This window comes from Hemitrygon akajei, chromosome 1, assembly GCF_048418815.1.
Source record: "Hemitrygon akajei chromosome 1, sHemAka1.3, whole genome shotgun sequence".
Classification (NCBI taxonomy): domain Eukaryota; kingdom Metazoa; phylum Chordata; class Chondrichthyes; order Myliobatiformes; family Dasyatidae; genus Hemitrygon; species Hemitrygon akajei.
In genome coordinates, this window is record NC_133124.1 from 188714586 (window position 1) to 188848653 (window position 134068).

The window sequence follows — 134068 nt, forward strand, 5'->3', positions numbered from 1 at the left end:
TCTCCTTTCTGTCCATCTACACTAATCCCATTTCCCACAGTAGGACTATATCCTTCTATTCTTTGTCTGTTTATGTCTGTCTGTATCTTGTATCTGATTCCCTCTGGCAGCATGTTGCAGATATCACACATCCTCTTTAGAAATAAATATCCCTCAGATCACTTTCAAAAACCCTTCTTCATACCTAAACCTTCTTGTTTTTATACACCTGCATGGGCAAAAGATTCCAATAATCAAAATTAACGCATAGGATTTCTATTGCATTCCCTGCTATCAGAGTAGAAAATGTCTTGCAAATAATTTGTGCAAATGCCAGTACAAATCATCTGGGGATAATCAGGTATTTTAAAAATAGGTAAAGATAGCTACTTCATTTAGCTACATATTCTTGCAAAGATTACTGTACCCAGGACTGAACGGATTAACATGTAGTATGAGGAGTATTTAATGGTTCTAGGCCTGTACTCGCTGGAGTTTAGAAGAATAGTGGGAGGGCCTCATTGAAACTGATCGAATATTGAAGGGTCTAGATAAAGTAAATGTGGAAAGGATGCTTCCTATAGTGGGGGAGCCTAGGACCAGATCACAGCTTTAGAAACAGAAGGATGTCCCGTTGGAACAGAGATGAGGAGGCCAAGTCATTGGGTATATTTAACGTGGAGGTTGATGAGTTGTTGATTACTAAGGGTGTCAAAGGTTATGGGGAGAACACAGGAGAGTGGAGTTGAAAGGGATAATAAATTGAAAGGGGATGGCAGAGCACTCGATGGGCCAAATGGCCTAATTCTGCTCACATGTCTTATGGTACCTGCAACGTTAAATCAAACTTTCTCTATCAATCTGGAAAATACCTGAACAGAACAGCAGGACCAAAACTGTATCGAATTCAGTATCTCCCCTTGTTGTGGAACTCTCCCGAACAACATTACTCAAAAGACATCAACTGGCTTTATACAGAGAGCCACATGTGGACGGTTGACCATTTTATCCAAGCAGGGTACTGGGTTCTTAATTATCCTTTCCAGAAGAGAATTCTGTGGTAATTATTTCCCTAATGCAGCTTATTCAGAAATTTCATGGATCCAGCAATTCACACGAGCTGATTCTGAGACATGCTGATTTTGGACCTTTGGTTATCCCAGCCATAACTAAATTCATATAAAGAAGTCCATCTGTTAATGTGTGAGACGACAATATCAGGAATTTTCTGCCATTTTATGTGGTTGAATTGCATTTGTGTTCACCCCATATCACATAAATAGGTTTCTTAGGGGTGCTAAGAAGGAAGATATATTCTCTAAATGCCTATCACAATTGCCCAAGGAGGTTGTGGAACAGTTATCAGCCATAAACTACTTGAATGATGGAAATGGAAGTTAAAAGGCTAAATGTTCTCCACTTTTGTTATTAGCTCAGTCTGCAAAATAGCATGAAATTAACATCTGCCTGCTTTAGCATTGATTTTAATGACCTTGAATGAAGAGAATAAAATAACTCAAAATAATTCAAATGTGAGATTTTTAAAAATATTTTTAATTGAAAAATGATCTTATAATTATATTGAGCACAATTAAATATCAACAGTTCTAGTAACATACAAACAATCAGAAGCACATCAGTCTTCAATAAAATGGAAAATGGTTGAATTTGTTTGCTACCAAGCATCCTAATCATTGCCTTATATCTCTTAAACAGAAACCAGGGAAAATAGTACTTGCTGCATGAACACACTATGACATCATTATTCAACCCACCCTGCTTCTGCCAGGAAAAAGTTTCCTTCAAATTTGTTTCCTCGACAAATGCCACATGTAATGTAGATGTTACTGGTTTGGTGATTGTGTATTGCGTTCTAGAGTTCAGTGGAATTACAACTATAACAGCTTGCACTTAAAAGTGGTAAAACGCCCCAAAGTCTTTCACATTGAACAAATCTGACACCATGTCGTGTGAGGAGATACCAGAGCAGGTGATCGAAAGCTCTGTTGAAGAAGTAGGTTTTCAAGAGCTTCATAGTAGAAAGAGAAGTGGAGTGGAAAGATATTTAAGGGAGAATTGGCTAAGATGGGAGCTGACTGCAGAGCCAAAATCATCATCTTGGTGGGCTGTAGAACTGAGGGAGCGTGCAGGATAGAGAGAAGGTGAGACCATGAAAGGATTTGAAGATAAGTTGAGAATTGTAAAGCTGGGGTAACTCAATGTGGGGGAGTAAATATGGGAATAAATGGGTTACACAGGCAGCAAGGGTTGACCTCAGAGAAATGTGCCTTTTTCGATTTACTGTTTTGAAGGCAGGTGTTGAGTGTTTAAAGAGACTGCTTTACAGGCTCCAAAATTAATCCTTGGTGGGATTTCTGAAAGGGAATCAGTTCTTGGAGCCCCCACTGCACGGTGTCACCGAGTATTTTTCTGACATTACAAGCTGAATCCATGTCGAGCTACCAAAAATCAAACGACTATTTAATGATCCGAAACATCATTAAATAGTGGAAATACTCAGCAGGTCAGGAGAGTGAAACAGAAAATTCAACATTAACTCTGTTTCTCGCTCCACAGACACTGCATAAGCTGACTGTTCCCAATGTTCTCTGATTTAATTACATTTGTGTTCAACTATATCAGATAATCATTATGTTGGAAACATAAGGACAGAACAGTGGCACAGCTAAGTAAGGCCACTGGCTCACAGTACCAGCACCCCAGGCTCAATCCTCACCTCCGGTGCTGTCTATGTGGAGTTTGCACGTTCTCTCTGTGACAGGGTTTCCACTGATTGTTCCAGCCTCCCCCAACCCCCACATCTCCAATATGTGCAGGTTAATAAGTTAATCGGTAACAGTAAATTGTCCCTAGTGTGTAGTGAGTGATCGAACCTAGCGGGAGTTAATGAGGTATGAACAGGTTGAACAGGTCTCCATACTCCACTTCTTTGTAATATTTCTTCCTAAACCCACATTTGCCCAACCCTAACTCCCTAAGGCATTCCTTCCTTCAAAAAGGTGCAAGACGATGCAATATTCACTTTGGAAGCAAGAGTATGCCCAGAAAATTCCTTCACAACAATCTTGTGGAAGATTGTGAATACAGACCAAGTTGCTTAATAATTATCAGCCTACCCTGGTTATAATTTTACAGTAAACATTTTTCGTACAATGCTGATGGCCAACGTGCCAGCTTCTGGAACAGCACTTTGGTCAACTTGAGTCACTGGTTGAAATGTGAAAACTTTCAGGATAAAAAAAGATCACTGATTCACAGAGTTTACAGCCGTAAAATGAATGTAGAGGATCAGTGTTCCCGTTGGATCATGGACATCATCCAAGCTCACTGCAGATTTGTTACTTTTGGAGTCACCTCTGAAAATCGGGGAATGTTTCTCAAAACCAATGGACCAATTAATTAACAGCATCAGGAACCTGATAGTTTTTACTTCTCTTCCTCCTCTATGCTCACATCAAATCCGTAACTGTTACAAGAACCCTAAATATTGGGCAAAGAGAAATTTAGTCTTAACAGCATGCAATGTAATCTTAAAGAAACAGTGAAAAAGAGCACATTATCTAACAGGAGTATGTAATTCTGCAAGGATCTCACTGAGTGGAAAGTGAAGGTGGGACTGACCTCCCCAGTTGTGGGAAAGGAACAAAGCAAGAAGTGACACAGCCTCTCTTCCCTGGATGAGATCCAAGGACCTCCATGGAAAATGGTGAGAGAGACAGGAATCAATTGTGGAGGATAAGCTACAAAGCCACCTCTCTTGAGGAGGAAATACCAACACTCACCTTCTCTTTAAGAGGGAATCGACTGACCTGGTGGTTCTCACTAGCTGTCTGGAAGTGGTTCTTATGCTTCTCTAAGAAACCATCCATATCACTGATATCCAGAGGGATTTGCTCAACTGTTGATTCATGGGGCATCTGCAGAAAGGAAACAACCTCTCAGTAATCAACAATCTGCACAGGCGTTCTCTGAACTGGGCAGCCGACGCCAAGCCTCAGGTTCGAGAGCAAATAAACAAATTCTGGAGCAACTCATTGGGTCAATGGTGGGGTGGGGGAAGAAGGAATCGTTGAGGTTTGAGGTTGAGAATCTGCAGTAGCATTGAGGGCTGAGAGGGAAGAGGAAGAAGGGAGAGGTGAAACAAGGACCAAGGGGTGACCGAGAAGTAGATGGACCAAGGAGGGGCGAAAGGTGATAGTAGGTGAGAGAGGGGAGGGTGAGGGTGAACACAGAGGATGGTAGGTGATAAGCAGAGTCACAAAGTCTATAGTAGACAGAGCACAGGTGCTCTCCCAATGGTCACCTAGTCTCTACCTGGTTTCCCAATGTGGAGAATGCAACACTGGCAGCAGTGAATTCAGTAGATGAGGTTGGATGATGTGCAAATTAATCTATCCCTCACCTAGAGGGGCTGTTTAGGTACCTTGATAATGATGTCAGAGCAGGTGTTGCAACTCCTGTGGTTGCAGGGTACCAAGAGGCAGGAAGGGTAATCGGAGCAGGAAGATACAGAAGGAGCAGTCTCTGCGGAAGATGGAAAGGGGAAGGGGAGGGGAAGGTGTGAATGGTGGTAGAATCTTGTTGCAGCAGGCAGAAACATGCTGGGTGTGGAGGCCCATGGAGTGAAAGATGAGGATTAGGGGAGCTCTCTTTCTGGGGAATAGGGGAGGGGCGCATCGAGATAAGTGCAGAAGTGCAGGAAATGCGAGAGGGGAATCCATCAATCACAGCAGGAAAGCCACAAAAAAGGAAGATACTTCAGATGTCTTAGAATGGATGGCCTTCAACCTGACAACAGATGCAGTGGAGACAGATAAACAGGGAGAAAGGAATTCTTTCAACCTCTATCTACCCAGGCAGAATATGAGGTGTTGTACTGCATACTTACTGCAGCCAGTACTCTGTGGCCCTTTCTACAATGTTAAGACTAAGCACCAATTAAGTGATAGGTTTACAGAGCACCCATGGTCTGTAGGCATTGGCCTTTCTGAGCTCCCGGCTGCATACCATTTCAATCACGCACAGCCATGTCTTTCTTTGGCCTCCTCCACTGTCAGGGTGAGGTCCAATGCAAACAAGAGTTATAACATCTCGTGGTCTACAACTCTATGGTATGAATATTGAATTTTCTAATTTCAGCTCACCCCAGTGCTCCCCCCCATCCATCTCCAGTTTCCGATTTTTGTTCTTTAACCCATATCACTCCCCTACACCAATTTTGTTCCCCCCCATTGACCCATCTACCAACTACCCACTACATTCCATCTGTGTATCTCCTCCCCGACTAGATCCATTTGCCCTTCACCTCTCCCCAATGGTTCGCATCATCACTTTTCTTACTTATCAGATTCCAGCACTTTGTGTTTCTGTTTATCAACCTCCGACCTTTGTCTTCACCTTTGCCCTCTGTTCTCCTCACCTGGCTCCATCTACTCTTTTCCTTTCTGTCTTCTTTGACTGATCACTCACTTGCCTCTGTCTCTCAACTCCACTGCTCTCCTTCCCCCGTCCTGTTCCATTTTCCCATCATTCCTCAGTTACCTATCACTCTCTGGTCTCTGTCTTATTCCCCCTCTCTCCTTCTCGTACTGCGATCTCAGTCCGTCAAGGGCATCTCCAATAAGCGATGCCTCAAGAAGGTGATGTCCATAATTAAGGACCCTCATTTCCAAGAAAGCCCTCTTCTCATTGCTACCGTCAGGGAGGAGATAGATACACATGCTCAATGTTTTAGGGACAGCCTCTTCCCCTCCAACATCACATTTCTGAATGGACCATGAACCTATGAGTAGTACCTCACTTTTTGCTCTCTTTTTTTACACAATTTATTTATATTTTTAATATTTCTTATTGCAACCTCTAGTAACTTTTTATATATTGCACTGTCCCGATAAAACGTGCCATAAAATGTGTTTCACAACAGACCTGTACATTATTATTAACAAATAATAAAGTGCATTTGCCACTCCTCCAAGGCCAACTGGCTTCCTGTTGTACAATTCCAAGAAACCCCTCACATCCAATAGTCAGTCTGTCTCTCTTTAAAACACCCGGGAGCATGCTCAGTTGGGTGCTGAGGGACTGTGCAGCCTAGGTAACAGAGATTCTAACAGACAGCTTCAACAAGTCACTGGAGCAGTCCGCGGTCACCGTAGGCTTCAAGGCAGCCGCCATCATCCTGGTGCCCAGGAAGATGACAGTAACCTGCCTTAATGACTACTGTCCAACCGCAATGACCTCAACGACAATGAAGTGCTTCGAGCAGCTGGTGCGGATCACATTAAATCCCAAATGGGAGTGCACATAACAGATAATCTCACCTGGTCCTTCAATGCTACCTCTTTAGTCAAGAACGCACAGCAGCATCTCCACTTTCTGAGGAGAATGAGGCTAGCGAAGCTCCCCCCCACCACCCATTGTAACTAACTTTTACAGGAGCACCACTGAGAGTGTCCTGACCAGCTGCATCACCGTCTGGGACAAGAATTGCAAGGCATCTGATTGCAAGACCGTACAAAGGATTGCAAGGACTGCTGAGAGGATCATTGGAGTCTCTCTTCCATCTATCGGAGATATTTATCAGGAGGACTGCATGTGCAAGGCCCTTAGTGTTGTTAACAATCCCCCTCTATCCATCCAGCAATATCACTCACAAACTACCATCTGGCAGAAGGTACCATAGCATCGGGACAAGGAATGTTAGGGTGAGAAGCAGCTTCTTCCTCCTGGCTGTGAGACTACTGAACTCCCTGCCACAAACCAGGTCTCATCATGTATGAAGCTCCAGGAGTGTTAAACTGTTTAACTTGTGTTGTAAATGCACCTTATTATTTGCTCATTTATTTCTGGTAATATTACTTTATGTGTTGTGTGTGAGCTACAGTACGTGCACTGGGTTGTGCACCTTGGTCCGGAGGAATGCTGTTTTGTTCGTCAGTATATATGTACATGGTTGAATGATGATAAACTTGAACTTGAAATAGGTTAGAAGATTTATGCACAAAGAGGAATTGTAGTGTAATGGTTACTTTACTGGAATGGAAGGTGGATTCTGGACAACTAATCCAAAAGGCAAAGTACAAATTCCACAACAGCTGAAGAATTACATGATATAAATAAAAATCTGGAATTTAAATATTATTTCAGACTTGAACTATTTCAAGTTCAAGTTTAATCAATGAATCAATCAGACTGTCATAAAATAGTATTGGTATGTCAAGAACACCCATCTCGGACACTGCTATATTTCAGGGAACATCTACTGTCTTCCCATCAGACCTGGATGTGATTCCAAAATCAGCAAAGTAGTTAACTCTCCACCATCCCTTCAGTGCAGGTGGAGACAGGGATAGACATTAATGCTGGCGTGGTTAGCAACACCTACATTCTCTGCATTAACTCTCCACCATCCCTTCAGTGCAGGTGGAGACAGGGAGAGATATTAATGCTGGCGTGGTTAGCAACACCTACATTCTCTGCATTAACTCTCCACCATCCCTCAGTGCAGGAGGAGACAGGGAGAGATATTAATGCTGGCGTGGTTAGCAACACCTACATTCTCTGCATTAACTCTCCACCATCCCTCAGTGCAGGAGGAGACAGGGAGAGATATTAATGCTGGCGTGGTTAGCAACACCTACATTCTCTGCATTAACTCTCCACCATCCCTTCAGTGCAGGAGGAGACAGGGTAGACATTAATGCTGGCGTGGTTAGCAACACCTACATTCTCTGCATTAACTCTCCACCATCCCTCAGTGCAGGAGGAGACAGGGTAGACATTAATGCTGACGTGGTTAGTATAAATAATCATTACTTGGGAACTTGAGGCTGAAAGGACAACCCACATTCTCTGCATTAATAAAATCATCCACAGTGCAGACCTTCCCTTCCACTATGTGTTCTACCCCTACTCCCATCCCAAGACCCCAAGTCATAGTCACTGTAGCTCCCAAAGCCCACTTGGGTCTATACAACATTTCATACAGAGAATCAATCCATCTGCAGCAGATTCCAGTTAAGAGTTATGAATGTTTGTGATCCTGTAGGGCACTGGACCAATGAATTGTCCTTTTAACCTCAAGTTCCCAGGTAATGATTATTTAATAGAGACTGTGAGAGAATGCTTGACGTACCAGTACAGGAGGTGCTCGGAACAGGTAACTGAAAGGGTAATATAAGAGATTTATACACGAGGCAGCATACAGGTCAGCATAGCGCAACAACTGACTGGCAAAAAGGGTCTGCCTGGAACCACATCGCAACAAGCTTCCCATCTTTCCGTAGCACATGTCCATCTCATGGGTCACCACCTGGAAGTATGTGGAAAAGTAGATCAGATTACTGGTAAAGAAAGAAGAATGCACTTCCCTCCAGCACGACACCGCCAACTTCTCACACCCTCACTCAACAGCTGTGTTGATGAGAAACCTTTTCACCTTGTTCTCTCAGAAGGCAGGTGTACTATTATTATATGCAGTTTTTCCTAAAAACAACCCATTTACCTTTCCTTACCCTTCATTCTACCAGCTGACCCACCCCCTAATTTAGTCATTTGATATCTGATTTACGCTTCTCCAGTATCATCATTTCCATTGTTCTGCTGTGTTGGAAAGTCTTGCTCTGGCCTTACTTTCCTTATTCCTTTCACTACTGTATGTGCCTACATAGGGTGTACTCACAAATAATCTCCCTTTAATCATAAAGAAAGTAGACTCCATGGTATCAATCATCCTAGTTACCCTCCTCCATGCCACAACACTTTGCCTAGATCTGTACAAACTGCTCCATTTATGACCTGACCACAATGCTGAATGAATTTTGCAAATGGAGCATCTACACAACGTCGCCCCCCCCCCCCCGCAACTGGGAGTGGTGGGAGTCTCTAAGGGATCAACAAAGATAAAGGGGGCAGTGGGGGTGGGAACTCAATAGCAGGGGAGGCAGCTGAGGGATTACAGGCTTAATTTAAGAAATAAATTACTTATTACAAGCATTTGATCCTTAATTGATTACAATGATCATGTAATCACCTTATTGCTTGCAAATCCCCATTCTCTCAGACTTTGCTTAAAGTGCTTTACAGTTGTTCAAGAGCAAAGTGCAACGTGGCACTTCTGTATCTGGCATATCATGAGAAATCTGGGCTGCAGAAGTGTTATTTCTGGGCCTGGCCCGTGGCATTATTGCCGTTCACTATCGTAGTGCAATGTTAGCTAGTGTGATTCCCATACTCTAATCGTGCTCCAGTGACGCAATTCCTGTGAATCAGGTTACGGCATTCAATGGGGTAAAATTCATAATCTGCCCTTTCAAATGGTCTTGACCACTCTTCTCTAGCCTGCAGCCCAACCGAGATGTCGCTGCCCCACTTCAGGCAGAGAATCAGATTTTGCCTGAGCTATGATGATGTCATAACTTTCCCCTTTATTGATCACAGAGCTTGAGGTTGGACTTAAACAATTAATCCATATTGACAATAGCAGAAGCAGACCAAATGAAAACGAAGTGTAGACAGTAGAGTGTGGAGTATCTGAGATATGGATTTATACCAGCACCAAGCAACCAACAGCACCCAACGTGTCAGTTGTGTGAAAGAAGCTTTGTCAAATGAGGTAATGAAACCGTCCCGGCTCCTCGAACATGTGAAGAAAATACTCTCTAATAAAGCAAACTATTTTCAGTCACTTTGTGAAAACTTTCAGAAACAGAAAACACTTCAAAAGATGTTTGCCAGCATTTCACAACAAAACAGTGATGGTTTACGTGCTTCATACAACATTTCATTGCTAATAGCTAAATCTAGAAGATCCAGACAATTGGAGGAGAACTCAGTCTGCCATCAGTAAGGGAGGTTCTGAGTACAGTTTTGCACAAGTCGCCTGACCAAATAATTGAAGCAATTCCACTCAGCAACAATGCTGTTCAAAGATGAATAGATGAAACATCTGAGGATGTGGAGGACAGATTGTACAATATACTTAGGCCAACAGATTTTGCTCTGCAGTTGGATGAGTCAACTTTGCCAGGCAACAGACCTTGGTTTCTTGGTTGTGTTTGCTTATAAAAGGTGAAAGCATTGTTCAAACAGATACAAAGGGAGAGTCAATATTTAGGGTTGTTAAGCAAATTTTCGAAGAGAAGGACATATAGCTCACTAACATTTTTGCATATGCAACAGATGGGGCACCACCAATGACAGGACACTAATGTGGGGTTATTACTTCCTTTAAAATAGCCGTACCTAACATATTTACCATTCACTGTGGAATTTACAGACAATATCTTTTCACAAAAAACTAAATGATCAGTTGAACAAATCACTAATTACTGTTATCATAGCAGCAAATAAAGTAAAATCAAGTCCCATGCTCTCCTCAATTCTCGACTATTTCAACAGCTTTCTGTTGAGAAGGATGAATGGTTTGAATGTTTGCTGTTGCACCCAGAAGTCAGATGGTTTCATAAGAAAACTGGATGAGATGCTTTTATGTGCTTTATGAAACTGTGATAAATGTCTTTGAAGGCTCAAGTGCTTCATTCAGTAATCAACCAGGAATATTTGGCATGATATTGCTTATTTGTCAGAATTATTCATTAAGTTTAATGAAATCTATCTTCATTTGCAAGAAAATTATATGATTCCTATCAAATTCAAATCAGTTGACTCCACGTTTCTGTCCAAGTTAACCCTATTTAAATACAACATCGGTCATCGTGACCTTTTGCAATTTGCAAGCCTCTCTGAGTTGGAAGAGAAAGAAGGAATACCAGATGATGATCTTCAAGTACACTGTGACCACCTGGGAGAACTGCATAAAGACATGTCAGAGAGGTTTCAAGATCTTCTCTTGTTCCAAATTCTAGATTCGGTGATTCCTGAACACTGACGAATAAGTATGTAGGAGGGGGATTGAAAATCTGTCCAAGTGGTGCCACAGCAACAACCTCTTACTCAATGTCAGTAAGACCAAGAAGCTAATTATTGACTTCAGGAGGAGCAAAAGAGGTGGAGAGAGGCAGCAATTTAAATTCCTTGGTGTTATCATTTCAGAGGATCTGTCCTGGGCCCAGCATGTTAAGACAAACAGACAGACATACTTTATTGATCCCGAGGGAAATTGGGTTTCATTACAGTCACACCAACCAAGAACAGTGTAGAAATATAGCAATATAAAACCATAAATAATTAAATAATAATAAGTAAATTGTGCCAAGTAAAACAAGTCCAGGACCAGCCTATTGGCTCGGGGTGTCTGACACTCCGAGGGAGGAGTTGTAAAGTTTGATGGCAATTGCGAAGAAAGCATGGCAGCACCTCCACTTCCTTTAAGTAGTTTGTGAAGATTTGGCATGACAACTAAAACTTTGACGAACTTCTATAGGTGTGTGGTGGAGAGTATACTGACTGGCTGCCCGGTATACAAAAAGTAGTGGATACAGCCCAGTCCATCACAGGTAGAGCCCTCCCCACCACTGATCACATCTACCCGAAGCATTGATGCTGGAAAGCAGCATCCACCACCAGGGACCCCCACCACCCAGGACATGCTCTTTTCTCGCTGTTGCCATCAGGAAGAAGGTACAGGAGCTTCACAACCCACACCACCAGGTTCAAGAACCGTTATTACCTCTCAACCATCAGGCTCTTGAACCAAAGGGGATAACTTCACTTGACATTGAAATGTTCCCACTACCCATGGACTCACTTTCAAGGACTCTATACATCTCAAGTTTCTCTCTCTCTCTCTCTCTCTCTCTCTCTCTCTCTCTCTCTCTCTCTCTCTCTCCCTCTCTCTCTCTCTCTCTCTCTCTCTCTCTCTCTCTCTCTCTCTCTCTCTCTCTCTCTCTCTCTCTCTCTCTCTCTCTCTCTCTCTCTCTCTCTCTCTCTCTCTCTCTCTCTCCTCTCTCTCTCTCTCTCTCTTTCTTTCTTTCTTTCTTCTTCTTGTATTTGCACAGTTTGTTTGTTGTCTTTTGTGCACTGGTTGAAAGCCCAAGTTGAAAAAAGTCAAAAAGTCAAGAGTAAGATTTATTATCAGAGAACATACACGTCTCCACATACAGCCCTAAGATTCTTTTTTTTTCCTGTGGGTAGACTCAGCAAATCTACAGAATAGGAACTGTAAAGATCAATGAAAGAACAAGAGAACAGAAGACAACAAACAGTGCAAATGCAAATATAAATAAATAGCAATAAATAATTAGAGCATGAAATAACAAGATAAAGGGTCCTTAAAGTGAGATAATCTCAATAGATGAGTTTAGTTATCCTCTTTGTTCAACAGTGTTTTCAAGTAGATGGTTGAGAGGGCTTTACCCATGATGTACTGGGCCAAATCCACTAGGATTTTCTGTTCAAAAGCATTGGTGTTCCCATACCAGGCTGTAATGCAGCCGAGTCAGCACACTTTCCACCACACATCTATAGAGTTTGTCAGGTTTTTCAATGGCAATGCCAAACCTTCGCAGACTTCAAAGGAAGTAGAGGCGCTGTCATGCTTTCTTAGCAATTGTACTCATATGCTGGGTCCAGGACAGGTCTTCTGAAATAGTGACACCCAGGAGTTTAAAGTTAATGACCCTCTCTGCCTCTGATCCTCCAATGAATACTGTCTCATGGATCTCTGGTTTCCCTCGCTTGAAATCTACAATCAGTTCCTTGGTCTTGCTGACATTGAGTGAGAGGTTATTGTTACGACACCACTCAGACAGATTTTCAATCTCCCTCCTATATATGCTGATTCATCACCACCTTTGATATGGCCCACAACAGTGGCATTATCAGTGAACTTGAATATGGTATTGGAGCTTAGCCACACAGTCATCAATCCTGTGGTGCGAGAACAGCCCTGTGGTGCACCCTAGCTGATGGAGATTGTGGAGGAGATGTTTTTGCCAATCCGAATCGATGGGGGGTCTGCAAATGAGGAAACTCAGGATCCAAGTGCACCAGAGGGTACTGAGGTCCAGGTCTTGGAGTTTACTGATTAGTTTTAAGGTGATGATGGTATTAAATGCCGAGCGGGTAATCAGCAAAAGAGCATCCTGATGTATGTGTTTGCTGTCCAGATGTTCCAGGGCTGTGAGATGGCATCTGCTGTGAACTTGTTGCTCTGGTAGCCAAACTGGTGCAGATCCAAGTCGCTACTGTTACGCCTGTGCTCAACTCTGAGGGGTCGAAGGGGTCCCAAAAGCAGCCCCCTCCTTTTTGAGAATCGCAAGATCGCTATTAATTCAGGTCAGGAGACCCAGGAAATGAGAGAGAGACGTTTTGAATGTCTTGGCCCCTCGGTGATACAAAGCTACGGGAAACGGCCATTGTCTCTTAGAGACGGAATTGTGTATTGAGTACTGTGCTTCGTGGAAGCCCTCAGGCAACGTGGGCTGGTTGGGGGATGCATCATTCCACCCTGATTGACATCTGAGACCCCGGTGAGTGGGGATAAAAGAGGGTCTGTGGGAACAGCCCCTCAGACGCACCAGAAGAAACGCTAGAAATCCTGTAACAGCGTAATAGCGAAAGCCGGTGGAAAGCCACGTGCGTCCTTTTCCATTTGCCTCGGAATTGGTGGGGCCTTGCCACGGAAGAACGGCTTTAGCTAACAACAAAGGAGAAATCAGCCCCAACGACTCTCGAAGGATTGACATCATAAAAGGAATGGGCAAGTTTTTAATCCGTCTCTCTCTCCAACCAAAAACTGCAGCTTGAATGAACTTGAGTGACCTTTATATTTCCATCGGACAATACATTATCCCCTAGACAATGATAGAGCTATTTCTTATTGATTATTATCATACCCGCGCTTTTAGATTTAGTATTGACGACGTATATTATCTGTATATTTGCATCGATGTTATTTTTGTGTATTTTTATCAATAAATACTGTTAGAAATAGTACCATCAGACTTCAACGGACCTCTCCATCTTTGCTGGTAAGTGACCCAGTTACGGGGTACGTAACACTACTCAGACAGGAGCTGATATGTTTCAACACTTCTCCTCACTGTGGATGTAAGTGCCACTGAGCGACAGTCATTGAGGCAGGTTACCACGATCTTCTCGGATACCGGTATGAATGAAGCCTGCTTGCGGCAGTGGGTACCACACACTGGTGAAGCGAGAGGCTGAAGACATCCGTGAACGCAGCTAGTTGGTCAGCACAGATCTTCACTACTCAGCCAGGTACTCTGCTGAGTCCAGAAGCTTCTCTTGGATTCACTCTCTCGAAGTCTGCCCAGACATCATTTTTCAGATATAGAGACCAAAGTGTCATCCGGAGACGTCGGTTTTGCATGATGGTTCTTCCCTGTTCTGGTGGTCAGAGCGGGCATAGAGGTGTTGAACTGATCTGGAGGCAAGATGTTGCTAGATTTGACTCTAGAAGAGGTTGTTGCATTCAAATCCTGCCATAACTGTTGGGCGTCCCTAGTTGATTCCAGTCGAATCCGGAACCTCCACTTTGCCTGTGAGATGGCGCACCTCTTGTCGCATTTCTGATCTCCAGACCTGAATGCCTCTGATTTTGGCCCTCAGCAAATTTCAAATTTCAAGGTTCATCCAGGGTAGACTCTGAACGATTTTGCGGGGGACACACTCATCTACAGCTGTTTTAATAAAGTCTATAACAACCCTGGTGTAGTCATTCAGATCCTCAGATGAGTGCTTGAACACGGCCCAGTCCACTGACTCCAGGCAATCCTATAACTGTCCCTCTGCCTCCTGCAACCACCTCTTAGTTACCTTAATCTCTGGAGCCTTGCTCTTTAGGCTCTGTCTGTATGCAGGTAGTAGGAGTACAGCCAAATGCTCCAACTTGCCAAAATGCAGTTTAGGAAAGGACAATAAGCATCCCTTATCATGGCGCAGCAACGTTTAGTGTGTTGGGAACTCATTGATTCTATTATGATTATTATTCTATTATGGATTTACTGAGAGGTCCACAAGAAAATGAATCTCAGGGTTGTGTATGGTGCCGAGGTTCAAAAATAACATATTAAGGCTTTTGGTTGCAGAACAAAAATTCTGAACGCTCTCCTGCACTCTGGAGAAAAGGTCTAGACATTCTTTGTTGCCTTTCCAAAATAAGTTTCAGTATAGTATCCAACATCTTTCAACAGACTGCAAATGACAGAAGATGGGGATCTGAGGCTCCTTCTGAGTGACGTTCAGCCTGATGTTGAGAAGTTGATATCACTGCACCAAGTCCACTGAGAGGTGAAAAAGCAATGAAGTAGCAAAGAGTTGGACTACTAATGTACGCTCTAAAATTGTTGATGAAAATTGTTTTTACTGTAAGTAAATAAAAAATAATTTTATTTGTAGTAATTATTTTAAGTAATTTGAATAATTTTTGCTATCATTTGTCACTGCTTTGAATTTGCAGTTCCTTTTATCCCCACTGTGCATTGTAAATCCAAATTCTTCATAGTTTTCATGTGATGGCCAGAAAGGGAGAGGGGGATCGCTGGGGATGTGGTCTGAGATTTACTGGATTCAATGTAGCAATACGCTAAGTCCCCTTCAACAACACTTTCCAAATCAGCCATCTCTACCACCGAGAAAAAATGGACAGCAGTCTCATAGACATTCCTAATATCTAGGTCCAGAATCTTAGCTCAGAAACATATTACAATTTCTTCACTATTACAGGGCCAAACACTTGGACCATAAGACCATCAGATATAGCAGCAGAATTAGGACATTTGGCCTATCAAGTTGGCTCTGTCAGTTCATCATGGCTGATCCATTTTCCCTCTCAGCCCCAATCTCCTGCTTTCTCCCCATATCCCTTCATGCCCTGACTAATCAGGATACTATCAACCTCTGCCTTAAATATACCCAATGACTTGGCCTCCACAGCCACCTGTGGCAAGGAATTCCACAGATTCACCTCTCTCTGGCAAAAGAAATTCTTCCTCATCTCCATTTTAAAAGGACTTAGTCTCTGGTCTTAGACTCTCACATCGTAGTAAACATCCACTACACATCCACTCTATCAAAGCCTTTCAATATTCAATAAGTTTCAATTATGTTACCCCTCATTCTTCTAAGTTTCAATGAGTACAGGCCCAGAGCCATCAAACACTCGTCATTTGACAAGCCTTTCATAGAAACATAGAAAACCTATAGCACAATACAGGCCCTTCAGCCCACAAAGCTGTGCCAAACGTTGTCCTTACCTTAGAAATTACCTAGGGTTACCCATAGCCCTCTATTCTTCTGAGCTCCATATACCTGTCCAAGAGCCACTTAAAAGACCCTATCTTATCTGCCTCCACCACTATCACTGGCAGCCCATTCCATGCACTTACCACTCTCTGTATAAAAAACTTACTCCTGATATCTCCTCTGTACCTACTTCCAAGCACCTTAAAAATGTGCCCTCTCGTGCTAGCCATTTCAGCCCTGGGAAAAAGCCTCTGACTATCCACACAACCAATGCCTCACATCATCTTATACACCTCTATCAGGTCACCTCTCATCCTCCGTCGCTCCAAGGAGAATAGGCCGAGTTCACTCAACCTATTCTCATAAGGCATGATCCCCAATCCAGGCACCATCCTTGTAAATCTTCTCTGCACCCTTTCTATGGTTTCCATATCCTTCCTACAGTGAGGCGACCAGAACTGAGCACACTACTCCAAGTGGGGTCTGACCAGGGTCCTATATAGCTGCAACATTACCTCTCGGCTCCTAAACACAAACCCACGATTGATGAAGGCTAATGCACCGTATGCCTTCTTAACCACAGAGTCAACCTGTGCAGCAGCCTTGAGTGTCCTATGAACTTGGACCCCAAGATCCCTCTGATCCTCCACACTGCTAAGAGTCTTGCCATTAATACTATACTCTGTCATCATATTTGACCTACCAAAATGAACCACCTCACACTTATCTGGCTTGAACTCCATCTGCCACTTCTCAGCCCAGTTTTGCATCCTATCAATGTCCCACTGTAACCTCAGACAGCCTTCCACATTATCCACAACACCTCCAACCTTTGTGTCATCAGCAAATTTACTAACCCATTCATGAACATCCTTTGAACCCTCCTCCAATGTCAATGCATCTTTTCTTAGATAAGGGACCCAAAAATGCTCACAAGTGAGGCCTCACCAGTGCTTTATAAAGCCTCAGCATTACATCCTTGCCTTTATATTTTAGTTTTCTCAAAATGAACGCTAACATCGCATTTGCCTTCCTCACCACCGGTTCAATCTACAAATTAATCTTTAGGGATTCCTGCACGAGGACTCCCAAGTCCTTTTGCACTCAAATTTTTGAATTTTCTCCCCATTTAGGAAACAGTCTATGCTTTTAACTTTTCTACCAAAGTGCATGACCATACACTTCCCGACACTGTATTCCATCTGCCACTACTTTGTCATTCACCTGATTTGTGTAAGTCCTTCTGTAGCGTCTCTACTTCCTCAGCACTTCCTGCCCCTCTACCCATCTTTGTATCATCCACAAACCTGGCTATAAAGCCAGCTATTTATTATAAATTATTATAAATTACTATGATTGCATATTTAGATGGAGATGTAACGTGAAGATTTTTACTCCTGATGTATGTGAAGGATGTAAGAAATAAAGTAAATTCAATTTAATTCCATCATCTAAATCATTGATATATAATGTAAAAAGAAGTGGTCCCAACTCAGACCCCTGTGGAACACCACTAGTCACTGGCAGCCAGTCAGAAAAGGCTCCCTTTATTCCCACTCTGCCTCCTGTCAATCAGCCAATGTTTTATCCATGGTAGTATCTTTCCTGAATACCATGGGCTCTTATCTTGTTAAGCAGCCTTGTGTGTGGCACCTTGTCAAAGGCCTTCGGAAAATCTGAATGCACAACATCCACCAATTCTCCTTTATCTATGCTGCTTGTTATTTCTTCAAAGAATTCTAACAGATTTGTCAGGCATGGTTTTCCCTTAAGGAAACCATGCTAACTGTGACCTCTTTTATCATGTGCCTCCAAGTACTCTGAAACCACATCCTTAACAATCGACTCCAACATCTTCCCAACCACTGAGGTCAGTCTAACTTTCCTTTCTTCTGCCTCTCTCCCTTCTTGAAGAGTGGAGTGGTATTTGCAATTTTCCATTCCTCCAGAACCATGCCTGAAACATTTGATTCTTGAAAGATCATTACTAATTCCTTCACAATCTCTACAGCCACCTCCCTCAGAACCCTGAAGTGTAGATCATCTGGTCCAGTTGACTTATCTACCTTCAAACCTTTCAGTTTCCCAAGAACCTTCTCCCTAATAAAGGCAACTTCACACACTTTTGCCCCCTGACACTCTGTCTCTTTTACACTTTATGCACCTGAAGAATCTTCTGGTACCTACTTTAATATTATTGGCTAGCTTACCTTTGTATTCCATCTTTTCCTTCCTTATGACTTTTTCAATTGCCTTCTGTTGATTTTTAAAAGCTTCCCAATCCTCTTAACTTCTCACTATTTTTTTGCTCTATTATATGCCCTCTCTTTGGTTTTGACATCTCTTGTCAGTCACAGTTGTGTCATTCTGCCTTTAGAATACTTCTTCCTCTTTGGGATGTATCTATCCTGCACCTTCTGAATTACTCCTAGAAATTCCACCCATTGTTGCTCTGCCCTCATCCCTGCCAGTGTTCTTTTCCAATCAATTCTGGCCAGCTCCTCTCTCATGCCTCTGTAATTCCCTTCACTCCACTGTAATACTGACATATCTGACTTTAGCTTCTCCTTCTCAAATTGCAGGGTGAATTATATCATATTATGATCACTTGCGCATAAGAGTTTCTTTACCTTAAGCTCGCTAATCAATTCCAGTTCATTGCACAATACCTAATCCAGAATACTGTAGCTGATCCCCCTAGTGGGCTCAACCACAAGCTGCTCTTAAAAAGCCATCTCGTAGGCACTCTAGAAATTCCCCCACTTGGGATCCATCACCAACCTGATTTTCCCAATCTACCTGCATGTTGAAATCCCCCATGTAACATTGTAACATTGCCCTTTTGTCATGCATTTTCTATCTCCTGTTGTAATTTGTAGACCACATCTTTAATCCTATTTGGGGACTGCATATAACTCCAATCAAGGTCTTCTTACTCCTGCAGATCCTTAGCTCACCAGAAACAATTCAACACCTTCCGACCCAATGTTACTTCTTTCTAATGATTTGATTTAATTTTTTACTAACAGAACCATGCCACCCCCTCTACCTACCTGCCTCTCCTTTCAATACAGTGTGTATCCTTGGACTTCAGCCTCCCAGTTATAACCTTCTTTCCGCCATGACTCAGTGATGCCTACATAGTCATACTTGCCAATCTGTAACTGTGCTACAAGTTCATCTATCTTTTCTGCATACCGCGTGCACTCAAATATACCATCTTCAGTACTGTATCCATCCTTTCCAATTTTGTCCACCTTTTACATTGCAGCTCATTCTGTTGACTGCAATTTTGCCCTGTTATCAGCCTCTCCTTGCTCACAGACTCACTACACATTGCCTCTGTTTGTAAACCAACTACTTCATACTCAACACTATCACTCCAGTTTCCAACCCCTTGCCAGATTAGTTTAAACCCTCCTGTACAGCTCTAGGAACACTGCCTGCAAGAATATTGGTCCCCCTCAATTTCAGGTGTGACCTGTCCCTTTTGTGCAGGTTGTACTTTCCCCAGAAGAGATCCCAATGGTCCATAAATCTGAACTCCTGCCGCCGCAACAGTTCCTCAGCCATGCATTCATCTGCCAAATCATCCTATTCTTACCCTCACTGGAGCATGGCATGGACATCAATCCAGAGGGTACTATCCTGGAGGTCTTGTTTCTCAACTTTCCACCTAACCCCCCATATTCTCTCTTCAGGACCTCCTCCCATTTCCTACCTTTGTCATTGGTGTCAATATGTACCAAGGCTTCTGGCTGCTCAACCTTCCCCTTGAGAATGCCATAGATCTGATCCTGACCCTGGCAACACAATATCCAGGTATCTCTATCGCACCCACGGAATCTCATCTCTGTTCCTCTGACCACGGAATCTCTTATCGCCAATGCAATCCTCTTCACCTCTCTTCTCTTCTGAGCCACAGCACCAGATCTGGTCACTGTGGTTTCCCCCAGTAGGTCGTACCCCTCAACAGTATCCAAAATGGTAGACTTATTATTGAGAGGAACGGCCACAGAGGTACTCTACACTAGCTGCCTATTTCCCTTTCTTCTCCTGTCAGTCATCCGTAGCTGCCTCCTGCAACCTAGGGGTGATGACCTCCCGGTTGCTCCTGTCTATCACCTCCTCATTCCCTCGTATGAGCTGAAGGTCATCCAGCTGCGGCCATTTCCTTAAAGCATTCTCAGAGGAGCCGAAGGTCAGAGCATCTGGTGCAGATGTGTTTCTCCCAGAGGCTGGAGGTCTCTCAGAATTCCTGTATCTCACGCAAAGAACAGGACACTGTCCCTGGAGCCATTCTCACTGCACTAACTGTGCCCTAATTAAGGAAAAAAAAGAAGAAAAACCTACCAGACGCTTACCTCACCCAAGCCTGATGAGCCAAAGCCACTGCAAGCACGTCCACCCCCAATAATGGCCACTCTGCTTGTACCTGCCTTATTTCTATTTGCCCTTTCTAATGAATCCTTCTCAGTGATTGGTCGCAGTCCATCTCTGAAAAACTGTGGCGCAGTTCCGCCTTTTTCATCCGGAGAGTGAACTAAATGAAAAGGTCGCCCTCTTCTCGTGCTCCTGCTCGGTGACTGGTCGTGGTCCAGCTCCGAGAAAACTGCCACGAAGTTCTGCCTTTTTACACGAGTGCGAACTTGTGTGTCTACCATCACAAGGCTTCAAGGGAGCAGTTCTACCTGATGTTCTCTGGGGAGATTCGCTGGCCTTATACAAGATGGGGAAAAGGACATGGTAGCTGTGGCTCCATTTCCCTGGTGAGCAGTGAGTCAGTTTACTGTGCTAGTTCCATTCCAAATTTTTATGGTTACAAGAGAATAGTGAAAAACCTGGGTGGAACATTAAACCTCAAGAACAAGCTAAGAGGTGAGTAGGTGTCACTAGTAATTGACTCTTTAAGTTTCAATAGCAAACTGACTCCAGAACAGTCCCCTGCTTTAACCATGTGACTGCCTGTGAGTAGCCTATTCAGTATAGTTGGATTCTCAGTTAATGCAGGCAGATAAATATTATCCTCAACACATCAACAACCTAAGGGGTTTCGATATAGTCTTTCACTGATTATTAAGTATAATGCTTTCGGTAATATTGTATATAGGAAAATCATACCCACTACACTACCTGTGGTTTGCAGACTTGAACTGTTAAATCCACTACCAAATTCTTTCATTTCATAGTTAATTGGAGCTGCCCCCTAACCTTAATCCGCTTCTGAACTGAGGTGATATTGGGCCGTTCACTGCTGCTGCTGTCGAGATGCCTAGAAAGGAGACAAATGAAAGTTAGGTTCTTCCAGCAACTAATTTCTGAAAGGCAGATGCTTAGCAAGTCAGGAAAAAATATTCTTTCAACTATTGGCAAAGACATAGTTCACATCTGACATAATCTTTAAACCTTTACTGCTGAGTTTTCTAACAGCCTAACAGCACTACATGGGATTCATGTAGAATTAGTATAAGTGGGTGGTCAGTGGTTGAAAGGCCTGTCCTGTATCTGTTACACACAATATAACTGTGGTGAACTAGATATACCTGTCTGACTGCTCCTGTGGCTCCTCCCACAGACCCTGCTGACTGCTCCTGTGGCTCCTCCCACAGACCCCCTGCTGACTGCTCCTGTGGCTCCTCCCACAGACCCCCCGCTGACTGCTCCTGTGACTCCTCCCACAGACCCCCTGCTGACTGCTCCTGTGGCTCCTCCCACAGACCCCCCGCTGACTGCTCCTGTGGCTCCTCCCACAGACCCCCCGCTGACTGCTCCTGTGACTCCTCCCACAGACCCCCGCTGACTGCTCCTGTGGCTCCTCCCACAGACCCCCCGCTGACTGCTCCTGTGGCTCCTCCCACAGACCCCCTGCTGACTGCTCCTGTGGCTCCTCCCACAGACCCCTGCTGACTGCTCCTGTGGCTCCTCCCACAGACCCTGCTGACTGCTCCTGTGGCTCCTCCCACAGACCCCTGCTGACTGCTCCTGTGGCTCCTCCCACAGACCCCGCTGACTGCTCCTGTGGCTCCTCCCACAGACCCCTGCTGACAGCTCCTGTGGCTCCTCCCACAGACCCCCTGCTGACTGCTCCTGTGGCTCCTCCCACAGACCCCTGCTGACTGCTCCTGTGGCTCCTCCCACTGACCCCCTGCTGACTGCTCCTGTGGCTCCTCCCACAGACCCCCTGCTGACTGCTCCTGTGGCTCCTCCCACAGACCCCCTGCTGACTGCTCCTGTGGCTCCTCCCACAGACCCCTGCTGACAGCTCCTGTGACTCCTCCCACAGACCCCTGCTGACTGCTCCTGTGGCTCCTCCCACAGACCCACAGCTCCTGTGGCTCCTCCCACAGACCCCTGTATAAAGGCGACTGTGGGCTGCTGCTCTCCCTCATTTTCCCCAGGATGTAGTGTTGTTTATTCTTCCAGTCAATAAAAGCCGATATCTCGCTTCCTAAGTCTCAGCGTGAGTTATTGATGGTGCATCAATAACATTCCCGGAGAACCTTCAACACAAGCATTGCAGCCTTTTCCCTGCCACATTCTCCAGGGTGTTAAATTGTAAGCTTGGAACAAAGCCCTCATTTTAAGTATGAATACGAACGTGGCAGTTGACCACGTTCAGATATCAGACCTCGCACTCAAGCCTAGAATGATAAGGACTAGTTCACTTCTATTTCCATTCGCTCTCTTTAGTGCAAACTCCCAGCCAGCATCAGTAGGGGTGATCGGCCACAGCCTTCTCCCCAAGATAGGAGAGTGCAAGGCTTGAGGGCCTAGGTTTAAGGCGAGAGGGGAAAGATTTAAAGGGAACTTGAGGGAACGCTGTTTCACAGAGGGTGGTGACTGTGTGGAAGTAGAGACAGGTACAAATATGACATTTAAGGTATTTGGACAGGTACATAGCTAGGAAAGGCTACAGGGATCTGGGCCAAATCCAGGGAGATGGGACTAGCCCAGATGGACATCTTGGTCAGCATATACAATATCGGCTGAAAAGCCTGTTTTCAGCGCTGTATAAACTTTATGTTTCTAATTCATTTCCAATGGTCAACTCACTTGTAAAATTCAGCCAAAATTATATCAAGGTTACGAAGTTCTTCAAAAAGAGCTGCAAAAAAGCAGAGGAGACGGTAAGATATTGCTTACTATTATACCCAGGTAAATAGCTGAAAATCAGGGCTACGTATACTGTACGTGTATAAATCATCACAAGATATGCACAAAAACTTAATTACACAAGTGGACATCAAGCTAAAGACGTTAGCACTTATAACAGATCACAAATGTTAAATAAGTCATGACATTGGACGCTGGATGCTGAATCAACAGCAAGGTCACGATAAAGCTGCAGGAAATATCTGGAAGTCACATGCAACCAGCAATATTAGACAAGAGTGGTGATGAGGCTTCTGGAGAACACTCAAGCAAAAGGACTGAACGTGACAGATACGGATATGTGGAGAGAGGAAGATGGACAAAGTGAAGAGTACTAATGTCAGAGGAGAGGGGAAGGTAATGGATACAGCTGACTATATGCCAAAGGGAAGACTGGTGCAAGAAAATGAAAATCGAAGAAAACAGTAAATCTGAAATAAAAGCAGAAAATGCTAGGAAAGACTCAGAACAGGCAGCATCTGTTGAAGGGCCATCAGAGCTGGTGGTGTTTGGGCTTATTCAAAGCAAGCCATTATTATACACAAAAATGATCAGAATCAATTCCAATCTAATCTGTGAGGCAAGATCTCCCCTGTACAAAACTAACCTGTCCACATAAAAACCCTGCCTTTCCAAGTGAACATAAATCCTGTCCTTTACGGGGTGGGGGGTGGGGGGGGGATTGATATGTTTGTGGCCTAAGGTAGAAGGAGATGAGTTATGCACGTGCACGTGCAGTTCAACTCTTTGAGTGATTATGCAGAAAGTTTGAAGTTAATAACTTATCAGTTAATAACGCATCAGGGTGATTGATACGTTCGTGGCCTTATGTAGAAGGAGATGAGTTATAACATCTGTATAACTCATCTCCTTCTACCTTAGGCCATGAACTTATCAATCACCCATTGTAAAATCTCTAGCAACTCCTCTAACACTGATGTATGGCTTTTTTGGGCTGTAGGATTATCCCTCCTGCCCTTTTCAAACAAAGGGACAACATCAGCTATCCTCCAGTCTTCTGGTGTCTCACCCATGGTTAACAAAGGTGCAAGCATTTCGGTCAGAGCCCCAGCAATCTCCTCCCTTGTTCCCCCTAGCACCCTGGGGTAGATCCCACCAGGCCCAGAGGATCTATCCAACCTAATGTGCTGCAATATTTCCCAAATATCAGTGTATCCCACCAACCTCTGGTAATACCAACAAGAAGTATAAATTTAAAATCTCACTCATATCCATGGTTCCATACATAGGTTGAGTGAACTTGGCCTTTTCTCCTAGGAGTGACGGAGGGTGAGAGGTGACCTGATAGAGGTGTATAAGATGATGAGAGGCATTGATCGTGTGGAAAGTCAGAGGCTTTTTCCCAGGGCTGAAATGGCTAACATGAGAGGGCACAGGTTTAAGGTACTTGGCAGCAGGTACAGAGGAGATGTCAGGGGTAAATTTTTTACGCAGAGTGGTGAGTGCGTGGAATGGGCTGCCAGTGACGGTGGTGGAGGTGGAAAGGATAGGGTCTTTTAAGAGATTCCTGGATGGCTACATGGAGCTTAGAAAAACAGAGGGCTATGGGTAAACTTAGGTAATTTTAAGGTAAGGACATGTTCGGCACAGCTTTGTGGGCTGAAGGGCCTGTATTGTGCCGTAGGTTTTCTATGTTTCTATGAATTCATTAGTATAAGATGAGATCTGGCAAAGGTAGCTTGGGAGCAGCTGCTGGAGGAGAAAATTTGGATCATTGGAATCCCATCTGGGGCAGGGGTGACCAATACAGAGGGAATGGATGCATCATGACTGGAGGAGAACCAATATCCTGGCAGGGTGGGTCACCGGTGCTACTAAGGAGGGTTTAAACAAGTTAGGCAAATGATGGAAACCAGAGCACCAGGTCAGAAAGTGGAGGATGGAGAAGAAGGTAGATGGGATGTCCAGGAGCAAGGTAGTACACAAGATGGGGATAGATGGGTTTAAGTGTGTTTATTTTAATCCTATGAGTATTAAGGGTAACGGTGATGAGTGTAGAGCAAGGATCAGTACATGGAACTATGATGTTGTGGCTACTACTGAGACTTGGTTGAAAGGGGCAGGAATGGATACTTAACGTTCTGGGGTTTCAATGATTTAGAAATGATAGAGAGAGGGGTAAAATGGGGGTATGGGGTGACGAGTTGCACTATTGATCAAGGACAATATCACAGCTGAACTCAGCGGGGATGTAATGAAGGATTCATCCATTGTTTATATGAGATAAAACTCAAAAATAAGAAAGATGCAATTGCTCTGATTGGATTATACTGCAAACTCCCACCCCCAATAGCCACTGGGATATTGTAAGATATGGTAAGGGAACCTTGAATGTTGAGCGTGGTAGTGAACTTAGTCAAGAAGAAAGAGGAAGCATCAGGATTATTTAGGAAGCTATGTTGTGGTTCCAGTATTATGAAACTGTGGTTAGGACACATCTGGAGTACTGCATTAAGTTCTGGTCACCCCCATTACAGTAAGGATGTGAAAGCTTACTGTAATGCTGCCTGATTAGAGGCCATGTGCTTTAAGGAGAGTTGGGCAAATTTGGTTTGTTTTCTCTGGAGCAGAGACAAGACATGATAGAAGTTTATAAGATTATGAAAGGTGTAAATAGATAGCCAACATCTTTCTCCCAGGATCTAGATATTTATTACTAGATGGCATACCTTTAAAGTGAGAGGGGCAGATTCAAAGGAGATGTGAGGGAAATCTTCCTTTTTCCACAGAGCATTGGTGCCTGGTTCATAATGGAAGCCAATGTCATAAAGGTGTCAGGTAGGCATGTGAATGCACGGAGTCATAGAGAATGGACATTTTGTAGGCAGAAGGGATTAGTTCAGTGAGGCATTTAATTACTAGTTTAATTAGTCTGGTACAAAAACGTGGACTGAAGGGCCTGTTCTTGTGGTGTCCTGTTCTATGTTCTAAAACATCATCTGATAATAAGGAGGTATTTGAAGATGAGATGGTCAGTACGAGCTTGTAAACAGAAAAATCAAAGCTGGTATGAACAGAGAAATTTGATTGACAAAGGCAAATGAGGGATTGATTGAGGGGGAAAAGAAGTAAAACTCTTTAAGTTTTAAGCAGTTGATATCAAATGAATCCTTTTAAGTCTACAGGGGATATAGAAGAGAACCTTAAGTTAGGAGGGCAAAATGGGTCATGAAATGGTCTTGACAAGCAAGATTAAGGAGAATGTCAAAACTTCTTATGTATATTAGAAGAGGGAAGGTAGGAAAAGAGTAGATTCCTGAGGGCAAAATTTAAACATGGATTTGCACAGAAGCTATTTGCAAATTAGGAGGTAAAAACGTGCAGTAAACACGGTGTTTGAGATAGTGGAAGACTGTGGAAAGAGTGGTTGGTTGGGTTTGCAGAATGGTGAGCAGGGAGGTGGGCGGAGAGTTATCAAGGAAGTGAGGTACCCAGTGGGAAGTACTATTTCCAATGTACTATTCTCAGCCAGCATGGGATTAGAAGAGCCATCAGCTGCCAATGGCTTAGTGGAACTAGGGTCAAAGAGAGGAAAGTGAATACTTAAGCAGATTCATATTTGCAGAAGGTTTTCAAAGGCTTAAGGGTTCATTTTATTGTCAAAGTATGCATGTACAATACAACCTTGATATTTGTCTTCTCCAGATAGCCATTAAATACAGAAAAACCATGGGGGTTGTTGAAAGAAAAGCCGTCACTCCCCTACTGACACGAAAAAGATAAAGAAACAAAACCTGCAAACCCCAAAACCCCACCCCCTCCCATGCATAAAAACTAACAGATCGCCGACACTCCCAAAAACCCCAAAGCCCCAGACCCCTCCCTTGCTAAAAAAAAGCAACGATAACGTCAAAACTTCCCAATCCCCTCTCTCACACATAAAAACCAATAGATTTACTAATACAGGAAAACACCAATAACAGATCCCAAATTCCCAACTTCTCCCTCGCCTAAAAACACATAATCTACCCACCAATCGGCAACAAGAAAGAAAAGACTGAAAACTGAAGGGGACCAATAGAAAGTATAGTCCAATAATCACACAAAACTCAGAGTATCGAAAACATCCTTCCGTCGGCTTTTAAGAGAGTGGCCACACGAACTCAGTCCTTCCATGAAGAGCGACCGCCACACTGGGTCCAAACATGACTGTCGCTGAGGCAGCTACTGACCCTGTGGCCTCTGTTGAGAATGGTCACTGACCTCCTCCGTATTCACCTCAATACTTCAATCTTCCTCACCGCTTCGAGACCGAGTCATTCATGACTCCACACCCGGTTTCTGAGCTTTTCACGAGGCAGCTCATGTTCTTAGTCCTTTTTGGGTTCCCGTCTCTAGTCTTCTATATGAGGCACCTCCCCGCACACAGCAGAACGTTAGGTCATTCAATCAAATTCCAAACTGCCTGTCACAGTCTCCAACAGTTTCCATAACACAATCAAGACAAAAAGAACAGGCAGAAGATGTAGAGAAAGTGAAATCATCATTGAAGAGACTGGCTATCTGAGAGATGTCACCTGAGGAATCGTTGTTTGCTGGCTCCATCTTGACCGGGTTTTATGCAATTACAAATAAAACCGCAGAATTAAAGGCAATGGACTGTTATAGAGGTATGGTCACTCCAAACAGGAAATGCTGCAGCCAGTTTTGCATGTTAAGACTGGACTAACTGCAATGTCATATAGACTGATTAATCCTTTCTGTAACATTGGCTGATTGATAAGTGCAGCAAGGACACTGGAGATAACTCATCCGCTCTTCTGTAAATGATGACTTTGGATCTTTTATACATTTACAGGACAAATGGGACCTTGGTTGACCATTTATGGAAAATGAGCATCTCAGCCTTGTCTTAATATTGTCTGCAGGATTCCTTGAACTCACAGCCTTTTAATTCAGATGCTAGCGGGTTACCGACTGAACCAGAGTTGACATGCTAGGGCAATGCAGCTGGGTAAGGAGATGGGAAAGACTCACAGCATTTTGAGAGGCAGATACTGATGGGCAGAACAGAGAATATGTTGGGGGTCATGATTTATCTTGGTAAACAAGGGCAAAGCTACACAGTCCAGACACTGAAATAACCATACCCAAGCTTCCTGAAATAGAGAGGAGGATGAGTACAAATTGATTTAAGGCGATGAACATCAATTTCTTGAACTTACGGTAATTGCTGCCCCCCCCTCAACATTCCCCATTCCCATTTCCCTCTCTCAGCCCCCTGGTGCTCCTCCCCCTTTCCTTTCTTCCATGGCCTTCTGTCCTCTCCGATCAGATTCCCTCTTCTCCAGCCCTGTATCTCTTTCTCCAATTGACTTCCCAGCTCTTTATATCACCCCTCCTTCTCTCCTGGTTTCACCTATCACCTACCACCTTGTATTTCTTCCTCCTCTCCCCCCATCTTCTTAATTTGACCTCATCTTTTTTCTCCAGACCTTATGAATGGTCTTGGCCCGAAACATCAACTGTTTACTCTTTTCCATAGATTTTGCCTGGCCTGGTGAGTTCCTCCAGCATTTTGTTGGTTGAATTGATTTAAGGAGTTGGTTTGTGAGGGAACAAATCCAATTAACTTCATTCCTGACTGACTGCTTTTAGCATGTGATGACTCAGTCAATCAGTTAATAAAATAGTTAACAAATTACCTCCTTTCAGCTCTCCCCATCATCTCTCCCAGACCTGATGAAGTGAAGATGAGGACCAATGATTTATGCTCAAGGGAAACAGACAACCAAATTCCCTCAAGGAATAGAGCTACAAGACTGCAGATGCAAGAATCTGGAAATACAGACAATCTGCTGGAGGAACTCAGTATGCCAGGCAGCATCCATGGAGGGAAAGGAAAACTGATAATGCAGGGCTTTGACCCAAAACATCAACATTCTGTTTTCCCAGACAGATGCTGCTCAACCTTCTGAGTTCCTCCAGCAGTCTGTGTCTTCCCTTTCGTAACCAGATCTGGGTGAATTCAAATGCGAAGGTGGAGGTTTGTTCTTGTTTAACAAGATGAGATAGTAAAGGACAACATAGGATGCAGTTTTAGTCCCGTTTCGAATGAACTCACCACTCTTCTCAGTCCAGACCTGCAGTTCACGTGCCAGTTCAGGCACAACCAGGAAGGTCCTCCAGCCCTGTCGCTTCTTGGATTTGAGGATGTCTCCAAAGATGTGATCTCCAATGTACAGAATTTCTTTACCCTTCACCCCCAGCAAGTCACAGATCATGTCTGAAGACCCTAGGGCAGCAAGAGCAGGAAAATCTTTCATCAATTCACCACCTTTAATTCTCAGGAGGGATGTCCACATTTAAAACCTGTCCATCAATCACTGCAATGCAGAAACAGGTTATGTGACCCAACCCAACCATTTTCATATTCCACAGCCTCATCCTTCTGTTTATCCTCAGGTTCCTTTACTTCCCTTTCCTTCAACGTCTATCCCATTCTCAAACAGCGACATGACCGCAGCTTCAATCATCAATACCAATTCCATAGCATTCTCTCAGTACCACACCAGAGCCCATCTTAGATTTTTGTATCCTGTTCTGCAGGGTGAGCAAAAGAAAATTGAGGAGATCCACAAAAGTCCTTGTCAACTCTCTTCCCTGAACTAATGAACTTTCCAGTTAAAGATCTCACCATCTGTTTATAGGATCTGACTGAAAAAAATTGATTTCACTTCTCAATCAATTTATCAATTCGATTAAGCTCTGAATTGTCTTGGTGACACAAAAAGCAGTACTATATGGAAAATATTTCTGTTCTGCAATGTGCACAGTGCTATTCCTAAAACAATTTATAGTGAGATGTGATTCTTGAAAGGACCAGAGTCCACACATCGGCGTAGGAAATGCAAGTTTTAAAACGGATTAAAACCAACCGTTTAGAATGGGTTCAGATCATGCGTTCTGCAGTCGAGCAGTTGCCAGTAACCTTGAGGCATCCTGAACGTAGCAGTCCCACAAACAGAATGAGTGGCAGGTGCTCACCAGGCTCCACCCTAGCACTGTCACGTTGCCAAAGGCCTGACTCACTGATTTTAAATCTCTTGGATAATCAGAGACATTTCACGATGTATAAATTGGTGATATTCTGGATATTAAATTTAAATATGCCAATTGCTAAACTTTCTCTGAAGGTTGGAGACTCCACTGAAGTAAAGGGAACCAGGCCTGATGCATGAAGGGCCACAAATGATATTTGTCTTGACCACTCGGCTCATTACACCTCTGAGCTCAAAGGTATAACGCTGTTTGATTTTCATTTTGATAATGTTTGTTTAAAAAATTCAGGCAGAGTCTCCAGTGCCCTTATTTGGGTGGCATTTATTGTTCTTCTGAAAGAACGTGTGCTACTGTGTAAATGTCGTACAGGCAGCACAGCTGACTCACCTCCAGAGTAAACCACGCCCTGTTGCAAGGGGCCTGTGTAGGTGCCAATCCGAAGCTTTCCCGATTCCTAGTTTGAATGGGACAAGATCATTAATAAATAACGTGCACTGTGTTGGCTAAAAGCTCAAGGAAAGAATATCATTGTGAAAACAGGAGGCAGAGCTTAAGAGGACGATGGTGCCTAACGGCGACTCCTTTGCTTGCATCTTCCTAAACAGCTCTAATTCTATCTTTGATATCTCTTTTTTCCCCCTTTCCAAGGTTCTTTTGAAGACCCTGACCTGGAGTTAAACGCTGACTTCGGTTCTTTGTGGAAATGGGACCCGCTCTTGGGGGCTCACGACCGGCCGCTTTCCGATATGCCGAGGATGCGGCCTGGAAGACTAGCACGCCTTCAGGGTGCCGGATTTTCGTGGCTCCAGAGGCGGGCGGGCGGATTCGAGGCCGGTGCCGCCGCCTGATGTGTCGTGGGAGTATAAGCAGTGAGCTGGCCGCCGCCTGATGTGTCGTGGGAGTATAAGCAGTGAGCTGGCTGCCGGCTGATGTGTCGTGGGAGTATAAGCAGTGAGCTGGCTGCCGCCTGATGTGTCGTGGGAGTATAAGCAGTGAGCTGGCTGCCGGCTGCATGGCCAGAGACCCGAGTTGTTGGGCACAGAGCTTGGAAAAAGCAACGCAACAGACAACACCATAAATCAGCGAGTTGTTTTTGTTACGTCTCCCCTCTCGTTGGGAAATGGAGACACCTCTTTTTCCCTTATTAGGGAGAGAGAGAGAGAGCCTGTGGTATGTCGAATTACCGGGCGAACGAGTAGTCTTTGGGGAACTGCAAGTATGTGTCTTTATTGATGCTTTGCTGCACGCTCGAGTGCCCGGTGGTGGGTGCCGATGCTTTTTTGCTGGTGGGGGAGGGAGGGGTCGTCGCTTTGCTGCTGCTTTTACGTGGGAGGGGGAAGCTGGGGGGGGGCTTTGGGGTTCTAACATTTAACTGCCATTCATTCTTTGGGGCACCCCTCTGTTTTCATGGATGGTTGCGAAGAATAAAACATTTCAGGATGCATATTGTATACATTACTCTGACATTAAATGTACCTTTGAAACCTATTGAAAATGTAGTTCTGTTGCCATATTTGTAGCCACGAGATTTGCTCTATGCTCAGGAGACAAGTGCTGAACAGACTTCACAGCTCAAAGCGAGCGCAGGGAGCAAAATGAAATGTTGATGCTTAACGACAAAGTACTGTGGGAATTGGTAATCCAAAGAAAATCTCTGACAAACGGTGAGAAACCAATCCCTGTCGCAGCAGGAAGGAAGGTGGAATTTCACACCTAGCTCCTTATCAGCACAGAAACAGATCCTGTTACTCACATTGTCAACTTGCCTGATGACAGTCCCTTCTCCAAAGAAGAGCGGCTTCCGTGTGTCCACCACAATCAAGTCAAAGTAGGTATGCCAGCTGTGGTGTGAGGTGCCTGGCTGGAAAGGGAAAACAGACACGTCATGCCTCTGAGTGCTCTGCCATCTTAAACTGTCTCCCATCCCTGCACGCTCTTGTCCCCAACCTATCTCTTTGAGTCCTACAAGTCTCTGAGATCTCCTGATGCATCATTAGCAATCAACCTTTCAAATCTATGGAGCCTCTTTGCCAGGCCTGAGTAGCCACACCTCTCCCTTTACCTCTTTGACCAAGTTATATACCAACCTGGTAACCTTTGCTTGGCTTCATATTAAACCTAGTTTAGTTGTGTTTCTATGAAGCACTTCTGGACTTTAAAGGCACGTAACTCAAGGCATAAGATGTCTTACAATCCCAATAGGACATGGTAGGTTTGATCTACTGTGGAAATGGTACGAGAACAAGCTGACCACATTTCTGTCCACCTTCATTGAAGGAAAGAGGTGCTCAATTCACTAAAGGAAATATCACACACAGTACTTGTTACATGTACTTGTTTACTAATAAGGCATACTAATAGTCCTTATTGAATCTAATGGCATAGGTAATTCCTGACAGTGAAAAAGGAAGTGTGTGTGTGTGTGTGTGTGTGTGTGTGTGTGTGTGTGTGTGTGTGTGTGTGTGTGTGTGTGTGTGTGTGTGTGTGTGTGTGAGAGTGTGTGTGTGTGTGTGTGTGTGTGTGTGTGTGTGTGTGTGTGAGTGTGTGTGTGTATGTGTGTGTGTGTGTGGAGGGAATGAGAGAGGAAGGCAGAGCAGGACAGGCAAAGAGAAAGGGGGAGAGTAATGGAGTTTTAAAAAATAAATTCAAAGAATTGTACAACATAGAAACAGGACATTTGGCCCAACTTATCCGTGATGAGGAAGTGGAGCCAGCCCCATTTGCCCGTGTTTGTGAGGGGGAGGGAATTAAGAAAGGGAGGGGAAAGAAAGAAAATACAAGAGTGAAAGACCATGTGTAGATACTTCATGGTCAAGCAGGGCACTGAAGATAGTGAGGATGAGATTTCATCACTGCTGTTCATGCAGATTAAAAACATAAACAAAACACTTGATACTGAGGCACTTAAACAAAACAGTAATCAGCCAGTGTGTAGGTGCATGAGAAAGTAAAGGTGCTCAGACTAGGTTCTGGTACTGATCCATTGGTGAATCATTGCTTATATTGGTGCTGGATTACGTGTTTTTTCAGGTTTTGGCACACAAATTCCTCTTGGTTCGAGGAGACTGAGTGTGACTAAACCTCTGAACTGAATGTACAGCTGCTTTTCTTGAAGACTAGCCAGAGGTGATGGATAATGCTACTCACCATTTCTACCTCTGTTACTTGTAACACAATGTTCTCGTCTGGATGAAAAGGACTTTTCTTTCATACCCAGAAGACCAAGGAAATCATTGTGGACTTCAGGCATGCTAGGAGCCACACTCACGTCCCCATCTATATCAACGGAGCTGTAGTGGAGCGTGTATAAAGCTTCAAATTCCTTTGGTGTCCACATTTCCGAGGATCTCACCTGGTCCCTGAACTCCTCCATCCTGATCAAAAAGGCGCAACAACGCCTTTATTTCCTGCGGAGCATCAAGAAGCTCACCTCTGTCCCAGGATACTGACGGACTTTTACCGTGTGCCATTGAGAGTATACTCACCAACTGCATCTCAGTGTGGTATGGCAATTGTCCTGTATCGGACCGCAAAGCAATCCGGCGTGTGGTGAAAACTGCCCAGCAGATTATCGGCACCCAATTGCCCACCGTTGAGAACATCTACCATAAATGCTGCCTGGGCAGGGCGAAAAGCATTATCAAGGATGCATCTCACCCTAACCATGGACTTTTTACTCTCCTTACTAAATAAAGCATTTGGCTTTGTATCTGTACTCGGCACAATGACAATAAAGTTGAATCTAATCTAATCTAATCTAATACCCCATTGTAGGAGATATCAAGCATCTGTTTCTAATTCCCCTTTTTACCTATTACTATTTATAATGCCTGGACAACCTATGTAGTCTTTGTGGCTTGAACTGTATTGGTTTGGATCCTTACCTTTGGTCCAGATGGGAAGTCAAACAAGAAGTTCATTATTGCCTGTAAAAGAAATAAGTTTGAATATGAGCATATCACAGATCAGGGTGCTGTGGACTGGAGAGGTCTCCACCTTTGCCTCATCACAAAACTCTCTCCAATAAAAGTCTTTCACTTTCCCATATCAGGGCTCCAGAGCTGAAAACCAACAGCTACAGACACCAGATGCCAGAGATAAAGACAGGAAAGAAACTGTGTGGTAACACATCCACTGAGAAATTTGCACTTGTTGGCTGATTTTTCATTCACTCATTTTCCACAGTCTGAGTGTAGGAGGCAAGGCCAGTTTTTGTTTGTCATCCACACTTGTCTTGACAACACAGCAGTGAGCTGCTCTCTGTGAACCTCAGCTGCAGGGGAGTGAGTTCCAGGATTTAGGACCCAGTGAAGATGAAGGACTGGTGATAGCCTTCCAAATCAGGATAATGTGTGACTTGGAGGGGAAGATGTAAACGCTGGTGTTCTCATGCACCTGGAGCCCATTTCCTTGACTCTAGAGTAGCTGTCAATGCAGAAGGACATTTTACAGACAGTCCTGTGCATGACCTCACATTCGTAGGGGGATCTTCTTCAGTGAACCTCAGCAGCAGATGCTGAGAAGCTGTGCAACAGTGGTCCCTGTCATAGTCTTTGCCTCTTATGATTCATAACTTCAATCTAGTTGTGTCATAAGTGGAAATGAAAAATATGAACTCAAATGTAAAGGGAAAGTACATGGTTAATGGTAGGAGCTTTGACTTTGTATACAAAGAATACACAATGCCTACTTTCAATGAAATGGAAATTTGTAAGCATACAGTTTGATTAAAAACCAAATTATGAGCTTAGCCCTCACCCCAAAACAGTAGTACAGATCAGGCGCTGAATGGAAAGTAGTGCAAGGGCTGATTGATCTGCTCCTGCTCCTGATGTACCCAGATTCAATGTTGAGTTCTGTGCTAAGTGTGCTGACTCAGTCAGGGTCTGCTGGGTGATAATAGTAGATATTTTCCCCAGATTTAGAAGGGCAAAATCACCTAGAGTTTCTGTTCTCAATTCCTCTCCAGGGATTTCAGCTCTTAGGAGAAATTAAAATAATACACCACGGATAAGTGGTGTGAAGTAGTAGTCTGAATTGGCATCAGACAAGTTAAGGACTGGCCCAAATTTATGAATTAGCTCTTTACATCGATACAAATTCCAAACAACAGCCCTATGAATGGGTCAAGCATGTCATGCAATCTCGGGACATTGGAAACCATTTCATAGGCAATGAAAGTTTTGAAGTTTGCAGAGGGATTTGGACCAGTTGGAGGAATGGGCTGAAAATGGCAGATGGAGTTTAATGTGGACAAGTGTGAGGTATTGCACTTCGGAAGGTCAAACCAAGGTAGAACATACAAGGTAAATGGTAGGACACTGAGGAGTGCAGTAGAACAGAGGGATCTGGGAATACAGATACATAATTCCCTAAAGGTGGCGTCACAGGTGGATAGGGTCGTAAAGAGAGCTTTTGGTACATTGGCCTTTATAAATCAAAGTATTGAGTATAAGAGCTGAAATGTAATGGTGAAGTTGTATAAGACATTGGTGAAACCGAATTTGGAGTATTGTGTGCAGTTTTGGTCACCTAATTACAGGAAGGATATTAATAAGGTTGAAAGAGTGCAGAGAAGGTTTACAAGGATGTTACCGGGACTTGAGAAACTGAGTTACAGAGAAAGATTGAATAGGTTAGGACTTTATTCCCTGGAGCGTAGGAGAATGAGGGGTGATTTGATAGAGGGATATAAAATTATGATGGGTATAGATAGAGTGAATGCAAGCAGGCTTTTTCCACTGAGGCTAGGGGAGAAAAAAAACAGAGGACATGGGTTAAGGGTGAATGGGGAAAAGTTTAAAGGGAACATTAGGGGGGGCTTCTTCACGCAGAGAGTGGTGGGAGTGTGGAATGAGTGTGGAATGCGGGCTCACTTTTGACATTTAAGAAAAACTTGGACAGGTATATGGATGAGAGGGATTTGGAGGGATATGGCCCAGGTGCAGGTCAGTGGAAATAGGCAGAAAAATGGTTTGGCACAGCCAAGAAGGGCCAAAAGGCCTGTTTCTGTGCTGTAATGTTCTATGGTTCCATGGTTCTAAGTATAGACATTGTCATAATCAAGGTGCACAGCCTTACCAGGAACAATGAACTGAGTAACTAGATAGGCTGTTTTAGTGATGTTGCTGAAGCAATAAGTGTTCAGAGAAAACCAGGAGAATTGCCCAGATTCATGGCATCTTCCACCCTACCATGAGTGATAAAGTTTTAGAAAGAAACTAATGGGATTAAAAGCAGACATGTCACCAGGCCTTGATGGCTTACACACAAAGGCTCTAAAGAAAAGGCTGCAGAGACAATGAGGCCATTGGTCGAAGTTGAGGGGATAGGTTTAAGGTGAAAGGAGAAAGGATTAAAGGGGACCTGAGAGGCACATAGGGTGGTGGGTCTATGGAACGAGCTGCCAGTATAAGTGGTGGAGTGGGATACAATTACAATGTTTAAAAGCTTTTTAGTTGGATACATGGACAGGAAAGGTTTAGAGGGGCCTGTAACAAACACAAGGAAATGGGCCTAGCTCAGGAAGACACCTTGGCCAGCATGGATGATTTGACCCAGAGGGCCTACTTCCATGTTGCACAACTCAATGTCCCTATGATTGTGATCTAGTAGGATACTATGAAATGGAAAGACAGAAATGTAGCATCCTTGTTCAAGAAGAAAGGAAAACAAAAAGTAGGTAAGTGTGAGTTAACAGCATCTGTTGTTGGCAAAGGTTCCTAAGGTTGTCATAGCCAGCGGGGAGGTAGTGGGGATAAGCTCCCACTACCTATAAGTACTCCAAATGGCGTGTGTCTCTAACAGTCTCTGACAACAAAGTCCAACTCCAGGCCTTCACGTGTGGCTTAGCTACTAAGCCTGGCGGAACTGTTTCTACTGACAAGAGAAGGGGCAAAGGCGGACCACTGGTGCCTCAAAACCAGTTGCTTCGGGTAGTGGGCTCGTCAGCCTTGGACGGCAGCCCACCTAGGAGAAGGAAAGCTCTGATTTTAAACCTCCACTGCCTTGTGGCCGTACCCACCCATGGGAAAGGCTTCGGGAGTAAACCCCGAGGAAGAAATCCGGAGCCGGGGTCCCCAAGGCAGTTTGATGTTGTTTACAACTTCACTCTGGCAACCTCTGCGATGACACTGCTGCCAAGCTGTATCGGCGCTTGCCCTTCCCTCGGACTCCATCAGTGACGTGGAGAGGGGGAGCCCGCTGCATGGGCAACAGCCGGTTCTTCAAATCTTCCTGCCCAAGCTTCCTACTTTGGATAGGACACAGTCCACCAGAGGAGCAAGCCTATGATCCCCTGGGATCAACAGCGGCCTACTACTACTGTTGGCAAAATGGAGTCTATAGTCAAGGACGAAATTACTAGTCATTTAGAGAAATTTAAAGCGATCAAATCCTATCAGAATGATGTTATGATCGGTAAATCCCTTTTGACAAATTTTCTATAGAATGTATGTAGCTGAGTTGATACAGGGAACCTGTACATGTACTAGGACTTCAAGAAGGCTTTTGATGAGGTGCCACTGAGTGAAGACTGGTTATTGCACAGAGATGAGAAAAATAAAGCTTCTGGCAAGAAGCATGTAACTAGTGGCGTGGCCTGACAGTCCATTCTTGGCACTCCATTAGTGACTATTTACACTAATGACCTGGAAGAAAGAGAGCGTAAGGTGTCTTACTTTGCCAGCGATTTGAAGCTACGTGGGAGGGCATGAAGCATTGAGGATATTTAGGATTATAGTGTGTGAGTTTAAACTTTGCAAGTGCTGTTTGATATGAGGAAGTGGGAGGTTATGCACTTCTGTAAGAGAGATCAAAAAGCAGCTGACAATCCAGTTGGGAAAGATTGCAATTGAGTGATATACAGGAAATCTGAGATGTTCTTGCGCACAATTCACAGAAATGCTGGGGCTGGCAAGTACTGCAGGTTAGGAAGGCAAATGGCATAATTGGCCTTTATTGCAAGGTGACTGGAATTTAGAAACAGGGTGGTATCGTTGCTAAAGTACTGGTACTGCTGCGGTTACACCTAGATTACTCTGCACAGTATTGGTCCCTTACTTACAAAGGATATATTAGCACTGGAGACCGAGCAAAGATTCGTTAGGCTAATTCCAGAGACAAAATCATTCTCCTATCATGAGCAGCTAAAGGATTGGAATTTGCTGAAGTTGGGAAGAATGAGCAATGATTTTAGTTAAACATAGAATACCCCCAGAGAAAGGTGACAGGGGACACTAGTGGAAGAATCTCACACACGGAAACATAAGTATGGAAGCCCAATCATTTAACACATTGTTTACACTGCTTATATTTACATTTACATCATTTATCATTATATTGTAATTTGCCCTTTACTGTGCCTATTGTCTTGTTTAGTAATTATTGCACTGTATTGCACTGTTTTGTAGTCCCGTGTAGGTCTGAAGTCTAGTGTAGTTTTGTGTTGTTTCAGGTAGTCTAGTGTAGATTTGTGTTGTTTCATGTAGCACCATGGTCCTGGAGGAACGTTGTCTCGTGTTTACTGTGTATTGTACCAGCAGTTACGGTTGAAATGACAATAAAAGTGACTTGACTTGACTTGACTGAGGTATGCATTACAGAGAGTGGTGAATCTCCGGAATTCTCTACTTCAAAGGGTTGCGGGGGCTGGATCGTGTGGGGTGCTTACATGTCTTTGAGAGATCAGAAATTGAGGGTTTTGGGGAATCAACAAAGAAAAGGAAATAAGGCCTGGGGCAGAACCACAACAATCAGTACAGGTTTAAGGAGCCGATTGATCTACTTCAGCTCCTGAGTTCTCTTATTTAAAGAGATTTGGAACTATAGGTAATGTTTCACTAAAGCTTGTTTGTTAGCCATCTGTTTTATGTATTTAGGTACTTGCACTTGCAGTTGGAGTAGCTGGAACAGTAATTAAGGTGGTGCACGCTGCAGGTGCAGTGTGATAACACTGAAGGATAAAAGAGAGAAACTGTGGGCATTCTGGCTTTCCACAAATAGCCAGAGAAGAGTGTTGTATGCTTCTGTCATTGAAACTACAACCCTTGAACCTGGACAGAAGTTAAGGCAAATTTTCCAGATTAATGGCAAATTATCATCAGCTACATGCCTGGGGCTGTTTTCACACTCCAAACTCATTGATGGAGCCGTCTCTACACTGATTGATCGAGGAGATTCACTACATTCCAGTTACCCCTGAGCATTATATGATTTTGTCCCATTCAACATGATCCACTTAACCCCTTCAGCACTCCTAAAAAAAACAAGCCAATTTGAGCTGGGTGGCATACTGTTACGAATATGAAGTTTCTCCCTCAACAGCAATGTCAGGTTTTATTGGAGGACCGGGCCATCCACCGCTGTTCTGAAAGTTGTTGAATATTACAAAGCTTCAGATCTAATCCCAGTGGATAAGGTTTTCATCAAATCCACCAGATCTAGTCGAGTTGCCCTTACTGCCACGACCTCCACCCCTCCCCACCAAACCTTGACCCCCTCCCCATGAGACAGCCAGCCTCTAATTGGTCTTTTCATTCCCTGCTCTAAGGGTTCCACTTCTCAGTTTCTCAACCACAGATCATTTCCAACATTCACCACTGCTTGCCCGTTAATATTGACTCTAATTACGCCACGGTAAATAACTCCGCCACGGGTGGTCCCAAGCCCGGCTGCGAAAGGAGGGTTGGGTATGGGGCTAGCAACCCCATCCCATAAAAACCCAGAGCTACAGAAACCGAAGACCCCACTCCAGCAGGGTTTAAAAAGAAGATATCGGAAAATGGATTGCCGTGGTTGAGTACGGGGAGGCCTCGTTTGATTCCTAGCTGGCGGTGTTCATTGGGCAGACAAGAGAATTTAGTTTTATTCACTACCTAACAAGAACAGTCCTGTAGCTCATTCCCAACGGCACCCCCCCCCCCCCCATGTGTGGTGATCCACACTGCTGAGTGGGGAGGCCCAGGATTCCAACCCAGCAACAATGAAGGAACAGTAATATATTTCCAAATCTTTGTGGTGTGCAACCCAGAGGGAATCTGTGGGTGGTGGTGTTCCCCTGCGACTAATGCCTTAGTCATTTTTGGCGATGGATTGGGAGGTGCCACCAGATGAGCCTGGTGTGCAAATGCAGTGCATTTTCTAGGTAGTACATAGTACAGCCACCGTGTGGCACTGCTGATGGGTGAAAGAAAGAAAGTGTGTTTTCCCCGACGTTTCGTAACTGTGGGGAAAGCTAAAGGACTCTATTGCAGAAATGAGCAGCAGGACCAACTCAAATCCACAAAGCTTTCACATGACAGATCAGCAATATTAGTTTCTTTCAGTTATTTTAAACAGGTATTAAAAAAGGGGGTAAATAATTTAATTGCAATGTTTTTTTTAGAATAAAAACTTTTTATGCAGCTAATCATAAACACTAGAAAGTCTGCAGATGCTGGAAATCCAAAGCCACACACACAAAATGCTGGAGGAACTCAGTGAGTCTGTTGAAATAAATAAACAGTCGGCATTTGTGGCTGAGACCCTTCTTCAGGACTGAAAAGGAAGGGGAAGACAGCAGAATAAACAGGTGGGAGGAGGGCAAGAAGGATAGCTGTGAGGTGACAGGTGAAACCAGGCGGGTGGGAAAGATAAGGGGCTGGAGAGGAAGGAATCTGATAGGAGAGGGGAGTGGACCATAGGAGAAAGGGAAGGAGGAGGGGCACCCAGGAGAGGGTAAGAAGAGGAAAGAGGCCAGAGTGGGGAATAGAGAAAGAGGGGAGGAGAAGAGAAAATGTTATTTTACCAGAAGGAGAAATCGATATACATGCCATCAGGTTGGGAGCTACTCAGAAAGGATATAAGGTGTTGCTCCTTCATCCTAGCCTCATCTTGGCACAAGAAGAGGCTAAGGACTGACATGTTGAAATGGAAATGGGGATGGGAATTAAAATGTTTGGCCGCCTGGAAGTTCCACTTTTGGCAGATGGAGTGAAGATGCTCAACGAAGCGGTCCCCCAATTTATGACGGGTTAGATTAGTGGGGCAGGGAAGAATGGACAAGGGAATCCCTGCAGAAAGTGGAAGGGGAGGGAGGTAAAGATATGTTTGGTGGTAGGGTTACTTTGGACATGGATGAGGAAGGTCTTAGCCTGGAGGCTTGTGGTTAAATCTGGTGGGGCCAGGATTCACTGAGCCCTTTAAGGATGAATTGGATACATATGATGAATAATAATTTACAAGGCCACAGCGAAGGGGTTGTGTCATGGAATGAGTGTATTGTTCTGGTAGGGAACCAGCATGGACACGATGGGCTGAATGGCTCGCTCTGTGCTGTAATCATGCTGTTTCTACTCTATGTCTTCCCACGTCAAATGGAGAGGGTGAGGCTCTGTCATATGATTATAAAGAAGTCACCACGTGTCTATTAGACACATAACAAAGCAACAACAGACAGATATCCCTGAACTTCAAATTCAATCAAAACTCAAACTATTGGAAAGACAAATAGAATGGTATAGCATGAAGGGAGGTTATGCAGGCCAATGTTAACAGAGTGTTCCAATAAATCCAATGCCAAACAGGTTGTACATTTTCCCCTCTCTAATTCTCTTTTGAAAGCTATTACTGAATGTACTCCCACTATTTCTCAGGCAGCACAATTGCAATTAGAAAAGTTTGCTGTGTGCCTGAAATAATAATAAAAAAATACTCAGCTGATGGAATATTGACTACAATATATAAGAATATTCAAGAAATAGCTTGAAATTAGACCATAAAACATAAGAGATAGAAGCAGACACGAGGAAATCTGCAGATGCTGGAAATTCAAGCAACGAAGGGTCTCGGCCTGAAACGTCGACAATGCTTCTCTCTGTAGATGCTGCCTGGCCTGCCGCGTTCCACCAGCATTTTGTGTGAGATAGGAGCAGAATTAGGCCATTCAGCCCATCGAGTCTGCTCAGCCATTCATTATGTCTGATTTAATATCTCTCTCAACCCCATTCTCATGCCTTCTCCTTGTAACCTTTGCCATCCTGACCAATCAAGAACCTATCAACCTTCACTTCAAATATACCCAATGACCTGTTCTCCCACGGCCATCTGTGGCAATGAATTCCACAGATTCACTACTCTCTGACTGAAGAAATTCTTCCTCAGCTCTGTTCCAAATGGATGCCCCTCTATTCTGAGGCTGTATCCTGATCTCCCCCACTATAGGAAATACTCTCTCCACATCCACCCTGTCCAGGCAGTTCAATATTCAATAGGTTTCAATGAGATTCCCCCCCCCCATTGATTTGAGTTCATGATTCCTGTTATTTAAAAATAAAATCTGTTTTATGTGTTTTGTAACGTAATTACTTTTGATTTCTAGTGGAAGCTCATAGTTAGAGTGACCACTTCCAGTGGTGACAAACTTTTTACAATTTTCCCAATATCGTTCAAGCATGCAATGACATCGTCAAAGCATACGACCAAAATTTATGCTGTTTTGGCAGAAATTGGATCTAAAAATCCTGACCTGTTGGTTTAACTTAGCAAGTTGGCATACATGTACAGATTAAAATGTTTCAATAGACAATAGACAATAGGTGCAGGAGTAGGCCATTTGGCCCTTCTAGCCAGCACCACCATTCACTGTGATCATGGCTGATCATACACAATCAGTACCCCGTTCCTGCCCTCTCCCCATATCCCTTGACCCCGCTATCTATAAGAGCTCTATCTAACTCTCTCTTGAATGCATCCAGAGACTTGGCCTCCACTGCCTTCTGGGGCAGAGCATTCCACATATCCACCACTCTCTGGGTGAAAAAGTTTTTCCGCATCTCAGTTCTAAATGGCCTACCCCTTATTCTTAAACTGTGGCCTCTAGTTCTGGACTCACCCATCAGCGGGAACATGCTTCCTGCCTCCAGCATGTCCAATCCCTTAATAATCTTATTTGTTTATTCATGTCTGCGTTTCCACACAGACATGAATGCTTTGGCCACAGATCCTGTCACAATGACTTCATTCTTCCTCACAGGCTTTGCCAAAACCGATTGTTACAATCCGGGTTCATGGATCACAGTGTCCTGCACTGGGTTTGGACTACCGGTGGGAAGGGATCCTGCAATCCCATCGGAGGCTACTGCTTTCCCTTTTCCTTCCACCCCTCCGACCGTGCTGCTTTTTGTCACTTCCCCAGCTGCACAGAGACAGCACTTCAACTCTCTGACCCATTTCCGAGCAGGCGGTGCAGTGTCAGTGAGCTCTGTCAGAAACAGGCACAGCGCATCTCAATGCAGCTATAAAGCAGGCAAGACCGTGACGATACTTCATTGGGAGTTTGCGGAGATTTGGCATAAAAACACTCAAAAACTTCTATATATGTACCGTGGAGAGCATTCTGACAGGCTGCATCTCTGTCTGGTATGGAGGGGCTACTGCACAGGGCTGAAAGAAGCTGCAGAGGGTCGTAAATCTAGTCAGCTCCATCTTGGTTACTAGTCTACAAAGCACTCAGAGCATCTTCAAGGAGCGGTGTTTCAGAAAGGCAGCGTCCATTATTAAGGACCTCCAGCACCCAGGGCATGTCCTTTTCTCTCACTGTTACCATACAGTAGCCTGAAGGCACACTCTCAGCAAATCTGGAACAGCTTCTTCCCCTCTGCCATCCAATTCCTAAATGGACATTGAACCCATGAACACTATATAAAATATTGTTCCATGAACAATGAACAAAATATTAAAAATATTTTAAATATTTTGCACAATTTTTAATCTATTCAATATACATATACTGTATTTGTTTTATTATTTTCTTCTATATTATGTATTGCACTGAACTGCTGCTAAGTTAACAAATTTCACGACACATGCCGGTGATAATAAGCCTGATTCTGATTCTGAAAGATAAAGGTTATTTTTTTTAGAAGGGTAACTTTCATAACTTGAGCTCTTTTCCATGTGGGTCCCCAAATAATTGCTGGGACAATGTACAGAACATCAGTAATGGGAGAAACCTCATTTCTGGGAGGTGTGCTGCATTTTTACTCTTGTTATTGTTGTTGAGTTTCCCAGATCAGCCTCTACCACCACCAGAGGAGCCAGCAATAGAAAACCCTTTGGAGAACATCCTACTCCACTCGAGAGATTGCATAGCTACTGCTGTTGCTGATTACCCAGTGGCGCGTCTCTGCGATTTACTCAAGCATCCTCAGAAGCCCCGGACAAAATAGAACTTACGTTTGTGTAGGGGTAATCACTGTTAGTGGCAAGGAAAATCTTCCCCACTTCTTTCATTCGACCCAGGAGCAGTGGCAGGCGAGGCTGTGGAGAAACAAAAGTTCCATTCCAGCTGTTCAGCGGTTGCTTTTCTAGGGTGCAGGAGATTATCGGATTACAGGAGTTGTGGGGGGATGAGGGAGGGGTTGAAATCACTATTGGATGGGTCAGGACGGTGCTTGGTGTGGGAGTGGGGGCCTCGCACAAAAGGAAGCAGCTCTTGGTTAAACATAGGGCATTTAGGATGGGAAAGTATGTATTCTTATTTCAATACATAGGGTTGCATGATTCCCTAGATGACTGAAGCAAAAATTGTCACGAGTTATGATCAAGAAGAGGGAATTTGATAGGCAAATGAGGTTAGGACTGCCTGTGGAGGAACATGGGTGGACTGCCTAGTTCTGTGATAAAATTTCTATGCTTCTTAGGGGGATAAATGCAGCTGCCACCTAAGATCACAGCATGATGATCGAGAAATAAATGTTCCTTCATTACTCTGCATATTAAAACCTGAAGCACCCTCCCTGACAGCACTGTGGGAGTACACCATTACTTGGACTCCAATGAGGCAGCAGAAGGTCAACAAACAATGGGCACTAAATACTAGTCTTGCCAGCGGTGCTCACGATGAGCTAAACAGAACAAAGCAGCTCTGCATTTTGGCCCAGAGAGGCAGGCTCGGAATGTCGTTGAGACCTGCAGATGCTTGCTTTGTGGTTGCAGTCTTGCAGTTTGTCACAGATACCAACATCAGCAACAGAGCCTGTGAATTACAATCTGTGGAGCAATTTCTGATGGGTTGATTTACAGATACTGGAAATCCGAAGCAACACAAACAAAATGCTGAGGAACTCAGCAGGTCAGGCAGCATCCACGGAAATGAACAGCTGATGTTTCGGGCCAAGACCCTTCATCAGGACTGAAAAGGGGTAAGCTGCCAGAATAAAAAGGTGGGGGGGGGGGGTGAAGGAGGATAGCTAGAAGGGGATAGGTGAAGGTAGGAGCATTGAAATGGTAAAAGGCTGGAGAAGAGAGAGGACCATAGGAGAAGGAGGAGGGGTCCAGGGGGAGGTAATAGGCAGGTGAGAAAAGGTTAGGGGCCAGAGTGGGGAATAGATGAAGAGGGGAGGGGGCAAGGAAACATATTTTACCGAAAAGAGACATCAATATTCAAACCATTAGACTGAAGGCTACCCAGACAGAATATAAGGTATTGTTCCTCCATCCTGAGGGTGGCTTCATCATGGCACAGGTGGAGAGTAGACCATAAGAGAAAGGGAAGGAGGAGGGACATGTTGGAACTGAAATGGGAGTTAAAATGTTTGGCCACCGAGGAGTTCTGCTTTTGACGGATGGAGCAGAGGTGCCTTGACGAAGTGGTCCCCCAATTTATGTCGGATCTCACCGATGTCGAGGAGACCACATTGGGAGCAGCAGACTCAATAGACAATCCCAGCAGATTTGCAGGTGAAGTGTTGTCTCACCTGGAAGGACTGTTTGAGGCCCTGACTGGAAGTGAGGGAGGAGATGAAGGGGCAAGTGTAGCACTTTGGCCGTTTGCCAGGATAAGTGCCGGGAGGGAGAACAGCCAGAAGGGACAAATGGACAAGTGAATCACAGAGGGAGCAATCTCTGCAGAAAGCAGAGAGAGGAGGTGAGGTAAAGATGTCTTTGGTGGTGGGACCCCTTTGGAGATGGCAGAGGTTGAGGGGAATGATGTGTTGGATGCAGAGGGTGATGGGGTGCTAGATGGGACCCACGCAAGTGCCCATGGTTATGACAGTAGTGAAAACTGAGAGGAAACTACTGACATGATGAAGGAAACCCTGAACACTGTCAGAGATGGAGCGCCTTCATTGCTGCCCTAATTGCCAGTGGACAATTTGTGACGTATCGTGTGCTTCTTGGAGTGCAACGTCAAGTACACGTTAAGCAAATACACGCACAGGCATCTTTGCTCTGTGGAAACGGAACGAAGACCATCATCCTCAACCTCGGGGGGATAGCCACGACGGCCAGTGGACAGTAAGTAAATAGGTAAGTTACTGAGCGTTGCAATTCGTCGGGCAGGAAGGGTCTGTTCCGCGCTGTAAGTCCAAACAAAGTAAAAACAGACCTGTGTCATCACTCATTGAAGGGAGTACGTAAGCAGCTGGAATCAAAGAAATCTACAGAATAAATTTGCCCTATCATGTTCTTGTCAGCCAAGAGAAAATTATTCAGAGAATTTCCATTTCCCAGCACTTGGTCCTCAGCTCTAAGGTTTCAGGAGGTTCATCTAGGTTTGATTATGGTTTCACATTTTTCATTGTTTCTTCATGTTTTTGGAACCTGGGCATTGCTGGCATGACCAGTGTTTATGGCCACTTGAGAAGGTTATGGGGAGCCATGTTCTTGATTTGCCTCTGCTCTCCCTGTGAAGCTGCTTCCATTAAGCTGTTGGGGAGTGAGTTCCAGGATCTAGGCACAGCAATAAAAGACAGGCAGTGTACTTTCAGGTCACGGTATTACAGAGCTTGGAGTGGAACATGTAGGTGATGGTGTTCCCTTGCACCAAATGTTGCTGTCCTTCTTGGTGGTAAAGATGTTGGGTTTGGGAGGTGATGTTAGAATAGCCTAGCTGAGTAACTCCTGTATATTTTGTAGACAGGACACACTGTAAATATCATGCGTGGGTGGAATGAATGGTGGATGAGATGCCTTCCATGGTGTCAAGCTTCTTGAAAGTTGTGTGAGCTGCACTCATCCAGGCAACTGTATGATCACACTCCTGTATTGCATTGTAAACTTACGCCTTCAATCAAAGTCAGATTTATTAGTACCTATATGACATGGGCCGACTGATGGCTCCAGAGCGAAGGTTCCTGAGTTCAAATCCAGTTCCTGGATATGTTTTCCATTCGTGCCGGGTTGAGTGTCGAGCTCACCACTTGGCCTCGTAAAAAAAACCCCACTGCGCTATGAGAAGGACGTTGGGGACCACTCACAGAATCTTTCTCCAAGACAACCACTTGAAAAAAAAAGTGGTCACCGAGGCTCTGGCAGAGTATGGCACACACACAAAAAAAGACATGGTTGAATGGCTTTGGAGTATTCTGCACCCCACAGCCTTTGTACCTCTCCTTGCGGCCACAATACCTATGTGGCTGAGCCAAGGATCAATGGAGACCCAAGGATGTTGGTGGTGAGAGACCTGGCATCGATAATGCCAATGAGTGTTCCAAATCTCCAGCAGTCTGAGGGAAAATTTTTCATGTTTTCGTTCTATGCTCCATTACCACATCCACTGCAGGAGATTGGTCCATTCCTGTAGCCAAGTGGGAAAGCTGAGACTTTACCAAGTCTTATTATAACTGTACTAAGCCATCGACACAGTCTGCATTGGCAGTGGGGATAAAGTGTTAAGCATACAGCAAAGAATGTGTCAAATATAACACAGGCTGAGTCACAGGGGCAGGGGTGGATGTCACTCACACGCAAACAGAATCAACAGAATCACTTCCACTGGAAAATGTCACACGCTGATGCCGGGACAGAAGAGGCAAAGGAGCAGAAACAAGATCTTTTATCCTTTGCATATTTATGCTTATTCAGACATTCATCTACAGTCAAAAATTGTTTTTCTTTGACGAGGTAGAGCATCAAGATTCAGCAGTGATAACTGCTGCTCCTGAGTGTAAGGAAGAGGGGATATGACAGTCATCTGTTTAAAAGGAAAAGGTAAATTCCTTCCTCGTCAATAAGAGTATCTCACGGTCACTTCCCATAGGTACTGGCAGCCTAGTAACAGCTTAGGTAAACAGAAGCAGGAGTAGGCCACTTGACTCCTCGAGCTTGCCTCATCAAACAGCTGCCAAGCTGCCCCAGGTCTCACTTCCACTTCTGTGCCAGCTCCCATTAGCTGTCAATTACCTACTCTTTCAAAAATGTAGCTACCTCCTCTGTAAATGCGCCAGTAATCTGGCCTCCACAACTCTCTGGGGTAGTAAGTTCTAGAGATTCACCGCCCTCTTTGTGCGAAGTAAACCGTATGCAGCTCACTTTAAAGGACCACTCCATAAGCTTGTAACAATGCCCCCTCACTGGAAATCTCCCATTAGTGGGAACAATTCATCAGCTTCCCTGTCATTCCCCCAAGGATCTTATTTTTCAATGAAATCATCCTTGATTCTTCAGAATTCCAAAGAATACAGATAAAGACAAGAATTTATTAAACAAATGCAGGATAGCTTCTGGTTACCAGCTCTGATTAGGTACGTTTCTGGGTTTATTCCTGCTTCTAATCAAAAGACCCAGTCAAACGTTGGTTTCTTGGCACTCCTCGTTATGGTTATACAGAACAAAATCACTTATCAAAACATAGAACAGATTTAAAAGTCCTCATCAACACACACTAAACGTCGGGGCTCAGAGGGCGGGCTGCATCTCTGGAAGTGAATGAACAGTCGACGTTTCCAGCTGAGACCCTTCTTCAGTGCTCAAAAGGGAAGGGGGAAGACACCAGAATAAAAAGGTGGGAGGAGGTGAAGGAGGACTAGCTAGAAAGTGATGGGTGAAGCCAGGTGGATGGGAAGGGTAAAGAGCCAGAGAAAAATCCTCTTTTTGTCTCTTTCTGGAGAGTAATCTGTAGTTACTGAAGACTCCGGAGCAGCCTCACCAGGCTAGCAGCCCTAGAGCCACTAAACACCAGGAGACGAAGAGGCACCCAGCAGTGAGATAGTATAGTTTATTGGGTAGTGCCACAGCAACAGCCATGCACTCAACATCAGCAAACCCAAATAATTGAGTTTGGACCAGGAAGGGAAAAGCAGAGGAACACACATCAGTATCATTGAGTAGGTCAGCAGAGGAAAAGTTCCTGGATGTCAACATCTCAGAAGATCTCTCCTGGACCCAACACATTGACGCAATCATGAAGAAGGCACAGCAGCAGCTCTACTTCGAGGCAAGATTGAGGAGATCCGGTATGTCACCAAACACTCTTGCAAATTTCTATAGATATACAGTGAAGAGCATTCTGACCAGTTGCACCACAGCCTGGTACGGAGGCTTCAATGTACAGGATCGCGAGAGGATGCAGAGGCTTGAAGACTTGACCAGTTCCATCACTGGCACAATCCTCTCCATAATTCAGAACATCTTCAAGAGGAGGTGATTCAAGTAGGCAGCACCCGTCACTGAGAACACTGACTAAGGATCTGGGGCATGCTCTTTTCACTACTAGCATCAGGGAGGAATTACAGGTGCCTAAGGGCCTACATTCAACAATTCAGTACCAGCTTCTTCCCCCTTGGTCATCAGATTTCTTTTGTACTATTTACTTATTTTTGTAATTTTTAGTAATTTTATGTCTTTGTCCTGTACTTCTTGCCATTTAAGTCAATGATAATAAATCTGATTCTGATTCTGGGAGTTGCAATCTGAACACATGTGAAAAGCAGGAAGTATCTACTCACATCCTTCAGCACGTATTTTTCCAGGTTTCCCAACGTTTCCTTCTTTAAAATACCCTGAAAGAAAAAAAAAAGAAAGTTCAAATGAATTTCAGCAGGTTTATTTTAGCAGGGGCAACATGCATGACCTTCACTTGGTTATAAAGTTCACCACGTCAGAATGGGGCGATATTACAGACTGCCAACAGTCCGCGTGATTTAGAGGCACATATTTGTAGAGTGATAACAGACCATTGCAAGAAACATAAGGTTGTTATAAGAGGTGATTTAAACTTTCCATGTATTGACTGGGACTCACACACTGTAAAAGGACTAGATGGATAGAGTTTGTGAAACGCACTCAGAAAAGCTTCCTTAATTGGTATGTGGACGTGCCATCAAGAGAGTGGTCCATGGATTGAAATTCTAAGTTGGAGAAAGGTTGATTTTGATGGAGTCAGAAAGGATCTGGTAAGTGTGGATTGGGACAAGCTGTATTCTGGCAAAAGTGTACTTGGTAAGTGGGCAGCCTTCAAAAGTGAAATTTTGAGAGTACCAAGCTTGTATGCGCCTGTCAGAATAAAAGGTAAAGATAACAGGTGTAGGGAACCTTTGTTTTCAAGAGATATTGAGGCCTTGGTTAAGAAAAAAGGGAAGTGCATAGCAAGTATAGGCAGAATCAAATGAGGTACTTATGAAGTATAAGAAATACAAGAGAACACTTAAGAGAGAAATCAGGAAGGCTAAAAGAAGGCATGAGGTTTCTCAAATAGACAAAGTGAGGGAAATCCTAAGGGATTCTACAGATATGTTAAGAGCAAAGGACAAGATTGCTCCTCTGGAAGATCAGAGTGGTAATACATGGATGGAGCCAACATAGGTGGGTGCGATCTTAACTTACTTTTTTTGCATCTATACTCAGGAGATAGACAAATCTGCTTTTTTCATGGAAGTTCTGTGGGACTACAACTAGAGGTCATGAGTTAAGGGTGAAAGGTGAAAAGTTTAAGGGGAACATGAGGGGAAACTTCTTCACTCAGAGGGTCATGAGAGTGTAGGTAGGTACGTGGTTGAAGGCAATGGTCTTGCTGCAGGTTGATCAGAGTAGGCAATTTAAATGGTTTGGCATGGACTAGATGGGCCGAAGGGCTATTTTTGTGCTGTTTGTTTCTATGACTCTGTAATTCTACCTGGCACCGGGGAAACCGCTCCTGGAGTAACATATAGTTTTGATTTCCTGCAATAAGCTGCTATAATACCTGCATTAGAAGCCATCATATTAATTTGATTCCCAGACAGAAGGGGTCATTGTATGAGGGAAGATTAAATAGATGTGGCCTATCATTGATGGAGCTGGAAGAATCAGAGATGATTTATCAAACTGTGTAAGATTCTGAGGGTGATGCTGAGGGAGGAATCTAGAACTATTAAGTGATTGCTCTTTTAAAGTGGAGTTGAGGAGAAACTTGTGAATAATGGAAACTCTCTCTCCCAGAATGCCGTGGAGGCAGCATCATTGAGTATATTCATGGCTGAGATAAACAGATTGGTGGTCTATGGTGGATTTACGGGCAACAGGTAGAAATAAAGCCATGGTTCCAGTATGTTACCGGAGGCCCACCATGATCTGACTGTAACGGGCTCGAGGAGGAACTCGGCTTCAGCAGGCTCCTCTGTCCTTACGTTCTTATGACTGAACCATAGCCCACTTGACTCAAGCACAAGTATTTATCGTTTCCCATATCCGACCTGGAGGCTTTTTCAAAGGGAAAATAAAGGCTTGCTAACTGGAACATGCACCGCTGTAGATCAAGAACACTGAATAAGCAAATCATTCTGACCTGGATAAAGTACTGAGCAGCTCTTACCCCAAATCATAATGTTAATTCAGAAAATACACCCAAGTGAACCTAACCCATTATTCAGAGTCCTCAGGTTTAGCAGCCATGCTGTTGTAAGACCTGACTCAAACATGCCTGGATTTGGAAGCTCACCTCTTTTGTATTCTCAGCAGTGCCCCGCTATCCCTTACTGGACTTGCTCAAGCTCTTGTAGGGTCTTACAAACAAAAGCAAGTCTTCCTTGGTGATTCATATGGCTGACGTTCAAAGAATCAGCCAGAGGCAAATCATGTCAACTCCTTCATGCTCCACCCACTGCCGCAATCACCTGGCACTTTATTCTTTTATGATTGACCAAGCTACATGAAAATAGGTTGTGATGAGAATGGTAAAACTCTGCAGTAGGATATAGATAGATTGAATGAGTGGGTGGTTCAATGTGGAAAAGCGTGAGATTATGCATTTTGCTAAGAGGAATTAAAAGGTGGACTGTTAACTAAATGGAGTAAGATTCTGATAAGAGGGATCAAGATATTCTTGTGAACGATTCTAAAAAGGTTAGCAGATAAAGGCAACAAGTGACTAGGAAGGCCAATGGTATGTAATAGCATAGAGCAATACAACAGCTGAATGGGTCATTCAGCTCAACTTGTCCACCCAGACAAGATGCTTATCTACTCCCATTTGCCTGCATTTGGTTCATAATTTCTAAACTTTTCCTATCCACACCCTCTCCAAAGGTCTTTTATTCAGCCACTTCCTTGGGCAGCTCGTTCCATATACATTCCACCCTCTATGCAAAGAACTTGCCCCTCACGTACCTTTAAAACATTCACCTCTCATGTCAAACCAACACCCTCTAGTTTTTTGATTCCCTTTCCCTGGGATAACGACTATATCTATTGGTCTTTATTGAAGTGGTGTTGAAATTTAGAAATAGGGAAGTAGTATTATAATCATACAGGGTCCTGGTGAAGTCCAACTTCACCATGCAGTATTGGCTCCTTTTTAAAGAAAGACATGCTGGCAGTGCAGGTGTCCAAAAGAGATACATTAGATTAATTCTTAGGATGACAGGGATGACAAGATGGCGCTAAATGGCAACTCCTTTGCTTGCATCTTCAGAAACAGCTCTTTAATATCTCTATTTTTCCCTTTCAGGGTTCTTTTGGAGACCCTGACCTCGAGTTACATGCTGACTTCGTTCTTTTGTGGGAATGGGACCCGCTTTCGAGATGTCATGACTGACTATTATCCGATATGCCAAGAGCACGGCCTAAGATCCTAGGCCTTTGGAAGCCTAGGATCTCCGGGCTCTGGAGATGGGCGGATGTGTCATGGGAGCGAGAAGATCTGTGGCTGTGCGCCCAGAGACCTGAGATCTTTGGGCACAGAGCTCGGAAAAAGTGGTGCAATGGACTTCTGACATCGTAAACCAATGAGTTGTTTGTTATGTCTCCCCTCTCGCTGTGAAATGGAGACATCCCTTTCTCCTTTATTCGGGAGAGAGAGAACATTCGGCATGTCGAATACTGGGTGAACGAGTCGTCTTTGGGGTACTGGGGTACTGCAAGTCTGTGGCTTTGCTTGAGTGCTCGATGGCGGTTACCAATGTTTTTTTTACTGGTGGGGGGGAGGGGGGATCGTTGCTTGCTGCCACCTACGTGTGGGTGGGAGGGAGGGAAGCTGGGGGGGACTTTGGGGTTCTAACATTTAACTGTCATTCATTCTTTGGGGCGCTTCTCTATTTTCATGGATGTTTGCAAAGAAGCATTTCAGGGTGTATATTGTATACGTTTCTCTGACATTAAATGTACCTTTGAAACCTTTGAAATATCCTATCAGGAGCATCTGTATTTACTGGAGTTTATTAGAAAGAGGGGTGAACTTATGGAAACATACAAGGCCCTTAGGCCTATCATAGGTTAGATATTGAGATGTTTCCAATTGCAGCAGAATTGGAAACAAAGGGACATGTTACAAGATCAGGGGGCAGGCATCTAAAACCAAAGTGAACAGGAACTTCTTTTCTCAGATGGTGGTGAATCCCTGGAATGTTCTACTCCATAGTGTTGTGGAAACTGGATCTTTGGGAATGCTTAAGGAGAAGATAAATGTATTTTTTCAAAATTCAGGAATTGATAATATGGGGACACTTCCAGAAAATAGCATCAATCCAGAAGAAGAGATGAGGCTTGGAGCAGGTCAGCCACAACCAGACTGCATACTGGGACATGCATAATGAGCCAAGTGGCCTATTCCTGCTCCTATTCTTTTCTTCTGCAGACTGTGTGATTACATGGATTAGGCGCATTTGTGTACTGAGAAATTGGTCACAGTGACTCCTGGCCCAGACAAACAAGGCCGAGGGGCAATGACAACACACACAAAATATTCGTGGAACACAGCAGGCCAGGCAGCATCTATAAGGAGAAGCACTGTCGATGTTTCAGACTGAGACCCTTCGTCAGGACTAACCGAAAGGAAAGATAGTAAGAGATTTGAAAGTAGTGGGGGGAGGGGGAAATGCGAAATGATAGGAGAAGACCGGAGGGGGTGGGATGAAGCTAAGAGCTGGAAAGGTGATTGGCGAAAGTGATACAGAGCTGGAGAAGGGAAAGGATCATGGGACGGAAAGCCTCAGGAGAAAGAAGGGGGGGGGGGAGCACCAGAGGGAGATGGAGAACAGGCAAACAACTAAATATGTCAGGGATGGGGTAAGAAGGGGAGGAGGGGCATTAACGGAAGTTAGAGAAGTCAATGTTCATGCCATCAGGTTGGAGGCTACCCGAGGGGTAATGATATGTTTTCTTCTTAATGAAGCCTTTTTACCTGGCTAAGCTGTCCTAAATCACTCACTACTTCTCTGATAAATCCTTTCCCTTTGAGCGGGCATCCATTGCTTCTCATTTATCCTTTATTATCTATTCCAAGTTTCACCACGAGATGTCCTCATTGTTGTTCCCTCTGCCCTGGTGCTGAGAGTACTATCATCAGCCGATTCTATCACCTGCATGAACATGCTCCTGGAACCACTCTTCTCTTCCTTCCCAAAAACATGGTCTCTCCTTCGATCCTGCATCCTCATTCCATCTCCATCCCCACCAAGAAGATCTTAAAGCCCTCCACTTCTTTCTGGAACAAACATTCAACCAGTTCCCCTCCGTCAACACTCTCATCTGCCTGGATGAATTTGTTCTTACCCTGAACAACCTCTCTCTCGATGCTCTTACTTCCTGTAAGTCAAAGGTATAGCCATTGACACTTGCATGGGCTCCAGCCTTACCAGTGTTTGCTGACTACGTGGAACAGTCCCTGTTCCAAACTACTCCTCAACTCTTTCTCTATTAGAACAATGACCATATTGGTGCTGCTTCCTGTACCTGTGCAGAACTTGTCAATTTTATCACCTTCACTACTAACTTCGCCATTCTCAAAGTTTCGAAGTACATTTATTATCAAAGAATGCAAACAGTGTACAACCCTGAGATTCGTCTTCCCGCCGTCGACTACGAAACAAAGAAACTCCATGGAACACATTGAAAGAAAACATCAAACATCCAACACATGAATAAAAGAACAAATCGCACAAACAAAAAAAGCGAGCAAGTAACACAAAGAATATCCAACATCAAACCGCGGAGGCAGGGGTGACAGCCATCAAATCAGTTCAGTTTAGCCCTGTATCGATGACTGCAGGCCTCAGCCACAGGGACAGTCCTGCGCCAAAGTGCCTCGGACAAATAGCAAAAAAAGAGTAACCAGAAACACATGGAACGTGAGCTGTGGAGACCTCCGAAAACAACAAGCCTACAGCCACAGAACTCATTCAGCACTGAGGGCGTTAAACATCAAACTGCGGACACCCCAAAAAGGAAACCCACAGCCACGAGCTGCAATCGGACCTTGCAGCGTGGGGCCCCAGACTCCTGTACCTTCGTCTGGCAGCGGTGAGGGGGAGACCAGTCAAACACAGGCAGACGGTGCCGAATACCTGCTCGCCGTCTGCTCGTTGTCAATCTTGCTTTAATTGTTGAGCAGTAACGGAGCTAGCCGTGGGTTCGTGTTCTGCCATTAGGAAACGATGGCCGCACACTCCGCTCTCTACCTTGTCGAATTCCCCAGGAGATAGCTGTTCGCTCACGCCACCTCAAATTCATTCGGACCACTTCCAACACTTATCTCCCTTTCCTGGATCTGTCTGTCCCCATCTCCGGAGAAAAAACTCTGCACTGGTATTTATTATAATCTACCAACTCCCTCCACTGCCTAAACTACACCCCTTTTTACCCTGTCGCTTCTAAGCATGCCATTTACTTTCTCCCACTTTCTCCATCTCTGCTGCATCTGCTCTCAGGATGCAACCTTCCATTCTAGGACATCTGAAATGTCCTTCTTTTTCAGCAAACATGTCTTCCCTTCTACTATGGTTGATGGAACTGTCTCTTGCATTTCCTGTTTCTCATTTTGCTCTCCACCTACCTCCCTTCAAACAGAGATACACATCCACCTTTGCCTCCCCAACAAGCACATCATTATTTCCACCCATTGCAGAGGTATCCCACCATTTGCCGTACTTCTCCACCCCCATCCCTCCCCACCTACTGTAAGGACCACTCTCTCGCTGGGCTATTTATCCCTCCTCACCACCCCTCCCTGACCCTGGCACCATTCCCCGCAACCACAGGAGGAGCAACACTCGCTCTTGCACCTCCTCTCACCACCATCCAGTGACTTAAACACGTGAGGCAAAGATCTAAGTTCACCTCGATCCTGGCATGGCCTCCTCTGCACTAGCAAACCAAGTGCACATTAGGCAACCGTTTTACAGAGCATCTTCATTTTATCCGCAACGGCCATTTCGATCTCCCAGTTGCATGACATTTCAACTCCCCCTCCCAGGTTGAATAAGTGGGTGAAAGCTTGGCAAATGGAGTTTATTGTGGAACAGCGCAATTTAAATTTATTTTTCATTGAAGTTTAAAGGTGGACTATTAACTAAACGGAGTAAGATTCAAATGAGCAGGTTTAGAAGTCTTGACTTGTAATACACTGAAAGAATTGATAGCGACCAATTAATTTCTGAACTGTGTAGTGGCAGATTATAAAATTACTAAAATTATATTCTAACAAGTGGCACTTTGCAGCACATTAGCCAACCTTTCTAGCCTAAAGGAGTCCCAGTGAATCAACCAACTCCAAGAAAAGCATTTTCACTTTGATCGTTCTCAGCGTGGTCATCCAACATATAACACAGGTTGAGCAATGTCTGATATACAATCAGATTTACTCACTTTCCATCATTTTCATGTAAGGTGCTTCATCTACTTAACATCACTTCCACCTTATTTTTTTCTTATTAGAGGTAGCGGGTGTACTCCACTGCCATTCTGTGTGGATTGACTATTGCATGTTCTTTTGTTCTTGCTTTGGGTCCTTCTCACCTTTTCTTGTTGAATATTATGAAAACAAATTATTCTTTTAATTGTTAATATTAATAAGAGTATTCAAGCCATGAGTCTGTTTTGAGTAGTTGATAGCATGCTGCATTAAACACTAAGATTTCTTGACCAAGCTTCATAGATTCATAAAATTATAAAGCATAGAAATAAGTTCTTCAACCATACCAACCAAGTTGTCTACCTGAGCTAGCCCAGCCTAAACGTTCTTTAAACATAGTAATTGCATCTGCTTTTGTCACTACCTCTGGCAGCTCATTCCACTTCCTCACTTAAGTCTGTGTAAAAAAAGTTACCGCTCAAGCCCATTCTCACCTTAAAATAATTCCTTCAGTCTCCTAACTCCTGGGAAATAATTTCTAGTCTCTCCTTATGACTCAAGCTTTAGGTTCTAGCAACATCCTTGTGAACCTTTCTGCATTCTGTCCGACATAATCAGAACTAAATCAGGTTTAATATCACTGTTATGTTATGAAATTTGTTGTTATATGGCAGCAATACATTGCAATACAAAATGATAAAAACTGTAAATTACAGTATGTGTATATATATATATACAGTTACATTAAATAAGCAGTGCAAAAAGAGAAAAACAAGTAGTGAGGTAGTGTTCATGGGTTCAATGTCTATTCTGAAACCTGATGGCACGTATAGTTGTAATACATCTTCCTTATAATCATGGCCCCGATCAATACGTCTTCCTTATAATCAGTGCCCTGATCAATACGTCTTCCTTATAATCAGTGCCCCGATCAATACGTCTTCCTTATAATCAGTGCCCCGATCAATACGTCTTCCTTATAATCATGGCCCCGATCAATACGTCTTCCTTATAATCATGGCCCCGATCAATACGTCTTCCTTATAATCAGTGCCCCAATCAATACGTCTTCCTTATAATCATAGCCCCGATCAATACGTCTTCCTTATAATCAGTGCCCCAATCAACACGTCTTCCTTATAATCAGTGCCCCGATCAATACGTCTTCCTTATAATCAGTGCCCCGATCAATACGTCTTCCTTATAATCATGGCCCCGATCAATACGTCTTCCTTATAATCAGTGCCCCGATCAATATGTCTTCCTTATAATCATGGCCCCGATCAATATGTCTTCCTTATAATCAGTGCCCCGATCAACACGTCTTCCTTATAATCATGGCCCTGATCAATACGTCTTCCTTATAATCAGTGCCCCGATCAATACGTCTTCCTTATAATCAGTGCCCCGATCAATACGTCTTCCTTATAATCATGGCCCTGATCAATACGTCTTCCTTAAAATCAGTGCCCTGATCAATACGTCTTCCTTATAATCAGTGCCCCGATCAATACGTCTTCCTTATAATCAGTGCCCCGATCAATACGTCTTCCTTATAATCATGGCCCCGATCAATACGTCTTCCTTATAATCAGTGCCCTGATCAATCAAGGCACGTATGCCATGCACCTTCTTCACCACCCTGTCTGATTGTGTCTCCACTTTCAGGGAACTATGTACCTGTACTCCAAGGCCTCGTTATAGGGATATTTACTCAATACAGTGAGTCCTTCACACAAAATAAAACAAAAAGGTAAACCCCAGAGACTCTGCAGATGCTGTCAATCTTGAGGAACTGCTGGAGGAACTCAGCAGTTCAGGCAGCATCTATAGAGAAGTCATGGACCAACCACAAAAAACCTAGCCTACATCCAAAAAGCAAAGAGGCCGAATTCCAAGCAGGCACATTGCTCCCTATTCTTCAATAGGTTCAACTTCCTTATTACTTACGGCCCAAGATCATAAAATCGATAAAACAGACACTCCCTCTCAACAGTTCGGAACATCTAGTGGGATTGAGAACCCTTCAACTACCATTCCCAGCTCTAGAGTGGTGGTACCCATCCGCTGAAACGTAGACTTGATAGTGTGCTGAGCCCAAGAGCAACATGGGGTAGACATGGGGTAATGGTCCTTCAAGACCCCCCGATTCTGTTCACTCGGAGGTGCTCAACTGGGGGCATGTTTTGAACCTGGTTGGGCATCAAGGGGTGGCTCGCACTCTAGAGTTTGTCTGGTGGCTAGGCATGACTAAAGATGTCCAGGAGTATGTCTTGGGGTGTGAAATAAAGAACCCCAAGCACAGCCTCAAGGTCTGCTTCAGCCTCTCCCCATTCCTACTTGCCCGTGATCCCACACTTCCATGCACTTTGTCACTGGTCTTCCGGCATCTTAGGATAATACAGTTAACATGGTGGTCGTAGACTGATTCTCCAAGGCCTGCTGTTTTGTACCCCTTCCCAAACAGTCATTGGCTTCAGAGAGTGCCAAGCTCATGTTACAGCACGTCTTCAGGATTCACGGTTTCCCTGAGACATTTTATCCGATCGCAGACTCCAGTTTTGCTATAGGTTTTGCAAAGTGTTTTACAAGCTCGTTGGGGCCTCTGCCAGTCTGTCGTCTGGGTTCCATCTGCAGACCAGTGGGAAAATGGACGTTTAGCATCAGAGAACCCTACCACCTGGAATGACAACCTGGTGGTACCTGTTGTGGAGCTTGTGCACAACACATTTCAATAATAGTCTATTGGGATGTGCCCTTTCGAATGCCAACGTGGGTACCATCCTCTGCTGTTCCCAGAACAAGAAAAGGAGTTGGGTTTCCATTAGTGGACCAACTGGTCCAGAGATGCTGCCAGAAATGGGTTAAGACAATAAAGATGCTGTTTGCCAATTTGTAGCAACAAGAAGACCAGGTCAACTGCTGGAGAAGACAGGGAGCAGCACTTCTTACTGGTCAGCGGGTCTGGCTCTCAGCTAGAGATCTCCCCATGCGGGTTGTATCCAGAATATTGGACCCTCGTTACATTGGTCCATTCAAAGTCCTGTGACATGTCAACCCAGTTACTTGTCGTCACCAACTCCCAAACACCTTGTGGATTCAACCCACACTGCACATATCTCTCCTCAAGGCCTTGAGTGCCAGCTCCTCTGCCTCCCAGGATTGTTGACGGACAACCTGCCTATCCAGTCCAGTGACTTTCAGACACTTGCATGGTTCAGGGCAAAAGGTGGTAACCTCAAGGATTGGAAGGGATATGGCCCAGAAGAAAGAAGCTATTTTCCTTCACGGGACCTCCTGGACCCTACCTTGAGAGAGGACTTTCACCAGCACCCAGGGCTGAAATGGCTAACACGAGGGGGCATAATTTTAAGGTGCTTGGAAGTAGATACAGAGGGGATGTCAGGGGCAAGTTTTTCACACAGAGAGTGGTGGGTGTGTGGAATGCACTGCCAGCGACGGTGGTGGAAGCGAATACAATAGGATCTTTTAAGAGCCTCAGATAGGTACATGGAGCTTAGAAAGGTAGAGGGCCATGTGGGAGGGAAATTCTAGGCAGTTTCTAGAGTAGGTTACATGGTTGGCACAACATTGTGGACCGAAGGCCTGTAATGTGCTGTAGGTTTCTATGTCCTAAGTGCCATCCTATCAGGGGCCGTCAGTAGCCAGCTGTGGGGGAGGGGGTTGGTTGTGACATGGTCCCAGCTGAAAAACAGCAGGCATCCAAGGTTCGGAACCCCCATTCCCCAGAGTATGGTTAGCTGCTGCTGTTCCTTTAAGACTGCCAATTATTGCACACCACGTTATTTCATGGAAAGTCTGGACTTAAAGGTCATGTGCTCAATCGCAGGAGTTCTATTTCTAGTACTACTGTTCGTGATTTTGCCTTTAGAGTTTGTTTTTATTTATTCCAAGCCTGAGTCTGAGTTAATTCTAGGCCTTACTCTGCACTTGGCTTCAGCACCATCCATAGCTCTCTGGTTACAAGAGAGGAATAAACAGTTGACTTTCCTCAGCTCAATTTATTCCTCTCCACAGATGGCATCTGACCTGCTGAGTTCCTCCAGCACTTTGTGCATGTTCCTATACAAAAACAGCAGCCTGGAATGGGAATTAGACAAAATCTTCAGCATCTGCCAGTGATACTGCAGTAGTTACTATGCTCACAGAAGCTGCAGGTTGAAGAACAGCTTTGCTTTCTTCACAGGAAATGGTGGCTGATCCTCAGATACATTTTAAAGGATTCTCTTAGGTCTATCATGTCGATTGTTTGTCTTTAGGTTGTTTTTAAACTGTGTTTTTCAATACCGCAGCTGGATTCTGCCGTTAATTTACCATGAACATTCAGGCATTCCTTAATGTTATGGAAAGAATGTGAGCAAGCTCATTATTGTACGCGTCCACAACTGCATGCTATGAGAAAATATATTTATTAGCTTATGAATTCCAATGATAGAGAGTACAGGAAATAAACAGGGACGTGGGATTCATCAGCATTTATCAACCATCCCTATTCCCTACTGAGAAGATAATGGTGAGCCATCTTCATGAGCCACTGGCTTCTTTCTGGTGAAGGAACCTTTAAAGCATCAGTTGTGATGGAGCTTGCTGGGCTGCTTCTGTTGAGGTCTGTTCATTTGGGCTATGGAAGAATTTAGATGGCATGCTCACTTTCCCTGTTATGGGCTGTGCACAGTGGGAGGGGGGAGCTGTGTACTGTGAGGTTAAAAGGTGGCAGCCCTCGTGTTGGACGGAGATGTTGAAAGTGAAGTTTGTTTAAACGAAAGAAAAACTTGTCTCTGTTGTTTGGGCGTTAACAGTGGTACCAGAGGATGGTTTCCTGTTATAGGATCCCATCAGAACTTGACGGGAACAAGCCTTATGAAAGCTGAGAAAATGAAACTGGAATATGGACTCATGTTACAGAGCTCAAAAAGAACAAACAAGCCTCTGAGGTTGTGCTGTCGCTTTTGGGTAGAGCAAGAGAGTCCACGATGGGAATTTTGGTGGAAGACTTGAACAAAGATGACGGTATGAATACGCTAATAAATACACTGGACTCTATTTTTTTGAAGGAAGAAAGGATTGGATTTATGAGGCATATTCAGACTTCAACAAAATTTACAGAGGCAATTCTAAAAATATGATTATATTATTGATTTTGAACAAAGTACAGTCGTTTGCACAAATACAAAATGGAGCTTCCTGACACAGTATTAGCCTTTAAGTTGCTGGATACTGCACGTCCAGATATAAAGGACAGACAGCTAGCGTTAACTGCATCTGCAGAACTTATATTTGCATCTATGAAATCACCACTGAAGAGGATTTTTGGAGCAAAGGCCTCTAAGACAACAGTCGGAATTAGTTTAAGTCAGGAACGGCACACTTCACTGAGCAGAAACAAGAGTATAGCAGCCATAGATCCCAGAGGGACCAGACCAGGGTACCATTACCTGGCACAAATCCAATAAACAAGTATGGCAGGAGATCAAAATGTGCAGAATGTCAAAGTATTTACAACTGGGAAGAAACTGTCCACCCAGAACTGAACAAGTTAGGCTAATTGAAGAAAATAACAAATCTGAAGATGTAGAAGAGTGCCATATCACGTTGTTTGCAAATAATCACTTACTAATGCAGAGACATCTGAGGCAGAGATTTTGTTGATAGCATCTCTAGGATCAGCATGCACACACACAGTGTGGGGAGAAAAATGGCTTGAAAGCTACGTGAGTGAACTAAACCAGAATGAATTGCATAAAGTGGTGAACACAGATACACCCAGTTACAAAGCATTCGAAGTTGGAAATGGAAAAATTCTACATTTCTACCAAAAGAGTGAAAATTCCCACAAAAGTAAGGCAGACAAAATGTTACATCAAAACAGAGGTGGTGTCTTCCTGTTCCTCCTCCCTCTCTCACCCTTCCTCTCTCCCCCCACTCTCATCTCGTCCCCTCTCTCACTCCCCCTCCCCCCTCTTCCCCTGTACTTCTCTCCCCCTCAATCTTCCCTCTCCCCATCCCTTTCCCCCTCCCCTCCCCCACCCATCACTCATAATCCCTCCATCATTCCATGAAAAAAAGAGGGGGAAAAAAAACAGAGGTGGCATCAACGAGCATTCTATTACTCTCGAGTAAAATTGCCCTAAAGAAAGCCGGGACAGTACTAGATGGAGAATGAGCAAGCAACGATGTTTCTATAAACAGTGTCTCTTGAGCTCACCAGCTCAGAACACTATTGTGTGAACATTCCAGATAAAATCAATGCTGTGAGAATAAGGCACTAAATGTCACAGAGAACATGACCCCAGATGAGAAATTGTCAACCTTCACTAGCAGTGTGGACACACTTCGATTAATGGATTTCAGAAACTGCTCAGGAGTTCAGCAAACAAAGATGATGACTAATTTTCCATCGAAAGAAGATAGTTGACAGTTGTGAAACTGCCAAAAGTTTGGAAAGCCCAAACCCAAGCCTGCAGTTGGTCTGCCACTAGTGTCTGAATAGACTGAAACAGTAACCGTAGACCAGCATGAACTGGAGCAAGGAGGGTGGTACCTCCACATCATTGAGTTCACACGTTTCAGTGTCAATAGCATTGTTAATACAAAGAAACCCTCAGAGATGGTTAAAAGCCTTCATCCATTCCTGGATAAGTGTGCACAGCCCACCTTGGAAAGTATTCAGAGTTAATAGTGGCAAATTTAATAATGACGAATTCAGAGAAATGGCAGAGAACTTTAACGTTGAAACGAGACAACAGCTGCATACAGTCCTTGAATTAATGGACTTCGGGAGTAACCTAATCAAACGCTTACTGAAATAATTCTGAAGGCGAAGAAAAGCAATGGCTGTGATTGGAACACAGCCCTGGCCTGGGCTCTTATGGTGAAGGATACCATGCACAATGTACATGGTAATAACCCTTATCCAAACCCTCCCTTTGACAGGCTTCCTGCTCTAGAGGGCACCACAAGGAGTGAACGGGTTGGGAAACGTGGCGGCACTGCGTGCATCAAGGATGGCTCTCACTGAAGCTGAGTGTTCAGAGAGAATTCGACGAGCACCAAGGGCACAGCTCCATCCTACAGATGGAAAGTATGGGGCGGGACAAAAAAGCAGACCGTACAGAATGGAAAGATCCTGGAGTTGTCATTGGTCAGGGTGGAGCTATGGTATTTGAGAGACATGGAGGTACATATATGAGAGAGCATCATTCCAGACTATGCAAAGCACAAAATGAAGACCATCAGGACACCAGAGCACAAAAAAATAAAAGAGCTTACCTGATACACTGTCATATAACACAGATAGATGAGGAGAGTTCAGCTGAGGACTCAAGAGTGGTGCAGACTGTGCTGAAGAGAGTGCAGTTAAGGATTTAACGGACTTGCCTGAATGGAAATCAGCACAAGTGCAAAGACAACACGGAAGTTTTAGTTTTAAAAAGGGGCAAACTGTGAGATTTGTAGACCAAGACACTTTGTATCTCATACAAAGCTGAGGTCTTAGGACAAGCAGACAAAGCCACAGGGAGAAACAAAAGTTGGTGCAACTTGAATTACCTAGAACCAGTCACGGTCACTGGCACCGCAGGGTCAGCCGACATGTCATGTGTAGACAGACTTCATTTCGAAACAAGTATGGATCGGGCTGGACCATCTGAGAAATGTCAAGGTGAAGATATCCTAGTAACTAAAGAGGTATGGTTTGAATCTGCAGAACAGGATGAAAACAGTAGTTGGAGAAATAATGGTGAGTTTGAGGAAGCTAGAGACATTGGCCAAAAGACAGTGTGCAAGATGTGTGTGTCACCCTGAAAGAAACCCCGACAGGTATTACACCAAAAGCACGCCTGGTGGCTAGAGGTTTTGAGGAAATGAACACAAAAGAACTCCAAAACAACTCACCAACACGTGCATCAGAGTCTCTTCAACAACCTCTCCCAGTGATATGTCAAATGCATTGACAACCCCATTTCATGGACATAAAATCTGCATTCTTGCAGGGAATGGAGCTGTCACGTGACATTTACATTCAATCTCTGCCTGAAGCCAGAGGTGAAGGGATGCTGTGGAAATTCAAAAAGTGTGTGTATGGTCTAGCAAAAGCCTTTCCAGCCGGGAGAGAGGAACGTGACAGATTCTGCTACGTAGGGATAGATTCCCTTGCTATTGATGGAACCATACAACTGCACCAAGAAAGCTACGTCAGGAGTCTTCAGACAATTCACATTGAATCTGCACGTGCCCTACAGCGGGATGCACCCCTCAGAGAAGCTGAAGCTGAGCGACTCAGGTCAAAGACAGGTCAGATCCTATGGGTGGCAAGACAGGGCAGACCTGACATCATGTTGGATGCCTGCAGCTTGGCATCCAGCATAAGGAAATGCCACAGTTCAAATTTTACACGAGACAAACAAGATAGTGTGCAAGATTCAATCTGAAAAAGTAGTCTTAAGTTTCAACGGCTTGGAAAAGGTAGATCACTGAGGCTTGTTGTCTTCAGTGATGCCTCACTTGGAAATCTTCCTGATGGGGGTGGGGTGGGGTTCAAGGGGTCGTTTTATTGTACTGATGCGAGAAGAGAGAAGATTCTCATCTCTCTGCTGGCAATCAAAAAGGATCCAAAGAGTTGTACGAAGTAGCTGGCACAAAAAATCCCTTGCAATGTCTGAAGGTACGGACAATGCTGTTTATCTGGCCACACTCTATTCTGAGCTCGTCCATGCTGACCCAAAGAAGGACAGTCTACAAATAACTTGTGTCACAGACTACTGTACTCTTGGGTTGATGCCATCAAATCCACCAAGTCATTTACAGAGAAGAGACTGTGTTAGAGATAAGCAGCATTGAAGAACTTGTCAAAGCACAGAGAATTCATCATGTGCTATGGTCAACTACAAAGGAACAACTAGCTGACTCTCTCAAAAAGAAGGGAGCTCCAGCTCTTGTGCTCTTGGCCCTCCTTTGAAGGCATTTGGTACCTTAAGAACTGTATCAACATCAAGGGTTAGAACTGATTCTCATATCATAATGGACACTTGAATTGTCTTAAATGTTTTTATTTTTTGATGTACATAAAGAAGGATGGGGGTTGTTGAGTTCTGTTCACTTGTGCTAAGTGAGTATTTGGTAGGCATGTGCACTTTCCCTGTTCTGTTAGGGGCAGGCGCGATTGGGAGGGGCGGGAACGGTGTACTGTGGGGTTAAAAGGTGGCGGCCCTCATGTACTGAATGGAGACTTTGAAAGTAAAGTTGTTTAAACGAAAGCAAAACTTGTTGTTCGTGTGTTAACAATTTTAGGAGACATTTCAGATTCAGTCACATTAGTGTAGGACTGGAGTGACATTTAGGTAAGGACAGCCGATTTCCTCTCCTCAAGGGCTTCAAATAGTGGCTTTGTGATCATGCCAACTCCTTGCAGAGTCATTGATTGACGGATATGTACACTACAGGAACACGCCCTTCAGCCCAACTCATCTGTGCTGACCAAGCTACTGAACACCCGTCCTACTTGCCTACATTTGACCCATATCCTTGAAAGCTTTCCTATCCACGTAGCTGTCCACATTCTTCATAGTTGTGCTCACTTCTACCACTTCCTCACTCAGCTCATTCCACACACCCACCACCCTTGGTGAGATAAAGTGAATGCTCAGGTCCCCTTTAAATCTTTCGTCTCTCATTGTAAGTTTATGCCCTCTCTTAATGTCTGCTACTTTGTATTACTCTCTGGCTATCCTTATCCATCTCCTCATGATTTTATAAATCGCTAAACAGTCACTCTTCAGCCTCCTATGCCACTGGGGCAGAAAGTCCCACTCTATCCCGCCAACCTTATAAACCAGGCCTTCGGGTGCCAGTAACACTCTCATTAATCGTTTTTGCACCCTCTCCCACTTAATGATATCCTTCCTATAGAAAGGCGGCCAGGCCTGTGCACACCGTTCAAAACTGTTCAGAGCAATTACCAGCTTTTTCCCTTAGTTTCTCAAGTGCCCATTCAATACTTGTTTCAAAATCATAAATGGCTTTGCCTCTACTCTTATTGGCATTGTATTCCATATCTCTATTTATATAAGAGTAGAAAATAATTCCAAAGATAAAAATTATCAAATAGAAACATAAAAAACCTACAGCACAATACAGGCCCTTCGGCCCATGATGCTGTGCTGAACGTGTACTTAATTTAGGAATTACCTAAGGTTAACCATAGCCCTCTATTTTTCCTAGCTCCACGTACCTATCCAGCAGTCTCTTAAAAGACCCTATTGTATGTTAGAAATATGTTATCTCTTTAAACACTGTTAATATCTTTTACAAAGTTAGTAAAATAATGCACTGACGTGCAACCATTTCACAAATGGAGACATGCTGGATGTGTATCCAGATCTTTGGCTGAGCAGTTACAGAATAGTGCTGGACTTAGCAGTGAGCACGAGGTCAGACATGGCCACAGCCAGCTACAGTGAGTAGGCACAGGTGTGTAGCCAGTAACTCTTAACAGTATTGATAGCTAATTATTAGAAGGATCCAGTCTGTTGTTGTTTGTTAGTAAAAAGCAGGGCAAGAAATGAGTGGACAGATAGAGGCAGACAGCAAGAGATACTGTAAACAGATGGATTTTCAGAGACAAGGAACAGACAGAGGGTGAAAATCATAGCTAATATAATAGAAAAAGAGTAATGGCAATAGAAAGGGGCAGAAAAAGAGAGACATCAGCGATATTGTGTGTTGACAACTTCAAAATCCCAACAGCATTTACAACTAGGGTTCATCACCTTGGTATGGTATTACAATCTTGTTAGTGGCACTGGTCCAAATATGCACCATTTGTGCAGGATTAATAAAATTGGTATTGCAACAGCAAGATTAAGTGTAAAGGACTATGATGAAGGAGAAATCCTACGGAATCATGCACGAAATCCATTGTATCTCGCACATCCTGGAACATATTCCGGTATGACATGAAGAGGTCACCGCTTCTAAAGCCTGCTTGACAGCTACGAGAGAACAAGAGGAAAATGTATCATTAATGTCATACTTGTAAATCAAGGCATTTTATCAGTGACCATCCTTTAAAAAGCCTGCAAGATATTCCAGAGCAATCTCAACAACAAAAACTTGCATATACTTGTCCCGTATTACAGAAAGTTTTTCCAGTGGACTGTTAGTGCAAGGACAGCCCAGAGCAGAGGAAGAGGGGGATTTAAGAAGTGATCAAAAGTAATTAAGGAAGTTTCTGAAGAGTCAGAATCAGAATAGGGTTTAATATCATTGACACAGGTCATGAAATTTGTTGTTCAATGCAATACATAAAAATACTATAAACCACAATAAGAAATATATATTAATTTTTTAAATTAAATAAATATTAAGAGTATTAATAGGTGCATAAGATGGAGCAAAGGATCTGGGTTAGAGAACCTAAATATTATTTGTATGGACGAATGTTAGACCACTGATGTTGGATGGTGGGGAATTGGGAATATAGACTACAGCTGAAGAGCAGAAGCTGAGAATTAGGCTGCAGGAAATCCCAGAACAAAGAAGGAGGAAGGTTTTGGAGGGACTCCTGGACTCAGAGAAGAATTCTGAAGCCACACTTAGCTGAAGGAATGCATAACAGTCCAAGAGGAAGTTGTGAAAATTACCTACTGGACAAAATGAAGAATTCTGGGTGAATCAAACTTTACACTGAACATAACACAAGGGACTGGTCTCATGGTGACAAGATCTGAATTAGAATGAAAGGGAGCTCTGCTAGGTGGACATAAATGCTGGCTGACTTAGTGCTGGATTGGTTTAAAGTCTGGTTCATTGAATAATAAGCATGATTGTTATTGGTGTAAACCCTTATAGGCATAGGAAAAGGGAGACAGATTGAGTGGTGAGGGCATGAACTGAGGCCAACCTTCAATGGCTAAAAGTTCTGTTTTATTTCATACAGGTGTGTGGTGAACTAGATATACCTGTCTGACTGCTCCTGTGGCTCCTCCCACAGACCCTGCTGACTGCTCCTGTGGCTCCTCCCACAGACCCCTGTATAAAGGCGACTGTGGGCTGCTGCTCTCCCTCATTTTCCCCAGGATGTAGTGCTGTTTATTCTTCCAGTCAATAAAAGCCGATACCTCGCTTCCTAAGTCTCAGCGTGAGTTATTGATGGTGCATCAAGGTGTCAGGATGTGGTGTTGCTAGTAAACAATTATTGCCCACCACTCTGTCTTACCCATTGGGCAAGAGGAGAAGATTTGAATATGTTCTGGACTTTGGCCAATAATTTTCTCCTCACTGTCAAAGGTGTGCCCTCTTCATGTCATGTTCCAGGCCTTGAGGTGTCAGGAGGTGAGTCACTCTCTGCAGGATATCCAGCCTGATCAGCTCTCACTGTATTTGTGTCTCGTTGAGTTTTCGGCCAATGGTGATCATTAGGAGGTTGCTCCTAGAAGACCTGTGATGGAATTACTACTGAGTGTTGAGGGTGGTCAGGCTCTCACCTAGCATGTCTGAGGCACAAATTGTCACTATCAACTCATGCTGGAATTTTGTTTCGGTCTTACTGCAAACAGTGAATTGATCTTTGGACAATAACCAGCGAATGTTCCAGCTTCTAACCTTATGACGAAGGGAAGGCTATTGGTGAAGCAGCTGACACTGGCATTGGGCATGCAATGAGAAACACAGAGTCCAAATTGAGATGAGAGATTGAACTGAAAAAGAGGTTTGAGGTTTAACAATCCACGAATTAAAATTGGTTTTCATGCATCTGGGTACTGCACGGAGAAAGTTGAGAGACAGGATGCAATTTAGTGAAAGAACATTTTTGATCCCATAATTAGTATCTCTACCTTTGGTCACAAACAAGAGAAAATTTGCAGATGCTGGAAATCCAAGCGACACACACAAAATGCTGGAGGAACTCAGCAGGCCAGGCAGCATTTATAGAAAAAAGTGCAGCCGGTGTTTCGGGCCGAGGCCCTTCAGCAGGACTACCTTTGGTTCTGTCACTTGGTTTGGGTGCACAACAATTCCAAGGGCATCTCAACCCTTGATCAAGGATGATAACAGGTAACATGAGGCAAACCTGATCATCTCTCAGGACTGGGGCATGACAAACTGTTATATTTCAATGGCCATAAAACCTCAGAGATTATTACAAACAAATAAAAGAGTGTATGTTTTTTTGAGGGCAGGTTTAAGCAATAAAATAGAAAAGACTATCTGGGGGGTTATATAGATTCATACCTGCTGTATTCTGAGCAATTGATGAAGAAATCCACTAGACAGGCATAGAGGTAGGTTTCTGCAAAGAAATAATGGATGTTTAGATCAATGTACCAGATCCAGATTTCAATCAACTTCCTGCTGCAGATCCATGCAGTAACACCTTCATCAAGCAATTATTCTAACTGCAGCAACATGCTCTCCACATTAATACAGACGATTTTCAATGCCACTGATACACTGTCCATCCTGGCTCTGTGGATAAGATTGTGATTTCCATTCATAGTTGCTACAAGGAAAATGACTAACCTAGTCCACATACGCTCAGCGCCTCAGGCTTGGTCTGCGAACTGGCAAGTGCAGAAGAAGTACACTGGCTTGAAAAAGTATTCAGCCCCCACCACTACTTTCACATTTTACTGTCTCATTATCTAAATTTAAAATACATTGAAGAAGGAGTTTTTGGAGCTGATCTACAAAACATGCTGCATCATGTCAAATCAAAAGATAAATTACAAAACCTGTCAACAATCTACAAAAAAATTAAAAACCAAAATTGTGTGTATGAAAGAGTTTTCATCAGCTTTGTAATTATAATGCTAACTTTCCTCAGGTGCAATACTGCCTTATTTGTTGATGAAGAAAATTGAATATTTTCAATGAATTCATAAGAATAAATACCCCCTCTCCCTATAAGCTCCAACTGTATGGTAGGTTTTCAACAGACCAAACCAAAATGAAAATAAAAGAGCTTTCAAGACAAGTCAGGGAAATGACAATAGGGAAGCTCAGATCTGGATAATTCCAAAGGCACTTGGCGCTCAGTGCAGTCCAAAAAGTGGAAAAAGTACAGAACACTGCCCAAGTCAGGCTGTCCCCTCTAAACATAGTCGCTAAAGAGGAACGGCACTAGTAAGGGAGGTTACAGTCACCAACAGTCACTCTGCCTGAGCTGCAGAAGTCAGTGGCTGTAACTGGAGATGAAGTTCATGGCTCCACAGTCTCTAAGGCCTTGCACAAAAAGGGTTTTTATGGAAGAGTGGCGAGGAAGAAGCCCTGTCTAAAAAAAAATCAGTATTTCCTTGCCCTTGCCTGTAAAGACTTTGCAAAGTGTCACTTAAAAGATACTGCAAAGATGTGAAATAATGTCTTGTGGTCAAATGAGACTAAAGTGCAGCTTTTTGGCCTCAACACTAAGCAGTACATGTAGTGTAAATTTAATTTAAAAATAATCTCAGTATTAGCAGGGCAGCCAAGTAACACCATCCCTACTGAAAAGTATGGTGGAGGTGGCATCATACTATATAGATACTTTTTAGCAGCAGGGCCTGGAAATCTGGTCAGGATTGATGGTAAGATGAATACTGCTAAGTACAGAGAGATCCTGGATAAAAACCTTCTAGCCTCTGCCAGAAAGTTTAAACTGGGGAAGAAGTTCGTCTTTCAGCAGGGCAACAACCCAAAGCACACTGCCAAAGCAACCATGGAATATCTTCATATGAAGAAAATTGATGTCCTTGAGTGGCCCAGTCAGTCCTGATGTTAACCTGATATCTGGAAAGACCTCACGTTTGCTATCCACCACCACTCCCCAACTAACCTGGCACAGCTTGAGCAATTTTGCAAGGAGGAATGGGAAAATCTTGCTCCGTCATGTTGTGCAAAGCAAATAGAGACTTATCCAAAAAGACCCCTGGCTGTAATAGCTGCGAGAAGTGGTTCAACTAAGTACTGAACAGAGGGAGAAGAATACTTTTGGACTGCTGACATTTCAGTTTTTGAATTTTTAGTTTTTCACGCTTTACAATATTCCCTGTTCTCTGGGCTCTACTGTGAAAAAATGATCATGTGAATCAAAAATAAAATTCACAGTTAAATTGGTCAAAATCTCTGGTTGTAATACTCATTCACATGAACAAAGGGTTGGGAGCCGAATTTTTCCAAGGCACTGTATTTATATGACATGAAAGAGAGAAAACTATGATGGGAGATTAAAGAGAATTCTTAGAGGAAAAGGATGACTTTAATACCAACCATGCGCCATATGCACTGGTGCAGCCGCAGACGCTCACTGATCTACCTTTCTCCTGGCATTGTTTTTTAATACAACAAAACCATTAAAATCTTTTTATCCCCCATCTCTCTTGAAGGTGTTAACTAATGCTGACATATTGCTCAGATAAGAAGAATATTTTTGTAATTTACATGTGTGTGCAATGCAGCAAGTGCCAGTTTGCGCTTCAAGCTCTTCAGCCATAATGGAGTAAGCCCCTCAGCCTATTTTGCCTACTCGTGGAAAGAGAGCTTGTGACTTAATGTTAGCTTCCGGTACCAGAAAACTTTAAATGCTTTGAATATACAACAAACGCTCGCCAAACGTGATGCGCATTACTAACTTTTCAAGCAAATAGCTATACAAGATAGAAGCAGGAGCAGGCTTATTGTCAGCAGAGAATTTGAGGGGGGCTGGGGTTTGAAAAAGAGAGGAAGCGGTAGGCAGGATAGGAGACTGAAACAAGAGTGAGGAGGAGAGCAAAATAAGTCCTCGGAAAGAGGAGATGGGGTTGGAGGTAATAAGGAAATGCAGCCAAGGTGAGGACTTCTGGAGCCCTACTACCCTCAGGATGAAAAACAACTATCTCATGATCCCTCTGGTCTTTCTACCAATTATTTTAAATGTATGCTCCGTAGTTTTTGACACCACGGTCAAAAGAAATATACGCCTTATATATGCCAATTTGTGATTTTATACATCCGAATAAAGCTATCCCTCAGCCTTCTCTGGCCAAAAAAAAAACAGCTTGTCCAATTTAATCTGTGGCTATGTTTTTCCAGTCCAGGCAATAACCTCGTATATCTCCTCTGTAACCTCTCCAGTGAAATAATGTGGTGACCAGAACAGCAGTCGAACTGTGGACTCACCACGAAGCCCAACACCCACAGAGTGAACGTTTGTGTGTGTAAACAATCAGACTAGTAAGTATGTCCAAAGACTTTCTGTGTGTCATGATATTCACCTTCATTTCTTTTGTTTTAAGCTGTATCATGACCTGATGCCCTTTGATTTAGTGTTCATTTCTGATCAGTAAAAGCCATTAAGAATTGTTTAAGTTTACATCATTGTGTGAGTTTTATTTTATCAATCCTGGATTCTATCCTCAGGTTTGGCCTGGTGAGACCAGTACATGTTGAGTGGATGGAGTACTGTATCATCCTTTGTAACGGATGATAGTAAAGGGAACACTTGTCTGCTCTAGGTAAAAGTAACAAGTAACTCTCGCACTGTCTACATACAACCGTAGACCTTTCGGCCCATAATATTGTGCCTTCCATTGAACCTACACCAAGATCAATCTAAGCCTTCCCTCCCACATAGCCCTGTTTTTCTTTCATCTACGTGCCTATCTAAGAGTCTCTTAAATGCCCTGAATGGATCTGCTACTACCACCAGCATGTTCCATACATCAACTACTTTCTGCGTAAAAAACCTCCCTCTGACATCCCCATATACTTTCCTCCAAACACCTTTAAGTTATGCCACCTAGCCGTTTCTGCCCCAGGAAAAGGTCTCTGGCTGCCCATTCTGCCTATGCCTTTTATCACCTCTTTCGAGTCACCTCTCATCCTTCTTTTCTCCAAAGAGACACGTTCCAGCTTGCTCAACCTATCCACACCAGATGTGCTCTCAAATCCAGGCAGCATCCTGGCAAATCTCCTCTGTGCCCTCTCTAAAGCTTTCATAGCCTTCCTATAATGAGGCTACCAGAACTGAACACAATATTTCAAGTGTGGTCCAACCGGAGTTTTATTAAGTTGTAAGATTACCTTGCAACTCTTGAAACACAATCCCCCAATTAATGAAAGCCAACACACCATAATCCTTCTCAAGCACCTATTAACTTGCGCTGTGATTTTGAAGACCTGAGGTGTGAACCTCAACTTTTCTCTGTTCCACCACACTGTTAAGAATCTTTCCATTAACCCTGTATTCTGCCCTCAAGCTTGAACTTCCAAACTCCATCTGCCACTTCTCAACCCAGCACTGCATCCTATCAATGTCCCGTTGATACACAATCCACAATACCACTAACCTTCGTGCCATCTGGAAACTTACTAACCCACCCTTCCACTTACTCATTCGAGTCCTTTATAAAAATCACAAAGAGCAGATCCCGCAGAACACAACTGGACACCGACCTCCAAGTTGAATGTGCTCCATCTGCTACCAGCCTCTACCTTCTGTGGGAAAGCCAGTCCTGAATCCATGCAGCCAAATTTCCCTGGATCCCATGCTCCTGACTTTCTGAATGAACCTACCTTGTCAAATGCCTTATTAAGATTTATATACATCACATCCACTGCTCTGCCTTAATCATTGTGCTTTGTCACATAAAGAATTCAATCAGGCTCGTGAGGCATGACCTGCCCCTCACAAACCCCATATTGAATATTGAATCAGACAACGCTTCTCCAAATGCTCATAAATCCTGCCTCTAAGAATCCTCTGCAATAGTTTTCCCAATACTGATTAAGACTTACTGGTTTATAAACCCCAGGTTTATCCCTATTATCTTTCTTGAACAGAGGAATTTTCCATCTTCCAGTCATCTGGTATTACTCCTATGGCCAGTGAGAATGCAAAGATCATTGCCAAAGGCATCACAATCTCTTCTCTCACTTCTCATAGTAACCTGGGGTATATCATAGCCCCAGGACCTTATCTACCCTAATGTTTTTTCAAAAGTTCCAGCATTTTCTTTTTCTGTAGTGAGGTGACCAGAAGTGAGCACAGTACTCCAAGTGGGGTCTGACCAGGGTCCTATATAGCTGTAAAATTATCTCTCAGCTCTTGAACTCAATCCCACGGTTGATGAATGCCAACACACTGCATGGCTTCTTAACCACAGAGTCAACCTGCGCAGCAGCTTTGAGTGTCCTATGGACTCGGACCCCAAGATCCCTCTGAACTTTGGCAAGTTCCCTCTCACTGGTGAATACTGAAGCGAAGTTTGAAGAGGAGGAATAGATTTCTCAGGTGGTCTGATGGAAAAATAATCCCCCGAACAACACTTATAGTCATGTTAATGATCACTTCTGTCATTGGAGTTTGCACATATACAGTATGTCCCACATAAACTGGTTGCCACATATCCCAGAGCTACACTTCAACAGAATGTGGCTGAGATGCTTTGGGACGATTTAACATTTTGGAGAGCCTGATGCAAATCTAGATCTTCTTTTCTAAATGCTATCTGCAGTTATTTTTAAAATGCAGAATTTTAGGAATTGAAGTATTGCACTATAAAAGTTTTTTTTTGATTAAAGGGAACTAGTTGTGACTCAGTGACTGTGCCCTTAACGTGGCCTCAAAAGGACACCTTCAAATGAGGAAAATTAAATTGTGCTTTGTTTTATTCTTTATTAATAAAAATAAATGAAAAACATCCTAAATATTGAAACTGCTGGGAAGATCCAGCAGGTCAGAAAGTACTTATGCAATGGAAAACAGAGATTTTATTTTTGGTGATCTTTCTCAGAGATCTTTCATCAGAATTGGAAAAATAAGAAAACGGGCTATTTCTTCAAGAAACGAAAAGCCAAAGGAAACCAATGCATTAGGCAACATCCGTGGAGGTAAGTGGATAGTAAATGTTTCAGATCGAGACACTGATCAGGACTGATTGTAGAAGGGAGATAGCCCATATAAAGCAATGAGGGAAGGATGAGACAGGGACTGGTGAGCAGCAGTACGGAGAGATGGAACCACGTGGGGCAGATGGAAGGGATGGAGGTAAAGGCTAGTGGGTAAGTACTCAAGACAATATAGTGTCGAAAGAGAAAAAAAAGGGCGCAGATGGAACCAAGTGGGTAGAATTATTGATAGAGGCTGGAAAGTGGAAGCAATGAGCTGCATTTGAAGGAATCTACTAAGTAAGGTGAAACAGGGATGAGAGGCAGGTGGAAACAGTTGGAAAATGAGATAGGAGATCCATTCTTCTCTTATCCCCTCTTCCAAGTCATTACATTTGTCCACTATCCATCCTTCACCTGGTTCCACATAACCTTCCTCACTTATGGGAATCAAGTATCTGCAGCCTCTTAAACATAGAACAGCATAATGACAGGCCGTTTGGCCCATGATGTCTGTATCTCATCTGCCTCCAGAAGGTCCATATTCTTCAGTTTGCTCATATTCATGTGTCTAACTAAAAACTTCCTAAATTTCATTCTTCATTATTATTCACATACCTACTGTGTGTTAGCCCCTGCCTCACCCCTTCTTCTCACCTCTTTATGCTGGCTCTTTCCTCTCTACAATCTCAATCCTGATTTACTGTCTTGATGTGAACTATCAACTATCCCATTGCCTCCATAGATTTTACCTGATCCATTGTGTTCCACCAGCAGTTTGCTTTCTGCTTCAAATTCCAGCATCTGCAGTCTCTCGTGTTCTAAGTTAGTTTTCCTGTTCAGATTAAGATCTTTTGACTTGAGACCTGAAATGTTAACTCCGTTTCTCCTTCCACAGATGCTGCCTGACCTACCGAATGTTTTAATCACTTTGTGTTTTTGTACCTGCAACTTCTGGTTTGATTTTTCAAGCCTTAAAAAATTACAAGTGATCAAAAGAAGTGATGAAAGAGCCACAGAAGCAGGCCAGGCAGAATCTGTGGAAAAACAAATTGGGTTATGTTTCGGGTCAGAGTTCTTTCTGCAGGTTCACTTCCTCGGATCAAGCTCATTTCAGTAAACAAAATATTGTCCTCTCTGCTACTTACAAGATAACAAATATTCAAACCTACCAGCAAGGTTAAATAGAGTGTTAAGGATGTAAAACCGTTCTATGTCATCTCTTTGGATAAACTTGTTGGAGTATTGCTCAACAATCTCTGACCTGAGGGAAAAAAATGATGAGAGGTTGGTCTGAGGAAGCTCAAGACTACATAGAGAGAATTTACAATTTTAGCAAGAGTGAAACTAACTCCAGTTTGACATTGAAATATCACAGGTATTAGAGTAAAAGTTGGGCTTATTGGCAGTTGGATTAGAGTCATAAGAGGTTTTAAAATGAATAGTAAAACAGATATTAAATATTACAAATTGAAGAGCTTTGGGAATAAAATATCAAACCGAGTGATTGAAGATTCAATCTCCATTGTGCAGATACCATGAAAGGCAGTTGAGTATCAGGTAAGAACATATGGCTGGAGATGTTTAAGGAGTTGGTGTAAGATGAGGACAGGCAGGACTTCATAAAACATTGCAAAGTTGAGAGAAAGGCAAGGGGGATCAGCTAGGTTAGAGATACACATACTGGAGTTCCAGAGAATTTGAAGCTTATATAAACTGAGATTTTGGTGGTCAGTAAGGCAAATGTTGGAGAAATTAGCCTTAGTCTGCTGAAGGCTTTCATAATTGGTTGCAACATTTTTACTTAAGATGCAGATGGAGATGCTACAGGAACAGATGAACTAGATATATGGTTTTAAAAGCAAACAGTAAGCTAGCTTCAACCAAAGCAAGCAGTGCAAAATAACAGGATCAGACTGGGAGATCACAGTGGGTTTGCTGTTCTCACATGTGAACTAGGGAAGTTCCTCAGGCAGTGAAAAGTGTTGGATGAGAGAGTGATATCTGTAGATCCAAGGGTGGTGATGGAAAATTTAAAGTCGACTTTATCAACTTGCATTTTGAAAGTCAGTCCATGCTTAAAAGAGCATCTATTGGTATATAATCCCCAACATAATAAAGAACATACCAAGGCAGAATCTCTATCAGACAAAAATCCATCAGTGAGCCACTTAAGCAGATATTATGGAAAGGAACATATGTTATAGAGAATACTGTCTGCATGCAGATCACACATATTGACAGGCAAAGAACAGGCAATTAACATTCTGCTACCAGTCTTTGTGCTGAGGTCACAGTTCAGCTGTTTCGAGGTGGGGGTTTTTTGGGTTTGTGAGGATGGTTTTGGGGACAGAGAGGGGAGTTAGGGGCCAGGTTAGGGTTTAGGAACAGGGAGGTGGAGGTATTAGAGGACAGGCTTAGTCTTAAGTCTCTGCTCTGTATTCAAAGGCCAGCGATGTGGATGTGGAACATCCGTGAGCTGGGATAGGCTGACCGGCCGGATATTGGATTGCCAGACCAGCATGACCGATGGCTGGTGCCCCTCCGCTCCGCCCCACCCAGTCAATGAGTTGTCAGTGGTTTTCAGAATTGGAGTTCCATCTGGGCAGCAGGAACAAGGTTTTACGATCCCCTCGATTGGCAAAGCAGTGGGACTGGATTCTGAGGACTAGTGTTCAGAGTCCTGCCACCAGCGAGTCTGGAGTTCAAGGACTGGTGTTCGGTGAGGATCCAATCAGCTGTCCTGAAGTCAAAACCCGTCAGCTGGAGCCCCAGGTCAGCAAATCGGTGTAAGTCCACTGAGGTTGTCCATGTCTGTGTACCTGAGTCTGCTGAAGGCTGAAGAAGGCGGCCTGCCTTGGGGTTAGAGAACTGTGTATGTGCGTAGGTGGGAGGGAGTAACACAACTTGTTCTGCAGGTTGCTGTGTTCTCTGTCATTCTGGCAAGCATTGTGGGCATGCTATGTTGGCACCGGTGTGTGTGGTGACTCCTGCGGGTATGCTTATTGTTAACGCAAGTGATGCATTTTCAATGTGTGATTTGATGTACACGCGATTAACAAACGACTCTTGAATCTCGATAATGGGGGGAGATGTGGGGTCTTTGACAGGGCCATGCTTTATGTCAATGATTTGGATAACAGAATTGATGGCTGCAGACAATACAAAGATAGGTGGAGGTGCAGGTAGTGTTGAGGAAACCGGGAATCTGCAGAAGGATTTAGACCGATTGGGAAAAAGGGCAAAGAAGTGGCAGATGGAATATAGAGTAGGGAGGTGTATGGCATGTACTTTGGAAGGAGGAATAAAGACATAGACTATTTTCTAAATGGGGAGAAAATTCAAAATTCAGAGGTGCAAAGGGACTTGAAAGTCTTTGTGCACTATTTCCCAAACATTAATTTTCAGGTTGACTCGATGGTAAGGAAGGCAAATGCAATGTTAGTATGCATTTCAAGAGGACTAGAATATGACAGCAAGGACGTGATGCTGAGGCTTTATAAGGCATCGGTTAGATCACACGGAGTATTTTGAGCCCCTTATCTAAGAAAAAAATGTGCTAGCTTTGGAGAGGGTCCAGAGGAAACTCACAGGAATGATTCTGGAAATGAAAGGGTTAACATATGAGGAGCGTTTGATGGCTCTGGGCCTATACTCGCTGGAGTTTAAAAGAATGAGGGTGCACCTCATTGAAAGCGATTGAATATTATAAGGCCTAGACAGATTGGATGTGGAGGGGGTGTTTCCTATATTGGAAAAGTCCAGGACCAGAGGGCACAGCCTCAGGATAGAGGGATGCCATTTAGAACAGAGATGAGAAAGAATTTCTTTAGCCAGAGGATGGTGATTCTGTGGAAAATATTGCCATAGACAGCTGTTGAAACCAGGAAATTGAGTATATCTAAAGCAGATGTTGATAGGTTCTTGGTTAATCAGGGCGTCGGGGAGAAGGTAGAAGAATGAGGTCAAGAGGGATTTAGAAACATAGAAAACCTACAGCACAATACAGGCCCTTCCGCCCACAAAGCTGTGCCAAACATGTCCTTACCTTAGAAATTACCTAGGGTTACCCGTAGCCCTCTATTTTTCTAAGCTCCATGTACCTGTCCAGGAGTCTCTTAAAAGGACCCTATCTTATCTGCCTCCACCACCGTCACCAGCAGCCCATTCCACGCACTCACCACTCTCTGAGTAAAAAACTTACCCTTGACCTCTCCTCTGTACCTACTTCCAAGCACCTTAAACCTGTGCCCTCTTGTGTTAGCCATTTCAGCCTGGGAAAAAGCCTCTGACTATCTACACGATCAATGCCTCTCATCATCTTATACACCTCTATCAGGTCACCTCTCAACCTCCGTTGCTCCAAGGAGAAAAGGCCGAGTTCACTCAACTTATTCTCATAAGGCATGCTCCCCAATCCAGGCAACATCCTTGTAAATCTCCTCTGCACCCTTTCTATGGCTTCCACATCCTTCCTGTAGTGAGGCAACCAGAACTGAGCACAGTACTCCAAGTGGGGTCTGACCAGGGTCCTATATAGCTGCAACATTACCTCTCGGCTCCTAAACTCAATACCACGGTTGATGAAGGCCAATACGCCGTATGCCTTCTTAACCACAGAGTCAACCTGCACAGCTGCTTTGAGTGTCCTATGGACTCGGACCCCAAGATCCCTCTGATCCTCCACACTGCCAAGAGTCTTACCATTAATACTATATTCTGTCATCATATTTGACCTACCAAAATGAACCACCTCCCACTTATCTGGGTTGAACTTCATCTGCCACTTCTCAGCCTAGTTTTGCATCCTATCAATGTCCCGCTGTGACATCTGACTGCCCTCCTCACCGTCCACAACACCCCCAACCTTTGTATCTTCAGTAAGTTTACTAACCCATCCCTCCACTTCCTCATCCAGGTCATTTATAAAAATCATGAACAGAAGGGGTCCCAGAACAGATCCCTGAGGCACACCACTGGTCACCAACCTCCATGCAGAATATGACCCATCTACAACCACTCTTTGCCTTCTGTGGACAAGCCACAAAGCAATGTCCCCTTGGATCCCATGTCTCCTTACTTTCTCAATAAGCCTTGGGGTACCTTATCAAATGCCTTGCTGAAATCCATATACACAACATCTACTGCTCTACCTTCATCGATGTGTTTAATCACATCCTCAAAAAATTCAGTCAGGCCTGTAAGGCACGACCTGCCTTTGACAAAGCCATGCTGACTATTCCTACTCATATTATACCTCTCCAAATGTTCATAAATCCTGCCTCTCAGGATCTTCTCCATCAAATTACCAACCGCTGAAGCAAGACTCACTGGTCTATAATTTCCTGGGCTATCTCTACTCCCTTTCTTGAATAAGGGAACAACATCCGCAACCCTCCAATCCTCAGGAACCTCTCCTGTTCCCATTGATGATGCAAAGATCATCGCCAGAGGCTCAGCAATCTCCTCCCTCAGCTCCCACAGTAGCCTGGGGTACATTCCGTCCAGTCCTGGTGACTTATCCAACTTGATGCTTTTCAAAAGCTCTTTCTTAATATCTACATGCTCAAGCTTTACAGTCCACTGTAAGTCATCCCTACAATCGCCAAGATCCTTTTCCATAGTGAATACTGAAGCAAAGTATTCATTAAGTACCTCTGCTGTCTCCTCCAGTTCCATACACACTTTTCCACTGTCATACTTGATTGGTCCTCTTCTCTCACGTCTTATCCTCTTGCTCTTAATAAATAAATCAGTCATGATGTAATGGTGGATCAGACTTGATGGGCTGAGTGGCCTCATTCTGCTCCAATGACATCAGCTCTGCAGGATTACTTCCTACAAGGTGAAACCTAACAACATATTTGGCTGTGATGCTTCACTCCCATAAGATAGAGGAGCAGAATTAGGCCATTTGGCCCATCGAGTCTGCTCCACCATTTCATCATCGCTAATCCATTTTCCTTTCAGCCTCAGTCTCCTGCCTTCTCTCCATATCCCTTCATGTCCTGACCTCTTCCTTAAGTATACATAAAGGCTTGGTCTCTACACCTACCAACAAATTCCACAGATTCGCCACTCTGGCTAAAAAAAAATTCCCTTTATCTCCATTCTAAAAGGATACCCCTCTATTCTGAGACTGTGTCCTCTGGCCTTAAGACTCTCCCACCATAGGAAACATCCTTATGGTCTAATGAGGCCTGTTTCTCGGGAAATCTCTTCCCTAGTTGGACTGGATCATATGGAATAAGGCTACAGTGCAGAAGAATTGTGCAGTGGTCTTTAACAAAGACTGTGGAGTGGTCAGAAGGGGATAAACCACGTTCACTTATAATGTGATTCTCAATTCTCAGGGAGAATTTGGCTGTGGGAAGAGGGAGCGTCCTGAGCAGAGATCTAAATGAAATGTTGGGGGATAAAGAAGCAGTCCTCTCGGATCAAGTGTATGTTCTAGAACAGGGCCACAGATCAGTGTGATGATACATTTCATTTCATTTATATTTGGCCCAATCCTTCAATGTCCTGGGAACAATGACAGGGAGCAAAACAGGAGAAAAATATTGATGATGATTATGCCGGAGCATTGTGCTTATCTGAGGCTAATGGACTTAACTCACTGCAACTTCACTCTTTTAGATTTCCTGGAAAATTAAATCCACGTCTCATTTTAGATTGTGATTAAATGCATTTTGCACTGTTTCTTTGAAGTGGATTTCTCAGCAGTCTGGAATGTAGCAACTGGTGAGATACTCCATATCACCCAGTTGTCTGGTCTGTCAGTCTCTGCATTTCAACAATAACTGCTCTCCTGGTAGCAATGGTTGGGGACAAGAGTAAGCAGTTATAAATAAACAAGACACAAGATCTCAGTGGATGTACTCATCCCTACATTCCAAATCTTATGAAATCTTCCCCATGCCAGGAAAGCTCAGGTTTCAACATTACTCTGTCAAAGATTCTGTTCCATTTCATCCTGCAATTTCTCCATTCTCATTTGAATTTCTCACGTAATATATGTTGTTGGTGGCACACTGAACCACCAGTTTGGAACTCACAAACTACATTCTCACCACTCTAATGAAGGAATTTCAACCATCCCCACATATAGCTAGTATGGATTGCCTAGATGGGATTATCTACTGGGGCCGCACTATCTTCTCTTGTGTTGTGATTTTATCATATTCTACAGAGATGGGACTGTTGCCATAAACTGGTCTGATTTTTAAAATATGCAAACCAAACAATTACATTATTGTGACCTGCGCAAGATGAAGTGTTGCCATTTTCTCATAAGGCCAACCACTGGGAAGGAAAAGTCTGAGGCAAGAAGCCCGGAGTTATATTACTCTTTTCCGACTTCCTTTAGGAAAGTGGGGAGCAGAAGAGGAATGGGATTCCCCTACATAAGAGCATGGGTCCACTGCAGCTGATTCTGGGCCATAGTCAGTCACTCTGCATTCATCATAGTACATTTTTACAGGAGAAATTTCTCCAGTAAAGGCCAGGCAAAGTACATAGCGAGCTCACCGGGGGAACAGAGGCATAGACAGACCCTTAACCCGTTCCCTCACACTCGTCTAAATTGTGCAAATGGAAAGTGATCTCTGCCTATGAGATAATGGCTACTGGCTTTCATTATGGGATCTCTCTCTTAACGCAAAGATTTTTGCACGTGCAATGGAGAAATCATTCCTAGCGGTGGGCATTCCTGCCTGCTCGGTGGGGTCCCAGAAATTTTGAACTACTACATTACCTGCTTTTGTTTCATTTGTTAAAAAACTGGGATTCAGTATGAAGTAAGCTGCTGGCTGCTATTAACTAATTTTCCAGAGAGCCCAGGCCATGAGACAACGGTTGGAATGACCCAGGCACAACACCGCCCTGCGGGACTTTTCCTCAGCATTTACTTCACTGGATTCCTTCTTGTCGATTGTGAACAAGTCTTTTTGATCATAGCCTGTGACCAGCAAGTGGAACAAGGGAAAAGGGCAGTTTATAACAAAATGGAGTTCACTTAAGCCACAGCTATGTAAGGAATCTCAGACACAGGGCTTAAGAATCAGCTATTTATACCCAAGGATTAAATGCTAAATGTCATCAGAAGTTGCTCTTTAGTAAGGAAGACTTCAGATTTGCAAATCGACTGACTGATTTGGACAGCAAACCCTGTGTGGGTGGAGAAGTGGCAGTAGCTCGCCAAATGCCCTTGGCCGATATGGGGTCAGTTAAAATTGCCCAATTGTCTTAACAATTCAGGGAGCCAGTCACAAGGAAACCCGGGAAACAGTAGTGGGACCCTCTCTGGCGTTCATATATTTCAGCAGCCTTTACCAGGGTCTGCGTGATCCTAAAAGGGAGACTTTGCCAACAGTTTTGGAACATTCAAATCACCTTCTATTCCTCAAGCAACATTACTAAAGGCCCAGACTATCAGAATCATAACCATGCATTCATATAACACTACAGCACAGAAACAGGCCCTTCAGTCGTCTAGTCTGTGCTGACCATTAATTTGCTCAGTCCCATCGGCCTGCACCCAGACCACTACAGCGCAGAAGCATTGAGGTTTAATATCACTGGTTGTCATTCTGCAGCGGGAGTACGTTGCAGTACTTCCCAGTTGTGAAGATGATCCCCTCAGAAAAGTGCGGACAGCCATGTACCTTTCCAGGTACTCCAGTTTCAGCCAGTTCGAAGCCTGGGCCTCTGTACCCCCCTCTGCAACTAGATCCTTGGCTTCCTGAGTTGTGGATGGTGTAGAAGACTGGCAAAGAATTCAGCACGGTATACATCAGTTGCAGATATGAGCTGAGAAATGGCAGATGAGGTTTAATGCAAATAAATGCGAGGTGTTGCACCTCAGTAGGGAAAACGCAAGGAGAAGTACACTGTTAAGGGTAAGATCTTTATCAGTGTTGCTGAGCAGAGAGATCTTCAGATCCAAGTTCATAACTCCTTGAAAGTGGCTACCCAGGTCGATAAGGTGGTTAAGGCGGCTTATGGAATGCTTGCTTTTATTAGTCGAGGCACTGAGTTAAAAAATCAAGAGGTTATGTTTCAACTTTATAAAACTCTGGTTCGGCCACATCTGGAGTATTGTGCACAGTTCTGGTCGCCCCACAATAGGAAGGATATTGAGGCTTTGGAGAGGGTGCAGAAGAGGTTCACCAGGATGCTGCCTGGTTTAGAGGGCATGTGCTATCATGAGGCTGGATAAACTTGGTTTGTTTCTTCTGGAGTGCCGGAGGCTGAGGGGGAACCTGGTAGAGGTTTCTGAGATTATGAGAAGCTTGGATAGAGTAGACAGGGAGTATCTGTTTCCCAGGGTTGAAATATCTAACACCAGAGGGCATTCATTGAAGGTGAGAGAGGGTAGGTTCAAGGGGGATGTGAGGGGTATGCTTTTGACTCAGAGTCGTAGATGCCTGGAATGCACTGTCTGGTATGCTGGTACAGGCAAAAAGAGATGTTTGGATAGACACATGGATGTAAGGAAGATGGAGGGATTAAGGGCGTTGTGTAGGTAGAAGGAGGTAGTGCTTGGATGCTTTTGATTTGCTTTTCAGCTGGTTCAGCACATCATGTGGGCCAAATGGCCTGTTGTTGCGCTGCACGGATCTATGTCCTGTGTTCTATGTTCTTCATTAGGAGACCACAGTCAGTGCGGATTGGAAATTACCTCTCCTTGCAGACAGTCGACACTGACTGTCCTCAAGGATGAGAGCTTAGCCCACTGCTCTGCTCTGTCTACATCCAAGAGTGGGTGGATAGGCACAGAACAAACTCCTTCTGAAAGTTCGCTGATGATACAACTGTTATCGGCAGTATTTCAGAGGGTGATAAGGAAGTATACAGGAATGAGCTAGATCGGCTGGTTGAGTGGTGTCACAACCACTACTTTGCACTCATTGTCAGTAAGACCAAGAAATTAAATGTGGTCTTCAGGAAGGGGAAACCGAGGGAACACACACCAGTCCTCATCAAGGGATCAGCAGTGGAAAGGGTGAGCAGTTTCAAGTTTCTGGGTGTCAACATCTCTGAAGATCTATCCTGGGCCCAACACATTGATACAATTATGAAGAAGGCACGAGTGACTCCATTTCATTTGGAATCTAATGAGATTTGGTATCTCACCAAAGATTCTGGCAAACTTCTACAGATGTACTGTGCAGAGCATTCTGACTGGTCGAATCGCTGTCTGGTATCTCCATACCAATGTATGGAAATGAAAAATCTGCAGAGGGTTGTAAACCCAGCCAGCTCCATCATGGGCACTAACCACCCCACCATTGAGGACATCTTCAAAAGACGATGCCTCAAAAAATGCATCATAATGGACCCCCAATCACCCAGAACATGCCCTCTTCTCATTAGGAGGAAGTATATGATCCTGAAGACACACACTCAGCTTTTTAAGAGCAGCTTCTTCCCTTCCACCATCAGATTTCTAAATGGACCATAAACCCATAAACACTAAGTATTTATTCATTTTATATTTCTGATTGTAACTTATAATTTTTTTATGTATTGCACTGTATTGCTTCCACAAAATAAAACACATTTCAAAACATACAGGATGTCAGTGATAATAAATCCGATTCTGATTCTTCCAGTTCTTTCCAAAATGACAGAAATAGCGACTATAAACAGGCATGGTTGTTAAAATACTCTGTTCTAATTTCTGGGATAGTGTAGAGATGAGGGTTGGAGAGGGTGTAATGTAAACAATGTAAATTTAATGTAAACAGCCAATGCAATTTCAGAAAGACAGAAGAGAAATGCTGAATGCCCTATGACATGGTGATGGGGCTGTGATTGACAGTATGTTTATCCAATCAGGTAAGAGGATGCAGTTGGTATCCACAAAGCAGACTTGATTATGGCCCACATGAGGAAATCTGCGGATGCTGGAAATTCAAGCAACACACACAAAATGCTGGTGGAACACAGCAGGCCAGGCAGCATCTGTAGGGAGAAACATTGTCGATGATTCGGGCCAAGATCCTTCGTCAGGACTTCGTTAGTTCCTGGCCTGCTGCATTCCACCAGCATTTTGTGTGTGTTGCTTGATTATGGCCCAGATGTGGGCTTTGCAGAGGATGGCGTTGAGTGTGGATAGAGTGGCTAGTTGAGGTGGTAGATGCAAGTTCAGCTGCAATGTTTCAGAGAAATTCGGATAAGTAAACAGTGGGGAAGGTTACGTAGGGCTATGATGTGGGAGCTAGAAAAAAAAGCAGGTTGTCATGGACTAGATGGGCCAAAGGGCCTGTTTCTGCGCTGTAGCTTTCTCTCTTCACTGCCATGACCTGGCATGCCAGATATTTTTACATCTTTATAGCTTTTACATGTTCTATTTTTGTTCATTTCCCTCTCTCTCTCTAACACCCCTTCATCAGTAGCTCATCACTACTGCGACTCTGGCCTCAGACATTTAACCCTTGTTGTGTCCATCTCTCTGCCATCATCTTTGCAACTCTAAACTGACTTATTTCTTTCTAATTCTGACTATCTTTTTCCACAGATGCTGTCTGCATTTTTATTCCAGATTTCCAGCATACCAGATTTATATCTTTATCCCCAGTCTCTGTCTCCTACCTGTTAACAAATTCACAAACCATGCCAGGTATATTACGCCAAGCCCATGGTTTTTAACTTTTCACACTAACCTCTTTAGATGAGAATCTGGCTAAGGTCTTCTGAAAATCCAAGAACACCACATCTACTGGTTCTCCTTTATCTATTCCACCATCCTCAAAACCCCTGAAGATATCCATAAATCTGCAATGATCTTACACTTAGCTGCAATAGCCACTACGTAAGAGCTGACTGCAATAAATAAAGAATGCTTTGTTGATAACATTGCCTTAGTAAGATGAAACATCAAAGCATTACTGATCCTACAGCCTCTTAACCAACCATAAGCCATTTTATGCTTTCTCAAATGGGCAGAGTACGATTAATGTCAATCTGAAAGGTCCAAACTCACCTCTTCACCAATCAAAAGATACAGCAAAACTGTTGCTATCTTTGGCAAACCACATTCCATAACAAACTTGAAGTCTGCATAATTGTTTACATTCCCTCCGTGGACACACATAATAAAAAAAAATTCCAAAAACAAGAGTTGATGCAATTGGAATAATCTTCCCTTCGATCTTTTCTCTATTTCTAGAACAGCAAAGACAACCATATTTGTCAAGCATTTCAAGCAAAATTAAGTATCCAACACCTCATCACTTTATTTGTTTCGTAACCTCTCATTCGTATTTTTTTCTGTGAAGACTTTTTCACAGATGCCTCATCCCCTGTGCTAAAATCCACAATGTGTCTGAATACCCACATGGTAGACACAAAACCCCTTCTCTTTCTAACATTTGTACATCTCTCATCAATTTATTTGTTCATAAGATGTGGCCTTCCCTGGCAGGGTGACAGAAAGCTGCCTGGTCACCCTACCTAGACCAAGAGAAAGTCTCTGAGAGAGGAGCACACATCTGCATGATGGATGTGCTCTCCGGAACACGCTTTGGGGAGGGGAATTCAGAATTGGATACAACCTCTCTGCAGGCATTTGTAGCGAAGTACAAATTAACAGATGGGAAATCTCTAGTCAGGCAAAGCTGTCTTCTTTCCTCCATCCTGGTTGTGTGAGCTGTTGAGCCTTTGGCTGAATCCATCAGGAGGGACACTGGCATACGAGGAGCGACAATTACTGGCAGCGGAGGTGCTCAAGGCAAATTCTCCTTGCATGTGGGGGAATGTTGTTTTCTGCTCAGACCCACAGACATTCTTCAGATTCACCAGCATCTGCAACCAGCTTGAACAAGCATCGGGAGCCAGAGACAAATCGCGGCAAGAGTGAGGCCACGTGCTCTGTCAAATGGATCCCTTCACCATTAGGTATCGTACCTAAAAGTGCTGGGAATCTGGTTCGGAGGAATCAGGGAGTGCAGCAAGTCACCAAGATGCAGCAGAAATTGGTAACATTGCAAGGGAGGGAGACATCATTCCTTTGCAATGGTCAGAAAGAGAACAGGTTAGAACTTCATAGTCATTGCCCAAGACAAGAAGATTGTGGTGCTATTCCAGCCCACGCAAAACAAATATTTGCAATGCATGCTGTGCGGCTTAAGACAAAAGAGAATTCCCATTTTTACATGCACCGAGTGACTTCATAACAAGTGAGTCCATAACACTCAAAGGCCAATGGCAAGCCAGGGTTATTCAGCTGCACAACAGCCCTCGAGAAGAAGATGTTTTTTAATCTTACTGTTTGGCTAAAGTGTTTCTCTATCTCCTACCAGGTGGCAGGAGATTGAGCAGACAGGGATGGGTCTTTAATAATGTTAAGAGCTTGCTGTAGGCTTCGAGAGTCGTAAATTGTCTCCAGGTTCGGTAGTTGAGTCCCATTGGTGTGCTGAGCCATCCTGATCACCCGTTGGAGAGCTTTGTGATTTGTCTTGCTGCAAAAGGTGTGCTTGGTGTTGCTGTACCTGGCACATTTGATGCCTATACCCTCCTCTTGTGCCCTGGCAATCAGCTGTTTCATCTGGAGATCTAGCTTGGATCGCATCCATCAGGACGAGATGTACAAACCTCCAGAGAAACAGAAGGAAACATATCCAAGCGTACCCTACACTGGTAGCCACCTTCTTCTGTGGCTGCATCAAAATTCTACCCACCTCTGGTGTTGGAAAGGATGGGCTTGACCTCGCTGCCAAGGGAAGTTCCATCCAAGGCACCTTGCCACACCACCAGTCACCCTTAGAAAAGGTTCAGTTGGAAAACACCTATGACCACAAGTCAATAAGGCAGCAAAGTCCTGGAGCTCTGTAGGGGAAGGATCCTGTGGGATGATGCTGGGAAGAGATTGCATATCCTTTGGCAGAATGGCTCATCACCAGAAGCACCAAGACCTGACTTAGCTAGTGATGAGAAGAGTCCTTTCCACTTGACCCTTCATGAACAGCTGGAGTCTTAATCCCAACATAGGCTTTCCTCAAAATAACTGTGGTGTGGCTGGGATAGTTATCCATATCCCAAGGAATGTGCATTTCTGCTTTCATTGCCACTATCAAGGAGGAGGTCTAGGAGCCTGAACACCTTCATTGAATGTTTTAGGAACAGCTTCTTCTTTCTTCTGAATGGTCTATGAATCTTTCAAGAATAGCTTGCTATTTCTCTTTTGCACACTCTACCTATCTATCTACTTTATAACTTTTTATGTCTTGTGGCATATGTCAGCGATAATGAACCTGATTCTGATTCTGTGAATGCTGATTCTGATTAGCCAAGGAGGTTCGGAAAGGGATGCAGTTATCCTTGATGTAGTCCGTCACAGCACTCTGTGGCATAATGCTGACTGCTCCTGGAAGATTAGCAATTCAGTGAAAAATGATGCAAGGAAGTGTCTGCAAGAGAACATTCTAGAGAATGAAAGCTTGACCTGCCCAGTCTCCCCTCATACAGCAAACCCCAGGATCCCACTGTTGATGCACAGAAGTAAGAAGTTGGGTGGTATGATAAAAGCTTGCTTCTATAGTTCAGACTGGAAAGGAGTGGCTTGCTGCACACCTGAAATCACAGATCTAGAAATAATTTCACCACATGAGTGTTATATAAAACTGAAATTGTTTTACTCACCCCTTGAGGAAGCTGAATCCATGAGCACACACCAAGATGTTTCCATGAGAGTCCACCTTCAGAAGGTTCCCATACAGTGTATCAAACACAAGGCCTCTGCAAATTATGGTTGTAAAGTGAGTTTCCATCACAGAAATACAAAATCCACAGATAAAAACCGGCAATTCATTTATGCCATAGACAATTTTAACAATTAACAAATATAGAGCTCACCTTTTACCCTTACAGTATCCATATCCAGCTCGTCATCCTTCATCATTCCCACCAGCTGCAACAAGATCCCACACTAGCTACATCTTTTCCTCCCCATTTCTCTCCACCTTCTGCAGGGACACTCCCTTCAGAACTCCCTTATCTGCTCATCCCTGACCCTGACCCTGGCACTTGCCCCTGTAACCATGGGAGGTGCCAGTCACCACCATCCAGGGACCCGAACAGCCCTTCTGAGTGAGACAAAGAATCACGTGCCCCTCCTCCAAACCTCATCTACTGAATTCAATCCTCGAACCATTCCCGCACCGACCTGCACACCCTCAGCCTCCTCCACTGCCAGGGGTGGCTCAATACAAATTTCAAGCACAACACTTCATATTCTACCCAGGTAGTCTACAAAACCAACTGCAAGAACATTGAGTCTTCTAATTTCCAGTAGCACCCCCTTCGGCAGGTTGCTTCCCCCTTTCTCTGCCTTGCCCTCTTCTTCCGATCCTCCCCTGGTTCTTCCATTTCTGTCCCCTTTCCCTCCAAGCTGCTCTCAGCCCCTGACCAATCATCTTCACCCTCTCACAGTCTTGGTTCCATCCACGTGACACCCAACAATTCACCAACCACAACCCTCACCCACCCACAATCTGGTCCTAGTTCCGATTTAATGATATGAACATCGAATTTTCCACATCTATCTCTTCCCATGCACCCAAGCAGTACCCTCTTTCCTCTCTCTCCTTTCGATCCTCTCCTGAACCCCCCACTTTGTCCTCTTCCCCACGCTTTCAAACTTCTTCCCCTCCCACCCACCCATTTCTGTTCCCCCCCTCCCAGTTTCATTCGCCTATTGCCCACATACTTCACCCACCACTCTCCCCCGCACACTTTCCCATTAACACCTTCCTTATTTATCAGACTCTCGCTCGTGTTCTGGGCTTTGCATTCAGTCTCATCACCCTCCAGCAGCTATCTCCAACTTCACCCTCTTCAGCTCCCTCCCGCTTCCACCTATTGTGAGCTCTTCTTCTCCCTATCACTCTTGATCTGCCTGTCATCCTTTACACTAACCCCCCCACCATCTATCCTCCCCCCGTCACCGTCAGTCCATTAATTACCACTCGGTCTCACTACTCCTCCCCTTCTCTTCATGTTAGCTGTTTCCTCTCTCCGGTCTCAGTCCTGATACAGGGTTTCGACCTAATATCTCGACAATTCCTTTTCCTCCACAGATGCTGCTTGACCTGCTGAGTTTATCCAGAGCGTTGTTAGTTACTCCAGATTCCAGCATCTGCAGTCATTTATGTCTTCAAAGATTCCAAATTGTCACATTCCCACCCTGTATCAGGAACCCCCGTGTATTTTGTGCATATGCAATACATTGTAGACATACTGTACAAGCCATAGCAGGCATGCCTGGCAGAGTTATGAATTGCACCTGACTCTGTATTTGCAGGATTTGTGAGGGAGGAATGGGGCTTGTTGTCGCTTGAAATAAATCTGAGTGCGAATCTGAACCTACTCGCCCACGAATAGCACCTCACAAACCCATGATCTCGGGACAAAAAGTGTGTTGGCTGGGTGGGTCGGGTCCTTGATTATCCTGGCAGCACTGCTCCGACAGCGAGTGGTGTAAAGTGAGTCCAAGGATGGAAGATTGGTTTGTGTGATGTGCTGGGCTATGTTCACGATCTTCTGCGGCTACTAGGGGGGAGAGGTGTGATTTCCTTATTTACTAGTTTTCAGTAAGCAATCTCTATTTAACAACTTTGCAAAACAGCTATCCAAACTATTCAAATTCCAGACATATCCCTCTACATTAACAATTATCACTGGTGGTCAAACACTATATTTTACGATGTTGTTACATAATACACCAGGAAAGACATCTGAGAGGTTGGACATGAAACACAGGTGAACTCTTTGAATATTATTTTCACATTTTCCCTAATGTATGACAAGGATTGGCACATGTCTGGTTTAACGCGGAAAGTGGTTCACCCGGGTGAACTCAACTGGACCTTCTTTTAATCATTGATAATCCGATTGTTGGTTTTAAAGACAATCTATGTGACAAGGCCATTGAACTCAACCTATTACTCAAAAAGAATTGCTCAAGCTTTGTAGCATTCGTATGAAGTTCTTAATATGCACTCAGACCACTGTTAACATAGTATACATTAAGAGATAAGGGAAGAGTTCATCCTGGATGTGGGTATGTTACTGACGTCACTTCTGGATAACCAAACATAGATGTATGAACAGTCACGATTTGACCTACATACTCAATGAATATGCTCATGATACAGAAATGGACAGGTTAGCACTTTGTGAGGACACAAGCAGCCTGCAAAGGGATATACAATCAGTGGCCACTTTACCGGGTGAATACCGAAGTTAATTACTCATCAGTTAATAACTCATCAGGGTGATTGATAAGTTCGTGGTCTACGGTAGAAGGAGATGAGTTGTTAACTTCAAACTGTCTGCAGAATCACTCAAAGAGTTGAACTGCATGTGCATTTAACAAGAGCTGTATAACTCATCTCCTTCTACCCTAGGCCACAAACTTATCAATCACCCCTGCTGTGGACACTTCCTGGAGGTCCAAGATCCTTATGCTCCATGACCGCTGGACTAGGTGTGTAAATGTAGGGGGGGCAATGTTGAAAAATAAATGTGCTAGGTTTTCTAAAATTGAGTCCTTCTACCTTGGGCCATGAACTTATCAATCACCCCTTGTACAAAATGTTAGTATGCAGGTACAAGTAATTAGGAAAACCAAAGGAACGTTGGCATTTATAACAAGGGGTATGGAATATAAAAGTAAGGGCATTTTGATGTAACTTTACCAGATGCTCCTCGAAGAGGACCACAATCTTTTCATAGTTTGGAGGCTTGCATGCCTCAATGACCTACAGCACTCTGTTGCCTGGAGTCAGGGCTTTATGCTTTGGCTCTTGGTAGGGTCACCCATGCCAAACAGGTCGAAGGGTACAGGACAGACTAAGAGCATCTCACCTGTACTCCAGGTTTGTGGGTTCAGCTCGGGACTGGTAAAACAAAATTGTTACGGAAACAGCAATAAAGAATCTTTCTACATCTGAGCGTGATGGTATTCCCAAGCCGACACCCAGGATTTGCATGAGTGACAGTAATGAAAACCAAGAGGAAGCTACTGACATTATGAAGGAAGCCCTGAACACCGTCAGAGACGGAGGACCTTCATTGTTGCCCTAAACGTCAGCGGCATAACGGGCAGATATTGGCGAGGCCACCTATGAATCATTGTGTACAATGTGGTCTCTGTAGTTAGGGCAGGATGAGCGTGTATTGCAGGCAGAGTAAAGAAGGTTGATTAGCTTGATTCCTGGATAGAGAAGGTCGAAGTCTGAAGAAAGAATCAGAAGCTGGGATCCATACACGTTGAAGCTTAGAAAAATGAAATGATCTTACTAAAGCATATAATATTCTGACGGAGGTTTATAGGATGATGCAGAGAGGTTGCTTTCCCTAGTGATGGCATCTAGAGCTAAGGAGAACTGCCCATTTAAGGCCAAGATGATGAGGAATTCCTTGTTGCTGGGGGTTGTGAATCTTTAGAGTTCTCTTTTTGAGATAGCTCGGGAGATAGAATATCTTCAAAGTGGAGACAAGGGGTATGGGGAGAGGTCAGTAAAGTGGGATTGAGGCCGAGGTTGCTACTGAATGGTGGAGTAGACGCAAAGGACTGACAGACACACCTCTGCTGCTGTTCCATTATTTTCCAGCACTGTCTAATTGCTCGACTGGATGCCACTGTCACATCATGAGTTACTCACACACATCAATATGTATATGCCTTGGAGCTTTCCTTGCTCCCAGCCCACATACCAACACACACACACACACACGCAGCTTTGGAAAATTGATCACAGATAGATACAAACAAAATATTTTGTCGAACAGTGTTAAAGAAGTCATTGTGACTTTAACTGTGTTGGTTCTCCAAGTATAGCTTTCGACTCTCATTTTACTGCCTACCTTTTGCCTGCATTCTTCTTTTTCAACCTCTCATCTGATTCTCCTTTCAATCAATATATTGCCTTAAATAAGCCAGTCTATGCTACCATGGTTAATAAGTTTTAAGAAATTCTTCTAACTCTTCTTCTTTAATATTAATCCTAAATGGATCAACCAAAATCACAATTAATACACACAGTTTTATTCAGAACCCTCTTAAAATATTACAATAATGAATCAGCTCTTCTTGGTCTTCGACTTTAACCGGCATTTTGATGACAGACTCTGCCATGTTCAACAGGGATGATGCCTGGGCATGTTGAGTCCAGTGGTATTTATACCCGCGTCGTCCATCCCTCCTGATTGGTTAGTCCTCATCCAATCAGGTTTTTGCTATACCACCTTGTTTGCAATTGAATTCCAGTTCTTACTTCGGGTGAGAACTTTGTTAAAATTCTTTTCCTCTAGTTTTTCTAGGAATTTGATTGTAAACAGGGTGGGACAGTGGAAACCTGATTGGATGAGGACTAACCAATCAGGAGGGATGGACGACGTGGGTATAAATACCATCGGACTAGACATGCCCATGCATCACCCCTGATGAAGATGGCAGAGTTTGTCATCAAGACACTGGTTAAAATCGATACCTGTACCCGCTGGGAGCCCGAGAAGAGCATATTCGTCACATACACCAGTAAAGCACTAGATCCTTCTTCACATTACAATAATTTTGAAAACCTCATTAATTTTTACGTGGGCAATTCCATCACAAATAATTACTGCTCATTGGACTCAGTCATACTCAATATATGATTGTGTATTTCCAGGTGAACAAACATGATGCATAAATAAGATGAGGGCTTCATCATGTGCAAATGGTGTGGGAGGCTATCGTGACAACTCTGTTCTCTACTTCACTTTAAATGATGCCCATCCAAATTCCTATGGTTCATGTAATATTGTTCATCGAAGTTTATAAGATACAATTTGAGTCTATCAATAATTCTGAGTCAACTTCTGCTGAATGCCTACAGTAAACTCCAATATATTAAGAATGATGAGTAGTTTCATAAATTAACAGCCGTTATGTTGTAGTAGTTGCTGCAGTCAACATGAACTGATGCAACCAATTAGAAACATTGTGTAGCAAACAAAATGCTGGAGGAACCCAGCAGATCAAACAGAATCTGTGGAAGAAAAGAAATTGTTGACACTTAATATTAGTGTATTGTCTTGTATTACATGGTAGTCAAAATGGCATTAACTGAAGCCACAAATTAAACAAACAAAATACAATTAATGGAAAAGAAAGTAATATTGAATGCTGTAGAATTTTTAAAAAATCATCTTGATGTTAAGCGTGGATAGGCACGAAAGTTTTAACTATCCATTCAGCTGGGTGGATCTCTGTAACATCCCAGTCACAAAGGGATCTTGTGTACTTATGTGCATAGCTACAAACTGAGCAAAACTGAGCATTCTCCAGGCAGAACACACTGATAGCTGCATCCTCCAAGACGCCATTAGTTACACATTGTTGAAAATTTCTGGCAAAAGACAAGGGCAACATGCAGGCTGGTGAAATACCACAGGCAGAACTTCTTATGAGGTGACTCCACTCTTGGAATGTATACTCCTGTAGATGTCCTATTTGCTGTCAGATTCACTGGATTTCTATTCACAATCTCTCCCCATCATCTTCTTTCACCCATTGTCTCCCTTTTTCGACTTTCTCTGCTTTCTGTTCCTTCTTCAACGATCCCTGCAGCTCTCACACTCCTGATGTGAGGACTACACAGATCACTGAAGAGGGAATAACAAGCAAATGAAACTCGCGTTCATGCTCGGGACATTTTGTTAGAAATCAAATTTCTGCATTGTGGAGAATTGCTCTTCAGGCTCCTGCACTTATTCCCTGACATCTCCTCTGTACCTACTCCCCAGCACCTTAAACCTGTGTCCTCTCGTGCTAGCCATTTCAGCCCTGGTTTAGAGAGCACGCCTTGTGAGCACACCTGCACTCTTCAGTGCAGGAGCCTGAAGAGCAATTCTCAACAATGCAGAAACAACTTCTTCCCCTCCACCATCAAATTTCTCAATGGTCCTTGAACCAATGAACGCTGCCTTGTTATTCCTGTTTTTTGCATTATTTACTTCTTTTTGTAATTTCTAGTTACGTCTTTGCACCGTACTGCGGACACAAAAGCGTTTCAAGTCATATATGAAACCTGATTCATATTCTTTTTTTAAATCAAAGAGTCATTCTTTAAAAGGAGCTCTGCCTTAGCATTTCCTTACTGATAGAAAGCCACTTTACCCAAAAGAAGTATTTGAGAAAAAGAACTTCATGGACCTTGGCTGGTATTGTTCACTGTCTTTACTTCGACACATCCAATGATTTCAGATGAAGTTCAAAATGTCCTTCCATCTATCATATTTGCACTTTTCATCATTTTAGTGTACTTTTTAATCAAGTTAGCCGCATTTCTCAAAAAATCACATGTAATTACATCTGTGGTGTGGGATGAATAAGATACTCTTTCATTTACAATTAAGCTGCAAGATACATCTGTCAACTTGATTGCTATTGTCTATGGACGAAAATTGAGTGTGGACTTTCAATGTGCACTTGTTATTCGAAATCTTTTACTTCATCCAGCCTTGTCAATGGAGGACCAATCACTATTTGGCTATCATCCTCTTTAGCAGTGTTATTCCTGGATTTAAAGGGGACCTGAGGGGCAAGATTTTCCCAGAGAGGGTGGTGTGTACGTGGAACAAGCTGTCAGAGGAGGAGGTAGAAGTAGGTGTAATGACAACATTTAAAAGATATTTAGACAGGCTCATGGATGGGAAAGGTTTAGGCCAAACATTTGCAAATGGGATTAAGACCAGGAAGACACCTTGGTCAGCAGAGACAAGTTGGACTGAATGGCCTGTTTCTAAGCTGCACCAATGACTGTATTTTCTCTCTCCAGAAGAAGTTTAGCTGTATTACCTAGCCTTACATTTCATCTCGTTTACAGGGACTTCTTTATTTAAAACTTTAAATATGAAACTTATAGAAATAAAAATTCCTTTTAGTTATTCTATCTCAGACACCACAAACTGATCAGGATGAGAGCAGAGTACTACCCAGCTCCCATAAGGGATCAAACAGATTAAATACTAAATATCAGAGCATTTGATATATCCCAGGTGCACAGCCTTACAAAGACTGGAAAACAGGAACTCCAAAGCAAAAAAAACCTAAAAAAACAGCATGTGCTATTAATCCTAATTAACAATGGAGAATGTTGAAAATACTCAGGTCAGGCAGAGGAATAGGAATAATGTTTCAATTAAATGGCTTTTCACCAACATCTCTCTCCATAAGAACTCCAACCGCTCAGTTTTCCCGGCAATTTCTGTTTTTATTATGGATGTCAAGAAATGAGTTTTACCTGGTGGGGAATGTTGGGTCATATGTGTAGAGAAGCAATTCCTGAGGGTATCCGATTGAGACCAAGTGATTTACCATCAGCTGAAAGGATAGCTCTTCATACTCAGGAGATCTGTACACTGTAAAATCAAAAACATTTCAATGTCGTAACAGTATTATCAACTGCAGCTCATTAGACAAGATCTGCCTTACAACAACGGCATGAAAAAGAAATCAAACTGGCTCAGGAAAACTTCGTTTCATGTTTTACCGTCTTAAATTTAAGGTGCTCATTCTCACTAAAGATATGCTAAGCAGTTATCTGGTAAGTGTTTATTTAATCTTCTGTTTTGCCACATCAGGCAATTCTTCAAGGCCAGATATGATGTGCTCATTCCAGTGCTGTGTGTTCTGAGGTGGCTGATATGGCTGAGTGGATTGTTGTGGCCAATTTGGGACCTACAGGCTCGGGTTTGAAACGACAGACAGATGACATGTTTGGGATCATCTACATTTGTTCCAGTATTTTTGTATGGTTTCTCTGTGGTCCTGCAAAGATTCCAGCTTCTTCCCTATCTATGTTCTGTGTTCTCAATCTTGACCTGCCATTGGGTCCGAGTTTCAGACCCATGGGTCCAATGTGGAGGCCACACTTTATCAAGGCAGTTTGGAGAAAATCTTTAAAAGTCCTTCTTGCTCCAAGTCATGCCTTGCAGTGATGGAATGAACAGAGTGGCTGCTTTGGGAGTTTACGTTTGGGAACAAGGTTGATAACTATGAGCATGTCTTTCCTGCAGAGCAATGAACTGTTCTGCAGACATAAACATGGTTGTTGTTTAAACTGCTTTTGATAATTTTGTGCTCCTGTGTTAATAAATTCTGGTTGGAATGAAGACCACTTCCTTTTCAGTACATTGCTACAATTCCATTTTATTTTGTAGGCAATATGGACAATACAGGCCCACTCAGCCTGTGCAAATTAGGATCCCATTCTAAACTGACCCCATCTCTCTTCCCATAAGCTGTAGCTCTCTTTCCTATGCTTATTTATATACATTTTCTGTCTCCGTGCTTCCTAGACATTGCTATTGTACCCTCATCTGAACCAGACAGGAGAAATCCCATAATTGGGACCTCACTACTTTTCTGTCAGGGATTAAAACCAACCCCGGCCCTTCCAGCAGTAAAACATTAACATCAAAAAGAGGAAGTGGTTGAGACTAGTACATTAATGATATGTAAGACACTTGGGCAGGTATATGGATAAGAAAGGTTTAGAGGGATATGAGCCAAACTGTAGGCAAATGGAACTAGACTGGATGGTGTCATGGTTGGAATGGGCCAGTTGGGTCAAAGACCCTGCTTCTGTTCTGCATGACTCTTTGTGCCCCTCAAACCAGACCCACCATTCCATAATAAAAACAGAGAATGCTGGAAAATTCAGTACAGCAAGAGGAGGGAAAATAGTTAATGTTACAGGTCCAGGACTCTTCTTCAGAGTCAGCTGTTTCTCCCTCCAGATACTGCCTGACCTGCTGAGTGTTTCCTGCATTTTCTGCATTTATTTCAGACATCCAGCATCATCAGTTTTTAAAAAAATTTTCAACCACCATTCAGTATAGCCCTGATTCCCGGTATAGTCCTCATTCCCACCCAATTCCCACATCACTGACACCCTGATCATCTAAAATACCAGTGATTCCCAATGCTGTTCAATGAATCCCACTTGTTAGTACTCAGGTGGATTTACACTTTCCAAAAAATCAGAATCAGAGTCTGCTTTAATATTTCTGCCATATGTTGTGAATTTTGCTGGTTTGTGGCAGCAGTATGTTTCACTACATAATAATTTTAATAAACTATAAATTACAATAAGAGATATATAATAAAATTAAGTAAATAAGCAGCATATAATAGAGCAAAAATTAGTGGCAAGTTAGAGGATTGGGAAGATGTTAAAAACCAACAGAAGGCAACTGAAAAATGTCATTAAGAAGGTAAAGATGGAATATGAAAGTAAGCTAGCCAATAATACTGAAGAAGATACCAAAAGTTTTTTCAGGTGGATAAAGTGTAAAAGAGAGGCGAGGGTAGATATCGGACCACTGGAAAACAATGCTGGCGAGGTAGTAATGGGGAATGAGGAAATGGCAGATGAACTGAACAAGTATTTTGCATCAGTCTTCACTGTGAAAGACACTAGCAGTGTGGTTGAAGTTCCAGGTGTCAGGGGTCATGAAGTGTGTGAACTTACCATTACTAGAGAGAAGGTTCTTGGGAAACTGAAGTGTCTGAAATCACCTGGACCAGATGGTCTACACCCCAGGGTTCTGAAAGAGGTGGCTGAAGAGATTGTGGAGTTATTGGTAATGATCTTTCAAGAATCACTAGATTCTGGAATGGTCCCGGAAGACTGGAAAATTGCAAATGTCACTCCACTCTTGAAGGAGGGAGAGAGGCAGAAAAAAGGAAATTATAAGCCAGTCAGTCTGACCTCAGTGGTTGGAAAGGTGTTGGAATCGGTTATTAAGGATGAGGTCTCAGGGTACTTGAAGGCACATGATAAAATAAGCTATAGTCAACATGGTTTCCTCAAGGGAAAATCTTGCCTGACAAATCTGTTGGAATTCTTTTAAGAATAACAAGCAGGATAGGCAGAGGAGAATTGGTTACTTGGATTTTCAGAAGGCCTTTGACAAGGTGCCACACACAAGGCTGCTTAACAAGCTACGAGCCCATGGTACTTCCGGAAATATTCTAGCATGGATAAAGCAGTGGCTGATTGGCAGAAGGCAAAGTGTGGGAATAAAGGGAGCCTTTTCTGGTTGGCTGCTGGTGACTAGTGTTTTCCACAGGGTTCTCTGTTGGGACCGATTCTTTTTATGTTATATGTCAATGATTTAGATGATGGTACTGATGGTGTTGTTGCAGAGTTTGCAGACAATACAAAGATGGCAGGTAGTTTGAGGAAGTAGAGAGGCTACAGAAGGACTTGGAGAATAGGCAAGGAAATGGCAGATGGAATACAGTGCCAGGAAGTGTATGATCATACACTTTGTAAAAGAAATGCAAGGGTTGACTATTTTCTAAATGGAGAGAAAATACAAAAAAAAACTGAGTTGCAAAGGGACCTGGGAGTCCTTGTGCAGGATTCCCTAAAGGTTAATTTGCAGGTTGAGTCTGTGGTGAGGGAGGCAAATGCAATGTTGTGGCGACCCACTTTCTGCGCAGGCGAACCAGCTCACAAATAGCCAGCGCGCAGGGAGAGACTTTGGTAATGCACGTCTGATGTCATTTCCACCCGAAGAGGGCGGGCGCTGGGGCGGACACCGGGCACCGCTACGCGGCCATACAAGGGGCCGTTCAAGGTGATCAACAACAACGGGTCCACGTACGTTCTGGACATTGGGGGGAAAGAGGTGGTTTTCACGGTGGACCGACTCAAACCAGCCCATGTGGACTTGGCGCAGGCAGTCGAGTTTCAGGCACCGCGGGGCAGAGGCAGACCTCCCAAACAGAGGCTGATCCAGACTGAGGACATTGGGGGGTGTATCGCCGGTTCTGGGGGGGAGGGGGTTATGTGGCGACCCACTTTCTGCGCAGGCGAACTGGCTCACAAATAGCCAGCGCGCGGGGAGAGACTTTGGTAATGCACCTCAGATGTCATTTCCGCCCAGAGAGGGTGGGCGCTAGGGATTAAATGCCAGCGCCGCGAAGTTTGAATAAACTAGTCTCAAAATGACTTACTGACTGCGTGTCGCTACACACAGCGCTACAATGTTAACATTCATTCAAGAGGACTAGGATATAAAAGCAAGGATGTAATGTTGAGAACTTATAAAGCACTGGTGAGGCCTCACTTGAAGTATTGAGAACAGTTCGGGTCCCTTATCTCAGAAAGGATCTGCTGAAACTGGAGAGGGTTCAAAGGAGGTTCATGAAAATGATTCCAGGATTGAATGGCTTGTCATATGAAGAGTGTTTGACTTCTCTGCGCCTCTATTCACTGGAATTCAGAAGAATGAGGGGTGACTTCATTGAAACCTATCAAATGGTGAAATGCCTTGAGAGAGTGGATGTGGAAAGGATGTTTCCTATGGTGGGAGAGTCTAAAGTCATTGGACACAGCCTAAGAATAGAGGGACGTTTCTTTAGAATGGAGATGAGGTGGAATTTATTTAGCCGGAGAGTGGGGAATCTGTGAAATTCCTTGCCACAGGCAGCTGTTGAGGCAACGTCTTTATGTATATTTAAGGCAGACATGAATAGATTCTTGATTGATTGGGGCATTAAGAGATACCGGGAAACGGCAGGGGATTGGGGCTGAGAGGAAAAATGGATCAGCCATAATGAAGTGGTGGAGCAGACTTGATGGGCCAAATAGCCTAATTCTGCTTCTATATCCATGGTCTTATCTGGGAGTGAAGCATCACAGCCATTGATGATGTTATGTTTCACCTTGTAGGAAGTAATGGCTTGCAAACACTGCCAGAGCTGACATCTCTAGCTTCAATTAGAACTGTTTATCTGCCCTCAAAAAGGCTTCCTGTAAGATGGACCTGGACTTCCTGTAAATTTCTAGATCACCAGTCTTGAGTGCCACAGATCTAGCCCTCAGCAGACTATGAATCTCCCGGTTCATCCATGACCTTAGGTTTAGGTATGTTCTCGAAGGCACACACTCATCTTGATGAAGGTGGTAACAACTGTGGTGTACTCATTCAGATTTGAAGATGAGTCCCTGAATTTTGTCCAGTCCACCAACTCAAAGCAGTCCTGTAAGTGCTCCTCTGCCTCCACTGACCATACCTTCTTGGTCCTCACCACTGGTGCTGTGGTCTTTAGTCTCTGCCTATATGGCGGGAGTAGAAGTACAGCCAAGTGATCAGACTTTCCAAAGTGTGGGCGTAGGATGGCACGGCGAATGTTTCTGATGGTTGGATAACAGGGGGCAAGTGTGTTGGCTCCTCTGGTTCTGCAGGTGACATGGGATTTGTTCAGAGACTTCTTCAACCTGGCATCATAAACACTTTATGACATTATAAGCTGCTCATTTTGAAGAGTCCAGGAGATTCCATGAACTGTGGACATCGGGTTCCTCTGAACATCATACATTTTATTAAGTTGTTTGTGTTAACATTCTAACATTCTAGCAAATGCTATTAATGTCTCACAGTCTTAATCTCTGCTTTTTAACCTCCCCACCTCCTCCCCGTCCCCAGCCGTTGACTACATGAAAATCAAACAAAAACTGCAGATGCTGGAAACAGAAAATGTTTGCAAAGATCAGCAGGTCAGGCAGCTTCGTTTTTAGTCGAACACTGCCAGGAGTCATGCACATCATGCCTGGACAACCGGTGCAGAAATAATCGCTGCACTGAGAGCAAAACATTCACAATGCTCTGGGTAGAGGATTCCAAAAGATTTGCAACTCAACAGTAAGAAAAATTTCCTTCATCTCAGACTTGTACAATCAACCCTACAATTCTCCTAAGATTGTATTCAAGTTTGAGACTCCTGCTAAAGAACAAACTGGGAAACCCCCTCAGAATCTGCAGTGAGCTCACGGCTCAATGCTGTCTACTTTGGTCATTGGTATCAAGGGTTCTGATTTCTCCCACTAGGTCACTGAAGCTATGAAGTTTAATAAGTGGTGTTGAAGATATGAAAGCTGATGGTCCCTACCTGCCAATGTATAGTCCATGTCGAATCCAAAACATTTAATCTTCTCAAGTTCCAGGCTCCTGTTCACAAACACTCTACAGACCAAACAGAAAAAGATGCAATTCTCAAATGGGCACAAAAAGTACCGGGTAAGTCAAGTCCACTGACAGTATTTACAGAAGAGTTCTTCAAGAGTATAGCATCTTTGAACAAAGATGTGTCAATATCAAATAAAATATCATAGAAGGCCATTCAGCACTGGTTCTATAAATTAGCTTGTTGTAACTTAAGAGGAATTCTCTTGGCTTTCATGTTGTATTGGTGAATAAGGGAAGCTGAAACGAATGGGGAGTCGGAATTGCTACTGGTAGAGAATCTAGACTGGGAGAAAAATAGTTAACACAAGAGATTCTGCAGATGCTAGAAATCCAAAGCAAGGTGCACAAAACGCTGCAGGAACACAACAGCTCAGACAGCATCTATGGAAATGAATAAACAGTCAATGTTTCATGACGAGACCCTTCTTCAGGACTGGAGAAAAATAATTTCATCCACCCCACTACAAGGCTCGTGTGGTCCCAGTCACATTCTAGTTGTGCTATGACATCATACAAACCAGTTTAAGGTACAGTATGAGCACTGTACGTACCAATATTAATCTTGTTTCACTTTATGTACCAGCTTCAGCCTTGTACTATGGTTTCCATCTATACTGGACTCAGTACCCTTCTCCCTGCCATTATCAAAAGTCTTATGACTGTTATGTGTTGGTGTGTGGCCAAGCGGCTAAGGCGTTGGTCTAGTGATTGGAAGGTCGCTAGTTCGAGCCTCAGCTGAGGCTGTGTGTGTGTCCTTGAGCAAGGCACTTAACCACGCATTGCTCTGCGACGACACCAGTGCCAAGCTGTATCGGTCTAGAGCCCTTCCCTTGGACAACATCGATGGCATGGAGAGGGGAGACTTGCAGCATGGGCAACTGCTGGTCTTCCATACAACCTTGTCCAGTCCTCAGTCAACACTGAAATTGATGGACAGCCGAAGAAGAAGATGACTGTTCAGCCTTAACCATTCCATGCACCAGTCATAATCATAATCATAATCCTAATGATTCTAATCCTGATGAATCCAACCAAAGGTACAAATTCCACCTGCAGTACTGTGATTAAATAATCTGGATAAATAATTATCATGATAATCTAGAATATTCAAAACCATATCCAAATTAGTAAATCCAAATTTTATCGCCAGCAGACTGGAAGCCCGACTGTCAGTTACGGAGGCAAGGGTCGGGCAGACTGGAAGCCCGAAGATGGAGGCAAGGGACAGGCAGACTGGAAGCCCGAGTGTCAAGTACAGAGGCAAGGGTCAGACAGACTGGAAGCCCAAAGATGGAGGCAAGGGTCAGGCTGATCTTGCTTTCTCTCCCCCAAGTGTTCATTCCTTTCTCCACGGTGCAAACGCTGTGAACTGATCTGTCTGCTGTGCGTTTCTACCCCGCTGGCGTGAAAACTGGGGATTGAGGCTAGGCTTGGGCCTACCACGGCTGCTCCGGGAGCAAATCTGGGACTCAGTCCAGTTCGGAATGCTGCTGGTTTGTGTGTTTTATTTTCCTCTCTCTTTCTCTGTGCAATGGTGGCGGCTTTTGGTCCTTTTTAAGATTGGATTATTTGGTGTTTTTTGCTTTGCACCTGTTATAAGCAGACAAATTTCGAGGTGTATGATTTATACATTCTTTCATAATAAGTGTGCTTTGAATCTTTGAAACTCTTGAATCAAAATACCATTTATTTCACTTGCTTATGGGAAAATTGCCTTACTTACTCAGTCAACTCCAGAACTGCTCACTGAACTGGTCCAACAAACCACTCAGTTTTTAAATGACCAGCATCATGTTCTCAGGAGCTTATAGCAAAGGGCAGCAAACAGGGCTGTTTGTGAAGTGGAAGTGCTGAGTCTGAGGTCAAATACGGAGGCTTTGGCTAGGTGGTGACAAGGTCCAACAAGTCAAGGGAAGGCTACTCTTTTTCCTTTGTGCTTGTAGTAAATTAGGGGTAGAAATGGCAGTCAGTGGAGTGGATGCTCCTCCTGCGAGGGGATCAGGTGACAGCCACGCTTGCAGAAATTGTATCCAGCCACAGCTCCTTTTAAATTGCATGCATCACTTGGAGCGATAGCTGGACTCGCCGAAGAGGTTGCATGAGGCAGAAAATGTTAGAAACGGGAATTCCAGGGAGGTGGTCACAATGCAGGATCAGTCCGATGGATGGGTGACAACCAGTAGGAGAAGGCAAGTACTGTAGGAATTCCCTGTGGTCCTTCCCTTTTCAATCAGGTATACTGTTTTGGACAATAGAGCAACACACACAAAATGCTGGAGGAACTCCGGAGGTCAGGCAGCATCTGTGGAAAGGAATAAAGTGTTGATGTTTCAAACCGATCCCCTTCATCAGGACAGATGCTGCCTGAACTTCAGGGCTCCCCCAGCATCTTGTGTGCGTTGCTGTGGATTTCCAGCATCTGCAGAATCTCTTGTGTTCCATTTTGGATGCTGTTGCTGGGCAGGTGGTGGAGTGACCTTTCAGAGGAAAGCACCAGCAGTAGCCAAGTCACTGACACCAAAACTGGCCCTCTTGAGCAACAGGGGAAGCTGAGAAGTGGAATCTATAGTCCGGGGGCACAGATAGGCACTCCAGTGCCTTTGAATGAGACTTCAGCTTGCTGTGTTCCTCCCAGGTGCCGGGGTCAAAGATGTCTGAGAGAATACAGGGCACTAGGCATATTCTGAAAGGGGAGGGTGATATCACAACATATGCGGGAAGAAAGACAAAGTCCTGCAAAGGGAATTCAGAGATCAACAGTAAGTTTAAAAGGAGGACCTCTAAATTTCAAATTTCAAAATAAATTTATTATCAAAGTCCATATACATCACCATATACAGCCCTGATATTCATTATCTTGTGGGGCATACCCAACAATCCATAGAATAATACCCATAACAGAGTCAATGAAAGGCCACACCAACTTGGGTGTTCAACCAGCGTGCAAGAGACAACAAACTGTAAATACTAAAAGAAAGAAATAATAATAATAAATAAGCAATAAATCTCAAGAACATGAGATGAAGAGCGATGATAGGGCAAGTGAAGTTGAGTGAAGTCACCTCCTTAGGTGCAAGAGCCTGATGGTTGGGGGCTAATAACTGTTCCTGAACTAAGTGATGTGAGTCCTGAGGCTCCTGCACCTTCTTTCTGATGGCAGCAGCCAGAGGAGAGCACCCCCGGGTGGTTAGGGGTCTCCGATGATGGATGCTGCTTTCCTGTGACAGCGGTTCCTAGAGGTAAGCTCAACGGTGGGGAGGGCTTTACCCATGACGGAAAGGGCCAGAGCCACTCTTTGTAGGATTTTCTGTCCAAGGAGGCCCCTGTGCCACATGCTAATGAGGCCAGAAATAGGAAGAAAGTACAGTTGAACGTGTGGCTGAAGAGCTGATATAGGAGAGAGGGCTTCGAATACCTAGATCACTGGGATCCAGGTCGGGGCAGGAGAGACCTCACCATCCAGGATATGCCCTTCTCTTGATCTACCATCAGGGAGGAGGTTTCAGAGACAACTCCTTCCCCACCACTATCAGATTTCTGAACGATCCATGAACCCATGGACACTACCCCGTTATTCTTTTATTTTTGCACTTTTAATTTATTTTTGTAATCTATTATAATTTTATGGCTTTTCACTGTACTGCTGCAGCAAAACAATGAAGTTCGCATCATACGTCAGTGATAATAAACCTGGTTCTGACCCATACAAGAAGGAGCAGACCACCTCATTAAGTACCCACCCTTCAGCCGCTGGTCCCGTCAGCCACACGTGCCCTGCCTCTGGAAATATCTGAGGTTTCCACAATGATCCCATCAGCCACATCAGCACCCACAAGATCAAAGTAGGAGAAAGTCATCCTTCATCTCAAGCCCAACTAGAAGAAAAAGTACTTTCAAGAAACATCTGATGACATACTATATGATCGATGATCACAGAGTTGTTGGTAGTGGATTAAAGGGGATTAAAGGGCAGCATGTAAATTGTGTTTCTCAAAGCACAGAAAATGGAGTTTTTGCGAATCATTCCCTTTTGAAATAGAATGAAACTTGTTACTGTGTAACTCAGGGTTTAGTAGCAGGAGCACGGGGGTTTTTTAAATCACTTGGATTTCTGTCCGGATTTTGAAATGTGAAAGTGACCCAAAAGCTGGAAGTGCAGCAAGCAGTGAAGACATTGACACACTAGTGGATCAGGAAACACATGCAGGCTGAAAGTTACTTCAACAAAATAAGGAAAATCTCAAGTCTTGTTGGGGAAAAGGAGAAGATATAATGTATGGCAACGGTGTCATTTTATTGAGCTTGCAAAAACAGGGGGACGTTTGTGCACAAATCCTTGAGAGTTATTGGCTAAGTTAACAGAGCACTCAATAAAGTCAACAAGCAGATAGGATTTGGAATGCACTGTCTGATAGGCTGGTGAATGTGGGTTGACAAGTATCTTTTGAAAGGCAAGCAGATTCCCCGCTTGAAGGGGGGGGGGGAATAAAGGGGGGAAGACAACGTCTAGAGCTAACTGGGATTTTCTTTGAAAGAACTAGAGCTGAAAATGCATGCTGTACTATTGGATTGAACATCTCACTTGATTCCAGTTGCTAAAAGTAGTTTGGCAAATTATGATCAATAACTTAATTTTGCCTGGCCACGTTTCACAGTTCAAACCCACAATGAAATTTACTACCTCTGACCATTTAATAAAGTCTGTTTGAATCTGAATAATAGAAACAGTTAATGACATCTTTATCTCTCTGAAGTGGACGTTGACCTACCAACTGCTGACTGATCTTTATCGTGTTTAGAAATTCAAGGAATGCCCTCTGTAAATCCAAGTACTCAGCATTTTGAAGTTTCTAGCACTTAGGATAGCATACTGAATTACTTACAAAATGCACTCCTGGCAATCCAAATGTTATAGGAAATTAGAGTGGGTTTCCATCATAAAATGGATAGAACCCTGAAGGAAGCCATTCAGCCCGCTGGTTCTGTGCATGTAATCCAACAAGTACCATGCCCCACCCTTCCCACATAGTCCTACAAGTTTGTTCCTCTCAGATATCCAGCTCTCTATGAATAGAAGGATGCCCCTTTACAACAGGGATGAGTGAACAATTACTTTAGCCAGAGGGTGGTGAATCTGCGGAATTTATTGCCGCAGTCAGCTGTGGAGACCAAGTCATTGGGTATATTTAAAGTGGAGGTTGATAGGTTCTTGCTTTGAAAGGGCATCAAAAGGTTACAGTGTGAAGGTGTGAGAATGGGGTTGAAAGGGATAATAAATCAGCCATGATCAAATGATCTGACTTTGCTCTTATTTCAATGGTCTTACTGTCTATTGAATTAATTCTCAGTCCTGATTCTATAAATCTCCTTATTGTTTGGTGTCTTGAAATGCATCAATATTCCAGTTGTGCATTTGGAACATTGGAACTGTTCAAATGTTCCAATTTGTTCAAAATGTTCCAAATGTTCAAAAAAGTTCCAGCTATAATTTTATGAAGGATCTTCAGGCCTTCCTTGCTTGTTCCTTCTCTGGTTTTCTAATATCCCACTTGCATTGGAAATTGTTTTCTGCTTGACATTCTTCCCGAGCCCAGATGCCAAATGCTGAATTGTTTCACAAGGAAAGCACTGGAGTTCCTTGCTTAGCTACTCTGACAGCGTCACCCCAACCTGTGATCTTTATCACCAAGGAAGAGAAGGGTTTCAGCTCCAGGACAACACCACTACCTGCAGGTTTCTATCCAAGACACACACATGCCTTTGAAATATATTACTATTTCTATCTGCTCCTCCTACTCTGTTTTCGCTCTCCTCTTGCCCCTTCTCTTCTCACCTGCCTATCACCTCCCCTCTGTGCTTCTCCCATGGTCCACTGTCCTCTCCTACTAGATTCCTGCTTCTTCAGCCCTTTACCTCTTTCACCTATCACCTGCCAGCTTATACTCTTTCTCTTCTCCTCCCCACCTCCTTATTTTGGTTTCTTCTCCCTTCTTTTCCAGTCCTGCTGAAAGGTCTCGGCGCGAAACATTGACTGTTTATTCCTCTCCATAGAATATGCTTGGCCTGCCGAGTTCCTCCAGCATTTTCTGCGTGTTGCTCGGGATTTCCAGCAGAATCTCTTGTTTTTATGCCTCCACAGATCCACCGTCCCGCCAGCAACTTGTATATTTGGTGGTGTTGGAACACTGAGCAATTAAACTGTCAGAAAGTCTTTGATAGCAGTCACACTGCTCAGAAAAGATCCCCATAAATCCAATCTATAGTGGGATTGCTGACGGCGAATTATCAGTTGTGGCCAGACCCTGGATTACTGTCCTGATAACAGTGACAGGGATAGGCAAAACCCTGGAGATCAACCAGAATATCAGCTGTTTGGGAGTGACCCTGATAACACGCAGTTTCAGGGAAATGGCAACCTTGACAACACAATCAGACCTCTAGTCAGAGTACCTCACTCATGCTTTCAGTTTAACACAGTTGTCACCACTTGCACCCCAGTTCAAAGATCATGGGTACAAATGCAACCCCAGAGATTTGTGAACAAAATTTCAACCAGCATTCTCATCTGAAGATAACCTGCTGATACAACATTCCAAAGTACTTATTGTACCAGATGTTGACTTCAGATGAGCAGTATTTTGAGAAAGCACATGGGAGCTCTTCCGTCTGCTGGATTATATTTATCCCTCAAACAGCATCATTGAATCAGATCTTTAGTCTCTAGTAACTGGGCTGATAGTGTAAACTTGCTGCTTGCAAATGCTTTCTAGACTGCAAAGGAAATACTACTTTAGGATATCCAAAGAATATTCAAAAAGTTTTCCTCTGTGTTTTGTAATTTTGTACTAGGAAACTAAAGTAAGACCATTAAGCATGAAAGGACCCTACAACATTGAAACATGCTCAAAAGAAGGCACCAATCACTCACGTTAAGTGAATTAGCACTATACAGGCAATCTCCCCCCCCCCCCCCCCCCCGCTGGGCAAAGAGGGCTTGCATTCCAAACAAATGGTCTGCATTGTAATTTTCTGCGATGCTAAGATGTGTCAAGAAATCTGAGTTGAAGAAAATGAAATTTGTAATTATTTATTTGCTTCTTTTAACATAAATTCCATCGGAGTGATTTTGTTCCACATCTCAAATTTTTGAGTATTGGTTTGAGTATTGAGTATTGGTGAATTTATTTTGAGTAAATATTTTTTGAGTATTGGTGAATTTCTGTTCTCCAAATGGCTTTATATCTAATTTAGAGATCAACTGTACCAAAAACTACCAAAAAAAATTTGCAAGGAAACTTTCCCGAAGTGTTTCCACTTGGAACCATTCTTAAACCCTTGGAGCAATTTCTCAAACTTCATTTATTTCCTTGGAGGCCATTCAGCCACCAAGTGCAAGGTGGCTCTCCGTAGAGCAATGCATTCAGTCTCATTCACTCTCTCTGTACCCCAAGCTCACTTGCCACTGTGGCTGCATTTTCTCTCTCCAAGCTCTCCTGTGGATTCTGTACCCGATGAGTAATTTCAAAGATGGCTATGATTTTTAAAGTTGTACGCATTTACTTCAGAGTCTAATTGTTCATTCATTATGTGTCGTGTCATATGACATACACGATCATGGTTTTTCCATGACTATGACTGTTCTTGGCAAATTTTTCTGGGGAAGTGGTTTGCCATTGCCTTCTTCTGGGCAGTCTCTTTACAACACAGGGGACCCCAGCCATTATCAATACTCTTCAGAGATTGTCTGCCTGTGGTCGCATAACCAGGAGTTGCGATATGCACCAACTGCTCGTACAACCATCCACCACCTGCTCCCATGTGCTTCGTGTGACCCTGATCGAAGGGAAGGGGGGGATGGACTAAGCACCTTGCCCAAGGGAGACTTGCAGGCTAGCAGAGGGAAGGAGCACCTTCCACCTTCATCGGTAGAGACATATCTCCTCCCCATCACCTGCAAAATCTAATAGACAATCTAATTTTAATTTCATTATTTAATTTCCTATCATTCAATTAAAAAGGTGACCATCACTTTGCACATGACTGTGCCTACACATTTAAATTCTGCTTCAATAACTTCTAATATATAGGACAGAGATTGAAAACTTGGCTGAGAGGTGTAATAACAACAACCTCTCACTCAATATCAGCAAGACCAAGGAACTGATCGGCGACTTCAGGAGACGGAAACCAGAGGTCCATGAACCAGTAATCATTGGAGGATCAGAGTTGGAGAAGTGGAGAGGGTCTGTAACTTTAAATTCCTGGGTGTCACTATCTTAGAGGACTTGTCCTGGACCCATCATATAAATATTACTGTGAAGAAAGCACAACAGCACCTCTACTTCCTCAGGGGTCTGTGAAGGTTCGGCATGCCATCGAAAACCTTGGCTCACTTCTATAGATGTGTGGTGGAAAGTGTGCTGGTTGGCTGCGTTATGGCCGGGTATGGGAACACCAATGCCTTTGACTGGAAAACCCAGCAAAAGGTAGCGGATTCAGCCCAGTACATCACGGGTAAAACCCTCCCAACCATTAAACACATCTACATGAAACATTACTGTAGAAAAGCAACATCTGTCATCAAAGATCCTCACCACCCAGGCCATGCTCTTTTCTCACTACTGTCATTAAGTAGAAGGTACAAGCGCCCCAGGACTCACTCCATCATGTTCAAGAACAGTTACTACCCCTCAACCATCAGGATAAAAGGGGATAATGATGCTCATTAATTACTCTGTTATATTGTTACTTCATGCTCATTATTTATTTCTATTTATTTATATCTGCATTTGCATAGTTTGTTTATAGTTAACAGTTCCTGGTGTTTACAGTTTACTGTTACTGTTCTATAGACTTACTAAGTATTACTGCAGAAAAAGAATCTCAGGGTTGTACGTGGTGACATGTACGTACTCTGATAATAAATTTACTTCGAACTTTGATTTTTTTCTCTCCCAGCCATATTTGGTGCAGAGTATTCTCAGAATCAAAATGTACAACATAAGCAGGAAAGCTGTGTCACGTTGAATATACGATTTAGGAACAGAATAAAGTCATTCAGCTCATCAGGTTTGTTCTGCCATCTGACCATGGGAGATTTATTATCCCTCTCAACTCCATTCTCCTGCCTTCACCCTGTAACCTTTGATTCCCCCCCCTTACTAATCGAGAGCCTATCAATCCCCGCTTTAAATATACCTAATGACTTGTCGCCCCCCACCGCCAGCTGATTCAATGCCCCCTGAAATAAAGAAATTTCTCATTTCTGTCTAAGGGGACAGCCTTGCATTCTGAGGCTGTGCCCTCTGGTCCTAGACTCTCCCACTAATGGAAACATTCTCTCCAAGTCCACGGATCTAGGGCTTTTAATATTCAATGAAATCTCTCCTTCGTTCTTCTAAGCCCCAATGAGTACAGGCCATCAAATGCTCCTCCTACATTAACCCTTTTCTATCCAGAATAATTCCCATAAACCTTTCTTTGGACCCTCTCCAATGCCACCACATCCTTCCTTAGATATGGGACATAAAACGACTCACTATAGTCCAAATGTGTCCTGACCAATGCCCTTTAAAGCTTCAGTGCCAAGTGATGTGGTACCCTCAGGCGAAACAACTCTGCACATTGCAAAATAAATCAAACCCACTTAACACAGTGTAGCAGCAAAACTATTATTGGAATACAAAGTCTTGTAACATCATAGGTTTTAATTCAACACAGGTATAAATAAGTGAACAAACTGTAACTATATCTGAGGCACTGCAATGACTGAGGAAGCTATTACATTGCTCACTGTGCATATTGAAACTCAATATGGAATCTGTGGGTTTTAATATTAAGAGACCTTAAAAGGAAAACAATTTCTCTTTGAGGATTTCATATTTTTTTCCAAAATATCCCACTGCACCTATATTTAAACTTTTAACAAAAGCATTTGAAACTACTGTCTCGTTGTATTAAACTGTATTCTTTGAATTACATTGAACATCTTTACCTGTGGTGATAGTCTCGTTTCAGTAGCCGATAATCAATATGATGGTAGTCCCCAGCACTCCGGAAGCTGAAGTGATTTTCCTGAGGGGAGGACTGGTTGCTTTGATCTAAGAATTCGTTTGTTACACTCCCCATGCCTATTGCACACTTTCAAACTTGCTTGCTGCGAGGAGAAGAGGAGAGTCAATCTTTATCCTACGAGGGTTCCAACAGAAATTGGTCAATTATGTTCTAGCTTGCCACTCCTGATGCACTATCAGTCGAGCTCAGCAGAGAGCCTCCAGTTTATCAGAAGAGCTGTGTGCTTGGCCTGACATGGAACTCAGCACGTTTCAGCAGCTGCTGCAGTAAATCGAACAATCCCTTCCCAACCTCCTGATGACTGCGTGACAAAATAAGTGCCCCAGTACTATCACTACTCTGCGAACCTTTCTCAAGTCTGGATAAAAGCTTGCACAATGTCACAAAGTTTTCCCACAAACTGGAGGACAACTATTTTTAATATGAATCATTTTAAGTTTTCTCTGTTCCTCCATCTCAGGCACCTTAAGTCCAAAACTAATTTTACACGTCACAACTTGCTATCATAAATACTTAATCCACTTTTTAATTTAGCACAGCACAGTATCTGATACAGGAAAACAAGACAACAAAAATTGTTATATAGTACAGCTAATGCTAAGCAAGGCAAATTTAAATTCAGATTTTCATCTTTATGTCTCTGTAAATCCAATTTTCTTTTATTTTATTCCTCTTCCCCCATGGACTTTTCATTCAATTTGCTTTTTTTTAAAAAATTTACCCTCCTTCCCAGCTTTTGCTGTATTTATTCCCTAATCTTTAAATCTCATCAGACGCCCAAATTACTCAGATCCCTTGCTGTGCAACTTTCAACTTGCACTTTGAGAGTAAGCACATACAGAACCGAGTTGGGTCATCAGGACCTATTTCTGAGCTGCATGTTTCCCTGATACTAAGATTCTACCATTAACTTACTTTTCATGAAGCCCTTTATTTTACCAAAATAATTTTAAATGCCTATTGGACATTAAGATTTCACTGTGGAAACAGCACTTCATGAAGTTAAATTCCTTCTAAAGAACTATTATAGTACCAGCGACTCGGGCTCATTTCCACTACTGTCTTTACGTTTTTACGTTTGCTGCATGACCATGTGGGTTTCCTCCGGGTACTCCAATTTCCTCCCACATTCCAAAGACGTATGGGTTAGTAGGTTAATTAGTTACATGGGTGGTGATGGCTCGTTGGGCCAGAAAGGCCTGTTACTGTGCTATATCTTTAAATAAGTAAAAAGTTTTTCAATTGGTATTTGTTGGAATATAATTCTTATCAGCTGCTTGCATGGCTAGGGGATTAAAGGATTAGACTCAATTCAAAGGATTTGGGGTTATTTCTGAAAGTAACGGCCAGAAGTGAGCAAGGAATGTTTTACTCCTCAGAGAGATCAGTCATGGGAAAATAAATCAGGCTTTCTAGGTAAATGTGAAATATTCCCCTTCTCATAAAGTGTAAGATTCCTGGAAGATTCCCCTACAGACAGAGTGTTGCATCTCACTGATTAAGTCAGACGTTCATACACTGAGCTATATTTACAAATTCAACTGCTGCAGTCAGAAACAATCTGAATAAAGGGAAGAACATGCAGGGCCATGGAGTAAAAAGCAGGCAAATAGGGCTAGGCAGATTTCTCTTACAAGGAAATAGTCAAGACCCAGTAGATCAAGTGGCCTTTTTCCATCCTGCAACTCCTCTGACATTCTTGGATGTGTACTTGAAGAAATGTGACCTGCAGGACTGGGTCATAGAACCATATAGCATGACCCAGTATCCATGGCAACCAAGATCCCCTTTCCTGTGTTTTGCCCATTTCCCTCTAAATCTTTTCTGTCCATGTACAGTATCTGTCCAAACGCCCAGCTGCTCGGGCCCAGGATGTCTCAGAGAGCCTGCAGAAGGTTCTCAAGAGGGAGGGTGAGCAGCCAGAGATCGTGGCGCACGTTGGCACCAATGACATGGGTAGAAAAGGGGAAGAGGTCCTGCACATTGAGCATAGGGAGTTAGGGAAAGAGCTAAAGAGCAGGATCTCCAAGGTAGTAATCTCCGCACAAGTGCTACTCAGGGCAGGAATAGGATGATAGTATAGATGAGTGAGAGGCTGAGGAACTGGTGCAGGGGCTGGGTTTCAGATTTCTGCATCATTGGGATCCTCTTCTGGGGAACGTATGACCTGTACTAAAGGGAGGGGTTAGACTTGAACCCCGGGGGCGGGGGGGAACCAATATCCTTGCACTCAGGTTTGTTAGAGCTGTTGGGGAGGGTATAAACTAATTTGGCAGGGGGAATGGGAACTGGAGTGACAGGGCTGAGGATGTGAGGAAGGACAGGCAGATGATAGGGCAATATTGCAGTCAGCCGGTGATTTGAACTGTAACATGGGGGCAAAATCAAAAAGGGTAACAAATATAGGACTGAAGATGTTATACTTGAATGTGCACAGTATATGGAATAAGGTGGATGATCTTGTAGCGCAGTTAGGGTTTGGCAGGTATGACGTTGTGGGCATCACTGAGTCGTGGCTGAAAGAAGCTCATAGTTGGGAGCTTAACATCCAAGGAAACTCATTGTATCAAAAGGACAGGCAAGTAGGCAGCGGGGGTGGGTGGATTCGTTGGTAAAAAAATGAAATCAGATCCTTAGAAAGAGGTGACATAAGATCAGAAGATGTAGAAATCTTGTGGTCAGAGTTAAGAAACTGCAAGGGTAAAAAGATCCTGCTGGGTGTTAAACACAGGCCTCCAAACAGTAGCAAGGTAAATTACAACGGGAGATAGAAAAGGTATGTAAAAGGGCAATGTTATAACGGTCATGGGGGATTTCAATATGCAGGTAGATTGGGAAAATCAGGTTGGTGCTGGATCCCAAGAAGGAGAATTTGTAGGGTACCTGCTAGATGGCTTTTTAGAGCAGCTTGTGATTGAAACCACCAGGGAAAAGACAATTCTGGACTGGGTGTTGTGTAATGAACTAGATTTGATTGGGGAGCTTAAGGTCAAGGAAGCCTTCGGAGTCAGTGGTCATAATATGATAGAATTCACCCTGCAGTTTGAGAGGGAGAAGATAAAGTCAGATGTATCAGTGTTATTGTACAGTAAAAGGAATTACAGAGGCATGCAATAGGAACTGGCCAAAGTTGATCATAACGGACACCTGCAGAGATGACAGAAGAACTGCAATGGCTGGAGTTTCTGGGGGAAATTCGTAAGGCACAAGATAAATAAATCCCAAAGATGTAGGAGGATGAGGGAAGCCAGTGAAAATTCCATGCTTATACAAAGTTACCAATTTACTCTGAATGAAATTGGGAAAATTATTTGGCACTTTTGTTTCTCCTGCATCCCTTAATCTGGAATCCCTATAGGTCTACCTGTTCTGTAGATTCATCTCAGAATTTAGCACTCAAGAGGAAGAACAAGGATTATATAAAAACTCATAGAAAATATACAATGCAGAAGGAGGCCATTAGGCCCAATATGTTCTTGCTGGTCAAAGAAAGACTACCCTAATAAAGTCAGCTAAGGTTTCTTTAAGGGAAATCTTGCCAAACAAATCTGTTGAAATCCTTTGAGGAAATCACAGGCAGGATAGAGAAAGGAGAATCGGTGGATGTTGTGTACTTGGATTTTTAAAAGGCCTTTGACAAGGAGTCACACAAGAGGCTGCTTAGCAGGATAAGGTATTACAGGAAAGATACTAGCATGGACAGAAGATTGGCTGACTGGCAGGAGACAGAGAGTGCGGATAATGGGAGCATATTCTGGTTGGCTGCCGCTGATCAGTGGTTTTCCACAGGGGTCGGTATTGGGGCGACTTCTTTTCATATTATATGTCAATGATTTGAATGATGGCTTTGTGGCCAGGTTTACAGATGATACGTAGATAGGCGGAGGGGCAGGTAGTGTTGTGGAAGCAGAGAGTCTGCAAAATTAGAAGAAAAGTGGTTGAGGGCAGCGTTGATGGTGGAGGAAGGGATGACCCATTTTTGTGGTTGAGGGTGGTACTCTATTATAAACCCACTGAAGAGCTGGAACCCTCCCAGCCTATCCTGACTCTCCTTGTGAGTCTTTCCTTCCGGTTCAGGCAAAATCCTTTGTAAATCTTTTCCAGGCCCTCTCTAGTTTAATCACATCCTTCTTCTAATATGGTGACCAGAACTGCGCACAATATTTCAGGTGCATTCACAATAACATCTTGTACAGTTGTAACACAATGTCCCAAATCTTGCACTCAAAGCCCAATCCAATGATACTGTAGGAAGTGTACCACATGCTTCCTTCACCACCTCTCTATGTTGCCACTTTCAGAGAACAACGCACTTGCAGCTGAAGTCTCTCTGTTCTACAAGACTCCCCAAGGCCCTGCCATTTACTCTGCATGTCTTGCCCTGCTTTAGATTTCCAAAGTGCACCACTTTCTATCATTCCAAGTTCAATTCTATCTATTATTCCTTTATGCATTTTCCAGTAGATCGAGATCCTGTCGTAATCTTAGACAACCCTCTTCATTGTCCACCTGCTTCAGAAACTTATTAATCAGTTCTACTGTTTCTCATCCTAATCATTAATGTAGTCAATAAACAAAGCTGAACCCAGCAATGACCTCTGTTGCACATCACTGTCCAGATAAAGGGTCTGTTTATAACAGCCAAATCTGTTATAAGTAAAGCAAGGCTGGTGAATTATAAAAGAACTTTGTCAATATTTAACATACAGCTCTAGCTCTGCTGCAAATGCCATGTACAATGTGTAAAGCTGATCAAGCCGTGTTGTCGATGAGTGGTGTGGCAATTCACCAACCAGACAATGATTTGGTGGTGCACCTATGAGAAGACAGTAAGTGAGTGAGTGTCTGGACACAGTATTCACTCTTCTTCGATTATCACACAGTCCAATCCACGGTTCTGATCAGATCTCGACTGATGTGTACAGTTACTAAGATAACCCAGCAGCCATTCCCAGCTACCCTGCAAATTAGATGGCCCACACAAATGAACATTAAATACATAGAACACATGAAAGGGTAGATGAAAATGTACAGTGACTGAGTTCTCATCTCCCACCCAATCTCTAAATCCACTGGCTCCACAACAGACCTTACCAGGTTAATGAATGGGTCCTGCTTTTGCAGTTGATCTTGTCCATAAATTGGAAAATACACAAACATCACTCGATATGGTAAACATAACTCCACGATATTGTAATGAATGGAATGTGCACATGAGACTGAGAAGAAAGAACAATTGTTGAAAGTGCAGAGAGAGAGAGCACTAGTTCAGCTGTTCATAGGAACAAACATACGTATATACATACAGTATGTATGTCAGAACTTGAAGTTAGTAATATTATGGGAGCTCACACTAATGTAGCAGGGTCCATCAGTCGGATATTTGTATCCCATGGGTGGGCTATATGACATGGAAGGAGGCCACTTGATCCATCAAGTGTGTGCCAGTTCTGACATCAGAAATCATTTTGCAATGTGCCTGAGCAAGAATCCTTATCACAACTATAAACCCTTTTGAAAGGGGACTCCAGATAGATTAGAAGATGAAGAGAGGATACTGCTTTATAAACACGAGAAAGTCTGCAGATGCTGGAAATCCAGAGCAACACACATAAAATACTGGAAGAACTCAGCAGGTCAGGCACCATTTATGGAAAAAGTCAACATTTTGGGCCGAGACCCTTCTTCAGGACTGCTTTATACTTGCTAAACAGTTTAAAGGATTAGCCAGTTCAAGCCCAGACCAAATTTGAATCACTGAAGGATGCTCGACAGGAGTGGCAGGGCTGGAACGTTATCACCTCCTACAAGGTGACAAGCAGGCTTCGCTCACAGATAAGCTCAATGCCTTTTACGCTCACCTTGACCATCAAAACATGGAGGCATCTTTACAAACACCTAAAGCCCCCGATGACCCTGTGATTTCAGACTCTGAGGCTGACATGCGAGGATCTTTCAGGAGAGAGAACATATGGAAAGCATCCGGCCCGGATGGGGTACCTGGCCGAGTACTAAAGACCTGTGCTAATCAACTGGCTGGAGTGTTCACTGATACCTTTAACCTCTTGTTTCAGCATTTTGAGGTACCACCTGCTTCAAGCAGGCTGCTGCCTCAGAAGAATGCAGTAACCGTCCTCGATAATGATCATCCAGTAGTACCTACATCCACCATGTGATGAAATGCTTTAAGAGGTTGGTGATGCAATGAGTTCTTCAAGGTTGTGCTGGGGACTGAGAGCATCGGGCTGCGAGGTTTTTAGAGCACCTGATTTGGTAATCGTTGTTTAACGGGAGATGGTTTGGAGTTCCTTGTGCTTTTTTCTCAACCAACTCGCTCTTTGTAATGTGGTCTCCTGCGGTGCTTTCTGTTTCAACTTGTTAAGTTTATTTTGTTCAGCTCAGGGGTTCCATATCATTTGTATTATTCAAGCAGATGCCTGATTAGTGCTAATTGTGGGGTCCTAATTTTGAGAATGTTACATCTCACGGAGTCGCTTGGCCGAGCTACTGATGTTCTGTTAAAATTCTAATGAATAAACTCTGCTCGCCATTGGACGCTGACTTTCCTCTACACTTGCATTCCAAAATGACCAGCGCACATCCTGACAGAAGGACCCTGCATGGTAATGGACTCAGCAGAGGGTGAACAGTGGCGTTTTGACATTGATTGGCTTTAGATGAGAATGTTATCTATTCTCGTCCACGTTCTGAGTCTACTTTCTCAAGTCCATGCTCCAAGCTTCACTAGTATTTGTCAAGGCTTCTTCTGGGTCACAAGGTCACCAAAGCTTTCCAGGTTTCCCATGGCCCTCAGGTTTCTCTTGGTCCTCAAGGTTTCCCATGGCCTATTCAATGTAGCTGAGATTTATTCAATGTATCCAAGGTTTATTCAATATATCTGAGGTTCATTCAAACTTTCCACACTCTACTCCTTCAGTGTCATCAAGAGGACATGGCCACAATCATCAATAGGAAACATTGGAGGTGCCAGCGCACAGCATGACGGGTGATGAAACATATCAACTCCTGCCTGAGAAATAACTTGGGAACACTCCAACTTGCCTACCGTCACAACAGGTGCCATTTCATTGGCTCTTCACTCAGTCCTAGAACATCTGGGCAATGAAGATGCATGCATTAGGGTGCTCGTTATTGAATACTGCTCAGCATTCAATACTATCATCCCCTCAGAACTTCAAGTCCTAGGCCCCAATACCTCCTTGTGCAACTGAATCTTTGATCTCCTTACTTTCAGTCCCCACTCAGTTCAATTGGCAACAACATCTCCTCCACGATATCCCTCAGCATCGGTGTACCACAAGGATATGTGCTTAGCTCCATGCTCTACACACATTTATACTTATGATACCAAGCATAGCTCCCATGCCATATTTAAGTTTGCTGACAACAGTATTGCAGTTGGCTGAATCAAAGGTGATGACAAATAGGGGGGAGATTGAAAATGTGGCTGAGTGATGCCACAACAACAACCTCTTACTCGCTGTCAGCAAGACCAAGGCGATGATTATTGATTTCAACAGGAGGAAACCAGAGGTCCATGAGCCAGTCCTCATTTGGAGTTCAGAGGTGGAAAGGGTCAGCAACTTTAAATCCCTTGGTGTTATCATTCCAGAGGATCTGTCCTTCATCCAGCACATATGTGCCATTGCAAAGAAAACGTGGCAGTGCCTCTACTTTCTTGGAAGTTTGCATAGATTTGGCAAGACATGTAAAACCTTGACAAACTTCTACAGATATGGTGGGGAGTATATTGACTGGCTGCATCATAGCCTGGTATGGAAACGCCAATGCCTTTGAATGGAAAATCCTACAAAAAGTATTGGATACGGCCCAGTCCATCATGGGTAAGGCTCTCCTCACCATTGAGCACATCTACCTGAAGTGATGTTGCAGAAAAATAACATCTATCGTGAGGGGCTCCCCACCTCCCTTTTCACTGCTGCCATCAGGAAGAAGGTATAGGAGTCTCAGGACCCACACCACCAGGCTCAGGGACAATTATTACTCCTTAACCATCAGGCTCTTGAACCATTTGGGGATAACTTCACTGTACTTTCCTTGCCCTGTCACTGAACTGGACTCACTTTCAAGGTCTCTTCATATCACGTTCTCGATATTTATTGCTTATTATTATTATTATTACTACAAACCCCGTTTCCAGAAAAGTTGGGATATTTTCCAAAATGCAATAAAAACAAAAATCTGTGAAATGTTAATTCACGTGAACCTTTATTTAACTGACAAAAGTACAAAGAAAAGATTTTCAATAGTTTTACTGACCAACTTAATTGTATTTTGTAAATATACACAAATTTAGAATTTGATGGCTGCAACACACTCAACAAAAGTTGGGACAGAGGCATGTTTACCATTGTGTTACATCACCTTTCCTTTTAATAACACTTTTTAATCATTTTGGAACTGAGGATACTAATTGTAGTAGATTTGCAATTGGAAATTTTGTCCATTCTTGCTTGATATAAGACTTCAGCTGCTCAACAGACCGTGGTCTCCGTTTTCTGATTCTCCTCTTCATGATGCGTCATACATTTTCAATAGGAGATAGATCTGGACTGGCAACAGACCAGTCAAGCACACGCACTCGGTGTCTACAAAGCCACACTGTTGTAGCCCGTGCAGAATGTGGTCTGGCATTGTCCTGCTGAAATAAGCATGGACGTCCCGGGAAGAGACGTCGCTTTGATGGCAACATATGTCTGTCTAAAATCCTAATATACGCCTCAGAGTCAATGGTACCTTCACATACATGCAACTCACCCATGCCGTGGGCACTGATGCACCCCCATACCATCACAGATGCTGGCTTTTGCTGATAACAATCAGGATGGTCGTTTTCATCTTTGGCACGGAGAATTCAACGCAGTTTTTTACGAAAACTAGCTGAAATGTGGACTCATCTGACTACAGCACACGGTTCCACAGTCTTTCGGTCCATCTGAGATGAGCTTGGGCCCAGAGAACTCGCCGGCGTTTCTGCATAGAGTTGATGTATGGCTTCCTCCTTGCATAATATAGTTTCAAGTTGCATTTCTGGATGCAGCGACGGACTGTGTTAATTGACAATGGTTTTCTGAAGTACTCCCGAGCCCAGGTGCCTATAATTGTCACAGTAGCATGACAGTTTCTTAGGCAGTGCCACCTGAGGGCTCGAAGATCACACGCATTCAACGGTGGTTTCCGACCTTGCCCTTTACGCACTGAGATGTCTCTGAATTCTCTTAATCTTTTCACAATATTATGTACTGTAGATGTTGAAAGACCTAAATTCTCTGCAATCTTGTGTTGGGAATTGTTCCTTTTGAACTGACTAACAATTCTCTCATGAATTTTGGCACAAAGGGGTGAGTCAAGACCCATCCTTGCTTGCAAAGACTGAGCCTTTGATGGACGCTACTTTTATACCCAGTCATGATACCTCACCTGCTACCAATTAGCCTGCTTAATGTGGAGTCTTCCAAACCGGTATTACTTGAATATTCTGTTCACTTTTCAATCTTATTTTAACTCTGTCCCAACTTTTGTTGAGTGTGTTGCAGCCATCAAATTCTAAATTTGTGTATATTTACAAAATACAATTAAGTTGGTCAGTAAAACTATTGAAAATCTTTTCTTTGTACTTTCGTCAGTTAAATAAAGGTTCACGTGAATTAACATTTCACAGGTTTTTGTTTTTATTGCATTTTGGAAAATATCCCAACTTTTCTGGAAATGGGCTTTGTATTTATTTTTTTCATCTTTCTTTTTGCGTTTGTATAGTTTGTTTTTGCCTTGCATATTGGTGTTGTAGGGTATGGTCTTTCATCAATTCTGTTGTGTTCGCTTGTATTTACTGTGAACTTCTGAGCTTTCAGAATCAGACTGAGAATTGATGCCACTAACGTGTCATGACATGTTGTTTTGTGGTGGCAGTACAGTGCAGCCACGAAAAGAAATGCCGTAAGTTATAATAAATAGTGAAAAGGAGGGATAGTGTGGTAGTGTTCATAGACTGTGCAGAATTATGATGGCAGAGAGGAAGAAGCTGTTCCTAAAATGTTGAGTGGGGGTCTTCAGCCACCTGTATCTCCTCCCTGATGGTAGTAATGTGAGGAGGGCATGGCCTGGGTGGTGAGGATCCATCATAATGGATGAGGCACCACCTTAGGAAGATGTCCTCGTTGGTGGAGAGGTGTGTGCCCGTGATGGAGCTGGCTGAGTGTACAACCATCTGAAGTCACTTATGGCTCTGTGCACTGGTGCCTCCAAACCAGGTGGCAATCCAACCAGTCAGAATGGTCTCCACAGTACTTCTGTAGAAATCTGCTGGTTTATCTTTATTAGCTTCCCTCTATTATGAAAGTGCAAGCACTTCACAGGTTTTGCTGAATGCCTGTTAGAAATGACCAAATGGAAGGGCTATGGTTCCTAAGCAACACACGCAAGCTGCTGGAGATGCTCAGCAGGTTCAGGCAGCATCTATGGAAATGATTATGGAACTTTGGGTCAAGAACCTTCATTAGGAATGGAAAGAAAGATGGGAAATCAGAGTAAGAAGGTGGAGGGAAGGGGAGGAAGAAGTACAAGATGGTAGGTAATAGGTGATTCCAGGAGAGGTGGTGAAGTAAAGAGCTGGGAAGTTGATTGGTGAAAGAGATAAAGAGCTGGAGGAGGGGAAATCTGAAAGGATAGAAACATGGAAGTAAAGGAAGGAGGAGGAGCACCGGTGGGAGCTGATGGGAAGGTGAAGAGATACAGAGAAAGAGGGAAACAAGAATGGGAAATGGTGAATCCATGGTTCCTGTTGGCTGATGGAAGATCGATAGGTGAGCTTTACTAGTAACCCATCAGCTGAAATCCTTTGCAGTGAATCCAGTCACTCAACACATTTTTATTTTCATAATATTTTGGGACCTGTGTATCATTACTAAATCTAGCATTAATTTCTCACCCTTAACTGCTTTGGAACAGGTGAAGGTGAGCTCATTTTGCAGAATCCCTTGACCAAGCTAAAGGATGACACCAGCTGAATGTAACACTCTAACAAAACAGCAGGGTAACACTCTAACATCACACGGACAAAACTCTCGCATTTTCCCCTCCTAAACATGGCGACATCATAGCAACAATAATGTGTGAAGATCAGCTAATATGGCTTGGAGGGAGAATCTAACCTTGGGCCCATGATGCAGTACTCACTGCCTCAGAACAGCTGAGGAGTTTCCACTCTTATTCTCAATCTCTTTCATGACAGGTTCATGGTCAAGCTGTTCAACAGTATAATAAAGCCATCATTTTAAAACATTATCCATAATCTCCCACACACAATTAGTAACTGGGCTTCCCTCCAATTAGGAGCTCCATAATGTTTTGCTGACTTCATTTGGTGTAATGCACAGTCCTGCAGTCCTATCTGATCCAAGAGCTTATATTTCAGTCATTCTGTGGGCCAACAGGCAGGGAATAAATAGAAGCACAAAGGCGACAAGCCCATCACATGGAATTCCAGATTTGTAGTATCAGCCGAAAAGTGCCTCGGTGACTCCGACTTTTCCTTCACATCATCGGGCACAAACTGCCCGACAGTCCCAAAGAACAAACAGGTGTTAGGGATAACTTCCATTCCACTGCTGAACCACTGTGATAAATGTCTATGATTGGAATTACTTATTGGTGGCAAATTTAGCCTGATGACATCTACCCCAGTCAGGCACTTGAGAATTTGTTTTGCTACCAACCGCTGTGCTAGCCTCTGCAATTCTCTAAACTCCTCCAGTTGCTGCATATTCCTCCCAAGACAAGGAATATTTCAACCGTGTGATCAGAGCTGGGGAAAAAATCACTTCTGTGAGAGTATCTAATAGCAGAAATGTTCAAATTCTTCATGTATAACTTAGCTCTCTTCAAACCTTGTTTGTTTTAATTTGGCTTCTCTGAAATATTTCCTCCACTAAAATAAATGATGTCAAAGCTCCACTCCGTCCATAAAAAATAGAACAGAAACTTCCACTAAAATCTTTATCAGACCTGATAAAGTTCTACATGTGGAATTCAGTAGCAATACAAGCTATTCCAAGATGGCGCCGAGCTGCAACTTCCATTGCGTCTCAGCTTAGATTTACTTGTCCTTTAATTGTTTAATTTTAATTGTGCTTTAGGCTCATAAGGCAGTGTTTTTTTTTGGGACAGAGAGGCGAATTAGGTTAGGGTTTCAGTACAGAGATATGGGGAATTAGAGGTCAGGTTGGAGACTGACTCATTGCTCCAATTTCAAAAACCAGCAATGTTGAGGTGGGACATCTGTGGTCGGATGTAAGAAGTCAGACTGGCAGAGAATGGACGAAGGCCACCCTAAGCGAGTTATCGACAGCTTCTGGAGTCAGAGTGCAGGCAGAAGGAATGTGTTCGAAGACCTATGTTTGTGAAGCAGTGTGACTGGAGTTCAAGGCCTAGTGTTTGGGGTCTAGTGTTTGGTGATCAGTATGTTCAGGGATCGATGCTGAAGACACTGGACAACCAGGATTTTGCTTCCTGAATACCTTTAGGTGTATCTTATGAATTTTGGGCTACTGATCATGAAAATCACCATGGAATTTCCCTATCACGCACCATTTTTTGAAATCACTTATGTTTATTATTTCAATTCATAATTGAAGTCAATTGAAATGTTGCCTACAATGTAAGCTGGAAAATTTCCTATCTTGTCCAGGCATGCTTAGGCAGCACGGCTGCTGCATGGCAGGACAGGGTTTAGTAATAACTATTGGGTTCAGGACTGTAAGGATGGAATTTGCTATCACCAGGCACAAAAATTTCTATGAAGGATTTTGATATTTGAGACAGATGCTTCCCAGAATAACGGATGCCAAGATTAAGGAAAGCATTTTTGTTGGTCCACAAATCAAACATGTCATCAATGACAGGCAATTTGAAGAATTTCTAGTGGGACCAGAGAAAATCACATGGAAGTTGAAATTTTTCTCGGCATCTCCAGAGCACCAAACTACATGCATGTTTCAAGCATATAAAACCATGAAGTGCTACATGTCACTAAAGATTCATTTGCTGCATTCCCATTTAGACTTCTTCCCTGCAAATCTTGGTGCTGTCAGTGAAGAGCATGGTGAAAGGTTTCACCAGGACATTGCGGTCATAGAGAAAAGATACCAGGGCAACTGGAATCCATCAATGCCGGCAAATTATTGCTGGATACTTAAGTGAGAAGCTTCAGACACTGAGCACAAATGAAAATCATTAATAAAATATTTTTAACTTAAATGAACTATTGCAAAGCATCAGCACCATTATGCAATTAAACACATTATATTCAATTAAAGTTAATATGCTGTTTCTCCAAATTCCTACGTGATGTAGTTTGAGATTATATTTGTGTTCAGCTTCAAGCAGTCCATCATAAACAAAAAAAATCCTGAGGAAGCAACACTTATGAAAAAATTCATTGTCCAGTGAGATTGAGGTCCGAAAATGAATTAGACCTTCAGAAGTTGAGGCCTGTTGGCCGGAACAGAGTCTGCGAAACAAGAGGGTGTGTTTTTGCTATTGTTGTGTTCTGTGTTGTTCTGCCGAGCATCATAGGCATGCTCTCACTACAATCTGCAGCCTGCAATTTTCCTTTCAGTGACATACTTTTGAACCATCTTAACAACTGCCCAATCTTCTGAAGGACTCGAGTATGCAGGTATAGCACCTTCAAGTGGATGAAGATATATCGCCACAGCCGTAAGAGAGGGATGAGGGGAGGACTCCAAGCCAGACTAAAACACCAGGGTATGAAACTTCTTCTGCTCAGCATTTTGTCAGCAAATGTACAATCATAGGAGAACAAGATTGAGGTCCTAAGTGTAAGTTTGCTATATCAGAGAGAAATGAGGAATTGCTGCATTCTGTGTTTCACAGTGACATGGCTCTCTACAGACATGCCAGATATGTTGGCAAGACCTGAGGTCTTCTCAGTACATGGAATGTACTGGACTGATGATTTGAAGAAGGCAAAAGATCGGGGGTTGGTGTTTCATGATAAACTCTTTGTGGAGCGCCCAGACACAGCGGTCTTGTCGTACACTTGTGCCCCCAACCTGGAACATCTAATGATTAAATGTTGACCATTCTACTTACCAAAAAAGTTCCTTTCCATGATCCTGACTGCAGTTTACATATTGCCCAAGACTTACTTTAAGCAGGTATTCGAACTACTGAGTGCTGCCATCAACAAACACAAAAAGGCCTTCGCTGACTTCAATCAGACTTGTTTGAAGAAATCTCTGCTCAATTATCATCAGCATACCACCTACAACCCCAGAGGTTCCAACACACTCGACTACTGCTATACTACGATTACAATCCTACCGTTCCATTTCTAGACTGCATTTTGGGAAATCTGATCACTTGGCGGTCCCCCTCCTACCTGCATACAGGCAGAGGCTGAAGTGCAAGGCTCCAGAGGCAAGGACAACAAGGAGGTGGTTGCAGGAAGCAGAGGAGCTGCTACAAGATTGCTTTGGATCGGTGGATTGGGCCGTATTCAGGGACTCATCTGTAGATCTGAATGAATACACCATGGTTGTCACAGACTTTATGAAAACAGTTGTAATCATTCAGAATCTTCCCCCACCAGAAGCTCTGGATGAACTATGAGATCTGCAATCTGCTGAGGGCCAGATCAGTGGCGTTCAGGTCTAGCGGCCAAGTTAAATACAAGAGGTCCAGGTACGATCTCTGGAAAGCCATCTCACACGTAAAGTGGAAATTCCAGACTAAATTTGAATCACTGAAGGATGTTCGACAGCTGTGGTACAGCTTGATTGACATTACCTCTTACAACGTGGAGCCAAGTGACATAGGTGACAACAAGGCTTTGTTCCCAGATGAGCTCAATGCCTTTTATGCTCACTTAGACTGTTAAAACACGGAGGAACCTTCACAAACTCCCTCAGCCCCAGTGACCCTGTGATTTCAGTCTCTGCGGTCAACATGGGAGCATCCTTCGGGGGGGTGAGCATCCAGCCCAGATGGTGTACCTGGCTGACCACTGAAGGCCCATGCTGATCAACTGGCTGGAGAGTTCACTGAGATCTTTATCCTCTCGCTTCAGTAGCTGAGGTACCCACCTGCTTCAAGCAGGCTTCAATAATACTGATGCCTAAGAAGAATGTGGTAACCTGCCTCAATGACTATCATCCTGTAGCACATACACCAACTATGATGAAATGCTTTGAGAGGTCGGTGATGAAGCATATCAACTCCCATCTGAGCAGTGATTTGAATCTGCTTCAAACTGCCTGCCGCACAACAGGTCAACAGCAGATGCCATCTCATTGGCTCTTCTCTCAGCCCTGGAACATCTGGACAGTAAAGATGCATACCTCAGGATGTTCTTCATTGACTACAGCTCAGCATTCAATACCGTCATCCCCTCAAAACTGATCAATAAGTTTCAAGATCTGGCCCTCAATACCTCCTTGTGCAACTGGCTACTTGATTTCCTCATTTGCAGCCTCCAGTCATTTCAGATTGGCAACAACTTCTCCGCAGTCACCATAAACACAGGTGCATCACAAGGCTGAGTGCTTAGCCCCCCTGCTCTACTTGCTTTATACTTATAACTGTGAGGCTAAGCACAGCTTCGATGCCATATTTAAGTTTACAGTCGTTGGCCAAATCAAAGGAGGTGACTAGGAGAAAGATTGGAAATCTGACTGAGTGCCACAACAATAACCTCTCACTCAATGTCAGCAAGACCAAGAGCCTGTTTATTGACTTCAGAAGGAGGAAACTGGAGGTACATGAGCCAGTCCTCATTTGGGGATTTGGAGTGGAGTGGTTCAGCAACTTTGAATTCCTCGGTGTTATCAGTTCAGAGGATCTGTTCTGGGTCCAGATTATGAAAAAAGCAGACTTCTGCTTTCATAGAAGTTTGCAAAGATTCAGCAAGTCATCTAAAACTTTGACAAACTACTATAGATGCGGTGGAGAGTATATTGACTGGCTGCAACTCGCTCTGTGTGGAAATATCACTGCCCTTATACAGAAAAGCCTATAAAAAGTAGTGAATCATCCAGGCCATGCTCTCTTTTCACTGCTGCCATCAGGAAGAAGATACTGGAGGCTCAGAACTCATGGCATCAGGTTCAGGAACAGTTTATTAACCCTCAATCATCAGACTCCTGAACCAGAGGGGATAACTCAACTTTACTCACCCATCACTGAACTGTTCCCACAACCTATGGACTCACTTTTAATGACTCTTCATCTCATATTCTTGCTATTTATTGCTTATTTTATTATTATCATGTATTTTCTCTCAGCTCAGACTAGTGAAACCTGAGGTATGGGCATAGTCAAACACACTCATTTCTCAATTGCTAGGAAGTTTTGGACTATTTAGTGGTGTTTAGTATTGTGGCTTTCTGAAGATTTACGCAGATATTTCTGTGTATCCCTATTTGTTCAATGCTATTGTGTAGTGACTTTGGGATGATACCAGTTGTAGATATTACTATTTGGACAATGTATACCTTGTTCGTGTTCCAAAGTCCTTCAATTTCCTCTTTTATTTCAGCATATTTCTGGTGTTTTTTTTACTTATTGATTTCTGTAAGTTAGTGTGTGGAATGGCTATATTCTTTAAGTAAGTTGTTCTTGCTTGTTTATCCTGCATTATTATATCCAGACAGTTATTATAGATTGTCCTATCTGTAATAACAGATCAGTCATAATATAATCTGTGGTATTCTGACTCTAAAACTGGATCAGGCTTTTATTTATAGTAAGGTATGATTTCTTTGATGAGTTTTTATTTTGAAGCAAGATTCTGGTGAACGAAGTTTGCCATTTGATCGTGCCTGTGTAAGTTATCAGACTGTGCTAAACTGCTACAGGATCCTGTAATGTGTTGGATTGTTTCTGAATGACAAGGCATTTTCAACATTTATCATCTTGAATTTGTTGGTCTTTTACTATGTATTTTAGTATTATTTTTGTGTTAACCACTTAGTCCTGTATTGCCAGATGGAACCCTTTTGTTTCTGGGAAGAGGTCTCCAAATCTAGGCCAGGCATTCGATACTTCCGTGTCGACACCTGGTCTGCTCAGATAGTGGGGAAGTCTTCCATGGAGGGTCATGTTCTTCCATTGGTTAACTTTTTCTTCAATAGTGGTAACTTCTTCATTTTTCTGGACTGTGCTCCCATTTAAGTTTAGTGGTGTATATTTCTGATCAGAATTTCATATTTTTGCGTGAAGTCCTGAATCCTGTCTCCATCGATGAAAATATATCCTCAAAGGTTTTATCTGATTGTTGTGTAGATTTTTAATGTCTGTTATTCCTCTTCCCCTTCTGTCCTAGATAGTGTTAATCTAAGTGCATTTGAGTGTAATGTTTTCTGAAATTTGTCATTTCAGTTCTTATTTTTCTTTGCAAATTTTCCAGATCAATTTCAGACCAAGATATTAGGTCAAAAGAATACATTGATATAGATAGAGCAAAAGTGTTTATTGCCTTCGTTATATTTTTACTGTTGGGCTCTGTTTGGCAGATTTTCTTGAGCTTTGAAGTCAAATATGCCAAAATTTTCCCTTTATCACACTATGATCTATTCTCTTTGCTTGTTGATATCCCAGACACTTGTATGTTTCATATTCATCCATTGGTTGTATTGTATCCTGCAGCTCTGTTGTGTAGTCTATTAGCTCTATTGCACCTTTCTTTATGTTTAATGTTCTGCATTTATCCAGTCCAAAGTTCAGGTTTATATCTTTCGAAAATAGTTCTACTATTTGAATTAATTGCTTTAGCTTTACTGATGAAGGAGCATATAATTTCAAATCATCCATGTGAAGCTGTGTTAAAGTACAGCTCATTTCATTTCTTTTTTTCTGATTTGATGCTCAATTTTCATCCGATTCAGTAAATTAGAGAGTAGGGTTCAAAGCTAGACAGAACTATAGTGGACTTAAAGAGTCGTCTTGGAAAATGTCTCGGTTTATTTTGATAATGGTGGTTGTTCTTTTTGGTTGTTAATAGATTGGGTGATTATAGCACACCAGTGCTTCATCAGAAGTTGAAGGAATTTTACAAGTATTGGGTGTAGTTTATATATTTTAAAAACTTCTGTTAAACATTAGTGTGGGACAGAGTCAAATGCCTTTTGGTAGTCAATATAGCAACATGAAAGATTTCTGCCTGATCTAGAATGACAGAATCTATTATCAGTTGTGCTTTACATCCTTTCATACCCTTACGGCATCCTTGCTGCTCTTCTGTAAGCATACAAGTGAGTGGAGATTAGTTGCGAGATGCATGATGTTACAATGATAAATCTAGTTTGTAAACCAGTAATAGGAGGATATTTTGACGGATCTTTGTGATTTCCCCTTTAAGTAAAAGATAAGTTTTACCTTCTGTCAAAGCTTCAGACACTTTTTTCAGAAGTTTAAAGAAAATTGTCGATATGCATTAATAGCTACTGATGAAGGCAAGTGTATATTTTATACCAATAATTATGAATATTATCACTTCCAGTACTTTTCAATTGTGGGTATTTTCTAAAGCTCTTTCAGCATATCCATTGTAATTTCAGGTATTTACGTTTCTTCAATCGTGTGTGTGTGTGTGTGTGTTCATTTTCCTCTCTAATCCAGCTTGCTTCTTGATTGTGCGTCACCCTGTTTAACCAGATATTAGACTAAAAGTTCATTATCTTTGTGTTTGTTGGTAATTCTTTGCTGGGGTTGGTGACACCTTGGTGTGTCAAATTTAGTTTCAATGTCCTACATAAACCTTTTCCATTGCTTCTGAACTGATAATTCTGCTTTCTTCATCTCATGCATTTCATGTATCTTTTCAGTCTGGCTTTTATGCACCAAGCTTTTGTTTTAGTGTATCTATAAACTCTACAGTGCTTTTGTTAGGCGGACCATATCTTGTGTGGATCTTGTATTTCCTTAGCTTTCCTCTTAACTCTCTTTCTCAAGTTATCCTTTTCATATTCCATTAGGCGGGCTATTTCTGATCTCAAGGTTTCAGTTTTGTTTCTTAATTTGATGTTCTCAATTTTGAGTTTCTGTTAATGAGTGTCTCTATTCTGGAGCCATTGCACTGTACTGCCAGTAACGCTGCACAGTATGTTATTGTGTGTTATTATTATTGTTATTTATTTTCTTTTTTTCTTTTTGAATTTGCACAGTTTGCTGTCTATTGCACAATGGTTGTCTGTCCTGTTAGGTGTGGTCTTTCATTGATTCTATTGTACTTCTTGTATTTACTGGACGACCTCAAGAAAATGAATCTCAGGGTTGTATATGATGACATATTATTTTAATTATTTATATATAGCACAGAATGTGCCCTTTAAGCCACACCACCCAGCAACCTACCTACTTAACCCTAGCCTAATCATGGTACAATTTATATTGACTAATTAACTATCAATCTGTAAGTCTTTGGACTGTGGGAGGAAACCAGAGCACCCGGAGGAAACCCACATGGTCTCGGGGAGAACGTACAAACTCCTTTCAGACAGCAGGATTTGATATTAAATTGCTTTGAAATTTTGAATTTTTCTACTTTGAAATTTTCAGAAATATGTGGTGGCATATAAGGCTGAGTATATTGAGATGTTTCAGTAACTTAGACAGTACTTTGATGTGGAGCATGATTTGCTGCAGATAAAGAGGATGTATGTGGATAGGTGGATGGGTGCCATGGAATCATAGAAATCGGCCCTTCAGCCCACATTTGTCCATGATGCTTGACTATGCTAATCCCATCTATCCGCATCAGGACCATATTACAATTATTTAGTCAAGTAGCTGTCCAGATCCCTTTTAAACATTGTCTGTCTCTACCTCCTCCTCTGGCTGCTTGTTTCAGATTCTCTGCCTCAGTTTGAACCTGTGCCCTCTAGTTCTGGGCTC

General features: G+C 43.3%; 1 protein-coding gene across 3 annotated transcripts; it reads right to left on the minus strand.

Moving 5' to 3' along the window:
- Nucleotides 1-1541: 1541 nt before the first annotated feature.
- LOC140733538 (cytosolic purine 5'-nucleotidase-like) lies at nucleotides 1542-114456 on the minus strand. Of its 3 annotated transcripts, none has more exons than XM_073057008.1 (18): nucleotides 114036-114456; nucleotides 103965-104038; nucleotides 98302-98419; nucleotides 90653-90748; nucleotides 77182-77273; nucleotides 70400-70457; nucleotides 68064-68157; nucleotides 50052-50105; nucleotides 44557-44640; nucleotides 34227-34268; nucleotides 32096-32203; nucleotides 30730-30796; nucleotides 29405-29575; nucleotides 23221-23272; nucleotides 21379-21439; nucleotides 8135-8311; nucleotides 3810-3917; nucleotides 1542-3480 (listed from the first exon to the last, which is right to left on the minus strand). In XM_073057008.1, exons 1-18 carry the CDS (start codon nucleotides 114167-114169, stop codon nucleotides 3427-3429), a joined length of 1644 nt encoding a protein of 547 aa, XP_072913109.1. In that variant the 5' UTR covers nucleotides 114170-114456; the 3' UTR covers nucleotides 1542-3426. The 3 variants fall into 3 exon arrangements, with proteins under 3 accessions (XP_072913109.1, XP_072913103.1, XP_072913118.1); XM_073057002.1 differs by having other exon boundaries at nucleotides 3783-3917; XM_073057017.1 differs by lacking the exon at nucleotides 44557-44640 and having other exon boundaries at nucleotides 3783-3917.
- Between the last annotated feature and the right edge of the window lie 19612 nt (nucleotides 114457-134068).

What these genes read in the sequence shown, in the direction of transcription:
- LOC140733538 (XM_073057002.1), bottom strand. Translation starts at nt 114,169, where the DNA reads ATGGGGAGTGTAACAAACGAATTCTTAGATCAAAGCAACCAGTCCTCC. An exon ending in AAACGAGACTATCACCACAG is followed by an intron (nt 104,039 to 114,035) that starts GTAAAGATGTTC and finishes TTTGGTCTGTAG; the next exon opens with AGTGTTTGTGAACAGGAGCC. An exon ending in GACCCAACATTCCCCACCAG is followed by an intron (nt 90,749 to 98,301) that starts GTAAAACTCATT and finishes CATAATTTGCAG; the next exon opens with AGGCCTTGTGTTTGATACAC.